General features: G+C 37.8%; 1 protein-coding gene across 6 annotated transcripts; it reads left to right on the forward strand.

Moving 5' to 3' along the window:
• Nucleotides 1–6,975: 6,975 nt before the first annotated feature.
• SLC26A7 (solute carrier family 26 member 7) lies at nucleotides 6,976–86,968 on the forward strand. Of its 6 annotated transcripts, none has more exons than XM_088177138.1 (20): nucleotides 6,976–7,118; nucleotides 15,366–15,663; nucleotides 28,495–28,605; nucleotides 32,221–32,393; nucleotides 40,591–40,755; nucleotides 48,179–48,331; nucleotides 49,839–49,921; nucleotides 51,497–51,644; nucleotides 53,612–53,725; nucleotides 56,969–57,046; nucleotides 58,477–58,572; nucleotides 65,338–65,444; nucleotides 67,535–67,601; nucleotides 71,286–71,402; nucleotides 73,099–73,147; nucleotides 75,740–75,840; nucleotides 78,080–78,134; nucleotides 78,224–78,327; nucleotides 79,975–80,021; nucleotides 80,304–86,968. In XM_088177138.1, the coding sequence occupies exons 2-20, from the start codon at nucleotides 15,471–15,473 to the stop codon at nucleotides 80,434–80,436; spliced, it is 2,094 nt and encodes a 697-aa protein (XP_088033264.1). In that variant the 5' UTR covers nucleotides 6,976–7,118; nucleotides 15,366–15,470; the 3' UTR covers nucleotides 80,437–86,968. The 6 variants fall into 6 exon arrangements, 5 of the variants coding, with proteins under 5 accessions (XP_088033264.1, XP_088033270.1, XP_088033284.1 ...); XM_088177158.1 differs by lacking the exon at nucleotides 6,976–7,118 and adding an exon at nucleotides 19,342–19,436 and having other exon boundaries at nucleotides 15,524–15,663; XM_088177160.1 differs by lacking the exon at nucleotides 6,976–7,118 and adding an exon at nucleotides 19,339–19,436 and having other exon boundaries at nucleotides 15,527–15,663.
• The last annotated feature ends 57,211 nt before the right edge of the window (nucleotides 86,969–144,179 follow it).

Here is a 144,179-nt window from a genome sequence, read left to right on the forward strand (position 1 = left end):
TTTGTTTATGACTGAGTAGTAAAGGATATGCTTCTATGCAAACATACCTTTTATGAGTTGAGGATTACATTTCTATGCTGTCAGTGGAACACAGGTGCATCTTTGTGCTTGTTGTACAGGCCACCGATTTGCTGTGGTAGATAAGGCCATAGAGGTTAAATGTTTTGTCTGCAATATGATGAATTGTACTACAGGAAAGAGAATTGCATTACAAAAGTACGTGGGATGAGAAATTGAGATGAAATTGCAAATCTCTAGGAAGCGTTTGGATGCGCAGAAATGAAAAACAGGAAATCCTGAACCTATTCAGCATGAGCATAAATATCTATGGAAGTAAATTCATTTTAAAGTGGCCGAAATATTTGGATTTTAAAACTGTAATTTTTCTGTTTCTCGATGATCTTAGATGAGAAAATTAACAGTACTGGCGGACTGAATATTTGATTGGTTTCTTATACAGCTGCTTAACTACAGGCTTTAATTTGGTTTATAATTTATAGTTTTATAAAGCATTTTAAAGACATCACATATGAATGCATTTTGGGTCCCAGTGTAGGCAATGGAAAGGAAGATTGAGGATGGTCAACACCTCGGAAACCCAAATCTCTTAAGAGCCATTTGAACATGGAGCTACTCCCAGCCAACAGTAACATCTGGATTTCACAACAGCCTAAATAACTTTCCAGATGGATGTTGCTTGTGTTCCCATTTCCGTAGACACAGTTGACATTGTGAAAAAAGAGTGAGAAGCTTGAGGATCTGTTTACAGCATCTGCATAGTGCTTACCTTGTTCTTACTGTCAAGTCATCCATTTCATGGAGCTTGAGGGTCGTGGAATTGTCATGGTTGGAAGGGATCTCTTGAGATCATCTAGCATAACCCCCTGCTCAGGCAATTTAAATCTCTTGGCATGTGTCCTGTTTTGGCCTGGAGCAGCAGGAGGTGGAATGGCCAAGACGATAATGTTACTTGATACCAACTTATGTCACTGCCAGGAGTGAGGGAAAGGGATGCTCTCTTTTATTCCAAGATGAAGGACATTCTTTTGCAGTGGGAAAAAGCATGGTATGGTGGTGAAGAGTCAGATGGCATTTCTTGTGTTTGTCTATGTAAATAGTTTCTTTATCTTATACCTTTTGTTATTAATATTTTTGCTGTTACTTTTAGTTTTTTATCTCATTGCAGTTTCCAGTAAATTGTTCTTATCTCAATCCATGATTTTCACCTTTTATGCCTCCAATTCCCAGCTCCATCCCCGGACTAGAAAGGGGGAAGGGAAGGAGGCAATGGTGAGCAATCAAGCAGTATCTGGTTTGGGAGAGTCCTGGTGGGGGCACTGAATTGGGGAGTACCATTCCTAAACCACAACAATATGTTAGCTGTGAATAGGAGTCTCATTTGGTTTCTGAACATGTTGTACTGAATGCTGAATAGAGAGTAATATTAATAGTGTCTTGAATTCTGATGTGCTGGATGCATCACACAGCAGGGCCTTGCAGGCAGAGGCTGCTGCAGCCCAGTGCCAGGCTCTCTGCTGGACCCTGCCTGGTGTGCATGGCTCGAAGAAAAAACCTTTATCCTCCACGTGCTCCTCTCATTTTAAAGTTTCTGAAGCAAGCTGAGGGCAGTTTGTCCAGCTCAGGAGGGCAACGTTTGTACAGAATGGAAGTGAAGGTATGTATAAGTGTTTAAGAGTGCAGCATGAGGATTTTTAGGGGTTTGTGGGATTGGAAAAACTTCTGGGATAGCACTGAAGGGCTGAGTATGCAGAAAAAGGCACAACTGTTGTAACCTTATCCACACTGACTTTTGGCTCTGGTTTTTGAAGTAAAACCTCGTCCAAACTTTGCTCAGTTTGCAGCCCAAAAGATGCGGGGAGTAAGTGAAAAACGAAGCAGTGTGGACAACGAAGGGTCTGATGCACAAGTTCATTTTCTATGGCCTTCAGTTACTTATCAGTGTGGATGCTTTCTATGAAGTTCAATCCTAGCTAGAATATTATTTATACTGCAGCATAAATAATAAGTAAATAGTAAATTAATGTCTTCTTCCTAAATTAAAAATAATCTAAGTTGTTTTCTTGATTTCAGAAAACTTTAGTTTTCTTCAGCAACATTACTGTCTGCTCCTTGCTCAGAGTTGCATATGATATGACAGATAATAATGGCAATGTCCTAAAGTTCTGTACATTAAAATATTAATCTTGAAGATAAAATTTGAGTGCAAACTATAGCCTTGGAAGCCTTTGTACCTTCGAAGCCATTTAGAAAGAATGAACACTGTACAGAACATCTGGCAGAAAAAGAATTCAGCGTACTTGGGGTATAGATTTGTGGAAAGTAATTTTGAAATGTTGGTGTTGCGCTGGTGTTTCTTCAGGAAAAAATGTGTAGCACCTCTTATTTTCAGAAGAAAATGAAAGCAAGCTGAAATATGCACCTGCTAGTATAGAGAAAATTCTGTGCTCCTACCCAGGGTAGTCATGGATCTGATGCTGTTCCTGTGCCACGGAGCAAGCAGGGAATGCACTCACTAGATCAATCAGATTGCTCTCTTTGGTATTGTTTACAATAATTGTTAATTAGTTTCCTAGGATAGTACCTCATTTGCGGTCAAAATAAAATGTACACCAGATGGAGAGAAAATGAATTCCAAAGCAGTAATCTATTCATATACATAATTATTCCTTGTAACTCTAATGGTGGTGGTTTTGGCTGTTTAAACTCCAGCAACAGATAGATCAAGCAGATGACACTGCTTAAACATTATTCAGGGTTTTATTGGGTAAATCATAAACAATTGAGATATGATTGCTTTTTGACTGGCTTTTTTCATGTGTTTTAATTTGATATTGTGATTAACATTTTTTCATTTGGAGACTTTGAGTTCAAATTTTAAAGTCACAGAAAATGTTTGGATGTACTTAAAGTGTTACTTTTAATATGTTTCAGCATTTTTGCTTTAAGTCCTGCTTTTCCTTAGTTTTGAAATTGACTTTTAAAATGTGATGTATGGATGCCTTGATTAAGAAACAAATACATTCCTAAAAATGAAGATAAAATACTAGGTTTGAAATGTTTGTAGAGTTTTGTGTTGGATTTTTTTCTGGAACAACTTTAAGAGCCTCTAAGACCACATGGAAAATAGTGAGAAAGCATGAATTACTTTATCTTTAGAAATGCTATATTTATATTCTGCCCTTGTTTTTATTCCTGTGAGTTATTTTATTTGGAATCAAGATTATTGTTACTTTCTTTTATGCTAAGAATCTGATCATTCATGTAATTTCTCTCTCCCCTAAAATTAGAGGGTTTTGTTATTTCTCGCCCTTTTGAAAGAAACATATTGTTACAAAGACAAAATTGATTCAGGAAACATATTCCTAAGTATGTAATTAGTAAGGATGTGCTTAGTAAACGTCTTCAACTGATCCAAATTTACTTATTTTGAAATAATTCTGGTATGTCTACTATTTCTATAGTAGATGACTTAAAGGATAAGTAAGTCAAAGTTCCATAAGGAGGTGTAGATTTTTTTCTCCTATGAGGATTTTTTTTGTGCTTAGAATAAAGGATTGCTGGAATGCAGACATTTCTGGAGACTTTTGGCTCTGTGATGGAGCCTATGGGGACTTTGTTCTTGATTTTTTTGTTTTGAACAATGAAACTGGCTGAGAGATGAACTTTCATACTGCACGAACTGCAAGGGGTATCTTGGCTATGCTCTAAATATTCTCTCATCTTCCTAAATCTTAACATTTCACGAAGAGGGTGTTTAAAGAACACTTAATTCTATTTTGGTTTCTATGTAGAATATAAATGTAAAAGTGACATACTAAATTCATATACCCATCCCATTAAGATGACATTAAGGAGGCTGTAGTAGGTGCCCAAATATATGGAGGTGAGAAAACCAGCAAAACCAGAGCTGGTCAGGAGACTTTATTTGGCTTTGCCTTTAAAGGTCTTTAGAAATCAACATTTTATGTGCAATCAGATTGTGCTCCCAAATATAAGAAGATTAGACTATTTTCATAGCTGTCTCGTCTAAGATATAACATTAAACATGATATAAAAGTCAAATATTTAAAATACGTAAAGAGATCCTATGAAGGTTTTATTTTTTACATTCAACTAATTTATGTAACGTATATGATGCTTTTCCATTGGGTATGGGATAAATCAAAATCCATCTATGACAAGAAGAAAAGCATATTACTAAAGTTTATACAATGCTGTCACAGAGTAAATACTCACATGAGCACTGGCACAATGCTTTGTCTGTGTAGGAAGACATCCACACATTACTGGTATGTGGATTTAGAAACCTTGGGAAAATAAATGCACATAGATAATTCTGTAGAACATTAACATTATCTTTAATTTATGTACAAAAATTAGTCTGTCCAGGTTTTATTGTTAAATGTACATGTTCTAATCTATGCTGAAATATTTGTTCTGTTTTCTTTTTCAAAAGCAGTTTCATTAGAGCCCGAAGTTTCACAGTGTTTTCTGTTTGATATTATATGAACATTGGTTTAAACTGTTGACTTTTTAAATAACACGATTTACAAATACATGTACAAATGATAAAGCAACATCAAAATAGTAGATATTATTATACTGGCAGATAGACTAAGTCTTTGGTGGCAGAGAGGGGCCTCATTTATCAGCCACTGGGATCTAGCATGGCTTGAGGCAGCAGAACGTCAACGAAGAGTTGGAAAATAGAATCATGGTGCAGCCAAGGGAGTGCTGCCTCTAAGAGCTGCCCAAACCTTTGGGTCCAGTGTAGGCTCTCATTACTCCTTTGTAGTTCTTTATAGTTTATGTAAAGGATGCTCATGAAACATCTTTATCTTCTCATGAGCTGCTGAGTAACATTTCCTTCGTCATTTATGAATGGACAGAGAGCACATGAAATGCAAGAGAGGATCATGCACAGAGCTCCTCTGCCCATGGAGACCAAAATGATAGTTGTATGTGACAAATTGGTGTCAGTACAGACAAGTGAAATTAGTCTTGTTTCTCATTCAAAATGCATAAGTAAGCATGCCAGATTCTTTGAATTCTGGAAAGGCCTGAAAAGCCTCTCTGAGTTAACCAAAGTTTCTCCCTCTCATTCTGGTAGCTAAGTTTTCTGTAGAAATTGTCCTGAGATGTGTTTCAAAGCAAGGGTTTTTTTTAATTACTGTATCTTGGAGGAAGTTTCCCCTCTCTCCAGTGAAATCCTATTACAATTTCAGCTGTGGCAAAATTAACTCGCAGTAATTATAATTTGAAACAAATCATCTGTGCTGTATATACCTTATTTTACACACTGTTCTGCCCAATGTCTAACTTACAGATATTGCACATTTCTGAATTAATTATTCATTTGAGGGAAGTAATTCTACACTGGGAAAGTGTGAAACTGATCAGTGATTAAGAAACCCCCAGTGAACAATTGCATCAGCACATTTGAGCACATGGGGATGGGTTTTAACAGGGTGGAAGGGAAATGCCTGTATGGAGTATGGGAGTAAGAACAAAGAAATCTTGTATAAGAGGGGAAAAATTGTTTGAAATCAGCATAAGAGAAGGCAGAGGCAACACAAGAGCTAAAAAGTCTAAATTTTAGAAGTGGTAATGGAAAACGAAATATGAGGGGGAAATAAAACAAATTGTTTTGTCATTTGAAAAGATCAGGAACTAAACAAAAGCAACTGCTAAGCACCTGACTCAGCAAACTATCCAGCCATATGCTCAAGTGCATTTTTACTTGACAAAGCACTCCACAGTCAATTAAGCAATCACTGGGGTCAGGAGGAATCTTTCCATAACAGCTATGAGAATTTAATCTCTTAGATTTTATTCCTTTTTAATTTAGTAACATGCAGATTTTGTGTTCCTACTGTTTATGGGATTAGACAAAATGAGGCTGAGGCAAAGATAAAGATTTTTATACCTTCTACGTAAAATTTAAATGCATGTATAATGAAAAGCACTGTCTTCCTCTTTACTTTCCAAAAGAGTATTTGAAAAAGTTGTTATCAATCGTTAGGTTTCTGTTTTGGAAACATATCTTCAAAATACAGGGTTTGAAGTCCATAGGAGAGAAAATAGACATTAAATTACCTCAGTTGTCTGTACTGCCTCTCCATGTCAAGGGAGAGTGGTAACTTCATAAGGTTTGGCTCTATCTAGGATGAATATTGATTATTTGGGAAAGTGTAAAGTTCTGCAACAGTTGTTCAGTAGCAGTGGCACATTTCTCTTGCCTTGACGAGCATCCCTGCTCCCTTGGACAGCACAGAATGGTCTGTGCCAGCCATCTTTATCAGCTGTCCTCCACCCTCTAGTTGGTGGCATGCTGATATTCCTAGGAAAAGCTAGACCTACTATGTTGTGTGATGAAGTAATTGCCCTAGAGACCCAGGAAAGGGATCATGTTCAAAACCTCGAGATGTTTACTGAGACTATCTAATTTACTATTACCTGTTGTTAAATTGTCTAATCTAAGTAACTGCTGATAATTAAGAAAGCAACTGCCTTTTCTTCATCAATGAGGTCATTAGCAGTCACATCAGAAGAGTCTATCCTAATTAACATGTGAGGCAGAGCTATAAAGACAATGCATTGTTCAAGGTCAACTGGAAGAGATTTTTTTTGCTGTAAATATAGATCAGTAACAATTAGGACAAATTGTCCAAATCATGGGGTCAAGGGTATGCAAGCATGATCGTACATGGAATTACTTTTTAAAATAATCTATTGAATAAAATAGTACATACCTGCATAAAATGGACAAGTAGCAGTTTTTGGTTGAGTTTTCTTCTCAATTCTGTAATTTTATGCAAATTAAAATGCACTGTGGTTTGGGATTTGGGGACTGTGGAGCTGTGTAATGGGCATTTTGAATAAAATATATGGACTCATCTAGATGGCATATATGAATGAGCAATCTCTCTCTCTTTTTTTTTTTTTTCAGTACATTTTAATGGATTCTTAAGCACCTGGCATGTGAGTCATGGTGTTCTCAACTATCCAGTACCAGTGTACCAGTGGGTTGTTTTTGTTCCTATGCTTTGGAAGAAATTGCTGAAGGAGTAGCAACGTTCCTGATTTCAGGGCACTTGGCAAGTATACTGGGAGATTAATTAGAATTATTTGTACATTTGTGAAATTTGGAATGATTTTATTTTTATAGCCTATGGATGCATGTATGGGGAAATTTAAAATACACACTTTCAAACTGAAGTATTTTATGTGTGTCTAGTCACTAGCCCCAGGCAAGGATGATAATTTTTACTGAAGAAAGCAAGATAGCTCAGTGAAACTGTTGTGTGACTTTTCAGAGGTTACTGTCTTGTAGTAGTGAAGTAATTTAGAAAATAAATGTTCTTATGTCTCTATATATCTTTCATGCTTATTTCTGGAACTAGTAAAAACTGATGTTACAATTAGGATAATTATTAGTACAGATCTTTTTGTCTACTCTTTAATTTGGCAGAATGGATTTCCTCTATACTGATGATTATTAAGTCAGTTTGGCAAACAAGAACTTTGGGGAGAAAAATCATTAAGATATTTTTGGCCGCAAGTTTGAAGAGCAATCTCTTTTTTTATTCAGTATCCACTCTGAATTTTCCATGTGAAAGTTTCTGTTAAGTGTGCAGACTACCAGGTACTGGTCTCATAAATATATTTTCAGATATTTTAAATCACAGTGAGGAAAGAAAAGACTGCATGGATATGTTAATGCTTTTAGATTACTTATTTTCAAGAACAGTTTTAGGTTTCCCACAGGCTGCGTGGAATTTGCTCAGCTGTGATCCCAGAATTCTGTCAGTTTGCTGTCTCTGAGGGGAGGAAGATATTAGCTACTTAAATACTAAACTTCAATTACTACACTTCATAGGCTTTCCTTTTTAAATGGCTTTACTTTCTGTTGTGTGTTGTAAAATCTATTACCACTGTCATTTATATTATGACAGCCTACAGATCTGGATTAATATGCTGCTTTTTAAATACACTGTTAACTTAGTTTCCTCAGTGAGGTAATTAACTGTCTGTTTCAGCTGGATGAAATTAAGTTAATGAGTGAATTATATGGACACCCTAAAATTGCAGGTTTTTCTGGTTAATGCTTTCACTGACTGATGTGTGACTCTAAAATACTGAACACTCCAGCTTTTTGTAAGAGAGGACAGAAATGAGGCACTTAGAAGTTTTTGCATAGGGAGAGAAGAGTGTCATGAGATATTTTATCACAGGATACAAAAGAAGGGATTTCATCTGCTGAAGGGTTTGGAAGTAAGGTATTTCTGATTACTCAGATAGTAATACCCTCTCTCTTTAGTTTGCCAGAACAAAAAACTTGCTATTAAAGAAAGGCTATGTATTTTGGGATAACCTGTGATTTAGTATTCATTCCACTGCCATAAGATGATGTAATTCTCAGCAGAGAGGAATGCAGTGAGGGGGTTAAGCACAAGAACAGTTTGTCCCTCCTGAGCAAGGTCCTGAGCAACTTGATCTGGCTTTGAAGTTATCCATTCTTTGAGGAAGTGTTTGGATGAAATGGCCTTCAGGTGTCCCTCCCCTCTTAAATTATATTCTATGCTTCTAAGGATATTTGGAGACAGCCCTTCAGGAATGCTTGGTTCATGATACTAATTCCCAAAACATTCTCCCTTAAGACTGTCCATGATCAGTGAGCACCTAAAAGTTCTGGGGTTGATGACATTATGCTCCTTCAAGTAAATGCTAACTTGAAGGGCTGCACTTCTCGAACATTGTTACATTTTGGACCTATCTGCTGTTTGTCTAACTCCTAAGAATGTCGTACCTGAATTCCAGGGAAAACAGAACCCTGTCATGGGAGATGTTAAGGAAACTTTCCTGTCTGACCATCCAGGAGTCACTCAAGCAGTCACAGTCCCACACTTGAGCTGGGACTAAGGCCTCTTCACCCAACAGTGAGTGCCCTGCAGGATTCCCTACACACTCCATACTCACGTATTCCAAACAGGTTTTCTAACTGGCTCAACCCCAGGTTTCCCATATCAGCCTTAGACCTCTGGATCCTTAAAATAATTTAATCATGGTGCAACAACAGAATAATAGCTTGTGCCTAAGAGTGGAGCCTGAATAAAGGACTCCCTGGGGCAAATATAACCTTACTTTCGGTGTACAATAATCTGGCATCCTCCTGTAGGTTCATTGGCTCCTGCTGTGTCTCTCAGTGTCAGGTCACCTGGCTGGTGCCACAGGTCCCCTTGAGCTGCCCTGTGCAGTTCGTGGCCTCTGGCCAGGGGCTCCTGCCACCCAGAGCTCAGTCTGCACCTGGCACTGCAGCTGCACCCTGAGCTGCCTGCACTGGCTGCATTCCTCAACAGGAGCTCAGGTTTGGCCCTGACAGCTGCATCTGTGCCTCAGTGTCCCACAGCCTCTGGTGGGCCAGGTGTCAGCACCATCACTCACAGATGAGGTCTCAGACATGACGATGGATATTCTTCAAGGTGTGCTTAAATGCTCAGTATGCACTGCTTTGAAATGAGAGGATGCCCAATGAGCAGAGACTTTGAATCTCATTTTCTGGAGGTCAGGGCTAAAACTGAAACCAGTGAGGATCTGCTTCTGTGGTGTGGTTACTCTGTTCCCCAGGCTGCTGAGCACCCACCAGTCAATAAAATATGCAAGAGAAGGGGTCACTTGAGTTTGAATTTTTTTGATTCTTAAGTTGAAAAGTTCTCCTTTATTTGTGTGGCTTATAGGCTGGTTTGTGCACTCAATAATCAGAAAATCTGGTTTACTCCCTCTGTCATAACATTCGGTTAAGTGAAATAATATGAAGAAACCAATGCCTGTGATTTAAATATTTTTTCAACATCCGTTTTTGATGTTGAAACAGCATTTCTCTTGCACAGACAAATCTGTGTCAAGAGTAAGGGGTTACCACAAAATATTTCTGTTAAATGCCAGTGTCTGTGTATATAGATTTATGTATTTTGGCTATCAAGATGTATTCTCAAATGCAAGAGTTTTTAAATCTGTTTCTAGTCCATTCTGTGAGAGTTAACTCAGTTTAAAAAGAAAAAAATAAGCTCTTTTACTAACTTGAAGGTAATTTTCAAACAGCTGCTAGAAACAATCTTAAAAGGAAATGAAAAATTACATTTTCTTTACAGATATTTTCCATAAGAAGTGGACAATACGATGTCTCTTATTGTCTTTTTGGGTATGCTGAAATGATCTAATATAACTTGCTAAAAATTTAGTTAGCACCTGTATGACAATTTATTAGCAGACAGCTCTAAGGATCTCATCAGGGACAGAGTTTAAGAGGATGGTTGCATTTTGACATTTTTTTGCCTGTTCCACGCTCCCTTTGCCATTCATTAGATGTGCTCAGGGCAGACTGTGCCTGAGCATAACGAGCTCCCATGGTTCAGTACCTTCCTAATCAATCAGTTGACCTCCTGTTTTCAATTTCTGAACAGTAAACACATTTGAAATACAGTGAGTAAATTTTTTTTTTTATGCCACAGATATCTGATTTTAACAGTAACTGTGTTAATAAACTGTATAGCTAATATTATCCAGTTCCAAACCCATCATGTCACGACACAGGATCAGATCGGAACAGTGCTCCTGCACGCTGCAATAGCCAAAGGAAAATACCGAGTGGAACCACTCGATGTCAGTGTTGCTTCACCGAGTTTTGCCTAGCACAGCATCCTTAAAAGGGCTGAAAAGCCCATTTACAGAGAAGATATTTAAGTCTCCAAGCCTTTTGAGCCGCGTCTGGCTTCTGTGTTGCCTCGATGTTACTGTCCCCATGGTCTCATAAATATTCTGTATGATGAGGGGATGGAGATTGTAGCTTTATGTGTTTGTCAAGGGTAAGAATCATATCTTTGTCAATTTAGGTCCACATTCAAGTAATTGGTGACTGAAATCAGTACTTTTGAAGTTAATTATTACTGAAAATGCGTTGCATCCAACTGTGGGAGTTAAATTGGCAAGCTTTGGAGTTTGTGAATTTTGTCTGGTTTTGATGCAACAGAATTTGAGAGGGAGAAGTTATTTAAATATCAGTAATAAATGATTTGCATACTTACACATATGCTTCTTCTCTGCTTGTTGTGGTTTAACCCAGGTTTATGTAATACATGTGGCTGATAACCTACTTTTTTACAAATTCTCAAAATTCAGGAATGCTGTTTTGAACAGTGTGGATTTCTATCACTGTTTTTGTGTTGTTGTATTTGTCAGCAATCTGTTATAATTCCAGTAGCTTCTATTATATTCCAATGTGCTATGTTCTGCAATATATGAGCTGCAAAATTTGGTCTCTCTAAATCAGTTGCTATCACCCTATTGTTAAAATTTGACTTTCATTCCTATCCAGTTGTGCTTCATCAAAATACCTTGAATTTTTCATAGGAAAAATTTGCCTAAGAATGTTAGCCATAGCTGGTAAAGACACAAGCTTTATGTGATAAAGATTTTTGCCTGTCTTATTTTCCTAAGTCTTTTATTAGTATCACCTTAATCCTTTAGCCATACTTATTTGACAGAAATAGAGCAGTACCAAAACTGAGTTTGTAAAAATCTTTGGTCAGGATAGAGGACAAGGATGAACAGGAATTAGTTTCTGCACAGAATAAAAAGAGGAAAGCTCAATCATTATGTATTCATTATATATTAAGATCTAAATAATGCATGTTTTTGCCAGTGGCCAGCCAGAAAGGTGCATGTAGCTTTGGATTAATGATAGCAGGTGCTTCCCTTTACCCAGTGATGGTGGAAGGGAAAACTTGAGGAAGGGAGCTGGATGCTCTGGATGTTCTTGGAGAGCAAATTATGCACATAAGTAGGATTACAAGGTTTAGTTAGTTCACACTGGTTTAATGCTGGATATTTGCAGATATTTAGTTAAGTGATCTGTCTTCCTGAGAAGATTTACAAAGAGCAGATCACGCTGCAGAATCACAGTGGTTAAGGTTGGAAGGGAGCACAGTGGTCCCCTGGTCCTCTGGTCCAACCTCTCTGCTCAAGCAGGGCCATCCCAGAGCACGTTGCACAGGATTGTGTCCAGATGGTTCTTGAGTATCTCCAGTGAGGGAGACTCCATAGTATGTTCCATTTTTTCTATCTATGCCTGTCTAACGTGTGAATAACCTCATTTAAGTTCTATGAGCATATGTAAACATAAGTACAGTTTTTGAACTTTCCTGCCAGTTTATGCGAAGACTAAAAGCAGTTCTCATGCAAGAATCAAAAGATTTCCTACAAAATCTGCTTCCATATGAAGTGAGGTTTAGGGGTGTTCTGTCAGTTTGCCAGAATTATTTCCTTTTGAGGTCTAAGCTGGAGTAAGGTGTTAGATTTTTTTTTTAATCCCTTGGGGCCAGAGCTAGAGAATCAAACCTCCTTCACAAATCCACCATGTATATAAACTTCCCATATATATAAATGTTAGAGGAGCAGATGAAAATACAGACTGTCCCCACAGAGGTTACCCCACTTATTTTTGTAAATCAGGTTTTAAAAGCCTACCATATCTGATCTATGATGCAATAAATATCTCCTTCTATACACTACCTGTATTATAATTTTTGACCTATGGTAATTATCTTTTTAGCATTTTTATGTATTTCCAGAACAAACAAACAAAGGACTATGTAATCTCTTGAAGATAGGTTTTACTTATATAAGATTATTAAAAAAGCTAATTGTGATCCATCTAATATTACAAATGTGTGTGTGAATACACTGACTTAAATGTACAAAACTAGAGATTCCTCACGCTTATCCTTTGGTGTTCCAGAAAATGAAATTTTATTCACTTGTTTCAGAGCAGGAGAGGGTCTCATAGTCCTGATAGCTCAGGTACATTATGATACAATTCAACCTATGAGAAGCCTGCATAGTCTAGGAGTGTATAGATTAAAGATTTATAACTAATGAGAACCAGCTGATAGGAAAAAGTTTAAACATCATATTCATGATACAACATGTTTCAGTTAGGATACTGAAGAGTTCTAAGGAAGTGGAGGGGTTTTTATGTTTCTTTAAGATTCAAAGGTTGTAATATTGTGTAGTGAGGTAAAGGCTTGTTATATATAACTATCCACCAGTTTTCCCTTTAAAATGTTTATTTATTTGGGGATTTGTAACTGAAATGTTGCTTTGTGTCATAACTAGCTAAGAGTATTTATTAATTTCAGAGTTACAATGAAGAATGTATTTCAATAGTGATAGCATTATCAACTTCAGATTTATGGATAATGCAATTTTTTTACTTATCAAAATAATTGTTGGGGTAAAATAAAGTTTCCACAAAAATTCCACAACAGCTGTGGGGTGTTTGCACTCATGCATGCATAATAATAATCCATTAATAATGGAAATCCTAGGTGTTCAGATACTAATTTGGGATTGATGAAAACTTGTCCAGTTTAACTGACTGCAATTAGAAGGTAGGAAAATCTCAATTATAGATGTTTTCAAACATTGTCATCATTTTGGTGCAAGAACTTTGAGGAATGGAGAATATGTTCTTGTGTGTTTAGTGATGGTTCTTTGGTTTCCTAATGTGGGGGGTTTTGCCTGTTTCAGAATATTCAGAGCTTCTAGCAAACAATGATTAAAAAAAAGAGGCTAGGCTCTTTTACACAAGTACCTGTATTTGGGCATGTTTTTGCACACACATATTTATGTGTAGAAATGTATTTTGAGATTTATTTCATGGTAAATACTGTTATAGTTAGAGGTACTGAGCATTTCTTCAAAACAAAGCAGCACCTGACTGCTGAGCAGCTCTCTGTAGCTGTGAGGATTCCTGTCCACTTCTGACTATTGAAAGGAGGAAAAGATTTGTGTTGTGAAACACTTGGCAGACATAAATGCCTCAATTATGAAGTCCCTGAACTGCATTATTAAATTAAAAAAAAAAAAAAAACAACCAGAGAAAACCAAAAACACAAACCACAAAATTGAAAAAAAAAAAGATCCTTAGAGGTTTATTCTAATGAACAGAAGTAAGATTACCTGTCTTTAAAAAGTGTATGTTGTTAATGGGTGGGCAGGCCAAAGAATAGGTATGCCAGGAATAATTAAAAGCAAGGGTCTGTCTCAAGCTAAGAAATTATTTCTTTCTCTTTTCTTTTTACTTTTGCAATGGTGTGGGACACAGTTGTAGACATAACTGAATGTCACTCAGTAGAATGAGCTGATGCATTTGTCTTTGTGCCAATCTACCTGTTGCATTTGGAAGCAGTCTCATTTTTCTAAAGTTGTTTTGTATGGAAAATGCTTCAGATTTTTTGTCTTAATCTAAACAATAAAATGTAAATTAATTTCTATTCTTAAAAATTATATTTAAAAAAATATATTTATTTTTATTACTTACTACAGAACAGTGATTGGGAAGACACTTCACCCATATGATAGATCTTGCATTTCATCTTAAATTTCGTTGCCATCTAGAGATGCAGAACACTTAGAGGAAAGCTTACTGTGTCCTTGCTCCATATCAGTCAAGGCATTTAAATGCCCAAACATTTAAAGCTCTTCCATGCCCTTATCACTTTGTGTCTGAGCACGTTGTATCGTACACAAGGTGCATGACATTATTACAAGAACAAATGTTACTTGGTGAACTGTCTGTGCTGAGGGGACAGCCAAGAGCAGAAAGGACTAGCTTTGAACAAGAATGATTGTCACAAGAATTTTTGGCAGTTCCCATGTGAAGCCGATACCTTGCAGTCCCTCACTGCACTTTGAGCTAGTTACTCTTGAGGTTTCAGCCTACAGAGATAGTCTGTGTATGTTTCCAGTGGGACTTATTGCTAACTGATGTTCTGCATTTGCTACATAAGTAAGTTTTTTGCTGTCATTTAGAGGACAAAATGCTGATGGAGTAAGACAAGTCTTCTAGCACGAGCTTTACTGAGGTCTTAGTGCCTGCTGCCTGCAGCCAGAAAAGCTCCCCCAGGAGAGACAAGGCTGCTCTGGCGGGCTTGGCAGGGAGATTCCTGCTCTGCTGGGCACTTCTTGCTCAGATTAGCATAGCCCAGCCTATATCACACACACACACCCAGTAATACCTCATTTTGCCACTGGAATGAGGCCAAAAGCACAAGCATTACAGGGATATAAAGCGGGAAGTTACTGGAAAGAATCACAAACTAACGTGAGACTAGACCAAATTTTTGCAAACAGCAGAAAATGTAATCTTTGTTGTAGATGGCTCTTGCATTTAATGTAGCTGTTTATATGATTGAAGCACTTAATAAGTGTTTTCATTGAGTATAGTTACAGAACAGCTGCAGAAATCTTAAGTGCTTCTGTTCATTTTTTTTTTTCCTCTGTAGTTTGGAATTGAAAAATCTCCGAAGAAAACTGCAGACTGGCAGAGATCAGGCTGATTCCTCAACTGTGTGCTCTCCTGACAGAGGTACTGCTTTTGTGGGGTAGGAATGATGACAGGGGCAAAAAAGAAAAGAAGCACAGTCTGGAGGAAGATCCAGGCTGTTCGCCTTGAACATATCAAAGCCTGGTGTATGAGAAGGCTGCCTATCCTGGAATGGGTGCCTGCCTACAACTGGAAGGAAAATTTGGTTCCTGATACTGTTTCTGGGATGATGCTAGCCATCCAACAGGTGACTCAAGGTACAGTTAACTCATTTCAGATTAATACTTTGTCTGGTCATATCTAATGTTGACTGAATCTAAATAAAATTATAAGGAAAAATATATAGTCTTAACTCATTTATAGAGTGGATGTGCAAATGTGGATAGAAATGCATTGATATTGTAGTTAATTTCAGTGGAGCTTTACTATTTATCCTACACCTTTGACAATTTTTCAAACATTTAATATGGAAGGTGAGTGAGCAGTAACCCTTCATACAGGATATGGTTATATAAATGTTTTATCAGTTAAATGACCATCTTTTTCTCTATTTCACATGGAAAACAAAATATAACTAAATGATGATTGCACTATAAGATATGCTATTCTGGAAGAAACACGTGCATGATACTATTACCTGTAAAATTCCAAAACGCAGCAGGAAAAATTCACAACTTTCTGTGCACAAAGGCTGTTCCTGCCAGAGACATTATCCCGGGAGAGGATCTATGGCATCATAGCTTGTATGCTGATTTAATGCTGTATTGCATTACCTACCACACCTCTTTTCAACCAGCAATACAAAATAGGGGTGGAGCTATACTTTTTACAGCTTAAAAAAAAAAAAGAAGGTAAAGCTTCCCAAACCCTGCACAATGACCTGCAGAAATTTTAAGTTTCAGTCATCTTGCTTAGTAAAATGATTACTACAAGAAAATAAATGCTTTTGAAATTTTTTGATGTGTCTTTGATAGTGTCACCTTCTTATAACAATATCTTATATTGGTCTCAGACAAATCAAAGCTTCTTATCTCAGATGGACTTTAACTCCTTCCTTCATGGGAATTACATTTATTGTTTCCTAACAGTCTTCCATATTAAGTATGCTTAACTATATTCATGTTGTTATATTATAAACACTCATTTAATTGAATTATGCTGGAACTGGAAACAACAGATTTGTGTAAGTATTTGTGCTTTTAAAGTAATTAGGAACATCTGCACTGGCATGATTTAAGAACCTTAATACCACAACTCTGCAAAGTATCTAATTTCACTGGTATGTGTGTATACAACAATTGTAATTAAAATGCTGCTAATACCAGTATGTTGAAATTCATGTTCAAATTCAAAAATGCTATGTTAAACAGCATTTCTGCAGTGTTGGTAGTTTTAGCCAGGATTTTCAAGTTTGACTCTTGTACCAAGAAATTGTTTACTGTAACAGATAAATTTAAGAAGACCCAGTAAAGGCAGAAAATACAGGTTTGTGTTTTCTAGATTATTTTTAAGTACTCTAGAAACAATTTTATCCTTATTTTATGCTGTTTAAGAAGAAATACTTTGAAACTCTTGATCTGTTTTTTCTTTCTCTGCTTTCTACTTCCAAGATTCTGGAATGATTTTAGGGGATGAAATAGAAAGAAAGTTAGAGACAAAAGCATGTCATCATGTTTGTGGTGCTTTAATTTGAATGGAAATATAAGCCCTTTCCCTAGTATGTAAGCATTCCAGTTACCAGAACTATCTTAATATTTTCACAGGAAGACTTATGCACGAAAATAAATTCCATTTTTTATATGCCACAAAGCAAAAAACTCCAGATTTTGAGAGGCCGTATTGTAACTGTTTTCTTCCATCCACAAGATAAACTAAGAAATTTTGTAATGCAATGCAAGGCAGAAATGCTAATAATAGTAGGGAGAAAATGTGATAATTGACTTGTTGAGCATATTCTCAACCTCAGCAACAGGTTTAAGCAAATTCAAGTATAAAGAAACAAACCTGAGTTATGGAAGTATTTGGAAAAATGTGCAGTCCTATTTGTATGCAACAGTTTTCTGAGTGATGAAAGCTGCAAACCCCAGGGTGGAGAGCAGTCCAGTAGCTCGAGAATAATTAAGAAAGGCCTTCCAACTGAGCTGTGTTTTTCACCATTGCCTTCTGCGGGATTTTTTACTCATCTGGCATTGGTCATATTCAGACTATTCAGGTTGGAAACTGCTCTGATCTGGTGTAATGTGATTGTGTTCCAGCTTCTAATCTAAATTTTAGATAAAATTCCTGGTTTCTCTTTGTATGTAAGGAAGAAAAGATGAAAATCACTGTCCTTACTGTGTTGTAGTGAAAGCAACAAAACTGGGCTGGGAAAGAGGAGACTGAGGGTGTAGCGAGATGGAAAGGAAAGGCATGGGATTATCATGATGTGCTGAAAGAGTCATTGCTGAAACAAAGCAATCATTCTGAAAGTGTTCCCATAGTTGTTTCATTGTCTGCTAAAAATAATAAATAAATATTAATTCAGAAGTCCCAAAATTCAATGCTCTTTACCTATTGAGACAACGCTTGTATTGTCTCTGTATGTATCCCCTAGTTTTAGATTCCTTTATCTACTTCTACAGAATATGGAGAAAGAATGTCAAAGATAATTATGTTCCTAAAACTTTTATGAAAATATCACGTAGGAAAAAGACCCTACAAGTTCTAATAACAAAAAAACCCCCTTTCAAATACACCAATTGGTGCAAAGGTCCAGGTGGACTTGCACAGTCTCAGACTGCAAAGTCAGTCAGCCACAAGTCAAAACCAGTAAAGGAAATCACGCTTCATCAGTTCCAGCTATTTAATATTAGTTCAAAATATAATTTAATAATGCTAACGTAGAATCTTTATTCTTGCTTTGATACCTAAGGCCTTGAAGTTTGCTACATATTGTAATAGGAAGTTGAGAAATTTGGGCTTTTAAGTTTTGGTAATCACTATATAATTTGTCTCAAAAAATTCTCAAAACTCTATTATTGATAGACCAGAGCAATATTGTCTCTTAATTAACAAAATAAATCCTTAATTTTCTTGTTGGATTATTTCTGTCTTCCCTTTCCCTTTAAAACTTATTAATATCCCATCAACAATCATTCTGTGAAGAGCCTTCTTTCCATTTAATTCTGTATCCCTCATCCTTGCAAACAAATTCAATTGCTAGATCCATGAGATGTCTCATAAGTGCCTAACCTTATTTTTCTTTGCCAAATTGAAATCATACAAATAAAACAAAGGGTCTGCTGTGTAGGTAAGTAGTTCTCAGCAAGCTGCTTTTGTGTTCTTCACGGGTCAAGGAAGACTCAGTTGGTAAGAGTTAATGAACATTAAGTTATTAGGGAGCATCCAAAGGAAGGTAACAAGGATGATGAAGGGCCTTGAAGGGAAGCTAAATGAGGAGCAGCAGAGGTCACTCAGTTTGTTCAGCCTGGAGGAGACTGAGGGGAAACCTCAGCAGAGGGACTGAGGGGAGGTGGAGAGGCAGGTGCTGATCTCTGCTCTCTGGTGACCAGGGACAGGACTGGAGGAAACTGAGTCAGGAGGGTTGAGGTTGGATACCAGGGAAATGTTCTTCGTCCAGAGAGTGGCTGGGCACTGGAATAGCTCCCCAAGGAAGTGGTCACAGCACCAGCCTGACAGAGCTCAAGAAGTGTTTGGATAATGCTCTCAAGCACACGGTGTGACTACTGGGGTGTCCTGGGCAGGGCAAGGCGTTGGAATTGATGATCTGTATAGATCCCTTCCAGCTCAGTTTATTCTGTGACTCCATGCTTGTGAGAGGTGGTGAATTTAAATCACTGTTTCTCTTTTCTTTCATTCATTTATTAAGTTGTCTATCTTACTGACAAGTTTTCTCACTTTTGCTTTTCTGATTCTCTCCTGCATCCTTTGAGGAGGAGTGAGTGGCTGGCTGGGTACTTAACTGCTGGCTAGAATCAACCCACCACAGGCATGATTCATCTGACTAAATCTAGCCATCTGCTTTGTTAAGGTTGGTCAATTATATTAATAAGATTTCCTCTAAGTGTAACAGAGGATGGGCTCAGGTGTAGGCACTGATGAAGCAGACACCACAGTTTAGGTGTCTTAACTATTATATGTATGTCATTGTGGGTAACAAACAGTTCATGTTTAACAGTTAAGGGCAGGTCTGACTGTTTTCTTTTTTGTAATTCATCCGTTGACCTGTCATAATAGAATTATTTGTGGAGTTTTTTGTGTGGCATGGTCATCCAGAAGACGAATGCTTTGATCAGCCTGGATCTGAATTTTTCTGGGTTTCCTTAAATGATAAAATTAAGATGCATTATGATGCAGTCTTTCCACGCAGCTAAATCTCATAAAACTGTCACCATGCTTTTTCTGTAGCCTTCTGAATGTGTGCTGCGGTCCCATCATATCTCTTCAGAATGCAACTGCTTAGCTTATTTTCACAGTGGTAACTTTTATTGCACCAATAACTATTCATCTTTACTTTCAAGGCCTTTCATAGGTGATCTTTCCTTGCATTATTTATTCATTACCCAGCTCTTGATCCATCTACCATTAATCCACTTCTTCATTCAGTCTTGTCTTTTCAAACAAACAAGTTTTTGCCTCAGAATTTAAATTTTGCAGTGTATATTTATTGTTTGTCATACCTCAGTGCTTAGTTATTCAGAATGTGGGGTTTGTGGTTTGTTTTTTGCTTGTTTTGCTGTTTGGTTTTTTTCCTGGGCAGAATTGTGAACACTGCTCATGAAGGCTGGCATATAGAAGCCATGGAGCTAGTAGCATGACCCATCAATAAGCTTCCCTGAATGCAACAGAAATAAATCCAAGTTTGTCAGAAAAAGTTTATAAAACAGACCCTCTGTCATGCAGCTGAGTTCATTGCCAGAGGAATTATTACCCAAGTTAGTCTGCTTGAATATGCATTTTAGTGTATGTAACTTATTTATGTTCTCTAGACAGGTAGGGGACACAAATATGTCTGAAGCATTTTGATCATGACATGCTGTGAAAATTAAGTGCTCTGCATAACATCTGAAGTTGTGTTACTCTTTCTGGATGTAAATTCCTAATGTAGGAATTCCTAACTTCAGACAATGTCAACCCTTCTCTCAGGCTTTTTCCAAGGTCCCTCTTGAGGTATTGATAATTATAAACCTTATCTTCAAGCTATTAATTACCAGATAGACTCCTGCTTACACAAATATATGACTGAAATTCTTTTTTTGGGGGGTAATTTTCTGAGTGATGATAATACTTATATCCTGCACTTTTCATTATAGAAATTTAGAGTTCCTTACACTGTCCACTAATAGAAAAGTGTATGGGTAGAGAAATTAGACACATAAAAATGCTTTTGCTTGAAACACAGAAATTACTTATGCAACATTACATTGAGAGTTTATGGTGCAAAGAATTCAGGTTTCAGTAGTTTGCTACTGATATGAATATCTAACACTGCAACTGAGTTAAACCCTTCCAAAAAACCCCAAACCTACAAGTGGTTTTTCAGCCTTTAAAAAAATGAGTACCAAACAAAGGCATGGTACCTTCTACTGAAGGATTTGGTCTAAATGGAAGCTTCAGTGTAAAACTGGGACTTTGACTCAGTTTCCTGGAAGATAATGACTTTGCCATGTGGGAAATGGTCAAAACATGTATATATCACTGATATCAAACAGAGAAAAAGAAACACATTCAGATTGAAGGCTGAGATGGGTAATTGCCATCCCAGGATTCTGAAAAAATTAGGTAAGTATCATTGCATATCTGGTAACACCTACCCTAGATGATTTTGTCAAATTTGGAATTATATAGTGCTGTACCCCAGTTACAAGTCTGTATTACAGATGAGGAACTGAACCAGATGCAAACCATAGAGTTGTATTTCTCTTTAGTAATAATAATAATAATTATTATAATAAAAATGAAAAAACATATGTATGTAGAGTAATAAAGGAAACCAGAGTGATTGATTCAGCTATGTAATTCTGAAGCAAGGCTCTAGGACAGTTGGTGGGTTTTGGGTTTTGCTTCAGATTTATGCACAGATTCTAAAGACAAATCTGCTGCTGCTCTAAGTTAGAGGTGGTTTTAATGATGTGTTGGAAAATAATTAGCCTATTTGGAAAAAAAAAAAAGGCTGCTGTGTGAGTTAGGAAGTGCAAAGAAACTGATGACCACTGGCAGTGCTGTCTGTTGATCCATTATCACAAATATAGTGTGTTGTTTTGGTTGCCTCTGCTCATGGAAGATGATCTCAGTACAAGAAAAGGCTAGGAGAAGCAGCAGAAAAGAAAAGATTACATTTGGGAGAAAACTTAAATGGCTCAGACAGGTTAATTAAAACGTGAGAAGGTTTGTTCCTTATCAGTAAAGGCTTTTAAACTAAAAGACAGTTGCAGCTCGTGGAGATGTGAAAATAAAGTAACATTAATATGTTTAGATTTAAAATTGGAAGTAGTTCTAAAAATATTGTATTTAAATATTGGGTTCAGAAGATGGATCTCCTTATCTCCTTATCATCATATGTATCAATTTTATGCTCTCTTTTGAGCTGCTGCTCAAAAAAAAAAAAAAAAAAAAAAGTGATGTTTTGAACTTCTGTATGTCTATGAAAAAGTTAAGACAAACGTGTAGGAGTTTCAAAATGAAAACACTGCCACTGTATTTCTGATTCAGTCTTTTCTTGCTAGGTTTGTGGAATCATAAACGTTATTCTGTTTCATTTGAAATAAACATATTTCTGTGTGTTATATTGCATGTACTCAATAGCTGCCCATTGGAAGCATGAGAGTATAAGATTTGGACTTTCAAACTTATCAGATTGCAATGATGTCAGTGTTTGTAGTTTTAAAAAAATATTTTTTTGTAGGCAGCTAGTTCATGTAGAATTTATATATAGTATTATACATTTGCTGCCTTTCCTATGGCCTATCACGAACAAGAAATGCTTTGGCTCAAGCAGATTTTGGTGGGCTGTTTTTTTGGAGGGTGGAGGGCCCTTGAGACATATTTCCTCTAAAAGTTAAATATGTAGATGGCATCTGATGAAATCAGTATTGTTATTTCTGCCAACTTCTTTTCTTTTTCATTCTTCAAGCCCAATAATAACTCACTGAGTCTTGGTGTGGTTTGTATGTTTTAATTAAAGTTAATTTAATCTGGAGCTGGATTTATTGCTGAACAACTAATTCCTTAACACTGGCTGGAGACCCTGACATTTAAAAAAATTAACTATACTGCCTTTCTGCATTCCAGAACTGGTGCCCAGTGTTTTGGAAGGCATGATGCCAAAAACTTATATAATTTTTTTTTCCCTTAGCTTTTCATGGAGGAACCCCAGCTGTGTCTTCTCAAGGGTGATAGTTACCAGGGGTTTATTTCATGCTCTGATCATAAATGTAGATATAAATATACCCTGAGCTGACTAACTGGAGCTAATAATTTTATTAAGGGGTAGAGCTGCCTTGTAAATATACATCTGGCTTACAAATAACATGTGTAGATGAAATTGAATAGGCATATTTGGAAACAGAGCCAGAAAAACTCCTACAGGATGTGTTGGAGAATCCATGTAGTTCATGACTTGTGGAAGAGAGTGTCCAGTTGAACTCTGTTATAGTTCTCTCATGAAAAGAATAATGATGTAAGCTGAATATGAAATTTAACATGTTAGTCAGTAAATGTGGGACAATGTTTCACACTTTACAACTTTCCAGTGGAGGAGCAAGGCACTTAGGCTGCTGTGCATGCAATATTTTTTTTCTAATGTCTACAAAAATTCTTCCAAGTTGCATATGTGCTAATACAGACCTGTCTAACAGACTGCTAGAAATGTGAATTCAGCTTCTGGATGGCCTCTGACTCCCCTGGGTCCTGTCCAGGTGCACTCTGGTGTACCTACCTTGTATGACCAGATGGTCTGTGTGGATCCCTGTGCCTTGGGGTGCCTGAGCACCATGGACAGAGACTGAGAAATCCTGGAAACACTGATTCTTCCAGGAAGAAATGACACCACATATAATCTTCCAGATCAGAAACTCTTAGTGTTCAGATCCTTGGCCACTAATTTGCCAAAATGGATGCCCTTTTCAAGGATTTCAGAAAGTCCAGCTCATCTGCATTAAGGCCTTAATCACTCATGAAAGGTTTTTGATGCTTCTCAAAAGATTACCTCATAGTTACTTGCTTGCCAGAAACTTCTGAAGGCTTCATTGTTCATTCTTACCGAAATACAGAGAAATTTACCTATAATCCACTTTCAAAATGCTTTGATTCTGGAAGTGGCCAAATTCTTCAGGTACTATGGCTGACTAGTGGGTAATAGCTCATAGAACTCACTGTGAAACTGTTTATAAAATCTTTGTGGTGTTCAGACATTGTGTCAAATTCATCCTAAAGGGATCTTAATGTTTCAACTCAGATTGTCAAGACTCATTGTGCTTCTTGAGGAGCTCTATTAAAAGAAAACACTAGATTTTTTTAATGTTCTGTTTTGTATGTATCTAAACTCTATAACATACAAAAGGATCAAGCTGTCTTGAATAGTGAAATCACAATCAGGTCATGCCATCCACTTATTTCTTGTACCATGGTACTTGCATATTTTCCTTTTGAACATTAAGATACAAATGTCAGTATCTGGAGATGTTAAAGTGGCAGAATAGAAGAGTGTTTTGTCAAATGCACCTTTGATGTGGTTGTCAGATGGTACATTGGGAGAGCTGCATTTCAGAATCAGTGAAATTCTGTGAATTCAGGTACAATGGCCAACACAGCTGAGGTGCTTAACTCTCACCAGGCTGAAGGAGACAGTTGCATGGGAAGGAACTGCACTGAGGGATCCTTCAAAAAAGAGGGGGGTTGCCAAATCAACATTGTGTGGTCTCTGAAAGATTTATGGTTCATTTTTGGGGATCTGTCCTTTCGTTTTGTCTTTACATTCTTCATTTGCCTCAGGCTTTGAATGACAGAAGAACCAAGCAAAGATTTTAAGCTCTTGGAACTTTGTAAGATAGAGGGTACAATCCACTTGAGTAGCCCCAGCAAATGGGACCAATAAGTAACAGAAGTCTTGCATGCATGAGGTAAATGTACATTGACAGAACTGAGCTTCCCAGTTTTTGAGGGTTAATGATATTATTTCCAAATGATCATTTTGTGTAAAGAGCTTTTATGAAGCCATTGTCAAAGAACCCTCCAGAACTGTAGGTTTGTATAGGAAAACTGTTATGAAATATAATATTAATTTTTCTCCTGTGGTGGAAAAAAATTTCTTGCTTTTTTCTTCTATAGAAGTTAGCTATCTTGGAGTTAGAAATTAAAGCCTGGGATATGAGTCATTGATTGTCTGATTTGTTAGTTCTCCAGCAAGTATTGATAGGAGACTTATTACATATGTGTCAATTCTACATTTTAGGGTATCCTCAGAAAATACCTTTCTTACTACATAGTAGAGCTTTGTGAACAAATGGAGAAATTGTATTTTTCTGAAGCATCAGAGAATGACCACAACTGCAGATAGCATTTTTGAGTGGGATAAGATGAATTAGTGTCATTTAGAGTTCCATAAACCTGGGCTCTGACCATCTTAGTATAGTCACACTTAAGAGTGAAAGGTTACAATTACACCAAGTTATTTGAATATACTCTCTATCAGAAAAACTTTTAAAATATATAGCTTTTTACAGTAAATACTAAATGATACTAATGTTCATACTCCTCCAATTAATCATAGGCCTAAGACCTTTCCTGCTTCTTCATTTAATTTCTGGTTTGCACCTAGTATTTCCAAAAGACATGGTGGAGTTTTCCTCAGAACAGATGTGTGTATCATGAGCATATTTCCAGATGCAGAAAACTGTTAAATGGTTGACTGTACTCTGGTGATTCATAGCTCTTCCTATGGAAAATATTTTTTTATTGCTGTAGTTTTGGCACTAATCTAATTAGCAGAAGCTTCCAACTTAAATGGAGACCTTTCTCCTGTGGTAGGAGATGTCCTTGTTTCTCTTTGTATCAGGGTTGCTATTTCACAGTTACATGAATTTGACACCAAGCACCAGTGTTGAACATCTCTTGCTTTTCAGCCTGGTGTGCCAGAGGATTGTTAAACTCCTGGTGCTGGTCACAAGTCGTGGTTTCCAGTGAAAGTGTGTTGCACAATGTTATCTTATGATAAGGAGGTAGTTAAAACAAACAATATTAATGTACTGTATCCGAACTTACTGTTCAATATTTGTTTGCATTTCTTTTCATGGCATTTATATTCTTATATGAAAACCTTAATGTCACTGCCATGGGGGCTTCTCCATATTACCAGTGAAGATTATGTGAGATCCTTACTTTATGATCTATTTCTTTTAAGTATTACTCTTTGGAATGAAAGAAAGAAAATAATGTTTCCTGTCTTTTGAGAGGAAAATTCTTGAGCAAACAGAATGCATTGCAGTGAAGTTTAATATGAAAATTAATGAAATAAGCTTAAATATACTACTGATTGAATCTTGAAAAGTATCTGAACCTTTAGAACATTTTATACCTAATCAGAAAACCTGAAGTCTTTACTGATTTTATTTTATAATGCTTCTCTGTTCTCACACACTTCAGTAAGTGACATGCTTCAGTAATGGGAGTAAAAAACTTAACAAACAGAGCCAGGACTCAAGTCAAAGGTAATTTTAGCTCTGTCCTGATTGCCATGACCTCACCCTTAAAAAATTACACACTGCTTCTAGAAACTTAATACAAAATAATGTGAAAGGTCTAGGCATGAAATGGAGAAAAACAAGGGCTGAATTTAAGTTCAGATTATCTGCCTGTAAACAAATTATATTTATCAGCAGCAGTTCATCTGGATTTATAACCATAACCAGGATTAACAGGCTCTTCCCAAAATCCTTCTGAAGTGCATACCTGGCTCAGCATTCAGTACTGAAGCTTGTGTATTCTCCTTATGCTTGTTCACACAGACAGGTCACTTCATTTCAATTACACTGTTATAATTAAAATGAGACTGAAATTATACTGATTTTTCTGATTCCTTTACTTTTGGAGAGTAAAATAAATTAGCCTAGCATAAAGCTTTATTTCAAGGCTGGAATATCTGTGTGAGTAGAATTTGACTAGTAAATTAATTCCAAATATTTTGTTTCCTTTTGTTTGTTTTTTTTTTCATAGAATGGTTATAATGGAAGAGCCTTCCAGTGTTAAACAACCTTTAAAAACTTTCTCCTATTCTCTATTTCCACCCCCTCCTCCATGCTCGATTTTATCTGGATAGGGTTATGTAGTTCTCTCCTATGCTGTTTTTATTCTCTTCAGGCACACCCTTTTGTGTTGCTCTTGGATCAGAATCGTCTTTTTACCTCTATTGACCATGTGAACATGGAAGTTGCACTACAATTTCAAAGAGCTTTCTGGTTTATGATAATGCTGTGCTAAGAGAAAAATGCAGAAGTGACTATCAGTAAATGCACTAATTACAAGGCTGAAGAGCAACCAAGTCCATTTCCATTTAAAAGAAGTTTAAAACTAAATACATTTTAAAATATCTCTTCTCCAAGTCATAGTTGATAGTGCTACTCTACTGAGCACAATGTGGATAATAATGATCCATGTAGGATTCATCTCAGCAAAATCTTCACTGTGAGGCTTTTCTAAGGACAGATGAATTGCTTTACTGAGAACTTGACTTCTGATCTTTTTGCATTTTCTTGCTTCCCCCCCTACCCGTGCACTTTGTTACAGACTCAAATGAAAATTTAAGAAGGAGCTTTTGAGTAAAAATGTTCAGAACTGCCTCTGAAAGCCCATAAACAAAGACACTCTTTGACACTGTGCATATTATCAAAGCCCCATAATACCAACATTTCAGGTAAAGAATGATTTCTGGAGCAGTTAGGAAAGCTCAGAGAGAATAATTAATCCTACAGGTTTGGTTTTCTTTGGGGATTTCACATGTACACAGAAGGCAACTGCATTCCACAGATGTGAATCACCTCTGTCACAGACCACACATGGTCATTTCCCAGTGCACACACGTCTGCCCTGGGCTTGTGAATACACTCAGGTTGAAGATGGACTTCAGAAAAGCTTTTTGTGTGTTACACAGGCCAGTCCTTTCTTCCAGACTGCATGATGAGGTATTCACCCAAATTTATGGAGCAACTGTGCAAGGCAAGTTCTCCTACTCTCAGTGTCCAGTAGTAAGAGTTGTGGAATAGCCACAGAGCCTGCTGATCTGAAGCACAGTCTGGGCTCTGTTCTCCTGCTGATGATGTGCAAGAAGACAATGCAGTCTGAATTGATGTATTAGGTATCTCAATTTGAAAAGCAACCAAATCTGATGCTTTGCAGGGATTTCTCTGTTGAAAGATGAGTTCCTGCCCAAGACTTTCTAATGAAAGGATGGATGCTGTCCTCTATAGCTAGGCAATGAAGGTAATTAGTAAGTCTATAAAGTTAAACCTGAACCAATTCCATTCGTCCTCCACCTCAACATGAAAGTTAAATATTTTCTGTTTCTGAACTGACAGCTTTACATGATGAAAGAAAAGTTAATATCTAAAGGCTTAAGAACCTCAGGCACCTAAAGAGGATGTAATCTGAAATATTTTTTTGTTTAAGAAAGCAGATGAAAGGGGCTCCATCCAAACCAAAATTACAGGTTTTGAGTTATTTGTAAGAAATAACCATCCCACAGCCTGGAGACCTGGCAGTCTCAAACCCATATTTGTGAGGATGGGGGTGAAACAATGCTGCCTCCTCCTGTGAGGCCTGGCTATTAAAAAGGGGCTTGGAACCACTGATGGAGACAGCTTGGAAACATGGAAGGATATGTGGATTTTGATGATGAAATGAAAAACCTTCCACAGTTATTTCTGATCCTTAGTGTACAGTAGTTCACTTACACTCTAGGTTTTAATAAAAGAAGGTGAGTTTTTTCCTGCTCTTAATAAAATTGTAGACATTTCCTCATAAAAATAAAAAACAACAAAGCAAACAGAACAGTTTTATTTTCATACAGTGAAGTAACTCTCTTTAACTTTCTATAGGGCTGGCCTTTGCTGTCCTGTCTTCAGTCCATCCAGTTTTTGGTTTATATGGCTCTTTCTTTCCTGTCATTATTTATGCCATATTTGGAATGGGACGTCATGTTGCAACAGGTAAGTGTTTGCTAAAGTCATTTTCAAAAAGAAGGAACTGGATACTGAAATTTATTTTTGTTTAAAGGTCAACGGAAGGAAAATTATGTACTATTAAACAGAAATAAGATGTTTTTGTGCTTCTCTTTACAACTATTTTTTGTCAGTTAAAGTACTTTAAAGAGCCTCATTAAGAATATATTGGAGTTACTTCTGCCATTATAATTAAATATTGCACTGACACTTCCTTTGTAAATGTAATTTAGTAAGAGCTTTTGTATTTTAACTCTGCTTTAGAAATCTGCTTCAGGCTAAGAGTTTAACAAAGGGCTCTGCCAACAAGATGTATGTAAATGGAAATGAAAAAGGTTTGACTGCCTCTTAAACCATAGAAAACACACATAATTTCTCACCTGTCTAAAACACAAATCCTGCATTTCTCAGGAAAAAAAAACCAACAAAACGACCTTCTGAGCCCATTACCTGCTATTATATTAAAGTTAGAGACTCTCCCAATAAGGACTCTTGTCCTCTTGCAGAGAAGCTGGGTAGATAGTGAAAGATGCTGCCTGGCTGCTCTGGGAGTCATGAGTTACTTGTTTATCCTCAGCAGCTGAAGAATTGAATGGCTTTGTGCTCCTAATAGGTTGATGAATGCTCTGTTTCTGAGCCCAAAGAAATCAAATTACAGAGGGCAGCTGGAAATAATACTCATTACATTGAACCACAAATTCTTTGCTGTGCAGAAGTGGGCACTTGATGGTCCCTGAAGTTTGCAAGAAGGATGAATAGCAATACACAGCATGGCTGGATAAAGGGAAGCAGCCCCTGTGGCTGTTAGAAGATTTAAGCAGGGAGGAAGTATCTCTTCCTTGAAGAGGAGAAAATCTCCTGAAAGGAGAAAAGATGGTTCTGGGCATTTTGAGTCCGCACTCAAAATGAACTCCACAGAGTTTGATTGCACAAGTGTATGTGACGTTCTACTAAGAAGTTAGCAATACATTTTGAGCACTCTTTTTGATCAAAAATGTTACATTATAAAAAATAAAATCATGAACAGCTATAAATTGTCTTAGAGAAAAAGGAAAGCTGAAAGTTTGTTTTTCCTATATGTACAGAAAGTATTTGAGCCTTTTGATGTCCAAAAAGGATCTGTGGATGTGTTAGTGTCCTAATGCTGTAATGAGTAAGAGACTGTACTCAACTCATGTTAAAAGGGAAGCATTCCAAAAAAAGGCGGAAAATAATTCTGACTCTTGCATACAGATAGATTAAAACTTTAGCCTATATTAGAAAGCTGTTTCAAACCTAAAAAATTTGGAAGTGTATTGTCAGAAGTTTGTTGGTGTAAGATTATTAGGAAGACAAGAATCCATCATATGTAGGAAAGATAAGTAAGCATCTGGCTGACATAAATTCTAGTAATGAAAACAGATGATAAAATAGGTAAGTACAAGATGTTAAGTCTGATGTTTTATCCTTGGGAGGGAATACTGCTCACAGAATCACTTGCTGAGTTCCACAGCTTCATGTCTGCAGATTTCTGCATGGTCCTTGGTGTGGAAACTCTTTCCATTCATAATTCTATTTCAAAATTTAATCTCAAGTAAAAAAAAAAAAATGGCAACAAAAGAGTTTTCATGCACACATGGAATTTTTTTTAAATTTATAACTTTGAGTGACATGTATTGTTGATCTTTTCAGAAGGAAGGTCTCATGCACTTCTTTCCCCAGCCTCAGTTAAGGCATCTTGGTGTGTAGCTGAGTGTGTAGGAGCTATACTGCCTGCCTCAAATGCTCCATAATTCCTTATGGACACTGGAGACAGTCTCTTCACTTACCAGAATTTTCTGTAAGATCTGTGATGCTCCCCATTGTACACAGGTTGTAGAAGTGTCCTTTGTTAGTGAAGGCAGTCATGTTAATATGAAAAGGAAAATCCATCAATGGCTCTGTTCTGTTAACTTTTATTCACTTGAAATGCCTCTTCTTTGAAATAGCTGATCTACTTCAAAAGATTTATCACCTGAGCAACATACACATACACCTTTTTCTTGATTATTATTAACATAATTGATTTTGAGCCATCCTCTGAGACAGCTTTAGCTGCCATAAATAACACATACAAGTCCTTGATTTAAGATAGAATTTCAAGTAAACTGTTTTCAAATTTAATTTTATGCAAACATCTTAGAGCCATAGAATGGCCAGATTTGGAAGGAACCTTAAAGATCTAATTCCAACCCCTCTGCCATGGTCAGGGACACTTTCCACTAGGTCAAGTTGCTCAGAGCTCCATCCAACCTGGCCTTGAACACTTCCAGGGATGGAGAAGGAAAAAAAAGCATAATTAGACTCTGTTGGAGAAGAGTTAATGTGACTTCTGTAAAGGAAAACCCTACCTCGCTAACTTCTAGGCTACTGTACGAATGTCAACAAGTGCATGGAGAAGGGATATACTTTGAATATAAGATATCAGAATGGTCAAACAGCTACTGATAAGGTTCCACACCAAAGGTTACTAAAGAAACTAAGTTGTCCTTGTGATAGAAGAAAAGTCCTTTTATTAATTATTAGCAGGTTGAAAGATATGAAGCAAAAAACTGGACCTCATGGTCATGTTTCAGGCATCCCTGGTGGGTTCCTGAGGAATTCATGCTGTGGGCTTTACTCTGAGGGCAGGACTGTGTTCACCAGGTCCTGCAGCAGTAGAAAAAAAAAGGCGAGTTCAGAGAGAAACTCCTTTAAAAGAGTTTTAAAGTATAGATTAAAGAAAACAGTACAGCAGATGCTGAACTTTCACAACCTGCTCTCAGAGGACATTGTGGAAGGAGAAATTACCAGCAGGTTCAGACAAATCTTTGACAAATCCATGAATGCTAGTCCACACATAAAATCAAGAAAGGCCAGCTAAGGAAGTACCTGTCTAACACAGCAGCTGTGGGTGCTGGCAGTAAGGGCAATGGCCCACAGAAAATGGCCAGGTTTGTGTGCTTTCCCTGGGTAACACCTCTGACTAGCACAGCTGGAGGCAGAGTGCTGGGCAAGATGGGCCAGTGCTCTGACATAGCAAGATATTCTTATGCTCTAATAGCTCTGCATGTTTGTTTCTTTCAGTGGTGAATTGTCATCCTCATTTATCTTTGTGTCATTAAATGTGCTTTACCTCTCTCAGTAAATAAATGTTTTTCTCATAATTTGCCTCCATTTATTAGAGTGCTGGGTACTATTTAATGGGCTGGGTACTACACATATAGTGTGAACTAATTGCCCTAGAAATTTGAATGGTGAACACAGGATTCTCAGACAAATAGCTACTTGATCACAACCAGGGTGAGAGAAAAGCATTTCTGATAACTTGAAATAATTGTAAATTGTTGCATTTGAATCTCTTTTGTAAACCTGTCTTAATGAAATTGCTAAAAAAAATTACATTTAATTTGTCTGTATAAATGGTATTTTATGGGAAGAAATGTGTGCTACATAGAAAAATTACCTTAAAAATTGTTCTTATGTTGACAGGAATGTACAAAATGGCACTTTTACTCATTATGGCTGTTTTGAAAAAGAGACCATGAGTGATGAGTACAGACAGATATCCAATTATTCGTGATTAATGTGTGGCTTTTTTTACAGGAACTTTTGCTTTAACTTCCTTAATATCTGCCAATGCAGTTGAGCGTCTTGTTCCTTCAGTCAGAACTAATTTCACTGCAAACAATAATTCAGGAATTTTGGGTTTGTCAGAATTTGAAATGCAGAGGATTGGAGTTGCAGCAGCAGTTTCATTTCTAGGAGGAATCATTCAGGTTGGTGGTGATCACATTTTCTCTATGCTACCGATAATACTGCCTTTGTGACAGCTATGACTTTTGTAATACTTTTTATTCTTCTCTGAGAAAAACTAATGAAAACATCTGCTTCAATGGTCATAAATGATGAAATTAATATGCTTTAAGAATTTGCTACTCCTTTGTTGAGATGTAGTAATTATTTGTATACATGTTCCCAGTGTTTTACAACATGAAGCAAAACCACATTCAGTCAGCTCTACTATAATACTCGCAGTTGGTGTCCCTTTCCTTCTCCTTCAGCAACAAACATGAATCAGCTCGTAGTAAGCACTGACATATTCCTGAGGCTTTCTGTTGCCCTTGGCTTGAAAAGCAAGACTATCCAATGATTAAAAACAGTAGGGAAAACTTTAAATTCACTTTAGAGTTCACATACCCACCATTAAAGTGAAATGGCAAAACAGATGTCTTCAGATGATTCTCTGAAGTTTATTTAAATGATCAGAGGTCTTTTAAATTTCTTCTTTTTTATTATTCTGGCTAAAAGGGCCAAGTTTCTTTATCCATTGCCAGTTTCTTAGATCTTCAATGAAGGCTTCCCTCTTTCCTTGTAAATATTAAAATACAAGTAATGTTCCAGCATGTGATATTGCAACACCTCCTGGGTACCTGGGCTCCTGAAAGAAACCCAGACCTCTCCACTTGGTGCTTTGGATCCCTTTCCCATGCAGAGGATGAGCAAAGGAGCCCAGAATGGGATCTTCAGTAGCCCACGTGCTTGGCAGGAACTGGGACATTTACTTGTGTTAGTCAGTAGGAAATATCAGGAAGCAGTTATTTCTGTTTCATTTTTTATTATTCTTTTACTGGTTTATGATGCGGATTCTTGTACTGGATTATGACTTGGGGTAGGAGCATGAGGGACAGCCTGCAGACAGCACAAGAAAGCAGAGCTGGTGCAGATTGTGCCTGGCTGTACCTGCACACGCTGTCCCAATGCACCAGCACATGCAGCACAGCACTGCATCTTACACAGGGTGCTCGCAACAGCAGAGCATGAATGAAGCTCCTCATGCAGGAGTCCTGTGCTCACAGTTTGGAAATCTCCTATGTCATCCCCAGAGAGGCAAAATACCTCATGTGGGAAGCTGGTACCTGCACTCATTTGATGTAACTTCAAAATTCAATGCAGAAATTATTTTGCTTGGTGGCTGCAGAATCCCATTAGGTGTGTGAGTCCTCTAGACCTCTAACTTATTCTTTCAGCCTAAAAAGTTCTGCTTTTTCATGGAATGAGAAGAACTGGTAAATCCTCTCTGCATCTTCAGAGCAGGTCTGGCAGGGAACTGTGCCAGGTGCATGTGCTCCTCTCCCAGGTCAATAATGTCACTTGCATTAGAATCATACTAACACAGCTGGTGCTTGTCATGCTGCACTAGTCCTTTATGTGAGTTTAATGGTTGGAGACCAGAGTAAAGTAGTTATTTCCTAAAGAAGTGCCTTGAAGTTACAAATACTGTGATATTCAGGTGAAAGTCCTGATCAAGGCTGAGATTAAACTTTGCCATCTTCCCGGGTGCTGTTAAGTGTGGGGATCTATGTTTCTCATCAAGATTCCAATCTCCCAACTAATAGTTACTGCAAACCCCAGATAAGGTGACAGGGCACATCTTGCTCTTAATGGAGAGCTAAGTCAGTCACCTTCTTCTATCAATCAGATTAGATTAGAAATTAACTGGAGTTAATGCATGTTCTGGGACAAGAAGAATTGTGTGATGCATTTTGAGGCAACAGCTTTTCATTGAAGACGTCTTGAAACACAGAAAGGAGTTGCATCTTCCATGTAGCTGGTATTTGGGATGGTACTGCTCTGGGAAGGGAGCAGAACTGCTGTTATCTACTATAGGACTTGAATTTTTCTGAAAAACAGTCAAAATGCAGTTCTCTAATCAGCCACTAATTGCACAAAAACAACAGATGCTGTGACTAATCCATACCTTGGGCAGCCTCCAGATGAAGGATGAAAAGCCCTTGCCAAAACAGGAGTTTCCTTCTTGGGAAGAGTAGGTAAAGAGCTGAACACCCTTGGCCTAAAAAGCAATTTGATGCTATTTTTCCAGTAGCTTGGTTAAGTACTCTAATTGTCAAATAATGCTAAAATAAAAGGGAGAACATACAAAATAGTGATTAATGGAGGGAAGGCGGGGGGAGATGCTTTTGAGATGAACTGCTGTTGCCTAGTTTGTGTTTAGTGCAGACCACAACTGTGCATTTGTGTGTGAGGCAAACTCTGAGCAGGCTCTGTGAATTTCAGTGCCATCTAGACATGAAATAAATTAAAACTGTTTTCTGATCATAAGACAAGTATAGGTAGAGCTTAGCACAATTAAAATTTGGGGCTTAGCTGCTTAATTTTTTCTCAAAGTAATAAATTTCAGTGTTTTAAACTACTGAAATTTAATGTTTGAGGAAGTGTTCATAAAAGAGGAAAGATATTTAGTTATCTTAAAAGGTGTTCTGATGAAGATAAAATAATATTAAAATAGAAAATAAGTAAACATAAAATAGGAACTGTAATTACCAAAACAATTTAATATAATGCAGTCATCATTTCATTTTTAAAAGCAGAATGGAAGGCATAATGAAGATTTTTTTTAATGTTTGTGTAGTTGCTACTCTATAAAGATAAACAGAGCATGGAAAACAAATCAAATTAATAGAATTCTTCCCTGATATTAAATGCCTTGGAGGTATTGATGGGGAGAGAAAATGATGGAACATAACAGACACCTATGGATTAATTTTGTAATTAAAATTGCATGCTGACCTTATAACATTAAAAAAATCCTTAAAAGAGCTTTTGGGTAAGACTTTTTTTCCTATTAATATATTATATGTGAAAGAATGCTTGCACAAATGTATGTCTCTAAAATAATCTCAGCATATTAAACTGAAATTCAAGATTAAGATTTTTCTGAATAAATAGGGGAAAGCTCCTTGCAGATCAAACTGTGAAAAAAAAATACCCTAGGGGAAAAACCTTAGTTCTCTTAAGACCACAGTGTTACAGACTTCAGTTGGCCTATGCTTATGTAAAGGAGAAATAGCTGCTCATTGCATTCCAATCTTGTAACATTTTATTAGTGAATTTTCATCTATTTTATTTTAAAATCTAGCATGTAATTAGTTGCTGATATACAGTGTTGGAAATAAAAATGTTTCTGGTTTTCAGGACAACAAATTTACACAGTCTATTATCAATTTGCTTAATAGCAAAGGAGCACATTTGAATAAGAAGGGTGTTTTTGTAAGGCAATATTCTTGTCCAAATCTCTATTACCCTGTGGGAAAAATGATGCTGCACTATTCTGTTACACATAGCTCTGCATGAGGTAAAATCATGAGTCTATTATACAGTGATAATCAGGAAAAACGTTCATTTTTCTTTTACAGTGGAAATACCTTAATGCAGGCTCATATTCTGTATTTTGGAAACTACAAGTAGGCTGGGTGGGAGTTCTGGTTCCCACAATAATGGTAGAGCATGCTTGTGTTAGTACAGAAAGACCATAAAAAAGACATTTTTAGGTCCTGGAATGGGGAAAGTTCACTCTGCACACCATCAGAAGTTACCAGTCACTCTCAAGACAGAATGAACATAAGAGCTGCAGCTCAGAAGACCAAAAGCTCGTGGTCTGACACTTGGATTTCTATTGAAACAGGCCATGGAGAGTTTTAAATTGGCAACTCAGCCAAGCTGAACTGTGTCTGACTGCTGTCTCCAGAGGGTGCATAGATGTCTTCACTTTCGCAGCGTTAGATTTTGAGGTAACTGATGAAATGTGCTAAATGAGAGGCTCACAGTCTGTGCTGTCCCTCCAAGAGATGTTCCCCATGTCTGCCCTCATCGACCCAGCCCATGCAGCAAATGATCAGAAAAGGCACCACCACCACCCCTTTGTCTGCTGTAAATAACAGTGAAAAACCCCTTCCAGTACACTGGAGTTTTGGGGGGTTTAAAATTCATTCTCCAAAGCTGAATCTGTGCAGCAGGTAACATGATATCAGTCTTTTGATTTCTGTGGACAGAAAATTTGACATTAGTGATTTCCAAAGAGCTGTTAAGTGATAAAAATTTTTATTGGCCATGAAGTTAAATTGACTACAAGTTGAATGGAATTTTAATAATAATAATAAAGTGAGCATGTTGTCATGGGAAGAAAGTATTGAAAGTGGACAAGAACCAAAGGTTCTGAATTAATGAACATAAAGGGCTTTGCTTTTTGCAATTGCTCATTTTTCTTATGGCTAAATTCCCATTCTCTTCTACTTGTCACAGTAAAATTATGGAGCAGTAAAGACAGATGCAAGAAAAGGTTCCTTTTGTATTCTCTTTCTTCCAATTTGAAATTTACTTCTTTTTTTCTTACTTTTTTTTTTTTTAGAAATCACCTTCCACCACTTCTGTCTGATCACTTCATTGTATACCTTGTTTCCATAATCTTTTCTCCTTTACTGTGCATTAACTCAAGGCTGCTGCTTTCCCTCTCTTTCTCTTACATTGTTTTTTCTTTTCTCTGAAAGGTCTTGATTTCATTTACATGTTTTTTTTCAAGGACATATACCTGGCAAAAGCAAAATTCATCTCAAGAAAGTTATTTCTTAATGAGCCTTTTTACATGGTATTACATACTGAAAATGCCACACAAACAATAGCCAAGTGCCTTTCAAACCATTTTTATACTGTGCATATTCTTTCCTTGAAATCTGCTTTTTATCCTCTACGAACTACGTTCTTGAAAGTTAAAAATTCTAAAATAATATTAAAATTTTGTTTCTATTACAGTTAAAGAAAATATCAGTATTATGGCAAATAATAATAAGAAAAAATATTTGGTTTTCTTTTTGTGTTTTTTTTTTTGTTCTAGTACTTTACTGTCAGTTTTCTCTGTAGTTTGTCTGCATCAGGAATCAAAAGAAATCATAAAATATACCAGAAAATAAAGTGGAAGACCTGAAAAACTGAACGTCACAACCAATAGCCAAGATAAAGCAGATTTTTAGACATTTCTTTAAGAACATTGAACTTTCTACAGTTTAGTAAGTGTTACTGGGTGAAAGATTTTATGACATAATGCAATATAATGCAATTGAGTGCTGTCAGCTTAGCTAAATTTCAAATGGTGTTTATTCAAAATGCAATGGCAGCCAAGCTTAAATGGCTGTAGCCCAGCATGGAGGGTGAATTGTAAAGTCAATCTGGGCCTGTGTAAATGCTAATAATTTTATCTGTCAAAAAAACTCACACACAACTAGATTTGGGAAGCTTGTTTCAAAACTTTTTTCCTCCTCATGATCCAAGCAGTTTCTGTGCATTACTCATGTTGCAAGGACAACATGAGTTCCCATACCAGTTTATGCTGAAATTCTCACCCTCCACCCAGAACGTTTCCCATTCTGGTTGCTTCATTTTCAGATCTTCTCCATAGAAGCTATATGGGTGCACATCGTATTTATTTAACTATCATGGAAATGAAGAGTAGGATGTTCATGCTTATGAAGTGCTGCCTTTGTTTCTGAAAGTCCTGACCTTCCTTCTGCAGTATGGAGAAGGCAGCAAGTGTAGGCTGCTGCTTGTTTAACTGAGTGGCTACAGAAATTGTCTAACTGAAACCATACTCATGGTTTGCATGTATTTTACAGAGCCTAGAGTTACATGCAATCAACAAAAACTGTGTTTGAAATGTGTTCTTTTAGTTAGCACCTGTGAAGCATCCTCTTAAAATGTTCAAGATTTAAAAAAAAGTAAAAAACCAAAAAGTAGATCTGAAAGTGATGCTGAAGTTTCCAAGCTCAGCAATCATTTTGCTGTAACTCACAATAATAACGTTCCCTGAAATGCTAATAGTAGCTAATACTTCTCTGTGATATTATGTAGTACACAGAATTGTCTCTGTGGTTTTGATTCCATGGCTAAATAAACATCCAATTTCCTGGAAACGAAGCTATTACACAGTTAGAAATTTCACATTCAGACAATAGAAACCAATCTTAGAAAACAAACAAAAGTCACTAGGGAAGGAAGAATTTAATTCTTATTGAACTTTGCTACTGTGAACAATGTTTTAAATATATTAGTAGACACACTGTTAGAACAAATAGCTAAACAAAATATCTGAAATTAGTAATTATCAGTTTTAGGCCTGAATAACTAAATTACTACTCACTGAGGGTGTACAGTAATTAGCATTATTGGAGTCCAATCCTGAATGGCAATCAATGTTCCAATTGCTCATAGTAAAGAGCAATTTACATGCTATTAGTGGGAAGTAGAAGAAAATTCTCAGATTTAATCTCTCAAATGGACGAGGATATTGCTCACTAGAGGTTTTATGGTGAATTAAAACCCACTTATTTTGATTTTTTTGTTTCTTTTGTGGTACTATGCCCAAAGCTCACTGCATACAGGTGAGTTTTATGGTGAGAACATGAATGGTGTTTAGGCATAAAGAATGATAACATCTGGAAATGATAGTTTAGCTTCAGAAAAAAAAGAAAACAAAACAAAATTTAAAAAAAAAGCAAGGGAGACTGTGATATATTCCAAAATGATGATATTTAGTAAGGTAAACACAAAATGAACCTCTTAGAAAGCATTGTAACAAACAACTCTGAGCCAAGAGCATGCAACTTTTCAGGCAGAAGAACGGCAAATGCAAAAGACCATAGAGGAAAGAAACTGCAAAACTCATTGAGAGGGGAGATAACGTCAGTGTAATAATGTGGATCAGAAAACCATAAAGTGTTAAGTAAACTGCAGTAACAGCTGCAGTCATGTAACAACTTTGTTCAATGAATTAAGAGTTGTCAAAGCTCATACTTTGGAGAGAAATAATGTTTGAAGTCCAGGATAAGGGGAGCAAACAGTTGAACACAACAACACCTACAATTGTTGTAGATCCTGCTGTTGTTTAAATTTCTGGATTAGAGGGCTCACCACAAGAGTCTCTATAGAACGTCACAAATTTGGTATCTGTTGAAATTACTAATGTTGGGAATCCTGATAGTGACATTATGGCAATGAGAAAGCTGGACCAATGTGAGGTTTTGGGGAACCTCTGGGTGCCTCTGGCACCCACACTGTCAGGCCTATTCTTCTTTTGTGTAGAAAGCGAAGCAGCTAATAGTTGCTATAAAGTTATTTATTGCAGAAGCACATCAGTCTCAAAAGCAAAAACAAAGCAAAGCAAAGCAATGGCATAAAGCAATGGCCAAGCTGCAGTGGCAAAATGCAATGGCAAAATGCACATGGCATAAAGCCATGGCATAGAGCACCAGCTCCCCCTGATGCATGTTCTTTTATAGAAACTTTCCAAGTAGCTAAGACACAAACTCGGACCACTACTTCTTAACCTATTAGAATTCTGGTTTCTTAGCACGCCAGGCTACGTATAGACTACGTTCATGGCCTGTCTTGTTCTAACTGAAAAATGTAGGCAATATTCTTAACTCTAACTCTATTATGTCTGAAGTGAGGTACTTGGAGCCTCTAAGAAAACACTAGTATGTTTTTCAACCTTCACTAGAACATGTACTACTTCTCAGGCATCTAAGACCTTTTACTCACTAAAAGCACTTAAAACTTATTCCATTTACTTACTTATTTATTCACTCCATCTATTCACTTACTCATTCCATTCAAAGACTTTAATTCAATCCCTGCACTCTGATTTCTCTCTGAAGAAATCAGAGAGACTCCTGGCTTACTGACTCCAACAGGCCAAGATATGGTTCTTGGCCCATTTAGGCTGGATAGGAGTGGAGCAGGAATGAGTGTCAGAACCAGCCTCACTTTTTGAGTTGCTGCACTTTTTGTTGCAGTGTTGAGTTGATGTATTTATGGTGTTTATTGTGCTCATGTATTTGAGCAGGAGTGAATATTTTAGAGTTTCTCTGAGTCTGCTTTTGTTATTAAACCTGTGTTAGAGTCTGGTAAACCGGTGAGTAAAATAGTGCAGGTAAACCCACAGGACTTCATTCCATCTTCAGTGGGTTCCATTTTCAGCTGTATTTGCCTTCCAAAGGACTTGTGCTTTGTATCTTTAGCTCATTTACCTTATAACTTATTAAAAGGACTCTGATTCATTGTCCTATCACCAAGAAGCTGCATTTTTATGTAATAACTGGTGATCCTCCTGCGTTTGCCTTTTAGGTAGCAATGTTCACACTGCAGTTGGGCAGTGCCACTTTCTTGTTGACAGAACCCGTGATCAGCGCGATGACAACAGGAGCAGCTACACACGTTGTGACCTCACAAGTGAAGTATCTGCTGGGAATGAAAGTGCCATATATGTCAGGACCACTGGCATTTTTTCATGTGAGTTCAGTGAAAGACATGGGTTACTTCATGAGCTAACATTTTATTATATGCACTATTTGTCTCTTTGTAAGAGTATGGAATTTGTTATGCACATGTGTGAATGAACAAAAGATGAACCTTCATCTTACTTTAACTGTTTGTAGGAAGAGATTTGGAAAACTTGATAGACAACTAGCAGGAATGGGTATAGTAATAGGGCATCAATAATTCCATTTATTATCCTGAGTCATTATACACTCATACAGAGGGGTAATTTCTCTCTTGGTCAGCATGTGGAAGGAATATAAATATAATTTTAAACATATTTTCTTCATATGCTGCTGATTGAAATCTGACCATCATTGTGGTAAAAGGAAAATGACCAGTGATTTGTGCATCTCCTGTGCAAAAATTACTCTAGACATGTCATTTATTATTTTATGACATGATACTACTTTGCCATAAACACAGCAAGTGGACAACTTTAAGGTAATTTTTATAAAAGGCATGCAACATTCCATGCAGTATGGTTGCAAATGAGTGGTTAGGCTTAAAGCATCACCATCAGAGGTGTTGGCAAAAAGCAGGTATGAGCTTAATATGAGCTTAGGAAATTGAGACTTTAACAGAGTTCAGTGGCAAGGTTCACTCACTCCAGGAATGAAGCACTAATAGGAAAACTGCATTAGTATAAATTTAGAATGGATTACACGGAGACTGAGGATGAAAAGGGATAAGGGTGCAAAGGGTATGGATACAAAAAATAAGGTGTGCAAAAGGGCTTAACAGAATTTCATCACTAAGTAATTTAACATTTATGAAGTTATAAAATGGGATTTTTTAAATAAATATAGCAATGATTTAATTAGTTTCATGATAGCAACATTCACACCATAATAATTCACATGCACACAGGCGGAGATGTATACATGTCTGTCTGTGAGGGTAAAGGTGCTTATCAAAAATTCCCTTTGGCTTCAGGGATATAGTCATGGCAAATGCTTGAGTGTTTCTCACCAGGCAGAGTGCTGGCCTTTTGAGTATTGCAGCCTTGAGGGCTCACGAGCTCTGAGGGGTGTCCCACACCTCAGAGAGTGGTGCTGGCACTGCCCACTGTGGCCCCAAGAGCTCAGAAAGCCTCACTTAGGACTGTTGTGTGCAGGGTCACAAGCTGATTTGCTTTAGTCATCAGTTGGTTTCCACCCTGGCCATAACCCAGGCTGGCAGCTACTGGAGTTTCCAAAACATTTGGTAATTGTTTCCAAAATTCTGGCGACAATGGTGCTGTTCTACTCGGGCTCCAGTTCAGGTAGGGAATGTTCCAAGGCTGTCAAGGGATGAGTGATCACCCTTTGTTCCCCACCTTGGCCCACAGTGGGTATTGCTGCTGCAGTGTTTTCCCACCTGTATCATGTGAAAGCACCTGGTACAGTCAAGGACACATCACCACCCATGCTATGGCTACAGCCCTTGGAAAGTACACATTTTTGGCTGAAACCTTAAAAGCAAACCTGTATAATTGTATTACACAAAAGTCACAGACATATTCTTGATGGTAACTTATTCCAGCAAGCCCTAAATTTCAGTGCTGTGAGCATAATCTCTTGGCATTATTAGTGTTACAACAGTACCTGTCAAAATGATATTTTGCTCATAATAAAACTGTATCTATTTGCTGAGGTGATATTTACATTGCACGGATAGTGAGACTTCATCTAGTCAGCCACTAAATTAGGACACCTTATTTAAAAGCAAAATATAACTGTCTTCGTGCCCTACTACATGCTTTATTTTTTCCTATTATTTGGAAAATTTGTTAATGTGAAATCTTGATTAGAAGATGTTACTTTCTGGAATTTTTTTTCATAGTATTTTATAAATTTGGTATCTTTTCATATGGATAATTAACTTTTTTATAGGACCAATTTATTAATGAAAATTAGGAGCATGCAATAAACAGAAGCAATTTATCAATTTGTCTTGTAGATACCTAAAAGTATCATAGCTATTTTTATGAGTGGTCAGTTGGCTTATTAGACTATTAAAAATTGTTCTTCATATTTTTTTCATTATTTAAAAACCTTTTCATAAATGATTCTTAATATAAAATGTGAATAGCCTCTTTTTCATGGCGTTTCCATGGAAACTATACTTACATATAGGAATATTGTCATCTTGTAGAGATGATTGCTGTTAAGTACTGCAGCCAAGGCATAATCAAAATATACATTATGAGCAATAATAAAGAACAGCAGTGATATGAAGAAATATTTCCACCTTGGTGTGCTGATGATATCATAAATGAGTCACTCAAATGCTTTGAAAGAAATCTATTCCCTTATCCCTTGTATTTTTAATGCATTTGAAACAAGTTCTTTGCCTTTCTCTTCTCTTTTGAAATCAAACTCCTTTGAACACATTCCAAAGAAAAAAAATTCCTGATTTTTTTTAAGGTTCTGAATTGTGTGAAATTGTGTGTAAATTGTGTGAAAATAAATGACCAAAAAATTCTACTCTGTACAACTTGAAAGAATAATAAAAAAGGGGTAGCTTTTCTATATAAGTATTTAAAAATATTTCTGGTGTCTGTTCAGACTTATGACTTGCCTTAAGAAGGTCCAGCATCTCAGTTAAAAGCACCAGGGCTAGACTTAATAATTTTCTTCTGTGGTTGTAGTTTTATGTGAAAATTATATTAATTAGATATAAGGTGGCTTTCATATGTTTCTAGAGAGTGAAAGGCAACTCTGGCATATCTCTCTGGACAAGTTCTTTACTTCAAATTCTCAAAACCCAAAGACTGGTACTTCTGCTTACAATTTTTTTCTTTGTCCACTCCAAAACACCTCCCACTCACAAAACCAATTGCTTTGCCTCAGGCAGCCTTTGGATTGGCAAAGCAAGAATAAGAATGTTTAATAAAGTGTGATAGGAGAGTTGCAAGTATAGCAAGCCAGTGAAATGATTTCTTTATAGCATGTGAGATCATGGTTAAATACGTAGAAAGGAACTTTGCATATGGAGAACAAATCTAGTACACTGGCCTTGAGCCTATGGTATTTCTGTGTTTACACATAGGTTATGTAACTCATTAAATTTTGTTTTCCCTGTACATAGTTTGTCACATTTCAACTGAGCTGCACAGTGCAGCATCAGCTGGTATTTTGCAAATGGAATAGTGAAGGTGAGGAAGAAAAAAGGTTAGGGAATAATGCATGAGGTCTAACTTTATAAGGGAAAAGTGTCATCAAGTTTTATTCAGTATCTGAAAATGGAAGCACATACTTGTATTTGCCCCTTATTTGTGTATAGATATATTTCTCTTTCCATATGTTTCTGAGAAAATACAACACTGCAAAATGAACTGCTACGTAAGAAACTTGCTTTGCAAAATGGGGTCTTTTGTGGCTGTGTTGCAAGTCTGTTGCAAAATCCTTGTGTGGTTTTGCAGCAATTCTGAAAAAAAACCCCAAACCTTCATGTTCTGCTATCAGTCCTTTCTTTTCACCCCTTTTCCCCCCCAGTTACCTATACAGCTCACAGTATTTGCCTGTACATTTTCCCTCCAGTGTGACATATTTAGAAAACATCAGAATGAAATATTTTGGAAAATGAAATGAAGTTGTCCACTCTTAAAATGTATTGTGTTAAATAACATGTTCCTTTAATTCCTTTGTTTGCTTCAGCCTCTATACACATTTTAGAGCTAATCTTTTGGGGTTTCATGTAGACATTTAGAAAAAAACAACTCAGAGCATTTAATTAATACATCCAAATACACACCCTTTCTAGAATATAAACCATTACCATGTTCAATATCACCTCAAAACTGATGGTTTTCCCATGAGAAAAGGAACATTCAGTGTCTAAATATATATATGTGCAAAGCTCGAATATTGCTTGTTCCACTTAGGTCCAAATTTGCATTGATTACCAAAAAGTCCACTGATTGCTCATAATATTGTCACATAGCTTCTATAAAGAATTTTTACACAAAACTAGCAATGAAACTAAAAACACAAGAGGCAAACAGCTGCTGATTTAAAAATATTTTAAATAATATGACAAAGATTGCTTCATACACTGCAATATCAAGCTAAATTCTGCTGCATAATTTCCAAATTATTTCTGCAAGTGCATCATCTAAATATGTGAAATGCTGAACTTTCAATTACAGTTTTGATTAAAACATATGTAAATACTAATTTTGAATCAGATACCAACGCTATTGCAAGCTTGAGCTTTATGTACTTTGATTTAGGATTTACAGTTTGATCTTGGGTGAGTACAGTAACTGACTGGACAGAATACCATGTAAAATGTACAGTTTAAAGAGATGTCTATTGTGTATGTTAATTACATTCCTCTTAAGAGCCACATGCTCTTTCTTTCTTGTGAAAGGATCTCCTCGTTTCACTGGCCGTATCATGAATTGAGTGGTTTTAGGTTTTTAGAAAATGGTTACCCAGGAACTAATCAGCTGAAGCTCTTTAGTCTAATGCAGTAATTAATTTAATACTAATATTAATGTACTACTGCCAGAATTGTTTTAGTGTGCTACAGATACTTTGGGGATACGGCTGTTTGGGCTACTGAATTTGAATGAGTTACAAAGTGTTGGTAATTACTTTTTTTCTCATTTATTGGCTGATGCAGGCTACGTACAAAAGGTTACAATTTCAAAGAAACAACAGAAGATGTACTAGGTAGTTCATAAAAAGATTTTGTTGCAAAAAAAAACCTATGGCAAAGGTTTACATGATTTGGCTATGTATTTTTAAAATTAAATGGAAATGTCTTTATTACTCAATCTGAAAGACAAAAATTCTTGAAGCTTGTGTATATTTATTAACTAAAATTTTACTTATTCATTCAGTCTTCTGTCTCACATTGTCTAGGAAAATTAGATTTGATTCCATGAACACAGATAGCTAATGCTGACAATTTAATAGCCAGCATTCATTTCAAAACAAATCCCATCTCTCTGACTTCAGCAAGTAGGAATCAACCCTTTTCTTGCCACTTCACCTTAGATCTAGCTCAGTCTTTGGTGAGTTTATGGGCACAATTTTCAAGATTGCCTCCTTTTGCCTAAATTAATCACAGCTTCTGTTTGGGCACTGAGCCAAGTCCTGTACCCTCTTGAAAATGCATTCTTGGAAAATTATGGGTACAGATCTAGTCCCAAGTCACTCAAGATACGATCCACATATTTTCTGATTACAGTGGGGCAATATGTGGTTAAAAAACTGTGGTTTAATTGCCATTCCTTAGATTTAAGACATATCTAAATCATATTACTTAACAAGTAGATTTTAAAATATTTTCCTGGCTTCTGAGAAATATTTGTGCTGGGTTATATCGTGCATCCTTAATCCAATCTCTAAGGCCTAAATTTCCTCTTTATGAGGAAAGTTACATTTCTGATACCATATTTAGGTGGAGATTTTTTCCTTTTCTAGATTATGAAAATATTCTCAGAGAGAAAAAATCAGGAAGTTATTTTAATTTACTCATTCTTCAATATGAGCATCACCTCTTCAATGAGTGACAGAATCAGAACAGTAGAAATAAATTTTATCATCATATTGACTATCTTTTTGCTAAAGCAGGGTTCTTTCCTAAGATAATTTTTCTAGTACTTTTTTCTGTCCAATATAAATATATGTATTTAGCCTCCAAACTGTCAAAACTTGTTAGCATTATATATATATTTGAGAATAAGTTCTCTGGAGCAGAAAATTATTAATCTTTATTTTGATAAAACTACAAGTGTCATTTTTGATTTATTTTAGTGGTCTTCTTATTCATTGCCAGAGAAAACACCTTTTTTTTATATTACTATTATTATTTCAAGCTTCACTTGCTTGATTTTATTATCCTTTATGTTGGGTTTAAAAAAGTTACTTGTGATGATGTCTAAATCGACATCCTAATCTTAACTTCTGTTCTCTCCATGGTTTATATTTCAGGATGCACAACAGAATTTAAAAGCAGAACTCAAGGGACTAAGCCTATCTTGTTTTTTTCCCTTACAGCTTTAGTAAGCTTGTGTATTGTTTCCATTTTTATGGCTGGCTTTTCTTTCAGGCAAAAGACTATTGCTTTTCTTCACAATGCCTGAAAATAAGTTGTGATAAGATCTAATGATTTCTTTATTTATCACGATAGATGTTCTCTCTAACTTTCTTCACCCCTTCTAACTGTTTCAACACACTTTTAACTTTTTTTCATTACTTTCTGTTAATCTACTATCGTACTGATTTATGCCTTATTTCCTGAACCCAAAAATTCAGCACACAGCAAAAATTACAGTTCATTGTGTCATCTGAGCTGGTGCAAAGGCAACTGCATTCGTCTGAGTCTGTTACTTACAACATTGCATTCATCATCAAAGACCCCTGTTGCTCATCACCATTGCTCACTCTATTCCCGTTCCTATTTCTATTCTTTATAATGTTCCTTGCAATTCAGCACCATATTTCCTTTGTTCATCACAGATCAAACTACATTTTTCTAACCTGTTTCGCAGTTTATTGCAGCACTTATTAACTGCTGAAAAGCTGAAGTACTCCCATTCACAGCTCCATAGGTCTGGCCTGGTATCATCTTTCCCTCTTAACTCTGCAGTCAGCAGAAAAGGAAACAAACAGGGCTAAGCAGATAACTTTAGTTATTTAAATAACCAGTAACATGTATGCAAACTTGGCAACTATTCAGTGTGTGCAGCAGCTGGACCTGACCAAATCATGCTCCATGGAGCACCATGTAAGGAGCAAGAGCAACCAATGGGGAGACTGAAGATGTCCTGCTGAAATTACTCTGGAAAAATGTTACTCTGGAAAAATGACCCACAGATTGCAGAGGATGTCCTGAAAAGGATGCTCATCTTGGAAGATTCCCATTGCATCTCTTCCTATCCAGCCACCACTGCATTTTTCTTTCCCTTTTCTTTTATCCCCTCCTTCTCTTTTCCCTTCTTTTCTGTCTTTTAATTTTTTTCTCAGAAATAATTTTTTACTACTAGTGTTGGTGGATGTTATATGCTGTGGCCACTGCAAATAAACCTTTGTGTAAAAAACTTTTCTCAACATTTTTATGTGTCACTTGTTTATCACACTGAACTTAATGAGACTCAGTAAGAAAAGGAAACATATCACATTTATTGGAATTTTATAGCCTGCTTCTACAATAGAATTTTGTAAATTAATATACACAAATATTCACTGCATTTTTTTTTGAGTTTTCAAAACTCCAAGGGATTGGTGATTTTCTTCCTTTTAAAATCTAAAATACAGGCCAAAAACTTGTCCAATGACTCAGCTCCTGCAGTATTGATTCAGCTCTCACTCATTATTTGTCTGAAGTTGTGAGAAGATGCCATGGCATGTGATCCAGAATATATTTTTGATCTGTGATTATTATTTGCTGTTCACTGTAGATTTATGCCTATGTCTTTGAGAATATCAGAACAGTTCAGTTGGAGGCATTACTTCTCTCCTTGCTCAGCATTGTGGTACTTGTTCTTGTTAAAGAGCTGAATGAGAAATTTCACAGAAACATTAAAGTTGTCCTTCCCATCGATCTACTTTTGGTAAGTACAAAATTATATATCAGGCTTCTACTTACAAAGCTTTCAGTGGCTCAATCTGCTGAAGTTTACTGTGCTGTCTATAGTTACCTACACCCACACCTGCCACTTATTAAACAGACAGCTGATTTTCATGGCTGTAAGTTAATTGTAAGAACAGGAAGTAGTTTGACTTAATAATTAAGAAAGAAATTACATAAGCTCCCAATTTGTATAATATTTTACATATGTTTACTACTTTTTACAAAATCACAAGGACATGAAGCCTAGAATGTTTAAGAAGTTTGGAATAGAAAATAAAAAGTAACTGGCACATTGTAACTACAGGCAAGTCTTGTGCTGGGTAGTAGTGCCTCAAATGTTGCTTCTTATTTATCTATGACAAAGTTAAATAGCTATGCTAATTGTTTCTGTCATTTTACTAACAGTTTTCCTTTAACAGGGTATAGACTAAATTGAGATTAGCAATTGCATTATAAACCCTCACTTTAAGGATTAAGATGTAGTCAAATGATCAGCAGCAGATCACCATCAGAAAGCTTCTGTTTTTCTCTAAATCTCTGAAAGACAATACAAAGTAAGAAGGACAGTTGGTTTTCAGGCTGTATTATTGCAATTACTCTTCTGTTGCTGAAAATATTTACAAGGGCAAAATGCTGGGAAAAAGGAGGTAGTGTGATCCTGGTCTCAGTGTTATCTTTTTAAAAATATTGGATAAAATGTACCAGCAAACTAAGGATTGTGGACTGGAACCCCGTTCTATTGGGATTTGTGTGTTCATCTCATTTGAAATACAGGAAATGAGTTTGAGCCTCCTCAGGGCTCCCTCTGCAAGGTTCATAACTGCTAGAACACAAAAACAAGAGGCAGACACATCTTCTGCTGTGAAGCCAACACTGCCAGTCTGGGTTAGATGTGCTCAGAGAACATCAGCTGAATCAGATTACTCAGGAGCACCTAAATTGTGACTCCTTGAAGCTGCTCACATGAATGGCAGTGCTCTGGGGCACAAGCTGAGCACAGGACTTTGGACACAGATTGCCAAGGTTCCTGAGGCTCTACAGAGAGCCATACAAATCTCTTTCAGTAACTGTGCTGGTTTTGTATTAATTGAGTTTTAGTGAGGAGTAAATTAGTTTAGCTATGGAAGTGATGTTTTAAGAGAAGTTGTTAATAGCTTATTTTGTGTTTGGTGAAGTTAATTGTTGGTTGGTACACAGAATGTACAAACTGCCCTATAGTCTCACTTCATTATTGTGCCCAAATCTTAGTTTCTTTTGACTCTCTTCCACATTAGCAAAAAACAACAACAACAACAAAATCCAACAACAACAACAAACCTCTAAAAAAACCCAAATAAAACCAAACAAAAATATAATAATACTTCCCAATTTACAGGATGGATCTAAGGATAAATGTATGAAGAGGGTCACGTGCTTAGGTATGGCAATGATAGGGAGCATGTCAGAAGCAACAGAAATGTAACCTCTTTTTCTTTTTGAATCAATAGATAATTGCTACATCCATTGCTTGCTACTGTGCTGATATGGAATACGTCTATGGGATAGAAGTTGTGGGAAATATTCCTAAAGGGTAATGTGGGTTTTATTAACTTGTGGCTTTTAAATATTTTTATTTCTGAGAATAGTTTCTGAAAAGGTCAAAGTAGTTTCTGAAATAAGAAACAGTAAAAATCTATTTTGTTTGTTTCCTCTCTCCGCAGATAGTCTCTCACAATTCAATCCCACGTTAGTAAGTTATATGTGCATAGATATCATCACAAAAATGCATTCTTGTACATTTTCATAGCTTTTTATTGCTTTGTGGAATAAAAAGTAGGTACTAAGTATTTGATAATGTATGACAGGAGGGCAGGACACTCTTTACAGGATTATTGCAACCTGGTTTTTGAGAGTTGCCCTGGGTTATTGTAGCAGAAAGGATTTAGAATGAGATAAGATTATAGATTGCTATACTTCATTCCTCTCCACCCATACAGTAATTCTAGAAAATGTGGTTTCTGAGAAAATGTGAAAGATTTAATTATGCTTAATCGAGAGAAGAACATTGTTACTATAGTTAACGATATACTTTCCTCCATGACCTTGAAAAGAAGGCAAAAAAAAAAATTCAATATAATTAGCTAGAAAGAGAAATTATACTAGTTGTCAGACAAAATGTTCAAACTCTACAGGTTGGTATGGAATAGCACAGCTGTTGTGTAATCTCCTGCTTGGATATAGCAGGGTTTCCCTAAATTTCACAGAATACAAGTCCAAGACAGCATGAGTGCATGTGTGGCAGCTTGCACTGAAAGACATAAAATAAGGGACATTTCTGAAAAAGAATATGGTTTTTAAGTATTTACAACATGCTATGAATCTGAGACTAAAACACAGCTCAGTGTGCCCCTTCTATGTGTAATGAATAAGTAAACTGTATTTGTGCAGTTTTAATCAGGAATTTATTTTCTGTCTAACCTCATACTAACAGTGTTGAAAAACAGAAGCAGAGCCTGGATCATTCCTGCATATTTTTAAGCATTTACCTGAAATACCTATCTGACTTGTCAGTGGAGAGCATCAGAAACCTAAAGAGCACAAATTGGTTTTCGGATAGTGTGATTGGTGCTCTGGAAAGACCAAAGATTTTGAAGAGTTCAGCAATAATCTGGGGTTTGCTCCATAACTCGTGTAGTTTCACTGGAATCCCCATTAGATGGAATAAACACCTGTACTGTCAGTAACCAACAGGAATACAGATTTTTTAAGGATTTAAATTTAACTTTACAGGAGAGCTAACTATATTTAAAAAATGATAAAATATACAGTAGTCTCTTCTACAAAACATTACAAAATTAGTAAATGGTTGTTAATTTCATTTGTCTGTCATGGAGTTAAATTTTCAACATCTCTTTATAATTTGTCAAATTGAAGTTTTCAAATGAAGTACTCCATCTGAAACTGTTTCATCTTCTACAAATTCCCTTCTGCTGTTCCCAACAGACTGAGATCTTATTAATCTAAAATATTGAAAAGAAGTCACTTTACAAGTAATACAAAAATTAGCTGTTCCTGCAAAGATTGTTCCTCTGGTATTCACATAAATTGCATGTATATAGAGAATATGTATCAAGTTTTGAAAACTTACTGTCTTTATTTTTTATAGGTTGCCATCACCAAAAGCACCACCCATGAGTGTCCTGCCTGAAGTAGTCACTGAAGCTTTTGGAGTGGCACTGGTTGGTTATGTTGCCTCACTAGCTCTTGCTCAAGGCTCTGCTAAAAAGTTTAAATACACTGTGGATGACAACCAGGTAAAGCTCTTTCTCCTTGAAATCACTCCACCATTTGGGGAAAGTATTACAGCTGAATGTCCAGTAGCAAAATTTATGTTCCGTGTAGCATCCTGACACCTTCTAGTGTTTACAGTAACACCCAAATTTTGTTCAAATTATCTCTGCAGAACGCCTTCACTGGTTGAACTGCTCCTTTTGGGGAAGCTCATCCTTCAGGATAACCTTGTAATGCTACATTCAGTGCAGCATTTGGGTATTAATCCATTTTTCACTGCTCTAAGTTGAGACTGTTTCCCCACTGGCAGTTGAGCTCTAATAGACAAGCTATGATGTTAAATCAGCCACCAATTAATGAAACAAAGCAATTCTAAAACAAAACCAGGTACTTATAGCCCCAGGACTTATTTGATGTTATAACAAGAAATTATTTATACTTATGCAAATTAGAAGTCTCACCCAAAATAAAGATTTTATTTGTATCTAAGAAGCTGGATGAGTTCAGAAAGTGCTGCCAAACTTACAGCCATAGGAGCTTTCTGTTGTGAATTCCACTTTGCAGAGGACATACTTAAATAAAAGTGGGCCATCTCTACACTACTACAGTGCTTGTCATGGTGGGTGGGTAACTCCAAGCCAGCTGGAAATCCATGGAAATGCTAATTCAAGCACTGTGGTAAGAAAGGCTCAATTTCAGATAACTGGCACTAGAACTATGTGCTGTAAATGTTGCCTCTACCTTTATATTAAGTGGTTTGGGATAAATAATAGGGTTGAATGAAGAACAGTTGTTTTGCAGCTGGACGTCTATTTGAACACCCTATCTAGACAGGTTGGTCTTGCTACATCATGCTATGTCCTGTCCTTTACAACTCTTATGTCATTGGAAAACACAATGGGAACATTCTTGTCTATTCAAGTCTCTAGAATATTTCTCAGTTGGATTACATTGGGCCATGAATTTCTATTGATGCTTTGGAGCCATGTTTCTATGGAGCAGAGGGAGAATGCTTCAAACTCAGTGCAGGCCAGACTCCAGGGTGACATGCTGCTTTGTGTCAAGGCACTCCTCAGAACACAGCAACCTGTGTATCTTTCTGCACCTTTGGAAGTCTTGTAGCTTACCAAGCTTCCTTACTGAAGTCTTGGAAACTCTGTGTATGTCTGCATCAAATAATGAAGCAAAAGAGCAAAATCTCTGTGAAGGGAGAGCAGTGAGGTGCTGTGGCTATACTGCCTTCAGGGGCCAGGCATAGTGCTCGTGGGTGTGTGAGGCTTTATGGGGTGAGCTTTAAGGGAGTGCTGTTCTGTGCTGTTCTGTGTTGTGAAGACAAACTCGTGAGCTGGTGTTTTCCTGGCTGGATACTGCACCATTTTCCTACATCTACCATTTTCCTCCTTCTTCTTAGGCTGCACGTACAAGGTGGCTTCTCCACGTTTTCTTCCACGAATCTTTGTTCAGACATGTCTGCATTTTGACCATGAACAAACGCCAAATACATTTGTTATGAAAGACAGCATGCATATAATAAGGCTACCATACTTCACTTTCACTAAAACATGCTCTAAAGGAAGAGAAATTAGTGGCTGTCTTTTTCCAGTAAGCCATAAACCAGAAATTATCTGGGCAGTTTCCAGATACCAGTACTTGGGGCTCTGGCCAGTTAAAAAGCAGACGTGGAGATGTAAATATCTTGGTTGAATTTAATTTTCAAAATTTAGTAATAGCATTTATTCTGTGAACAGAATGTCCCTCCTGCTTTTGATGAATCTGGTTCAACAGCTCTATCATTCAAATTAGTTCTGAGTTGTGAGATGATCTATTCTGTTGGGAAACCCTTTGTCATGTACCTGTGGGATTTTTTTCCTTAAAGATGTGTCCATCCTTTATCATTGCTAATATTTACATAGGAGACTCCTTTGTTGGCAAGAGGCATTGCAATGATGGAACAATAGGAAAAAACATCTTCTATTTAACGACTTTGCAGGAATTTTTGGCTCATGGCCTCAGCAACATGATTCCTTCATTTTTCTTTTGCATCCCAAGTGCTGCAGCGATGGGACGGACGGCACTTTTATACAGCACGGGTGCCAAAACACAGGTAATGACCAAGAGTGAAGTACGACAGAGAGTTAAAGCTGTGATACTGCTCACTGCAATTTGTACTGATTTATCCATTGTATTTCCCTTGTCTCCCTTTTCCTCTGTCCTGGGAATAACTCTGCCCTGTCATTTTTAACAATCTGCATGAAATTGCATCTGATTAGTGATGACTTCCTAGGAAAGATAATGATTCCATTTATTAATTTTTACCTGTTTCATTCAATATGAACTTTAAGGTCTGTGGCAGCAAGGAAGTTAGGAGTTGTGTTTTCAGACTGAAGGAAGCTACATAAAAGCCCTTTCAGTTTATGTGAATTTGTCAGCATTGTAACGAAAGTGCCCTCTAATGGTGTTTAATGGATTTAATGGTGCAGTCTAAGCTGAAGTTTTAGGAAAAAAATCACATTTCGTTTATTTGATTATCTATCTGATTTCCAAAATAAAATGAAAGTAACCTTTGGAGCTGTTTGTTAAACAAGCACAAGTAATCTCCCAGCTTCTGCCTTGTGACATGGTGTACTTGTCCTATCCCTCAGTGTACGCTGAGCCTGCAGAGATGACATTTAGATTTTTGAGGATTTTTGTTGCTATTTCCTACCGTGGGAAACTAAACCCACAAGCTGTTATTTACAGTAGCTCAGGGAAGGGGGACTGTAATTGCTGAGAACAATAACTGTGACCCTGTCAGCTTGTCACCTGTCTGAATTGTGCTTGTGGACAAGAGAGGTGGCAAACCACCTGGGACACCCCCCAGCATTGCCTCTCCCTCTGAAACTCAACTTCAGTGGCAGCCTGCCATATCAATGTCACATCCTTTGGAGTTCACTGCTATTCTCCCAGGTAACAAGTGACAGGACAAGAGGAAACACCAACAAGCTGATCCAGGGAAAGTTTAGATTAGATATCAGGATTTTATTTTTTTTTTCACAGAAAGGGTTGTAAAGCTTTGAAACTGACTGCCCAGAGTAATGGCAGAACTACCATCTCGAGAAATTTTCAAAAATTGTGTGAATATGGCACTTGAGGACATGGTTTGATGATGAACATGATGGAGGTGCTGGGTTGACAGTTGGACTTGATGACCTTAAAGGTCTATTCTAATCTTAAAAGTCCTATGATACAATGATTCTATTTTCATTTTATAGCTGTTTCTCTTGCTTGTGTGAAGGAAATTAGCTGCAAGGAAAAGGTTCATGAGGTACAAGACTAAATACAATCCATAGGTACTGTTTCTCCTCAACCATGTCTTGCAATTATTTCTCATGCAGATGCCACAATATTAAGGAATGATACAGGGCTTTACTTCAATGCTCTACATGTTAAATACTTGCTAATTAGCCAACAGAGTACTCTGAACTCACTTAATCATAATGACTAATCTAACTAATAAGAATCTTGAAAAGTATTTATATGCAAATATTTTAGCCACCATTTGGCTATTAGTTATTTCATATATTTTAGTTGAATTTGATGTCATATAATGTGCCATCATCCTCACAGACATTCTCTTCTGTTAATCTCTTAATGTACTGATTGTGCAATTTACAGTTGTACTGCATCATGTTGTACTGGTTTTTCCATGGAAGATTTGAGGTAACCTGCAGACCTATAACCTGAAGGCATATGGGGTATCTGAGCATGTTGGCTCTGGTACATGTAGGGAAAGACCTTGATAAAAGGTTATTCAATACTTGAAATGGAAAAAGGAACCACTATAATTCAATTTCAAGATAGCAAACACACAATAAAAATCTACTTGGTTTATGCATTGGTTTCACAGTATAGCAGTGCCTGTGTCTAAAAGTTAAGAGTGTGGCTATGAGTTAGCACTATGAGACTATTTCAATAAGCAGAACAATCTCTCCTCTGCCTTCTTGGAAAGCAACACATCAGCTTAATGCTCTCCTTTGTGGCTGTCCAGGCAGAATGAGGAGAGGAGAAGATCATCACTTATAAACATTGGTCAGGTCACAGGTAAAAAGAAGCCTTTCTTTAACATAGAGGGAAGTCAGTTTGGCATAGGGCATGACAGAAATGCAAAGAACCTTTCAGGGGCACAGAGCAGCCTTTTTTTCTCAAATGACTATACCTGGATTGCAGTTTTGTCATTTGTTCCTCAGTGATATATTGTCCAGGGAGAAAACAGAAGTGAGCAACTCTATCATGGACTAGAAGTGTCCTTCAAATAGAATCAACACTTTTTTTCTTTCTCTTCAAGAAGGCAGAAAGAGGGAAAAGTTCCTTGTGACTTTACCAGCAGATTTTCTGTCCCTTTTTACGTAAACACTCTGTCTATCCTTCTTGATGGTATTTTTAAGTACACCATGACTTTAATTTTCTAGTGTTTTAACAACTTGTCTGGTTTTGTTTTTAACAACTTGTCTCTTAAAATGAAACCTAATTATTTTAGTAAAGAAACATATTATCAATATAAAAATAAAGTGAGCATCTGTCTACTTATCGTCAAAAACCTTCTGTGAATCTGAACTGTGTATTTATAAGACCAGAAGTACTCAGTGAGCACTCAGAGCGGAATAGGACAGTGAAATTTTACTGTAGTTTTCCATCAGATTAATACTGTAAATACTGTGAAGAAGTATATAATTATTAGACCATATATTTTTCTGAATTTATATTATTTGCATTAATTATGCTCTTTAATACATTTTTTAAATGGTACCTGCATTTTCTTAAGTAAATACTCATTAACATGAAATTGTTAGTGGTTTCTGGTTTAACAGTAGCTTTCTTTTAGTGTTCATCCCAACAAAAGAAGTTAGAAATCTTCTCTTTTGGAAAAAATGATTGTATACATAATTCTTGCTTAGTGCTACGACAGGTCTGTTATTTAGTACAGCATAGGGTGCATGGCTATAAATAAGTTGCAGAATGACAGTGGGTGCTGAGAACTTCTGGGATGAGATATTGCACACACGTTCCATTTGATACCCAAGTGTGTAAGTGATGCTCTGATCTGTGTCAGTGTGCTGGCAGCAGGGTCAAGCACAGATGTTGAGATCTCTCACTATGTTATCACTGTAGTTGATTAAAGGCAATAATCAGAGATTAAAATTAAAATTATATGCATCTGCAATCTACAGATACATTAATAGTTAACATCTTCAACATCTGATTCTTGACTTTGTCTCCAATATTTTATAATTTATCGTTTCCACAATTTCTTTTGTTGTTTTTGTTGTTGTTAGACTGAATGATCTGCAATTCTTGTTTATTGTTTTAGGTGGCTTGCCTTATCTCTTGTGTATTAATTCTAGTGGTGATCTACACAATTGGACCTCTGCTGTACTGGCTTCCTATGGTATGGTACTTATCCTTTTTAAAGATGTCAAACATTTTCTAATGACAGTTTATTTCCAGGAAAGATAGTGCAATCTCTAAAACAGCTCAATTTCAGTGGCCAAAAAAATAGTACCTGCATGAAAAATTTTGAAATAATAAAATATAAATAAAATATAATAAAATAAAAAATAAAATATATTGACAGCATAAGACATAGAGATTTGAGACATATGCAGTTACATATATAGGGTATCAGGTAAGCATATAGAAGTGAATTTCTCTTTTATTTACTTTTGGCATGTATTTATGAAAAATATGCACCCAGGTTGCTGTGGATTTGTAAATTGACAGAGTGTGGTAGAAATTAATGAAGATTCATGATATTTCTCTACATATGCATATGATTTACAACTTTGCTTTTCAAATAAATTTGACACAAATTATTTTAGTTGTGCAAGTTAGTCTTTGCTAAGACTCTCCAAAGCAGTGTGGCATCTTTTCACATAAGCTATATCTAGCTTTTGGTATTACAAATTAATAGTTAATTTTAACTAGAGGCATGTCAAAGCTGCTAAATACAGCTCCAAAATTATCCACAATTCTGCCATGCATGTACGTGAAGTTTTAAGTCAACTATGTTTTAAAATTGCTTTGTGCTATTGTTTACATGGTGTCATGAAAGTTCTCACTTTTCAAACACAGATCCTTTTATAGTATACATGCAAGTAAGGACACTTGAGGAAGGGTGTGCAATATGTCCTGGTTTTTTTGCTATACTTCTTCCCTACTTTCATTTGTTTTTATATGGATTATATGTAAATTTTGACCGGTTTCCTGTAGGCTTTCCCCTCTATATTTTAAAAATAATTTTTGTTTTTTGCTTTCTTGATAATTTATTTCTCTTCTAATATGCTTTTCAGCCTGTCTGTGTACTGTAAGTCCATTAGTTTGTACTCCATTCCTTTTGGCTTTAGATGATTTCTTAATCCATCTCCTCGTACCTCCTGAGTCAAAGAACAAAAAATTTTTCTTTGCGTCAAAATTAATGGATTTTGCCCTACAGCCTTCTCTAGGGGAAGGGAAGGAAGTGAGGAAGGGGAGTTACAATTCTTCACTGCATAGAAGTTGAGTGATGATTTACTTTTGAGTCCTTCAGACTGCAGCAGAATGTATTTGGTCTGGTGAGGCATGGAAGAGTCTTGGCTAGTCCTGAGCTTTCTGTCGTTTTTCTCACAATTAGGTAGCCTGTAAATTGCTTTCACAAATAAAAAGGGCATAGGGGGGTTGTTGCTATTAGCATCTGTCACAAGGATACCTGTGCTTCTCCATTTTCTAAACACCTACCAGTTTTTTTATAATTTAATTATGGTATCGACTGCTAAATTAAAGTAACAGCATTTGTGTTCACTAAGAACTCTGCAAATGGCTTTTGTGTTTATGTCCTTGCAGTGCGTGTTAGCAAGCATTATTGTTGTGGGCTTGAAGGGGATGCTAATGCAATTCCGTGACTTAAAAAAATATTGGAATATGGATAAAATAGACTGGGTAAGTAAAACTAAATCTAAGGAGGTTTTCCTGGCACTATTTGGCAAACATCTGTTAACTACACTTTTAATAGTTCTGTGGCCCTAGAAGAAATTAGTGCAAGGTATTATTAGCAGTACTTTTTGTGAACTATCAGCTCAGAATAACCATCTGAAATACTAGTTGTATTAAAAAATAACATTTTAACAAATTATAAAGAATCAAACCTAATGCTAGAGATATGTATATAGACAGATTAAGTTAATGTGAGCAAATATGTGTCTAATTTTTATGTCTTTTCTGTCTGTTTAATATGCTTTTGCTACTGTAGCATTATTGAAGAGATTTTGGTATCATCATTTTCTGGGAATAGAGAATGACCACATAGGTCAAACAGAACTGGAAACATTAGTGATGCAGAAAGATGTATATTGAGGAGTGCTGTAGGTAAATTGCCTTAACTCTTTCAGATTTTGCAGTGCAGAGTATCTACGGTTTGAGCATAGCAAAAAATTCTGCACTCCGAGAGGAGGAATACATCAGAAAAAGTAAATAGGTGAAAAGAGACATAGTGTGTAAATTCAGTTTAATGCAAAGTCTAAATATTCTTACAGAATTTGCACAGAATTCCTAGCAAATAGTAAAAATGAATCCATGTGTAAGAAGACTCCTAGATTTCTCTTCTGTGGGAGATTTTGGGTGTAATGGCCAATTAGTGGAACCAAAATTTCTATGCACTTCTGTAAATTCATACATGCTGACATCCCATATGTTCAAATGTTAACAATATTCAGAAAGGTATTTTGGCAACATAGTCCTTTTCTGTGGTGGGAAATACAGGTAATTTGAGTTAATACTGGACTTTTTTGAATCCACCAGTAACTTAGTATTCTACAGAAGTAATGGTTAAGTCTGGACAGAATAAAACCTTTTTTAAATAGAGTATGATTTTAGTATGGAAAACAGAGCTAAGTAAACATCAAGTTTGACTGTGAGATTTTTTGCACGTGGTTGCAGAAAACTAGAGGTCCATAAAACTTGTTTTTGGAGGTTTCTTTTGTATTATCCAGAAGAAAAGCTCTATCTTGTCTGAAATATTTTCTTCCTCAAGCAGTAAAATTCTGAAAATATTTTCAATCTCTTGTTTTATATTTGATCTTCAGCTTAACCCATATAGCCAATGACAGAAATGATGGATGATGTGGGTCAAGAATTATTTTGGGAACAATGGACTCAAAACCATTGGTAGTTAAGGGAGAGGGATATATCTTCTCCACCAGTTAATTGAGATAATAAGTAGTTACATTTTCCAGCAAGATATTTTGGAATCTGACTAGATTTGACACGTCTTCACAGATAAGACTAACCTGATTGATTTCTGCTTTTCTGGTTTTGGCAGAAAAGGTTGTGTGAATAGCTAGTTATTACATCTCTGATATCTGTCATCATTTCTAAGAGAGGTCATAGAACGGGGGAGTTTGCTGGGTTCATCTTTTGACTAAACATACTTGAGCAATGATTTATCTTCAAGTAGTTTTACCATCAGTCCTTAGCTTGACAGGATAAATCATCTTGCCTTAAATACCACAGTTTAAAGTAAGGCTGTAAACATTGATCTTGCATTGCTGCCTGCTCTGAGGAGCCCCACCAAGCCCAGTGATTTGTGTAACTACACTGGTGTTATTTTGGCCTGAAAGGAATCACCCCAGTAATTCACAGAACACTGGAAATGAATCATTCCATCACCCAGGTTATCCAAAGTGTTTTGAACATAGAAACTCTAACAAAACATTTGGAAATAATTAGCAGTTGTCCTTTCTGGAACTGATTCTTTGAAGGGTGTGTGTCATGTAGCATTGAAGTCAGGTTGATTTTGGTTATAGGTCTGGAAAATGATAGCACACGGAAAAGGAATATTAGAGAGTTTGTTACCTTGTTCCTTCACACTTCTTTAAGCATCTCATTCAACACAAATGGGATAAATAATATTTTTTTGTTGATTAGTTCTCTATAAACATAATCCTTTTAAATATAGAAGGTAAGATATTTTTCAGGGATTGGAGTTGAGGATATTAATTGGTTCTTTCCATCACAGGATATTCTGTATTTCTATGAAATCCCTTCTTTCAGCCATGGGTGGCTTTTCCTTTCAGATTTACATCCAGCCTCTCAAATCACATTCGATTACTTCTCAGCTACTACCCCACTGTCCTTATTCCAGAGGTCTCTTTCCTGCCATTCACAGCATTCATATGAACTTCAAATGTCTCCTGCTTCAGTTGAGGTCTTCTGTCAGTCCCCACACCTTGGCTGGATGACTTCAGCAATCTCAGATTAATAATTGCACTATTATACTATATATGTTATAACTAGGAGTGATTTGTCTTGATCTATTTTTCTGCTTTTTCTGAGAACAGCCAGGAAGCTAATCTGGCTTTGTTTGTAAATACATCTCACTTCTCAGGTTCTCAGGTCAAAAGATGATTTCCTTGTCCTTTTTGTAAGCTTAATTTCTTATGCAGGCCAACTTGATTAACTTGCTGTTTTTATTCTCCAGCTTGATAGTGCTGGTGATACTATTGATACTTTCCTAGTATTACTAAAAAGGCCAGTGAAGTTTTGTGAACTCTTGATTTTAAGGCCCAGGATCACAGATAAGCTGCCTTTTGAGACAGGCAAAACCTACTGCCTGTCAATGGACTGCAGAAGAAAAATGTTCTCTTTGCTGTTAACTGTTGAACTTGAAAGTAACCAAAGATGGGGGAAAAAAATTCAGAAAGTAATGTTCTAAATGAAAAATTCTAACGGAATAAGGATCATTTTCATGAGTTAATTATATAGCAGGGATTTGAGAAGTTCAGCAATGAAATACTCTGGCATTTAAAGAGAAAAAAATGTTTTAAAGTTGCACATATGTCTTGACCAGAAAATGATGACAGCTGAGACAAAGCCAGGTTGCATGCCTGACTTCTAAAGCAGGAGGAATGGTGAGAATTTATGGTAAAAAATTACATATTCCCAACATGGTGATGTGATGAGAGATAGTTATGGATGCATGAATTGCAATTGTATGCACATATATTAATATTAAAGGATGTAAGGAATACTACTAATTCAGCAATTAAAGTAGATCCAAGAATGAGGATCTCATTTTTGACAAGTATCCTCCAAGATCTTGCCATTGTGAATTTCTGAGACACATATCCAACATTTTGTCAATCTATTTTGTCAAAATATTTAAAGGAGAGGGCCTAGAAAGGGTCTTCCTTGAAATTTGGAGCTCATTAGTCTATTTTCTTGGGTTTTTTTTAGAACTTCTTCAGATATTATATTCAGAGGGAAGATGGTCTTTTAAATTTGTTCATCACATGTGGGTCCTGATTCATGAGAGGGCTCTGAGAGCTCTCAGGGCTCTGCTATATAAACAATTTTCCACAAAGTAGGAAACCATCTCTTCTGTGAGAATAATTTTACATCAATGACTCTACCTTATGGCATCCTAGGGAGATTTTCTATTTTACCTGCATTAGTGAATATGCTAGTGTGAGTTCTATTACTTGTGCTGTAGTTGGTCTCAGTGGGGTGGGAAGGAATTTGTAAATGCTTAATCCATTGAAAACATGATTACCATATAAATTATTTTAAAAGAGAATTATTTCTATCAGTCCCTCTCTTTCCAGGGCTGTTTGCAAACAAATACTGTCTCAACCATTGCGTATGGAATACCTGTGAAAAATTATATCAAAGAAAGACCATACCATTTTATTATCATAGGATCATTTAGGTTAGAAGAGACCTTTAAAGACCATCTAGTCCAACTGTTAACCCAACACTACCAAGTCTACCCCTAAACCATAACCCTCAGTGCATTAGGCAGCTCCTGCTCTATGGCTGTGGTGGGCTTCACTTGAATCCCAAGTTTTGATGACGAGTGTGCTGAGGATGACTGCACACATTAGTCATTTGTCTGCAGAAGGATGTGGGAGAATGGCTATGTCACTGAGTCCTTAGAGCCAGAGCCTCCTCCAGAGGTCCAGCATCTTCTGCTGAGACAGTTCCTGAGTGAGCAGGACTTTAATGGGATTCTTCTTTTCGGCTGTATGCTGGAGGGCCACTATTTGAGCAACTCACCACAGCCTCACATTACAGATAGCAGAACTCGTCAGTTGAGTCACGTCCATCTCTTCCTCCAGTAAGCAACAGCATAAACAGGTAGGAGTCAGATGAGCTGCATCCTAAATTTTCTTCATTCTGATAACCAAAGCCACCGAAATGCATAATCTGGTTTCAAACTGGTACAGAAACATGTATTATCACCATACCTTAGCATTGCATTGTTCAGAAATGTCCAGAAAGTATTCTGCAACTTATTTATATGATTTTTTTCCTATGAAGTGCCGATTTCAGACTGCCATCAATGGTGGATGATTAGACCCTATGAAGTGGAAAGTCGAGATGGAGGCAGCTGTTATACACAGTCACTGTACCTCTCAGTGCTTCTGATACTTTCTGATATATACAGGAGTTGACATAAATCCATTTCTTCTGCTTGTTTCTTTTCTCCCTCTTTAGAGTTTTTCTTTAAATTAGTACAGTAGATTGAAGGTGGATTTTGTTTTGTTTATTCATATTAATATGTGTCTATAACACATTATTGCTAAGATTTGAAGAGTGATTAGATTCTATCTGTACTGAAGTATGCAATAACCATATTGAAGTAAGCTGCCAAGGAAAACTTTGATATTTTTATGACTGCTTTGTTGAACTTTGCAATAACCCATGAATTAAAAAAAAAAAAAAAGTCTATCAGATCAACATCTTTCTACAAGTTTGATGCTACCCTAATTAAAGAAGAACTGATTCCAGGCCAATACAAAGCACTGAAAGGGTGATTGACTAATGAGAATATGATTGTTTTGGCTCAGCCTCTACAACAATGACAGTGTCTGATTACAGTGAAGATGTAAGATAGTAGGCTGCTGGAGAGGCACTTAACTAGTTTTCTCAGTAGTCAGCAACACTTAAACATTTCTGGCATTTTTCCTATGTAGACTTTGTATTGTGTTTTTATGTTTTCCGTTTTCTTCTGAGACATAAGAATTTGTGGGTCTGCAGCAGTGATTTAGATGTGATGAGGTTCAGGTCTGCAGCTGAACTGGATTGCACTGGAGTGAATTCAGGTGTTGTCAGGGTTCAGCCTTATCAAGATAGTCTAATTCTTGATCTCACTGATTTTCAGGTTTTTAGTAGTTCTGTTAGCCTTTTGGCTAACAATGGGTGTGTCCAGGTGAGCTTCTTTATAAATGTATATTGGATTTATAAATAATAGCATTACTTTCCTTTTCATTAATCAGTATCTGTTGCTCATAAAGGTGGTCTTTGCAAATATATTGCACAACAACTCGTATAAGATGTCATGTTAAAATACAACTAGTGATTGAGGACAGTTTCAGAGGATGAACTACCTCTTTACCTAGCAGCCCTCTTGTTGAAGAAACTGAAAAGTTTTTTGCAGTAGTTAGGAATCTTGAAGATGAGCAGGAAAAAGGTTTCTCGACAGAGTCATGGTAATACTCTGTCCTCTGTGAAGCACAAGTTAGTATGGTATGACTTACATTTTATAATTCATAAAATAACAGTTCTGAAATCTGCTCAAACAAAATTCCTGTGGTTGGTCTGAAAGTATTGTATTGTCTCTGCCTTTTGTGAGTTAAGTGAAAGTATCAGAAAGGATAATCTTAACACTGATTGTGCCAGTGTAATGTGATCTGTTATTCTGCAAACATGAACAAGCAGCACTGTGATTCTTGAAATGGGCACCTGTGGGGATCAGTATATCCAGAGGAGAGCAAATACCTTCCATTCTTTTTTAACACCTTTAATATAAAGATTAGATGGCAGTCTTCGCTTAAGGCTTCCTCAAGGAAAGAAAGATGTGCTTTATTATACCAATTAGGTTGGTATAAGAAATCAAGCAATTTGTACTTTTCTTTTAATTGTAAAATCTGCATGTCTCTTAGCTGTACACATCACTGTAGCATGGAAAGAAAAGTGATAATTTCTGGTAAGAAAGTAATTAAGGAAAAATTGAAATGTGAAAGTTTTTAAAAGTTTTTTTAGATTTCTTTTTAAAGTGACTTTAGCTTCAGATATGCTTCTGAGTATTTTTAAAATTTTTATTTAAAATTAATCCAAAGTTTTAGTAATCAAATATTCAAAGATGGGGAAATAATATGAAATCTCGCCATTTCCATTGGAAGGAATTAATTCCCCAGTAATTTTTATTTGTTATAGAGTTGTTTTTGTCAACTGTACTCTGATAAATGCCACTTTTAATCAGCCTCCTCGCAAATTATAATTCCCACTTATATGATTAGTGGAAGAAAAGCTCTCTGTATGTGACCTCATTAGGGCACCTCATTATGTGAAAGGAAAGGAGGATTTAAAATCTATGCAGTGAAGAAGGTGACAAGAATTTGCAATGTGAAAAATAAAATACAGGTTTTCCAAAACAACTGAGTTATTCTGACTTAAGCTGTTAGCACAAGTACAAATACTATTTTAAGTAACCTTGGAAGGAACCTCTGTGAGCACTGGGTTGTGTCCCATAGGGAGGCATTACTTTAATTGCTAATTCAGTCTTCAGTATTTGCCAGTTCAAAGATCCAAATGTTCACATCTGAGAAACTATCTCAGTTTTAAAAAACTTTATTTCTATAGATTCATAAAGTGCACATTGCTATAAAATTTGAAACTAATGCCTTCTTTTTGCTCCCCTCCCTAAAGAGCATATGGGTTAGTACCTACGTGTTTACAATATGCTTTGCTGCTAATGTGGGATTGTTGTATGGCGTTGTCTGCACTATAGTAATCGTGATTTTCCGCTTTCCCAGGTAAGAAACAATTTATTGAAATGTTCTACTAGCACTTCATTATGTATTCGTTCTGCATATTGCTTCACAGTCAGGATAGACATACGGTATACTAAATTGAACAACTAAACTTCAGTTTTTCAGTTGCAGAAAATTGCAAGATAAGACAATTCAAAAGGAAAAGTCACATCTGTCCATTTATCGTAGACTAAGGAATCTCTAAAACATTTTATAAAATGGGATTATTTTGTGATTTCTTTTATTACACATCTGTGTAGTAAAATCAACAGGAAGATTAATAATATTTTCTCCATTAGATATTTGTTTGCTCCCTAAGGAAAAAATATGTCTGACAAGCTTTAGTAACTAAGAGCCTTTATAAAATCCTAGGCACTATGTTGCACAGGAGTTGACAATTGCACTGCTAATATAGATTAATGAAACATAACTGTACAACTATTCTAATGTCTAACAAAAAGTATAAGTTCTGTATATGACTTAGAAAAGTCAGGACAAATAAACTAAAGCAATCAGAAGTTTGGGATTTTTTAATATATTGCAATTGCTACTTTGGATTATGAGTAAAGGGAAATATAGCTGAGGTTCATGATTGATTTGTGCTACAGAATTAATTCACAGCTCACCAGTCCTGGAAATTACTTGCTGCTTGCATGCAGTTGTTTGCATGAGCATTGAATCCCACTGAAATTAAGCACAATATAGACAGCTCGATTAAATGCTTGTTAAAGTTAATGGTGTTAGACATTTGTGCACAGGTCTATTCTCGTAGAATAAGTTGTAGAAATAGCATGAAAACAGTTCAAAATTTCAAGGCAGTTAAAAATTATGGGAGATAACTTCTGCTTTAATCAAGCAGTACTTTTGTGATAACATTGTGCTACTCAGCAGACAAAAATTTTGGTAAATTCTGGTAGTAAAGCAAAAATCAAGTTTTCATGTTGTTTTTGTCCTGAGCCTGGATGTTAGAGGTTCTCCAATAGCAGAAAGGGATGGATATCTAACACAAAAGAGCCTGATCTAGTGGAGACCTCAGCCTGAACCTGGACTTATTAATGTAAATAAGACTTTTCCCAGTGATCTCTGTGTTCTTCAGTGAAGCTGCACATGACTGTCCATACCATCTAAAGGCATTGAACAAGATAGCAGCCTTAAAACTGGTATGGCACAGATGGGGTTAACAAGATAACACATAGTAAGCCATGCAGTCATGAGCAAAAGTGTTACTAGAAGTGGAGCAAGGAAAATACCATAGATTATTTATTGTAAAGTTTCTGTTCAGATGTCAGAGTACTGGGTGTGCTACATGTTATGTATCAGAATGTACTAAAACCAGCAGCAGCTACAGCTTCATTTATGCAAAGATGAGAGAACAGCTGATGTTTGCAAGGCTCATTTATCTGGCCCCAATACTGCAACTACTCCTTGTGTATATATTGGTGCATCTGTCTCAGAGGATAGATAGTTCCATAGCCTTCTGCTATTAAATGTGTTCTATACATGCCATGTTGAATCAGAAGATCCTATGCTGAGCTCCCTTTCCAAGACAGCTTTCTCTTTTCACTGTGTACAGAGCATAAGAATACTGGCCCTTTCCAGTAAGTCCCCTATTTTGATAGCTAGAGTGCAATGTTCTGCTTCATCATATAAAGATGTGTCAATTTCAATGACAAATAAAATATCTTTGTTTTTCATGATCTACAGCTATTCTACATATTTATTTTCCCTTTCCTTATAAGATGATTTTGCAGTAATTAAACTTGTTTACTTTTGAAGCTATCGATTATATATGAGCTACCTTGACTTGAAAGTAGCTCTCTGTCTAGCAAATGAAAATTAAAATTAAGATTTTCTTCACAAGATAATTTAATTATTCATATTTTCAAAGCGATCTCATAATTCTAAAATGAGCGTTTTACTCTTTAAGAGGATGATTATCAGAAAAGATAAGGTCTGTAACCACAAAAATACTCGCAGATTGCATTGCCAGACCTTTAAACTGCTATGTGTAGTTTGGGGTGTGTGTCTTTTTGTTTCTGCTCAAGACGACTAATGATTTGCTGTACAGATTTTTCTCTATATATTGATTACAGAGCAAAGACACTGAATTTGAAAAATATGAAAGAGGTGGAATATAAATACAAAGCAGAAGATAATTGTGTAAGTTAATTTTTTTTAACTTTCTGTTTGTGTGTGTGTGTGTTCCACTAATTCAGATTTGTTTGTTTTCTCTAGTTAGTTACCAGATTGTAATCAGGGAGTCAAGAGAATGCTTTTATGATATGATCACTTGAAATCTAAAGCCAGGATAACATAAAAACAAAACTAGTTGGCTATCAGAAACTGAAATGTTTTCATGGTTCTGCTGCTTGTCTGAAAAGTAAAGTTAGGCAAGTCCTTTTAGATTTATCTGTTTTAGTTTATTTGTCATTTTTAGTTATGACTTGCCCTTTCTCAAAGTTTCTTAATTCCTAAATTTAAGGAAATATCTTGCCAGGAATGGCAACGGCCATCTGAGCAGACAATAGCAGTCTCTGCATTATTATCACTTTTTCTAAAAGTCCTTTGTTATTTTCATCATCCCCAATCTCTTTTCTGAAACCATTTCTGTCACCAACCCCTTGTGATCAGATTGTCCCAGAGGACACCATGAGGCTGGGCAAAGAGGGGCAGCACCACAAAATTGTCACAGACTGCTTTACGGATCTCATCACCCTGTGCACGTGAGAAATGGACGGAAGGATCTCTCCCAAAGACTGTGCCTTTAAAATCTGGCTTCTTAAAAACTTAAACCAACCAGTCAGATTCTTTTGGTTATTTTCATTGCAATTATTGTCAAAGTAGCTTTTTGTTCAGGTCTATGGTAAGAAGAGAAGGGTAATGACCCAGAGAGGTGAACTCTCTCGTCCAAGATGAAACAGTAGGTCAGAAGCCAAGAGAGAAGTAGAACCATGTGTCCTTTCAGCACAGAGCTCCATCACCAGGACATCCTGCCTTCTCCACTGTAAAAGTTTCTCCTGCGTCCTTTTTCCTTTCCTAGTGCTGATGAAGGGTCTTATGTATCAGTAAACCACATACTCAGCAGTTACTGCTTCACCATTAAGCAGATCTTCTTTAAAGAATTTATTATTTCTGGCAAATGTCTTCTATCAAAGCTATCTTGGGCTAAAAATCTGAACTTCCAAGAGCTCAAGGGCATTTACTGTTTTGGCATGCTGAGCAACATTGGAATGTGAAAGGTACATAAGAATGGGAAGGACTCTGAAATGTGAATTAAAAACACTGTTGTTGTGGCTGGACCAGCTGTCAATTACTATATCACTTTTCATTCATAATAAAAAAGTTGGATTAACTTTGTCAGAGATGGGTAACCAAAATTTGATTTGCCTGCTATTTTTCATATCGGTTCATGAAGCACTTTGTACAAATGCCTATACTTTTTTTTTTTTTTAAGCTTACTGCTCCCCTGCTTTTTTTCCCCCTAATTCACTAAGATTAATGCCAGTAACCTAGTAATGACAAACTAGTGTCTGCAGACAGTGGGGAAAATAACATTATGTTAGAGAAGCAAATTGCTCAAGAGCTTATTACATAAAACAAAGAAGGAAAGTATGCCTTTAATTTAATTTAGAGTCACTGGGTTGCAACGGGCATTTAGGGTAATTTTTAATGTATGAATGCTAGACTGATCCAAGTTTTCCTGGTAAATAACAGATTATACATAAACAACAGGACTTTTAAACATGAAAATATACAGGCTTAATGATCTACCCTGCCATTAAGGTCTGTGGATTTATAGGGGTTATTTCATCAATAAGAGAAAAGACACTTTAATGTGGAAAAAATCAAGGGGTATTTAGAAGCTTATGTGAAACACATTTCATCCGAGGCTTTCCCTGGCACTGAGCTCGTACCTGAGCAGAGCCAGCGATGTGCAGGGTGCGCAGGGCAATCGCCCAGGGCCTTCCAAGTGGTGGCAGGGACAGACACGTGAGATAAATTTCCTGCTTTCTTAGCAAGGACACAACAAAGAGGAAGTTCATTTTTCTCTGAACAGTTCTTGTTAGCAAAGAATCAAAACAGAGCCAGGAATAATTGGCTGGTCAAATTCAGGCACAGTTGACTTTGTCCATTCTGGACAAAAATTATACCTAAGTCTGCCATCTGTTTGGTCTGGCCTTATGATTTGAGCCTTTCAAGTTTTGTACCTTGTACTTATGGAAGCTTGAATATCACAGGATTTGACCTTTTCACATCAATCTTCCTTTTTTCCTTAGCTTTTATCTTCCACTTTGCCATGGCACTTGTCCACTTGTCTCCATACCAAGTTGTGTATAGCACCATTTCTTTGGGAATCTGTGGGATATCAGAGAATTTCTCCATTAAAGCATATACCATCTTCTGCTTAGCCCTTATTATAGTGCTCTATTCCATACAAACGGAGACATTTTAAGTGCCAGTTGAGCTTTGCCACTTGTCTGACTGTGGCATGTTGGTGATGTGGTATTTACTGCAATCACATTCATAGGTAAATTGCGCAAAGTCCCTACACATGGTCTGGGGTTCTTTGCCTCAGTTAGGGATGTTTGAAATGTTTCCTTTATTTCATGGTCACTGTGGTGGTGTCTGAGAGATCATCTCATTCCCAGAAGTCTGAACAGCAGTCTGCAATAAAGAGATGTGGGCTGTGGTGAAGATTTCCATTCCTGTTTTGCTTGAAAGTCTGTTGGGAAAACTGCATATCTTCAATGCAATCCCAAACAATTTTTAACTATTTAAAAAATGGTCTGTGTCAGCTCCAGATACTTGCGTTTGACTGTGACCTTGTTACATGAACTTTGTTAGGGAGAGTCTTTTTTGACCTATATTCTCTTGCAAATTCTTGATTTTTACTTCCATTGTCACACAATCTGTGGAAAATTGGGAGTTCAGTAGAATTAACTTAATTCTATCTCCTACAAAAACAGTCTTTAAGCATGTCTTGCTGCTGTCCAATATATTTATATATAAATATTAATTTTCTTACTGGCTTTTGAAGGTGTTTTATAAGTACATCTCGAAAGTGAGAGAAATAGCACTTGTTTTGCACAAACAGTCTCCCACTTATACCTGGGGGTTCCTAGTGTCCTTCCAAAATTTTTCTGCTATGTAATATTTATATTTTGAGCTATACAGTCTGACTGAAGGTACTGGTAAGCTGGCTGTAGCTTATTCAGTGAAGTGCAGAGACAGGCTCAAGGCTGACAAAGAGTTCTCGTGTAGATTATTATATTGGTTGTAGAAATGTGCTGGTAAAGTTTTAAATGTGCCACTCAAGGTTGATCTGGATTCACTAAGTATTTTCATGGAGAACTATCTAAGTTCATCTAAACATGGAGAACTAAGGTAATCTTCAGATGACCAAGATGAAGACTGTCATCTTTTCCCAAACCACTGGCAGTGTTTGCCCTAAATCCTCATGTACTTTTTCAAGATGTGTTTGTCTAATAAAATATATTCCCTGTCTGCAAATGTTACCTTGCCTATGCTTGGGGATCATACCAACTGAAATAGTACTATTACAATTGTTAGCTAATAGTTCTTAGTATTATGCCTCATAATGTGTATGCTTTTTTCATGCTAAATAATGTTATAGATAATTTTCGTTATATTTTACATGTGTTTCTTACTTCAGTTATGTGTGAAGGCTGATCAAAAGAATTATCTGTTAAATCATTCTCACAATTCAAAGCCCCTCCTAGGTTAATTTACAGGTATTTTCAGGTTTTTAAAAGAAATGGGTCTGGGGTTTGTTCTCCAAATCCAAGATGAACTTTTCAGCTTTATGTTTATTTCATTCCCCAGGAATCACTAAAACAGGTAAAAATAGTTTCAGTCAACAGCCCGTTAGTCTTTTTGAATGCCAGAAAATTTCACGCTGACCTGTTAAAGATAATCCAGAAGGATGCCATGAACAGCCAGGTAGGTGATTTTATAAATAAGGCGGAATGTGCTTTATACTTCCAGTAATCACCGTGACTGAGTTGAAGATCTTGTTTGCTTTCCTTGCATTTCTTAGAGAATGCAATCACATACTGAAACAGATATAAAAAGTAACTTTAGAAATTATTAATTTAGAATAAAGCTAATCCTAATCTTAATCAGATTCAATATCCACTATTTTCGTATTATTACTTGAAAATAATATCTCTTCTATTTCTGCATGTGATCCTGTAAGAGACATTCAAGATCAGATCCAGAACTCCAAAATTCCTAGAACTTGCATAACCTTAGCTGATATAAAGCTGGGACTTTAGAAAGACAATGAGTAGCTACTCAAATATGCTTGAATAAAATGTGATTTTTTTTTCTGGAGGTAAGTCCATGAGAGATGTACACTTAATTTCTAACTATAAATAGTTTTGGGATAATTAGGAAGAAAGTGGCTACCTTTTTTCTCTACGGTATTGTTTATTTTTCTTCTGTTGCACTGACTGTATTAGAAAAAATAACAGTATACAAATTCTCCAAGTTCATCTGCACATTACTACTGAAACTTCCTGCAACACTTCCTAAAAGGGAATAGATAAATTAACATTTTTCTATCAGTACCATGAAGACATTCCAATATGATACAATGCTTACTCTAGACAATTTCATCCAGTTTGGCAGCTTGTGCTGAGAAAATCCCAGCTGTGTCTTAACTAGGTTGTTAAGACAGCAACATGTGTCTACCACCTCTGCTGTCCCTTGACAAAGAGTTGTGCTACCCATATGTGCTCAGATGGGTGGAAATTCAGCACAGAAAATGTGCTGCTTTTTTCCCTTAGTTTTGCTAGGCTGGCTGATTTGGATTAGTACGATAAAAAGCTTCCAAACAGAGAGAAATTATTTAGGATTTGCATGGAATTAATTTGAGTCAATTTAATAAGTTAATTTAATAAGTTAATTTATACTTTACTTATAAAAGAGATTTTATCCTTTGTCTCTTCTGTAAGGTACTCAGCAGTACAGCTGCCTGAAATACTGTGCTTTTTTTAATTTTTTTTTTTTTTTTAATGAATAATGTCTTTCTGTAGCACATAATGGGTGTGAAAAAAATGCAGTTTCAATTGTGTTTGTGCTCTGATTCTGGTTTTAACTCATGTTTCTAATGAGAACTTGCGTATTGAAATAATTATTAAAAAATTATCCAGATAAATGTAATTCTTTAACAAATTTACACATCAAAAATGTTCTTACTAAAATATTAGCATAGAAGATGAGATTGCAGCAAGTAGAAAATTAATCAAAAGTTTATCTTATAAAATCACTGCCAATTTTTCTTGTCAAGAACATCTTTCCCATATTTTGAGCACTTCTTAATCATTCCCTGCTTCCTCAAAAGCATTGTGTCCAAAATATGCTTTCTAGTGAATCTAAATTTGACAGAGGTTGAGTCAGTTAAAAAGAAATGCAAAATATCAGTTTGAGTATGTATCTCAGTATTCTTCTAAAGTTATACCAAAAAATATTATATATCATATATCCAATAGTCTGTTGCATAAGATTTTGGAAAGAATAAGTTAACTTTGATCCTGAGAAACAGAATTCTTATGTATTGCATTGATTTTCTCTCGTTACTGTGCAATGGATTGGTTTTCCTTGGTGTGTTAATCATTTGTTGCTTTCATTTCAGTGTGAGCAGAACACATTGCTCTGTTCATTTTCCAATGGAAGTTGCCATGGTGAGTTTATTATCTACAAATGGTGTTAAAACCGAGATGGATGTAAGTGTGCAAAATAGCTCCACATTTTTCTATATATTTCTAGGTGCACACAAGTTTTGTGGAAATAAATATTTTCAGTTAGACCAAACATTCAATGAAGCATGAATGCTAAACAGTGTTAAACCATGTTAACCTTGGCCTAATAAGTCCTGTTTTTCATTCAGTTTTTGACTGACGTTTTAAAATTTCAAAAGGAGGGAACCCCTTGAAAATGCCTTTTCTACAGGAGTAGAAGGTTCTAGTGGAAGTCATTGCCCATCACGCAGGGGTTGGAATCAGATGATTTAAGGTCCCATCCAACCCAAACCATTCTCTGATTCTGTGTCCCTGCTTATTGCACTGGAATTAGTGTGTGTGTAAAGAGACAGGTACATAGTGGGGGAAACACTTCCCATATTGTTCTCTGGACTGATCTTCACTCCAGGCTGAAGAGAATGTTTTGCCAAACTGTGGTCTTGGGTTTTTTTGCATGCACAGAGTTAAATATTAGTATGAAGAAGTAAAAGTAAGTTGAGAACCATGCTAAATCTTTGTCATCTTTAAAGCAACATAGGAGAAAATCTCAGAAAATGTCAACTGAATTGTTAGTGACATGATAACCACCAATATTATACAGTATATCAATACAACATATAATAAGATACCCTAGAGGTTTTCTTTCTATTAAGGACTAAGCTTACTCTTTCCACATTTTGTAACACTTAAATCAAACCAGAGCACATACATTCACATGGGAGAGCTGCAGCAACCTTTTGCAGTGGATACTTTATACAGATGACTTCATTGTGGATGGAATTAAAACAGTGTTTATTTAAAACACTTATAAGCATTAAGGCCCCAGTAGAAAATCTGATTTCGAGGCTGTTGTCTGAATGTTTGTGCTTGTTAGCTAGACTCAGGATATTTTTATGGTACTACAGTGTTTAGTTAACTTGGGGGTGACTTTGTCACTTTCAGAGTGCTTTGTATTTTGTATATTGTATTTTATTGACTATACTGTAAAATACTACGTTTGAGAAGATCTTACCAGTACATATTTCAGTCATCTTGAAGATGAACTGATTTCTCATACTACAAGAGTGACAGAAAGCACAAGACCTCTTTTCTGAAAGCCTAAGACCTGCTTTGAGGACTTAAATGCTGTTGTTACTTGTACCAACCAGTCTATGGTGATTCTTCATGGGGTCTTTAAAACAACAAACAGAGAAAAAAGAAAAAATCCCTTTAAAGAGAAAAGCAAAATGCTGAGCTTAAATTTTCAAGAAAGAGGGGTACCTGAGGACATAATCCTTAAGCCTTATGGCAGTTGTCCAGGAAAGCATGGAAATTTAAGTCTTTGTCAGAATCTTTCCTTTCTCCCTTTGGGGAATACTGTCTGTATCAGCACCAAATGAAACGGCTGCTCTTGCTCATGCCACTGATCCAAAGATGGTGCAGGTCTTTACCTATCCCCCCATTTAGAGGCCAGGCAGCCTTACTGCAATTCAGGATGCAGCAGGGAATTATTACACTGAGCCTGGGACACCACATGAACCCTTTCTGGGTTTCTATCACAGTAATTTTGAGGTTCCCTTTAATATTCAGTATTTTTGTTTGTATGTATCTATTAATGTATGTGGGACAGTATAAAGACAATAAATGTCTGGAGATGCAAGTTCAAAAGTCTTTGGCTCTCAGACTACTGTCAAAAATGAATTACCACCATTATAAATTTGCATCATGGGGAAATTCCAAGTCCCCTCAATAGTTTAAAATCTTTACCTCAGCTCTGTCAAAGCCATTTAGCTTAACTCATCTTTACAATCAGAATTCTCTTCCTTTGTATTTTTCTTTTTTTTTCTTCAGTTGCGTGCATTATGATAACTAACATTTGTTCACAGAACAATGTAAATAAGATGTGCATTATTTTCTAGTTTTCCTTTTATGAAAGCTAGGAATCATTTATCTGTGTGCTAGTTCAGAATGCATTTAGAAGAGAGTATGTTTAGATTAAATGCAAGATGGCCTGAGGTTGAAAAATAAGAACCTTGCAAATCTTACCAACACAATTTTCTTCTCCAGCATCAATATGTCATTGTGTATTAAAAAATTAACCAAGCAAGAACCAGCACAGTAAAACCTTAGGAAAATTAAATACTCCACTCTAGATATATTTCTTCCTTATGGCTGAATATTAAGTTAAGCCATAGGCAGGTGTTTAGGAACTATGGAAATCAGTGTCATATCAGAACTTAAAAGAAAAATCTTCCAAAGCAGCCAAGACAACTCAATGAGAAATTCAAATTTGAAGAAATAATTGCTTAAATCTTGAGACACTATTGCTGCCTAAAACATCTCCATTAATATGCTCTGTCTGTCATCACTTCTTCCCATTGCCCTAAAGATTCTTCATTTGTTCTTCTAAAAATGGCATTTGCTTGCCTGATACCCCACGACGTAACAATAAAAATGTTATTGTGATAGTTTGGGCTTATTTTGTTATCACTATTTTATACCCATTTCTTGAGTATTCTCCTTTTAATTAAAGTTTTTCATTTATCAAATGTGTAGGGGAGTTGGTGCAGTCATGTCACAGTGAGCGACGTGTTTTGATATTAGACTGCAGTGGACTGAATTTCTTTGACTACACTGGAGTCTCAGTGCTTCTCCAGGTATTCATGACATTGGAAACATTCTGTATATGTTATAATTATGCAAATGAGTTACTAGGGACAACTACTAGTCACTCAACCTACACCAGTGGATAAATATTTCACCCACAGAAAAGATGAACAGTATTAATGATGAATTAGTATTAAATTGTACCGTGTTTATATATAAAATTGCATTAAAATATTTCTAAATATTTTGGATAACAGTAAAAATGTATGTATCTATATGTAATGAAGAGGAGTTTTGAAACTTTTCATTTTCTTTTTTTTTTCTAAGTTTGTTTAGGTAATATTTGACCCTGCCATGTGAATTACAGAGACATGTAAATTTGCCACTTTAAAATTTCAGCTTTAATTCTGTGATTTCATCTGTATTTTCTACTGTCTGCTAAGCCAGTGGTCAGAACATGATCTCCATCCTTTCTCCTGTGGGCAGCATATCTTGCAGACTGGGTTCAGGCATTGCAGGAGTTCCAAGATGCTCCCAGAAGACCAAACCCAGCAGTCACGGGTTACTGTGGTGCATGGAACTAAATCCAGTGGTTGGCCACAACTGGTGTTCCCTTGGGGCCAGTCTTGTTTAATATCTTTGTTGATGATTTGGACAAGGGGATCGAGTGTACACTCAGTCAGTTTGCAGATGAGACCAAGTTGGGAGGGAGTGTTGATCTGCAGGAGGGCAGGAAGGCTCTGCAGGGGGGTCTGGACAGGCTGGATCAATGGCCCAAGGCCACCTGTGGGAGGTTCAGCAAGGCAAAGTGCTGGGTCCTGCACTTGGGTCACAACAACCCCAAGCAGTGCTGCAGGCTGGGGCACAGTGGCTGGAAAGACAGGGGTTAGTGATGGGCTTGGCAATGCCAAGTTAATGCTTGGACTTGACAACCTTAAAGGTCTTTTCCAACCTAAACAATTCTATGTGTCTGTAAGGAGTTCTATATGGTGGATAAAAAATTATGTTCAAAAACTGTTTCTTACATTCCCATCAGATCTGGAGGTCAAAAGTTGTGTAGTGAGTACAGAGTTAAGTGGGTATAGAAGGTTTCATTTGTATAATTTTTCTGAGTAAGATAGACGACTTGCACTTGGGTCTTAGCCCAGGCTTCTTCCTGCCCTAACAATTTTCTCACTTTACTGCAGTGATTGGCCAGTGAAGTAAGTGTTGCCTTAAAAGATTTTAAATTCAAACTACACATATAATGAAAAAGAAAACTGGAAAAATAAGGTTAGTGGGAGTAACTCTTTATTAGCTCTCCCTTTTAAATACAGGGCATTCAATATTAATTTTTAAAAATTGAGAAAATTATTTTCAAAAGGTCTTAGAGACCTCCAAATTAAAAATTATGTCAAAGAAGTCTTTGGCAAATTTGTGAGAGGTAAGTCTAGCGTGGACTGTGAAGTGCACAGGTTGGTAGTACAGATTCTGGATAAACAGATGGCCCAAAAACAAGTTATTCCCCCTCCTACCAAGAGGACCACACTCAACACGTCCTTGTTGTTACATTCCTTCCCAAAATGTCATCACTGATGTCAGAGATGGTGGGTTTTTGAACTGAGTAAGATTTTTGCTTTATTTTAAAAATAGAATATCCTGATGGGGTTCTCACTGAATCTCTTCTCTCAGAATTCTTCTATTTCACATGGATTATTTAAACAATTTTTGAAGCATTAACTGCTTTGGATATTCCCCATTTGGCAGAAAAATGCCTTACTCTGGTTTTAGAATTATTTTCACTTTTTTTGTTTGGGGGGGGGATTGGCTTTTTTTGTTTGTTTTTATTTGTTTGTTTTGTTTTTGTTTTCTCTCTTATTAATATTTTGTCTCTGGGGAGTTGAACACTTTCAAAGAAAGAATAAGGAACAACTTATTGTTGAATCCAGCAGGAGAGTTATGGTGCTTTTTTGATAAAAGTCTATTTCCTAGGTTTGATTCCTGTCTGTGTGGACTGGTAGTAAGCATGTGGTAAGGACATGGGAAAACACGCTGAAAAAAGAGAACTGGAAATAATACCCCTAAAAATTGCTGTCAGAAATTTCAAAATTATTAATCAAATTCAGTTTAATTCTCAGCAGAGCCGTAGAGTACTGTGAAGAGGTGGTAGGAAATAAATGTGGCTTGGTGATGATGTTTGCATTATAGAAGGGCTCGCTCTGGTGGTTGCTGACAGTACAGCTGCTGCAGCAGCATTTCTCTGTTGGTATTTAAACCAGTTTTTAAAAAATTTGTTGTTTTCAAACATAGATCTACATGGACTGTAAAAACAGATGCATCGATGTGTTACTAGCACACTGCAAAGGCAAGTATCAACTTACAGTAAAAATTTCAACATGATGGTTTATATAGCCTCACTACCTTCTCAGTGCTCATCTGTTTGTTTTATTGCAGCTTCCTTGATAAAAGCAATGCAGTATGGCGGAAATCTTGACTCTGAAAATCCTGTATTTTTTGAATCTATTTCTTCAGCAATTGATGCCATTCAGATTCACAGGGTAAGGCTTACAAGCAGAAGCAGGTGAAGCCTGGAGGGCTTCTTAGATGCTCACAGCAATTTGTTAAAATCTAGGAAAGTCTTCTTTTACCCAATCTACAACTGATTCTCAGCCTGAGGAATGCAGTTTTCCTTTTTTTTTTTTTTTGCTGCTAGCACTCTCTTCCCATCACCACGTCTCCTTTTGCAACACCTTCTCGATCTTCTATGCTAGATCCAGAGGCACTGTGTCATGGTGCTTTAATCTGGGCTCGTTCTCCATTGGAAAGATTTACGTAGTCTAGAAATACCTAACACATCCTCTCGGTGAGACAAATTAACTCACACACAGTTCTGCATTAGTGAAACTACTCTCCTGTTTCTCAGCCTGGGGTGGTTGAAGCTGCTTCACACACCACAGCACTGATCTGACTGAAATGGTTCTGGATCCCCAGCTTGTGTGGTTTGACTTAGAAATCTTGTCTGTGCCCTGCACTGCACCATGCTCCGTTGGCTCACTAGTGGAAAGAGGGGAATTGCACGAGGTGGAAGAGAGAGCTAGAGGGAGAAGGGAGGCTTGAGCATCTATTTACTTTCTCAATGATTCTTGCATTCCTTTTTAAAAAGATTGTAAACCTGGATGGCAAATCCTCTTGAAATATGTGATCCTTTTCCACTGTCGTGGCAGTGTGAGTGTGCATTAAAAGCAGTGTGCTTCCTCGTGGTTTTATTTATGATTCAAACATGGCTAGAGCTTGGCTCAGAGCCTTCTCTAAGAGACATTAAACTCATCATGGTCTGTGGTTTGGTCGTTTGTCTTTTTTTCTTCACTTTATATTTTACTAATTAAATCAGGCTTGCCTATGGACAAAACCACTTTCCATTGATTTATCCAGATTAAGGTGAGTTGGCACAGTTAGTCTAGTGAATTGACTAGAAAAACATGTTTTCTTCAGCACTTTTCAACATTTTTCATTATGTTGTCCTACCCAAAAAAAAAAAAAAATTTTTTTGAAATAGTAACTGCAGGGCAAAAATAATGGGGTTGGCGATTGTATATTTTGTCTGGGTCTGATTAGATGAATTGGAATGATTGTTGTGTTACAAAATGTCTGCATTTTTATTGATATTATTAACTTTCCTAACATTCTTGTTAGATAGTTTTGTACTAGCATTCCTATTTTATGGAAGTGGGACATGGATAGACCAGGACAAACGTTCATAATGAAAAGGGGCAGTTAAAACTCAAAGTCTACTTTTTAAGGAACAGATTGCTTGTTTCTACCAGAGCTGCTAGGCAAATCAAACCTCTGCATAGTGGCTTAGCTGTTTAGTCTGAAAGACTAAAGAATTTTAAATGTAGTTATAAACAGTGTATATACACTGCCAATGCTTCTTCAGAGTATTCACAGTATGTGCTTCAGGGATTTTTGTGTTCATTGTGATGAACATCTGAAAGTGGACAGGAGTAAAAATGCAGGATGACTGCAATAGCAGCACCAAACTGTAGCTACCAGTCTATGTACTCCTCCTGTGCCTTTTTAAGGTGCTGAGGTCAGTAGGACCTTTTGAGTGTTAACATGATGGAATAGGCAGAATGGGATAGAAGAAAATACGAGGAAGGAGTTGGAGACTGACAGAAAGTGATTTATTCCGATTTACATTTCAGCTTGCCCATATAGCAGGAAATAGTCTTCCACTGTCAGAAAGGCAGAGGTAAGAGGGCTCTGTGGTTCATTTTCATCTCTGCTGCTGTTCAGAAATGCAAGGATGTTCTTATTTACATGCTCCAATGAAAATATTGTGTCGTTCTCATTTTTATAAGTTGATAAGATACTTGCCTATTACTTTATGGAATTAATCATAAATAACTTTTTGAAATATTGGTTTTTATAATGCTGGCATTTTCAAGCTAGCACTCCTTCATCTCCTAATTTTACATTATATTCTAGGAAAACATTATAATACTTTATTTTTTTTCTGTTTCTCTCAATTTAGAATTACAGCAAGTTCAGTGAACAGAGTGAAGTGTGATACCCACCCATTGAGCATAGCAGGTTTCATCTGCTCATATTCAAAACGAACTACATCATGGCGTCTCCTTCACTTTTTTCTCCAGTGGATCTCATAGATGATCTTTTGTATACCATATATATTTAGTACATTCAGTAACGACAGATCTGCCTTTCAGAGAGAAAATCTTTCAGCTGCAATTACTCAGAGAATTTTTATGCAATTGTTCTATGGTGGTTTTATAAAATATTTTTATATACATTTAGATACAAATTATTAGAAAGCAGACACGAGGTACTGTATTTACCAGTTAGCTGTATTCTTTTATGTATCTTCTATTGTAACATTAGTTGTAATATGCATCTGTAGTTTTGTGTATGGAATAGAGACATTATGAATTCTTAAAAGAGTATGTTATAATTGATGCAGTATCTGCAGGAAGGCATATATCAATGCATACTTTTTCTAATGGTTTTACTTACTCATTCCTCTGTTCAAGACAACCATTTGCAGTAACAGCATCACATCACAGTATCATATGCTTCCACTTTTTCTACTTGGTTTTGTATGCTTTTTAATCCCTGCCCAGATCAGTAAGAGAATTTGCAAGTATATGCAGAGAAGGCAGATGCATGTTGACTACAAACACAGGATCGCCTCCGTCTCTATTTGTTGTCTTGTGCTACTATGGTTTGTTATATTTTCAAAGCCACAGGTATTCTTTAGCTCAGACTGAAGAGGAAAAACTGGTAATATTTTCCCAAAACTTATTCTTTTTTTCAGCGCATTTTTTTCCAGTCTGCATTTCTAGTTTGAGCTGTGATTTGTTTGGTGTTGAAATCTTCAGCTGAGGGAGCTGAAAGGTGATTGTAGTGACACATAAGGCGTGTGCCACATTTTGGCCAGAATCCTGATGTGCAGTATACTGTGTGTGAGCACACAAAGTGGGTAGAGGAATTCACAGGTTGAGTATTTGGTTTGTATTTATGGGTTGTCAGCAATCGTATTAGATTATACTATCACATCAGTATGATGTTACATGGCAATGTATTGAGGCCTTCCAGTACCTGAAGGGAGCCTACAAGAAACATGGAGAGAGACTTTTGCAAGAGTGATAGTGATAGGACAAGGGGGAATGGATTCAAATGAGAGAGTAGGTTTAGACTAGATATTAGAAGAAAAATTCTTTACTATGACAATGCCGAGGCACTGGAACAAGTTGACCACAGAAGTTATGGATGCCCTGACTCTGTAAGTGTTCAAGGCGAGGTTGGATGGAGGTTTTAGCAACTTGTTCTAGTGGAAGGTGTCTCTGCACATGACAGGGTGTTGGAACCAGATCTTTAAGGGGCCTTAAAACTCAGGCTATTCTATATATGACTTTTCTCCTCTTGCCTTTGTTCCCTTATGTGAACACCAGCAATAAAATGTGAGTTGTGCAAAAAAGAATCAACAAATGAGAAACATAAGGAAGTAGGGGTTTTTGGTTTTTTCATCAGCTTAAAAAAAATCTATGGAAGCCAAAGGCGGATGAATATAGCACACCCATAATGGCCATCTTACACTACAGAGAGGAGGGAAGTACAAGGATGCTTTGTGCAGCTGACACATACAGGCAAAATCTAGTTCCAAGCATTCTGTTTTCAGCAGCAGTTACATCTGTATGCTTGTCTGGACCCTCCTTACTCTGCCCAAAGCTGCTGCCTGCAGATGAGGAGGCTCATAGAGTGACTTTTTGCATCTCTACATAGCAAGACATTGATAAGCTCTTCCTCAAGTCTTGGTCACTCCACACTAGTAGACAATAATGGGAGAGAGCCACAGGCTTTTTTGCCCTTTCAATTACGAGTGACTCTTGTAGCTATTCCCTACTTTGTCCCACAGAGGACCAGAAACGTTCAGAACAAGTACTTCTGAGACTGCTTTGGTAATTACTATGCAAAAGGTTGATAAGTAACTGTGAGAAACTCATTATATGCAGGAGAAATAAATTCTGTATATTGTCCCAAGCACATTAATTTCAGATGCTGTAGTTGATTGCAAATGGCTCATTACATCACTGGACTCAGTAACAGGCTATAACATTTGATTAATAATTTCCTGAAACAGTTTTAGTAATTTATTAACACTTTAGAAACTATTTACAATGTACTTTAATCGTAGAAGCATCAATTTTATGTCACAGCTGAATGGAGATTTCTACTTAACTGCAAACTGAATAAATGAATAAATGGTATCTTTTCTACTAGGTTCAGCATTTGTTCTTTCTCGGCTAAATGTTTTTTTCTGAAAATTTATAGATTAGTTGATTAATGAAGTTGTTAAAAATAGGGTCTTTAGCAAAGATAACATCTTTCACTTTTCAGGAGATTTTCACTTCTATTTTGAATGGTCTTGTAAATGGAACAACACAGATACTTTTAAAATTCCTTGTAGTATTAGCCTTTTAAGAAACCTTCGGCATTAAATAACCAATTTTGTAGTGCTTATCAAAATCGCTTCTAATTTTTACTGCTTACAATAGGAATCATTTTTGCCCAGTTAAATGGCTGGCTTAGGGACAAACATTTATTTCCTATTAGCTCCAACCTTCTAGCACTGAGCTTTGGGATAATATTTCTGTAATCTATTTTGCTATATATAATTAGTCTAAATTACTTTCCATTTCTGAGAGTATGCAATCTTAATTTTATTCCCTGTCTGGCAAGTGGCATCACTTAGAATAGTTGTTTCTCAGCAGAACAGTGTTTAAGGGACATGAGAAGATACCTGCCCTTTCAATTTTTTCTAAAATACCTGTACTGAGTTTAAGCTCTGTCAAACCAGAACTGCTCTATAAAACTACGGGCTGTGAGGGAGGGAGTGTCATTTCTTTTTTACCATTGACTTGGAAGAGCAAACTGCAAACCACAAACCACTGACACAGTTCCCATTTCTCCACCCCCCACCGTTCTGAGCTACTGATGTTTACTGGACATGTCACTATGCATTGCCTGTCTTCAAATGGCCGGGTTGCCATTGCCATCAGACCTCTGGACTGCCAGATCCCCGGCTGCTCTGCCACGGGGATGGGAGTTGCTTCATGTCCTCCCTGAGTTGCTCTCTGCAGATCCCTGGTGATGGAGTGCTTGTGCCCCTCAGAGTCAGTTGACAAACTGCTTAATTCTCTGCTGAAGATTTAAGGAAACATCTTAAGCCTCCTGGATTAAGTTTTGGAGGCAGTTCCCATTATCAATTTCAACACTTCCCTCAATGCTTTTTTATATAGACTGTCCATTGGCATTCCTCTGGTGCTAAGAGAGAATCATTACGTAAATACATGGAAGCCCAACACAAAATATCACAATTAGCTTCACTGGAATGGAATTAAATAGAATGGAGTAACATTTGAAAGAAACCAGCAGTGATCATCTAGTCCATCTGCCGTTATTATAAAATAATATTATAACTAGAATAAACTATACTTATTTTTCTGATCCAGAAGCGCAAAGGGACCCAAAGTCATCCTGTAGCAAAAAGCGTGCACAAAGTCAGTATGTCCTGACGGCTGTGCAGGCTGGCCACACTATCCCAATGGAGGTGAATCACAGTCAGGAGCAATAATGGGTTCAGTTATTTGTGCCCTGCTGAGGCAGACATTTATACCTTCAGCCTTATTTATTTGAGCACCCCTAGGGACTTTCCAGAATAATGCAAAGTTTTATTAACTGTGGTTACATCTGTGAGCTTGTGCAGTGCTAGCAATAAGAGCAAACTGTGGAGTTCCCTCTGTCCTCAGTGATTTCTAAAGGCACAAGAGAGAGACTGCACCTGCCAGCAAAGGCTCGAGGAAGTCTCTCATTTACAAACAGGTTTCAAGTAATGAAACTAATGAGTTTACTACTCTGAGTAAGCAATTCTGAAAATCTAACCATTCACTTTGATTCCTGTATGTATACTTAGATGCTCAGATTTTTATCTTGCAAAATTCAGTATGTATGAGTCACCAAGCTTTTGCAAATCAGCGCTTCATTTTTGCACATTTGGTGTATTCTGCACTTCACAGCATAACTTTAATACAAGATTGTTTTTTGCAGAGATGGTCCAAAGTTACCAGAGATGATATATTTACTTGACGTGTTTAGGAATTTTTAGCTATTTTTAGGAACTTATTCTACATTTTAAATACTATATCACATGAGTAAAGATTTTTCTCAATATGTAAGATTTGCTAACCAGAGTATATTAAAATGGTGATCTGATCACACGTGTCTTATAGAATTTGTTTCACGCGTTCCAAAACAAAGCAAGCAATGAGGGAAAAAAGAGAGAGCAAACTGATGTCAAAGAATTAGTATAATGGCAATTAAAAATTAGGCATAAAATATGTAATAAGGAAAAGACTGTTAACATTATATTTATGCAAATTAAATGTTTCTAGTTGTTGTCATATGTCTTTCATTTTAAAGGTTATTTGCCCTGATTCTCTGATTCAAGTGTCACAAGGTCTGGCTGTAGTTGCTTTGACATAATTTATTTGACAGCTCTGCGTGTCATAAATATATAATGTAACAAGGAAAGGTATCTTCACTGTTGAATGAAAACATTAATGTGTCAATACTGTGTATGAATACTGTTTGACATTTACTAGTTTCAAAAATAAAATACACAGTATGCCTTGAAAATATGGTATTCCTATTTTTGGAAGATACTTTCTTTGTCTACAGGAACTCATAAATAAATGAAGGAGTGTAGTTCCAGAGTGCATGCTAAATGGTGCCTTCATCATTAAGACAGATTTTACTAAAGATCACATAATCTGTACGTTTCCATATGTTTTGTAATGCATTTAAATATTTTTTCTAATTCTGTGTATTAACATATTCAAGAATAAATTTATATTGAAATAAATTGAAATATGAGATAATTTGCATGTGGAAGGAGGAAAATGCCCTCATTATTTCAATTTTTTTTAACATTCTGTACTAGCCACTTTGTTATGTCTTCTTCAACCTCAAAATTATTAAATCTCAACAATGAAAAAAGAGAAACTGCCTTACATGCCGAAGTTTTATTTCCTCACAGCTCTTACAGGAGCATGGCATATAACAGACATTTTTACCTCTATAAGAAATACAAAAATCTTGGTCCAATTTCTCCAGTATTGCCTCTTTGCATGCACAGTCATTTGAATATGTCTTTTTTAAATTGTCATTTGCATCTACAGATGGCACACCTCATATCCAACTGGCACATACTGATGGCACTGCTTATATACAGTCTGTGGCTTATCCCAGTCGAGAGGAAATGATGGGCAAACCTTCCCACCACCTCCCAATAACTGTAATGACATTAATGAAAAATGGATTGACATATCTTTAAAATTTGGCCTTGAAAGTAGCAGCTTAATTTTTCAAGCCTGGTAATTTATGAAAGCATTTGCTTCTACTAAAATGAATGCAACTGCTACATTTTTTGGATTTTACAGTAGTATGCAAAAGGATAAACAATTTACTGTGCCATAAACTCCTAGATGCTAGACAGCTAAATATTCTTAATGTCAACCTTAATGACACAGGCTATTTTCTAGAGCTATCCTTTCCAATTACACTCACACAATAGCAAGGAAACCTCCAAGTTATCTCACTTTGGAGTAAGATAACTGAGAAAATTTCATTATTTTTATTCTCCGAATGGATATGTAGAGGCCCAAGATCAGCTCTTAGGAACTTGAAAGGTAACTTGAAGTGCAACTCCTTCCCTCCTGGGAATCCTCTGGTTCCACAGCAGTTCTGGAGAGCATGACATGCAAGAGCAGAGAAACAGCTGCTTGGTTAATCTTTTTCTCATGTGTTTTCCAATAAAGAGGTATTTTGTGCTGGATACATTCAGGTGGTTAATATTTAAGAAGAACCACGAGAGCAGCTCATGCTGTTGCTCTGACTGACTCAATGATGATAAATGTTTCTCATTCCCATTGTGCTTTGATTGTGATACTGTTGCAGTTTATGAATGCAGCAAAATTATTGAAAACTCTACAATGCTGAATTAAGCTGTACACTGTACATTCACTTAAATCCCACAAAATATATCCCACTAATTAGGACACACTGTTTTATATTCCATTTGAGAGGCAAAATTATCTGCTCCCTTAATTGTTACTTGCAATAGTTGTAAAATTTTGGGGAAGGTGTTTTTTCGCACATTTGCTCTGATTTGTAGGCGCAGGTAGAATAGTAAAAAATGTTTGCTGCTCACTGGGTCTGGAAGTGAGATCTCTCTGAGTTCATAGCAATAGGACTGGAATTGTGAGTTGATACTACAGAGTGGGTACTTTATGCTCCAGTATAAATTAACAATTTCAAAAACTCTCAGCATCTCATTTTTTTCTCTTCTCTCTGTGACTGTTTTTAAATCTCAGGAATTTCATTACCTTCTGGTTTAGTTTGGTTCCTATAGCCAAATTCTTAATTCAGAATACCTCCATAAAGGAAGATAAGTTTTGAAAGAACAAGAGCAATCCTAATGTATCTGTTAGGAAAAAAAAAAATGCACTTTTTTGGTTCTGGAGTGCTTCCAGATTTGAAACATGTTTTGGAATATTACAATCTGCAATTTGTGATAATTTTGATCTTATTTTTAGTAATAAAATCGTGTTTAAATCTGCTGATCACAGCTCGGGTTTGGTGCTGGCCTGACTCCACTGTTCCCCTGATTTCAGAGGTCTCCAGTATACCTTGTCTTCAGTTCCCAACCCCATGAAACAGAGATGGTGACTTGTAGGTGACCCGTGATGCTCTGCAGGCCTGGAGACTGCTGGCTTCACTGCTTCCTTCTGCCTCTCTCCTAGCAGGAGACAACCTGCTCTACAGACTGCAGAGCACTAGTGGTTGCAGAAGTGATCTTAATACACTTGAAATGCTGCATATATAGAGCTGGAGACCAGGGCTAAGATAGTGGTGGGCTGTGAGACTGTCGTGCATGGGACTGGAAGAAGAAGGGTGTTGGGGTGGACAGTGGGATATGGGGAGAGGCCATACAGTAGAAAAAGACTCAAGCAAACAAGGCTGTGAATGAAAAAGCTGAAGAGAAAGGTGCAGTTGGGATGTCAGGCTACATGGAGGTGCCAGAGGTGAAAGGAAGGCAACCACAAAAATCTGAACCAATTCCTATTGGTAGGCCCTTGATCACTAGACAATGCCATTTTCTTCCAATGTGCAGTTTGCCTCACACAAGGATAATTTCCTTACAGTGTGATTGATCCTGTTAATGGGGTTTTACCAGCATTTCAATTACTTTGTATCAGTAAGAGTTTGGGGTTTTTTTCTGAGTCAGACATCTTTTTCAGAAAAAATGCAGCATTTACAGGTATATTTCATTCATATAACTATGAAGTACACATATTAAAAAGCTCACATCTGCCTCTTTTCAGCCTCAGAGACTACACTTTTTCAGGGAGACAGGTGGTCGCTAAGGACTAACAGGTGTACCCCAAGTATTGCCACCTTCAAGTTATGGGCAGCCCTTGCAAACGCTGGGCTCAAAGCATGTCAATCATTTTTCCATCATTTTCACCATTCAGATACTTCACCAGGATCCACCTGGGGTAGTGGCACCTTCATTCATGTCATGCTTCAAAGAAAATTTAGCACAGGACTAGAAGAGTGCAACAGAAAGAAAGAAAGTTAAAGGGGAGACACTTTCAGTGAAAATATTAATTCCAAGCTAGGATAACAGTTTTAGAATAACCAGTCCATTAGGGCTAATCAACAGTTAGCTATGGGTAATGTTGGTTGAGTTTTATGGGGTATCCTGTACCCTGTGCCTTGGTGAGTGCCTCCACTCTATCTGTGCAAGGAAAGGCCAAACCAGGTAGTGCAGAAAAGTCTCCAGTACCCTCAGTGCTCTTCAGAGCTGCACTGAGATACACGGAGACGTGCAGGCATTACACAGAGGACCACTGTGACCCACTGAGCACTGGGCAACCAAGTGTTAGCATAGGCAGAGACACTATTGCACCTTTTATCAGGAGAGAGATATCCATGTGGCTTTGGCCAGCTGCTGAATCTTTATTAACATGGTCCTCAGCTTAGCATGGCATCATCCTGCCTGCCTGGGCTGTGTGCACCAAGTTGTGGTCTGAGAATTTGAACCAACTGTTTCCAGACTGCCAAAGTCTACTGTGCCCAAGTCTGAACTTACCTCAGGAAGGTACCTTAACTCTTCTATGATTTCTCCTTCCTGTGGACATTATCTGGCTGTATAGAAAAGAGGGCAACAGGGTTCGTTGGTGACAAGGGCAAAGAAAGCACATGGCATGAGCTGGTGATCTGGTCTTCATAATGGTGGTTTAACATTAAATATATGCATTGTCTAGGAAGAGGGAATGGTACCCAGAAGTTCCTCACTCCTATGACTTCCCCAGGCACTAAAATATGGTGTCTCCTTTTGCCAGGCGGCCCAGTTAAGGCTTAAATTCTTTTTGGCATAGTTCTGTTGTAAGGTACCCTCACCCACCAGAAGCAAGGTTATTACCCTGAAGGTAAAATAGTAGATGTGAATTTTGTCAGCCTGAGAAGGAAGTTGTTTCTGGATCTCTCAACTCATATGGCAAAACCTGAGCTACTGTATCAAAGGTGATGTCCTAGCATTAAATGAGGACTAGCAATACGTTAGCTCTCTGCTGTCAACACAATGGACACACTGGAAATATCAATGAGAAGCATCCCTGTATTTTTGCAAATGGTGAGGGAAATGCCTCACTACTTAGTCTGGTCAACTGTGGACAACTCTGGTGCCACAAGAGCCACAAGTCTGGACACTAGGTAAAAGCAAATACAGTATTCTAATACCTAAAGTCATGAGCAACTGCCAAAACTGCTAAGTGCTGGAGGTATTTCCTCTGTCCATACAGTTGTCAAAAAGGAAAAAAAAAAAAAAAAAGTGATGTTTAACTCTGCAGTATGTAAAGTGTTTCTGCATCAGTGATTTCTCCCCCATGGAACACAGCAGGTAAGTCTTGGTGACAGTCAAGCTTAAGCTTTTTTTTTTCCCTTAATTTCCTGGCATTTGCAAATGTAAGATAGGTCCTTAATGTTATATTAACATAGATTTTTCTGTGTCAATTAATAGATAAATTCATTATGAAAACTCATTTAGGAAAGTGCTGACACCAGACAAGCCTTGAGGCAGCTGTGGAGTGCCGGGATGAAACATCTGCTCCATCAAATTGCACTCAGATGCTCCGATTTCTTAGCTGTTCACCCCTGCTCCACAGCATCTCAACAGCCACTTACCTCCTCAGGACATACAAGTTCAGACATAGACCCACATAAAGGCCAAACGTCTCAATCATTCTTCCAGGCATAACCAGCTAAAGAAAGTTGTCAAGATATGCAACCCTTTCACATCATGAAAGAAAAAAAATCTGTACAAGCTACATGCCATGCTCATTTTTCATGTGAGATTTGCTTGTGTTATTTACTCAGTACTGAATTTGACAACCATCTCAAATATTGAATCTACTTCTGAAACCCACCTATTTTCTGTGTTATGGACCTCATCTGCTATTTTAGCTAATGCAAAAATACCTTCCATTACTAGCTGTGTTGCTTCTCATGACATAATACAAATTGACTCAGAAAGTAGCATATGCTGTTATCACCCATAATAGATCAGCCACATCTCAAGGATTAGAAGCCAAAATTACCATTTGGCATGTCTGTAAATTCAAATATAACGTCTGTCCCAAGTTGGAAATTAATGGAATTTTATCTATTTTATAGATATATATCAAAGCTTTCACTACTGCCGTAAGAGATTTTTAATTTAGTATTTGCGTTAAAGAAATTCTCTGTGGGTGTTTAATGTTGTTGAAGAGCTCATCAGGCTGTAATTTGTAAAACACATCTCCTTCTGCCTCTCTGCAGTTTGTTGCCTCCACTTTGAGGTTCAGTGCTTCCAGAAACAGAGCTGGGAGAAGGTCCTGAGAAGCTGCTTCTCTGTCTCCCTGTCTCAAGGCAGGACCCACTAAACCATTTCCAACAGTTATTTCTTAACAAAATAGAAGGCAATACTAAAATATTATACACTTACACATATACACATCTCTTCATATATGTGTAGCGTACATCCAAAATTCTTCCCTATTGGTTGGTATTACTTGCCTTTAGTTTTTAAAGGGCCAATAAAAAGGCAATTACGGAGGATGAAACTTCTCTGAGCACTTTTGGAACAGAAAATTCCCTAACAGCAGTCAGATTTCCATGCACATACATGGCAGGATCAGATTTTCATGAGCAGCTCATTTCTTACCTGTAGCTGGGGTGCATTTTCAACCAGCATACAAGCTCTGGTGGGGATTTTTCACCCAATTGCACAGACTTTTTTTCATCCTCTGCCACTCGTGTTTTTGATGAGGATTTCTTTTCAACAGCTATGGTTTCTAAAAGGGAAAAATTATGCGTCCAGTTCTGCAAACCTGCCTGCAATGAACGCCTCTAGAAATCAGTGGAGCTTTCACATGGCAGATGGCTCCCTAGGATTGAGCTGTATGTAATTTTGCGATATTTTAGCAGGGGATATTTTAGTGGCTTTTTCCCTATGCATGACAGCATGATTTGCTAGCTGCTAGAAAATGTCATCAGACCCTTTCTCATTCCACAGTGAAACCTTTGGATTTGTTTTGAACGGGCAAAAATGTTTTCCTTCCCTGTTGTACAGGACACTCCTATCCGATGAAAAATATTTCCAGATAAAAACAGTGACAGTAGAAGGGTAGAAGGGTAAACCAGCCATGTTGTGACTGAAAATAGATGTAAAGCCAAAAGAAGGGGGAAGAGGTTTTGCTAAAAGCCTTTAAACAAATGTTCTATTATTGAAAATGCTTCTATCCCCTAAGACCCTTGTGGAGGACTTTCTAATTATTTATTTCATTTTCATTATTTTATTTAATTTTTTTGCATTTGTTCCAAAAAGATTAATTCTATGATTATTGCATGTCAGTCCATATCTAGACTGGCTCCTACAAAAACACAGCAATATAAAAAAAAAGTTGCTTCAAACCTCTCTCTATTTTGCCAGCATTTGTCCCAGTCCAGAAAGAATGAATTCACTATCCCTGGCCAGGCCTATATCTGCCCACAGAGATTGCAGTGGAATATTTTACACAAGCTTTACCAACGGACTCTGCAGGGAACATTCTCCTTCAAGCTGGTCACACAACTGGTTAGGGCTAACAAGACATGCTCTAAACAGCTACTATATGCTTAAAATGGACTTGCATGTCCAACTGATGTTTAAATTCAAAAGACCTGTCAGTGACTGTTATAAAGGTTACCCCACTCCCTTGGCATTCCATAGAATTAAATGGGAGCCCTATTTAGATAGTTTACATTTCCCACTGTGTCATTCCCATAGAAAATATATGTAGCTATGGCTTACCATCTCTAGCTAGTAAGACTGATTCTACTCTCAATTATTTTTTGCATTTTTCTAAAATCTAAGCATCTATGTCTATTCTGAAGCAAAGCAGATATTCTGAATACATCTCACTCCGTCCTAGAATTTGTAGTCTGTAATATCTACATACAAATACAGAACTCCTTTTTTAGTTTTCTCCATTCTGATCTTATGACTAGTTATTCCTTTCCAATGTTTCCACTTGTTTTCATAAGGCATTCCTTCTTCTTTGACCCTTCAGTACAATAGCTATTCAACAAAACTAAAATTAATGTGGCTTCCTTGTTTCTTTCCTTATACAACAGTGTAATCGATAATATCATCTGACTTCTGGAGACAGGAACTGTTAGTTAACCTTCCTTGCCGGTCTTGGCTGAGCAGTTACTAGGTACTGCAGCATGTAAGACACTGTAAATTACAGAAAAATAGTGACTATCTTCAAAACTATGGTGATATAGCAGTCATTTTAACAGCAGGATATTTTGAATCATTGTTCACATTCACTGATCACATAATAAATACTTCAGGATTTGAGTCTGGGCTATTGAGGTTTTTTTTTTTGTTCAAAATAATTCTTAACCATTGTACCAATGGTATTCTGAGCCAGACACTTGATCAGAAAGGTCTAGAGCCTAGGAGACTATTCAGACTCCCACCTGAGATCTCCACGCAAATTTTATGTGCTGTTCTGCCTGAGCATGGAAATACAAATGGGAAAAAAACTCACTAAGAAAACAGCACTAGTCATGGTAAGGGATCATGCTTGAGGCTTTTTTATTTTGTTTTGGTTTTGGTTTTGTTTTAATGATATTGTATCAAATGGACAAGAAAAAGTAGTAAGAAAGGAGAATGAGTAACAAAGAATTTGCTTTGGCAGTTGAGAATCATAAATGTGTTTTGCAGCTGGCAACCAACACAGCCAGGGAGGAAGAGTGCTCATTATTGCACCAGAGACAAGTCAGTACATGAGGAGTTAATAAGACCACATTTAGAAAATTAGGGAAATGGGACCTTAAGGAAGCACTCTAAGGCATAACATGCAAAGCCATTTTTGCTAATCAAAGAGGCATTGCAAACTTGGCTGACATTTGCTTTAATGAAAGACTTTCATTTTTGTCCAGCTCCTCCACAGAGTTCAAAACTGTGTAGCTGAACTCTAAACTGTCCAGTATTTTGTATTGATGGTCTGAACTTTTTTGTCAACAGAGAAATCAATGGATTATGCATTCACATTTTTCAAACTCTGTTCAGCCACTGTAGGCGATCTCTTGCTTACAGACTTGTAGACCTATGTTAGTTCATGAGGATAAAAATGGAATTAATTTTGCTCTAGGATTACTACATCCAGTTTAACATTCTTTGTACAAACTTAGAAAAGTCTGAACCAGACCAGTAACTTCCTTTATACATTCCTTCAAAACATTCCCATTTCCTCAATATACAAACACTCCTCTCTGTTTTGGAGGAACCTGTTTATTGTCATCTAAGTAGAAATCTACACATAAACATGCACAGTATTCTAGAAATAGGCAGTCTCTTGGGCTCCTTTTATAGTCTGAAAGATAAATTACATATTGGATTATAACTTTAAAACTGATATATCCATTTAAGTTTTTCTCTGCTAGGGACTTTAAAAAGTTCGGTTAGTCTAACTTACATCAGAATTCAATCACAAAGGAGACAAAATAAGGAATACTTACTATCAGAGGTAGTATTTTTTGAAATTGTCATAATTTTTATTGCAATGTTTTGTGGCATCACATCTAGAATACAGGCAATATTGTTGCAATATTATCTTCTCCAATCTGAGATTTGAGGGGAAGTAGGTCTTACCATGGCAAAAAAGGCAGAGCATCCCTGAGATCAGTTTATCTGCCATACAAAAAAAAAAATCATCAAAAAAGAGCTGAATTTATGGATGGAACCCTTAAGAAGAATTGATGTGCTGAGATATTCCCTGCCTTGCCTCAAAAGTGAAATCTGATAGGACTCAACAGCATCCCAAACCAGAGCTGGTTAAAGAGAGGGTAAGTATGACAAAATAAATTAATTCTTATATTTTATCCAGGAAAAAAACCTTTATTTTCATTCTTTGAGAAAAAATTGAGCAGGGGAAAGAAACTGTTTTGATTTTAAAAGCACCTTATTCTACCAGTTATACTGATTTGATACCTGAAACATGAAAGTGATATGCTTTTTGTACACAGAAAACATATTTAGTTCTTATTTGAATTTTTGCACTATTAATTAAAAGGATGAGCACTTTTTAATTCTTTTACCAAAATTTCATGTAATTTGCAAAACAGTTTTTCACTGGGGAAAATATCTTGATAGAATGTTGCCAATTCAGCCTGATATAAATGAGAATTAAATCCTTCCATGTTGCTAGAGAATAACAATGATGTAAATGAAATTACAATTTACCAGGGAAAAGTAAGTTTAGTTTATGGGAGATAAGAGCCTCAGTGGCTGTTCAGCTGAAAACCCTTAACGTCCTTCTAAAGGCTCAGTCTGAGTCGCATTCAATGTTTTAGCTGCTTACAAGACACAGATATTTATTCAGAGGATGGAGCTGTCTTGACCAAAACTTCTGTGGTGTTGTGTTTCCAAGCTGTTATTCACTCCAGGAAACGCTAACACAGGCAGACTGTGAATGGCTGACACCCTTTTAATACTTTGATGCCGAGCTTTTTTTGTTTTTTCTCATTATCCATTAATGATAAACAGCAACTCAATTAATCCATGTATCTCATGGACTGTCAATATTGAAAAAAGGTGAGTTTTGGTCAGTATTTTGCACATAATTCTTACTTGAACAATAGATCTGTAAAGTTTCTCTACTTCTCTGATAGTGATTTTGAAGAATGCACAGCTGTGCTTGAACTCTACTACCAGGAACAAATGTAAAATAAGAATGCTTTCAATTTAAGAACAGAAACAATGCTCTATTTACACAAGATACTTATAACAGTAATATTGATTATGTAAACAAGGCTATCATTAGTTATTCCAATAATTTGTTGGTATTTAGGGAGATGTCTGCTGAAAACTCTTTGCACTCAACTTGCATTTGAAAATATTTTAAAAAGCTGAACTAAAACTAAATAATGAACTCTATGGGTATTTCACAGACTTGTGACTTGCTATCTAAGAGAAAAAGAAAACAATTTTATGGAAGAGATTCCTGATAAAATTGCAATTTCATTATTCTCAAAATACCTGATCTATTGATATTGAGCAAATGTACCATGAAAAAAAATAAAAAACAAAACTGATTTATTCTTTTATTGGTTTCACTTACTATTCTATTCAAATGCATTGAATATCATGCTATATGTAATGGAGATTTTAATATAACATGAAGTCCAAACAAAATGCCTGGATTTATAACTGGAATCTCAAAAAATTTTACAATTTGAAATAGAGTGATTTTTAGTTTTCTAGACTGTTGTTATTGATATTAGACTACAATTACACTAGGTAGATTGCCAAAATAGATTGCTTCAATCAGCAGGTACTAAAGATTTCTGGATTTTTTATTTAATGAGAAATACCAGAATTTCATCTCTCCCTTTAATTTAATTCAAAGGAGAAAAAAATGAAATTATTACTCAAAAATTTCAATGGCACTGTGTAATAATAAAAATTAAAAACTACGAAAGCGGACATTGGGAATCTTGGTCTATGAGGTTGCATGAAGATTGATATTTCTTATTATATTAACAAATCTGTGTATGTGCATATAAATAAATAAAACCAAGGATTTTGGTCTGACAGTTAAATTATTTGGGGGTTCACCGTCTGTATTGTCTTAACTGGTAAAGTATATTTATCACTTTAATGAGGGCACATAATTTATACCTACTCTTCACTTGACTTGAGGCACTAAAGCAAACGAATTACCATCAGTTCAAGTCAGTTTATACAAAGACTCTTTCACTAACAATGCACTGCTCCAGCACAATAACCTAACAAAGGCCCCACATAAAAGACTTTGTAGTGTATTTTTAGGATACTTTGTATAATTTTGATCTACTTCAGTATACTTTGCATACCTTCTCCGTGTTGATATTATTTGAAGTTTAAGTACAACGGACTTTGTATACAACTACAGAGAAATGAAATAAGGAATTAAAAGAAAAAAATAAGAATCCCTTCAATGCTTTCAATTGTGGTCAGTCACCACTGTACTCCCTCTCATTTCTTTTGAGATTTGTAGCCAAGCCGAGATCTACGGCCATCTGTTTTTAATCTCTATTCAGGATGATAGTCTGTGGATCAATGAACTCTAGCCACAGTCTATAGAGAAACTGCAAATCTTTTTGGGATAATTTCCAGAGGATAATAATATTCACAAGAGAATTCTTTTGCCTTCCTTATCTCCAACTACAGTTTTTCATAAAAGAATGGTATCATAGCTGCCTGTTCCAACAATTGCTTCTATCATGATGCATTATTGCCAGTGAGCTAAACAATTGAAGTCATAAATCTTTGAGCTTTTAGCTCTGCTACCACTGCCCAAAGGAGATTTTGTGAGACACAAGTGAGCTAAAGAGAGTCAAGTGACTAAATGCAAGAGGGTGAAACGTACTATTTCCTTCTAATATAGTGTCTGGATTTTCTTGCAAGAAAACATAACATGAAATAAAGCTCCCTCCCTGAAATTAAACATGGTGCACTTGTTTCAATTAATGCCCATCAGACACCAACCATACTGACAGAAATGAGTAATTCTACTAACTTTACATTACATTGAGAAACACATATGAGCAGAAAATAATAACTATTAGTTACTATTATATTATTAATTATATATATATTATTATTATAACTGGCTCTTGCACAGTTCAGTGCTGAGCACTCCCCTACGTTCACACTTCCATGCATGACCTGTAGCCATCCTGCCAAAGCCAGAAAACATGTGGCTTTGTAAACACCTAACAGAGTCTGCACTGCTGCTGCTTCCCTCTTCCTCATACTGAGAAAAAAGTGGAGAGAGTATCTGGGACTGAAGGAGATACAGGTTCCCCAGTCCCAAACTGAATTAACTACTGGACTGGTGGACAGCACAATACTCTTCTCTGCATTGGCTGAAATCACCCTCTAGAGGGTCATTACCACATAAGCACGTCCATTCCTTGCAGAGGGGCATGAGGGCCTGATAAATCAGCCTACCAAACTGGTCCAAGGAAAAAATATAAATAAGCAGCAGTCTTTAACCCTTAGTTCACCCAAATATGCTTTATTATTTCTTCCAGAAATCTGTCCAAAACGAAATTGGCATAAACTCAGGAAATTCTTGCTGATTAGGCCTTTTATCTGAATTGCATCACTGCACTTAAAAATCACATCCTTGTTAATGTGAATATCCATTTCTTCAAATTATTGTTCTGTATGTCATGTAAGCTGCATCATTCTTATCTCTCTTGAGAAAAACACTAAGCTATATTTTCAGATTCCTGCAACATTTTTTAAGATGTTGAGATTCTACATTTTAAATATGAACAGCTGAATTCTCCCCTTAGATACATAAATGCAATTCCCACTGAAATCAATTAAAGCTGTCTTGAAATCTCATAGAGGACCCTTAACTGTATATCCGTTTATATCTTGAAAGTAATTGGACATTTATCATGTGAATTGTCTAATGGAAAGATGAATCACCCCCAGTTCACTATCTGGAGTTTGGATACTTGATACATAGCTTTTCACTTCCTGTAAATTTTCAAAATCACAGCTTCTCTCTACACCTTCATTTGTATAAAATATTTCAATTTCATGGTGCTAATCCTCTTTTTTTTGTGAGCTTTATTCCATTTCCTGCCAAGAAAGGAAGAACTATGGGGGAAAAAAATTAGTTCTTAACTGAGTCTACTCCCATATAAAATATTTCTACTCTACAATATTATGGGGAACATTTTAAAACAAAACAGACTTTATAAGAAAACAGCAAAGCTATAGTATTAACCTGAGAAGTATTTACAAGGAAAATGACTACAATGATGGAAATTCCAGTTGTTCTAGATGAATGCTTACCCTATCCAAGTCAATATATTTTTTGCCACTGATTTTTGTGCTGGACAGAGTCTCACTCTGCTCAAGGGCTGGGACTTCTCTCTTGCCAGTGGAATCTTTGGAGCATGTGAGAAAAAAAAATGAAATGGAATTTTCTTGAAAATATTATTTCAAGAATCCATAGAAACTCTGATATGCATGTTGCTTATTCTAGAACGACTTCTTAATTCCAAACCATCTGTAGTTTCCATTAAAAATAATTACAGCATTATACAAAGTACTTCATATTAATTGCAAAATATTTTTTTCTCAAGCAGCTTCTGAGATATTAGTTTCATTGTTTAAACAGAACCATTTTCTTGGTTTTAACGGCTTTAATTCTGATTGAAATTAAGTTAGGTTAGGTTGGAAAATCCACTTTTAAAAACATACCTGGCTGGAAGATATAGGTACAGGTCAGAAGCTATCAGAAGCCCTTTTAGATAGACTGTGTGAAGCATCATTCTTGGGAATGGGAGAATGAGGATAATTGGGAGGCAGCATCTGGAGCCAAGGACCTGGGGAAGCAACTTTTCCATCTTCCTTCTGTTTCTACCACAGATCTAGTTAGCTTTAGCTTTACATATGCAATTGCCTTCCTGACCATACTTTTAATAGAAGAGCCATAAACTTTTAATTAAGAGGCAATCTGAAAGAAAGAGCATATTTTCATAGAGTAATAGTCTCTTGCTGGAGGCAGACAAGGCGTTTACTGAAGTGAGATTTATCTCCAAAGCAGAAGGTATCGATCATATGCTATTACAATCACAGCACTATTTCTTTTACCAGGTGATGGACAGTGAAGCAATGATCTTGACTGATGGATGTCAGTACACAAGAGAAACAGTGGCTTAATGTACTTTTTCAATAGCAGACCTCTGGACAGTTCAAGGCATAATTGCCCCTTCTAGGGGCTAGAAAACTAGGACAATTTTGAAATGAGAAAATAATGGATATTTCCTCCACAGAACAATTTTCCATTTCAAATACTATAATTAGTCTACTTCTTAATCAATGGGCTTGTAAGTACTCAATTACAGTAATTTTAAATTATTACAAGTTTTTTTCTTGGAAATGGAACTATTTCACTAATAAAGAGACTAGAGCACCCAAGATCCATTAAGTGTTTCTATGAACACAGAATATTCCTGCTACAATCACCTGCTTGTGTATTTTTGGGTGTTGACTTCATTTGTCCACAAATTACCTACGGGGACTTCTGGTTCCCCTCTCCTGTGGCTATGAGAATCTCAATTATCTCTTAAGATCAGTGATGAGTTCTATGTGTATCTCAAGAGGTGGGGTACCCCTTCTAACCTCTTATTGGGGTACAGCCTTGCCTAATCCTACTTGGTCATCCATTTGCTCTTTAAAAACATCCACAGTTCATTCATCCTTTCTCAACAAATAAAGAAAATATGTGAAAATACCAATCTTTAAAGACAGGTGAGAAAACCCAGGTTTCTTGTATGTTGGCCATTTTGTGCTGAAAGCTGTAGGCAGGATATCTTATTCAATAAAAATGGTAAGAACTCTAGCTATGGCTTCCTTACTCCTTTTCATTTTTTTTCCATTTCATTTTATGTCTTGCTCTTGAGAACTTGTTATATCTCACAAATCACAGGATCTGCTCTAAATATTGTGGTTTATTAGCTTTTGGAAGTTCTGGGCCTTTCTGCCCTAATGATGACACAATAATATTGGGTAAAAGTGATTAAGCATTTTTATTTTTATTTCTACTTCTTAATTAATTTACTGGGGATTTAGAAGCTGTGGAAAAGTATTTTTTCCCTGTGGCCTGTTACATATTATGGTGAATTGAGAGCCTTACAAAAGACATGAAAAATTACACCCATCTCTCTCAAGGTTATTTGGTTGGCTTCAAGTCCCCTGTACTTTCAAAGAAAAATAGATGTAGAAATGAATAAAGCATTTTTAAGTTTGGAAAAAAATATTTTTCAAAATAGAGGGCACAATAGGTCTGGCACTGTCTGCCAAATGTAGATTTGTGCTGTGGCTGCCTAATGAAAAAGTGCTGCTAAACTCAGTGCTTATATTCCCTTAAAATGTGACGAAAAAGGGTAAGGGGCTTTGAAGACCTTGGTGTTTTCTGGCAAGTTGAGACATCGAAATGACCTCCTGTCAGGTTGTTTTCTTTAAAAGAGCCGAGCAGCTATTAGTTGCTATAGAGTTGTTTATTGCAAAGGCACATCAGCCTCGAAAGGCAAAGAGTCACAAGCATTGAAGTCCATGCTAAAAGTTTTCAGCATAGAGTCCTAAATAGAAGTAAAGTCCCAATTAGAAGTAGAAGCTGCTCCTGCCGAGGTCCCGACAGGGCCGATGTTGCTCCTGCAGCTCCTGTCTTCTTCCAGGCGAGGATGATAGCAGGGAGGGAAGAAAGAGAGAGCAAGAGCAAGCAAGAGCCAATCTCTCCCCAGTGCATAGATTCTTATACACAAGTTACCCAATAAGCTAAAAATACGAACCCAAACCATTACTTCTTAACCTATTAGAATTCTTGTTTCTTAGCACATCAGGTTATGTATAAACTATGCATATGGTCTATCTTGTTCTATTTTAAAAACTGTAAGCAATATTCTTACTATAATTTTATTATGTCTAAAACTATGTTCTTGGAGCCTCCACAGAAACTTGTTTTCAACACTAGTATCTAGGACTATGTTTTTCAACCTTCACTAGAACTTACTGATCTCTCACTGAGGAACTCGGAGAGGCCTCTGTTTTCAGCCTCCAACAACCTCCTCTCTGAGGGTCTGCAGGGGAATCCTGGGTTTCCTATCGATCATACATAATGTAAAACTTATTAATAAACAGATTTAGGTTCCCATCTCTGGTGATCCCCTTGTCCGAATACTGCATCCCTCTTGCTTCTGCTCTAAGAAGGGGAGGACAAGGACAGGGATTTTTGTCTTTACTAGGCATTTTCTTGGTTCACATCTTGCTCTCTGGTGCTACTCTGGTATCAACCCCAGCTGATATGGCTTGTGTTGTTGGTAGCTTTACTACCGTGGGGTATAGGGATGGATTAAAGTTTCGGCATGAAATGAGGAGCTGGGACACAGATGAGAATGAAAATGGAACTTGCCTTCTCTTTTTACACCTGTCCTTGCCGCCTTGCTCGGCAGGATTGGCCACGTCGGTGTTTGTGTCCCGAGGAGCGCCCTGAGCGAGTTCCCGCTGCCGGCTCTGCGGGCTCTCCCTCGGCAGCGCCCCGGACGCCGCTCCTGCGCTGGGGCCCGGGCAGCTCCCAGCCCCGAATGCCGCGGTCACCGGCCGTGTCCGGCTCCTCCCAGGGGCAGGGCTGTGTGCGGGGCTGCCAGGACGGGCCCCCCCGGCTCCCGGGCTGCTCCGGCCCGGCTGCCCGGCCGCGGTGGGCCCGGCGTGGGGACGGGCCCTGCCTGGCGCCGCCGGGAGCTGGGCCCGCTCCGCCCCGGCCCCGCGCTCAGGGCTTGCTTCGCCCTTCGTTTCAAAATAAAACCGCCGTCAAAACCATTCGGGCGGGTCAGCTGCTAAACCACTTAATCCATACCATGGGTGATTTAGAAAGGACAGTTAAAAAGCCGGGGAACGCTCTGTATGGTTTTTTATTGTGAGCTTCACCAGTCCGCAGTGGTGCCTGCCATCCGCTGCACTAAAAAAGCATCGATACACAAATTGCAATGGTGTTTTATAGGTGCCTGCTTGGCTTCCCCTCCTCTGCCCCAGACTGTCGGAAAATGTTTTCTTGGGTATAAATAATGATTTAATTTTATTTTATTTTTTTGTATTTTTTCTTTATTTTTTCTTTTTTCTTTTTTTTTTTAAATTTTCTTTTGTTTCATTTTATTTTAATTTTATTATGATTTTATATTTTATCTTAGTTCATTTTGTTCTGTTTTATTTTGCTTTGACTGTAGATTTAGGGCTGGATTGAAAATAATCAGAATGGCAATGAGACAATCACCTAGTGTGAGATCAGCCCTGACTTGCTGTGAGCTTAACCACCCTTCTCCTGGGCACAGTAAAGGAGCAGCAGGGCTTGGGAATGAGCCAGCTCCATCACAGCTCTGTTATTATGCCAGCAACCCTAGAAAATAACCCTCCTCAGGACTGGGACTAAGGGTTCAGTCTCACCTTGCCTGTCAAAGCCAAAGAAGATAGGACTTGCAATTAAAGTGGACACAATTCTGCTTTAATATCTATTAATTCTGGAGTAACAAAGCTAAGAGTAGAGTGACTAAAACAAGAGTCACAGCAGGATTAACATTAAATTGTGTTCTCATATTGTCCTTCTGGCTGCTCAAAAACAAGCTAATACCATGCTAATGTTCCTTTTAATAGACACTGCATGAAACTCGCCTGTTCACACCCTGCAGAATCTGAACAAGAACCTGGCCCAGATCGTATGTTCTGCATCTCCATCTGTGCTGGTGGGTCAAACTGCTCTGTGAAAAGAGCTCTCCAATAGCTCCTGGTATTCAGCTCAACTAGCGAGAATCTGAAGTGCCAGGGATTTGGATTGAATTCAGCTTTCCTTTTGATTCAAAAAAATCCAGACAAACTCACAACTGAAAGCCTTCCTCTCTCTCCCAGGTTAGGAAGGAGGGTGAGCTGCAGTAGTAGGTAGGAAGGCCTTTGCTCTCTCTGCTGGAGCAGAGCGGGGCATGGTGCTGGAGCAGCAGGAATGGAAAATGCCTCTCATTTGTGCAGTGAAACAGCAGACAGAAGTTGCTCCCGAAGAGGGGATTTAGTCCACAACAGACGTCCCTGATTGTGCTATGTCCAGTGTGTGAGCCTTTGTGAAAGCACTTTGTCTCGTTCTTCAACTCAGACAATTCATGATGCTCGCTGGATAGCATTGATGGAGTTGTGTTTCCTTGCATTTTCCACAACTGCCTGTTTTTCTACTTGTCTCCCCTTTTCCGTTTCCTGTTGGCACTGCATCCTAAACTCCTAACCTCTTACACACATGCACTGTTTTTTTTCACTTGCTGGGGGAGGTGCTGCACAATGAGATCCATGTAGTGAGAGTTCAATTGCTGCATGTCGGAGCACGACATATGCTAGCCAGTTTTCTCACCCACACCCCTCTCCGTGGGATTTCTCAGCACATTTGCTTCCCAGCTCCTGCTCTCAACATGTGCTGCAAAGTGTAGTGGAATATCCGGGTCTGAGGCCCTGCAGTGTACAGGAGGACTCTTCCTGACTTGTATTAATACTGCTGCCAGTGAAATCTGTGGCATTTTGATTGCTTTGGAGCTCCAGTGCTGAAACATTTTTCTTTCTGCCTACCCATATGACTCGCCTTTCAGCTTTTTGTCTTCACATGAAAGAGAGGGCAAAAAAATCTTTTGATGTTTTTTGAGAATATTGCAAGATATTCTCATGAAAACACCATTTCATTTGCTCAGGCTCTTGTTCATACAGACTTTCATGACTTCCAGGATTGACTATTTTAATTTGTTCCTGGTGGTGTTCCAGATTGTTTGCTAAACTGGCTGCAGATGGTTTTGAATGTTGCTGCTGCCAGAATTGTTACTAGGACTTGATCTGCAGATCATATTTCTCCAGTCTCACGTTCCCTCTACCCTGGTGCCTGTTAAGCAGCATATGGCTTTAAAATTCTTTGCTGACTTTTAAAGCTTGCACTGGCCCTGATTCTTTTTACCTTCCTGGCCTTATAATGCTTTAGATTTTGGCTTAGGCTTATGGCTTATCTGATGTAATGGCCACTGACAGTTCAGAGCCAGAATCCAAAAACCAGGGTCGAGCATTACTTTGGGTTTTGCTCCTTGTCATACTTTTCTTTCAGTGAAGTGAAGGAAGTGAAAAGATTTTTTGCTTCTATTACCTAATATTCTAATGATTATTCCAAGCTTTGCACTAAGCTTTTCTACATAGATTTAGACACAGATGCAGACACACACAAAGTCAACATATAAACAGTATGCTCCTCCTTTCACATTCAAAAGTCCAAACAAAAGAAGCTTGATTCCCAGCTGATGTACAAGAGAGCTGGTTTGATAAATGCTGGAGAGCCACTTCCTGATGATACTAGGTGAAGAGGGATAGGTCCTGGTATGTGCATGGAATGGAAAAATTTCGGAGGATCACCTTCTCTTATTTGCCTGCCCTTCAAAATACTTTGATTACTGAAAGCAAAGGAGTGTCACTCTTAGCTGTCTATCAACTTTGTATTACCTCAGCTGAAAAGGAGGTATGCAAGAACACTGCCTTGCATGTGTATATTTTTGTCACACAATGTTTGGTTCTCCCCCTAACTAGTGAGACCCTGCTGCTGGTTTTGATCCTTGCCAGATGCAGAACAAAGGACAATAGAAGGGGACTGGATTCTTTTCATCTGTTACTGAATGTGCTCATAGAATTTTTATTAATGGTGGTACGGCGCAAATGCACAATGGGTAAAATTTTGTATTTACTGAAATCTTTGGGAATTTTCTTGGTGGCTTTATTAGAGCCCAGGCTTTAAGGAACAAGGTTTGGAAGCAGAGTTGGCTTGTATTACAAGGTGGGCAAGTGCTTGGAAAGAGTTCTTGCTGTGACTGAGGATTAAGTGAGGATTGCTCTGGGGGCCACTGAGGTGCAATCAGGGGTTCATGATTTAGATCACCTTCCAGAAAGACACTCTGCAAACCCAACCACTGGTATTTATTCTTCAGGGATTAGTTCAGGGAGAGTTCCTGTCCTCTTGCTATCTTTGAGCCCCTCTGGACACTGAGATGTTTGTTTCCATTTGGAATGAATTCACAGTGCTCCCTTCTGCTCCCACCTCAGTCTACAGGACCACACCAGGACCCCAGTGTATCCCACTCCTTTGCCTTCACAGACTGCAGTGCAGTTATTTCTGAGAAGATATGTACAAGTTTATTTGGCCTGACTAGTTTTGAGTTTACAAATTTCTTTTTCTTCTTAAGTCTGTCTCTTGTTGAGGACCTATATATTTTGTACTTCTTTCTATTCTTTCATCAAAGTAGAAAGTAGGACACAGGTTCTACTTGCCCTATGGAAAACCATTCCAGACTTTCTTGCTTCTTTCACGTCTTTCAGAATTGACCATAGCTGCAGAATACATAAATTTCTAGAAATTAAAATAAAAAGGCAGGGGGGCAGAATTTGACTGGGGAAAAAGTGGGGAAAAGGGGGAAAATAGAAGAATTTGAAAACTTACGTCCACTGCTATTTAATCTGAATGTATTCTGTGTGTTTTGCTTTTGCGTTGTTCTGTCAAAAAAAAAGGAGGGGGAGGAAAGGGAAGAAAGTATGGACATATCAGCACTTCTTCATAAAAATCCTTTACTCAAGAGTCTTGTATGTTTTATGAAAGAAAAAGTCAAAGTTCAGATTACTTTTTGGATCATAGAATATATTACATTTATTCCTGTGTGGTAAATTTGTCAAGGGAGAATTGTAGTACTCAATAAAATAAAGTTCGAGTGCCCTAGTAAGGTTAGAAAGTATTGGAAAGTAACTGTAGCTATAAGGCAAGGATCACAAGACAAAGGATATGGAAACTCATTAAAGTTCATGACAGTTTACTGCCATGATATTGAGGCCTGATGACTTATGACATCCCCAGGTATACAGCCAGGTCAGTGATAAGTAGAAATCAGGAGTTACTTTTCTCCTGTGTATGAATTTTAAGACTAGTATGGGAACATGACACACGGGACTGCAGTCAGCTATTTAAACAAGATGTTGAGCAATTAGAAAAAATGAGTTCTGGAAAATTAGGAAAAAGGGAGCTAGAGAAGTTACTTTGCCTTCACAGACTGGAAGCACAGTGTGTTTATTCAAGTGAAAAGGTGGATGTTGATGTAATCTCTAATCAAACAGATACAGCCACAGCAAGAGCTGTGCCTGGAAGCTCTGGCCAGATGAAGCCAGAAGAAAACATGAAACAGCCCCTGAGCAGCAATGGCAAGAAACTACTGCAACACAATACCAAAAAAACCCCAGTGATACTGCCTAAAAAAGTCTGAATGCATTTTTGGGAAAGTTGTGTTCACACAAATTTTACTTTAGTCACACATATTGCTGAGTTCACTCACTGCTTGGACACTGGATAAAACGCTGTGCTCTGGGATGTTAAGTAGAACAGACTGAAAGAAATGTTGACTCATCCTTACCTTAAACTTTAGCAAACTGGGAGGTGACTTTCTGGATCAGGCCAGGTTTCTGCTATGTCTTGCTTCACACAGAAAGGTAGAACAAAAACCCTAAGACATACTTGTTTTTGTATTTTAAGGGCAAAACCAATGAATAGCAATATTTATAGAACTAGTTAAAATTAATTTCAGTAGATGCTTTCAATTCCTTTGACTGAAGTTAAATTTCTTAAACAATTCTTAACAATTGTTTAATTTTATTTACTTGAACATTCTGAGTTCAGGACTCAAAGGGACTTTGATTCCTCACGGGAACGGTAGTTCAGACGCAGCATCCCCATTTTTGCTCTGTGGTTTGGGGTCCCCAGTTCAACTAGACCTGATGCTTCAGCTTCAGGAATGTCTGTGGTCTAACTCAGACAAGGAAGCTTTTGCAAAAAGAAACTGCTGCATGTATTATCTGAACTAAACTGCCGTGAGACATTTCTTTGACTTTTGTGACCATGAGGTAAGGTCTAACTGATCTGGTCTGAAGTGTTTTAACCACTCAAAATGTTTTTCTTGGAGTCAGTGTTGCCCAGTGAAGATTCAGAAACTTCAAGGAATATTATTGTTTCCTTGCAGTAAAGTTCAGTTTTGCAGAAAATGCACTTTATATGAGAAAGCATTTGTGGAAATTTCTTGACTAGTTTTATTTAAGAACTGGAGAACCAGCTCTTAATTGAAAGGGGGAGAGTGCCAAATATTAACGCCCCCAGGGACAACAAAACTGATTAAATATGTGTCTAATGTTCTGCTTTTAATCCAAAGGAAACTGCTTCGATGGCATACATGTTGTTTTAAGTTTTTTTCATTTTCCTGAAAAAGTGTCTAAGTGAAACAGCATGTTCTTTATGCTGGGGTCCCATTCCCTCGGGTTACTCTCATCGTGCTCACAGCACAGAAGTGCTGCTCTTTCCTCTGAGCAAGCAGACACGCCAGCAGCGTGAGGGCTGGAAACAGCTGTGAGGAAAACACTGCAGTGGTCCTTGTGTGTGTCTGACTAACTGCTGGGTTGTGAGCTGCAGGGACTGGAGACCTGAGCTTTCTTAAAATTGTTCTCCATTGATGCATCCCTTCCTGAAGTTACAGCTCTTATGAACAGCCCCACTTGATGATTAAAATGAATGGTGGAACACTAATTATGGCAAAGTTTTAATCTCTTTGCAAAACCTCAGATTCACAGATTGGGTGAAGTTGGCAGGATCTCTGGAGGTCATCTGGTTCAGTTTACCCCACTCAAGCAGGGCCACCCAGAGCCAGTTGCCCAGGACTGTGTCTAGATAGCTTTTGAATGTCTCCAAAGAGGGAGACTTCACAGCCTCTCTGGGCAGCATGTGTTAGTGCTTGGTCATCCTGACAGTAAAAGAATGTTTCCTTCCATCCAGAGGAAACCTCCTGTGCTTCACTTTGTGCCTGGTTCTGTCACTGGGCACTGCTGAAAAGCCATAGCCATTGATAAAGTCCTCCTTGAGCCTTTTCTTCTGTTCCAGCTCTCTCAGCCTTTCCTCATAGGAGAGATATTCCAGATGCTTAATGACCTTAATGGCCCTTTGTTGGTCTCTCTCCAGGATGTCCATGTCTCTATTGTAATGAGAAGCTCAGCACTCCGGGTGTGGCTTCATCACTGCCAAGTAGGGATGCTGGATCACCTCCCTTGACCTGTTGGTAATGGTTTGCCTAATGTAGCCCAGGCTACTGTGTATTATTTTAGCCACAAGGACACATTATTGCCTCATGTTCAACTTAGGACCCCAGGTCCCACTGGGACCCCAGGTCCCTTTCACAACACTGATTTCTAGCAGGGTTGCTACCAGAATACAGTACTGTATGGAGTTGTTCCTTCCAGGTGCAGCACTTTGAACCTGCCCTTGTTGAACTTCATGAGGACTTCCATATCAAACTAGGTATTACCTGATAATAATCTTTGCTATTCAGACACAAATTACATTAAATAGAGTGGATAATTTAAATAAAATCATTCTGATCTTTTATCAACACTTGCTATTTATGTATTCACCAGCAGCACTATCAGAGTCATTAAAGTATCCTATCTCCTGCCATACCAGATCCACCTTCTCCAGAAAACAAAACATCCATGTTCTTGATCAACATGCTTTAGCAATGATGAAAATCCAGTGAGGTGGAGCTATTCAGAGTTGAGGTTACCCTTAACTCTGAAATAACATTACCAAAGCTTCCAAATCTCAGCTGCCAACAGAAGAAAGAAAACATCTTGATTTTTATCCCTTGACTTACTACCATTGCTGCACATGCTGAGAGCACAATGTACTATCTCTGAGAAAAACTCACATGTCTGTACTACAGACCTTTCACTTACAGACAGTGATCAGATGGTCTATTGCAATACAGCCAGGGGACTTAAGGAGATATGGATCACAGTCAAGGTTGCCTTGGTAGCTCTAGCTTTTAAATGCTTTTAAGTTTGTAGGATAAGTTGTAGCAATGTTACTGTAATATCATCTGTTTTAGTGGTTATTAAACTGCATCAAACTGCATGATTTTTTGCATATTTATATGCATGTGCAGATAGAGTTTTTTTAAATTAAATTTGTAACATGAGCAGCTGTTATAAATTTAGGTGCAGTGCCACACACTTTATGGTACTTACTTCCTGGAAAGGCCGATGAATAATTGCAATTCTGGCAAATATATTTGCTTAGGTGACTCTAAGGCTGAAAGATGTCTTTATAATCTGGTGTTAAATACCATGTAAGAAAAAGAAGTCTCATCCAAAAGTCATGTGCAAATGTAGGCAAAGGTTAAATCAAATCTTTTACCGGACAGAAATCCAGAGTTGAGGTCATATTAAACCACAATCCAATTCTGTAGACAACATCCTGAGAAAAAGCAGAAATTCTGAGAAAAACTCATCCATCCATAACAAGCAGGTTCTTTTCATCAGTGAACACAAAACTAGAGGGAGAGAAAAGACCAACAAAGCATTAGTTTACTTTGACCACTAATTTGTGGATGGCTAATTGGAGATGACTGTAACAGCAAGTAACAAATGCTTAGTGCTTATATCAAGTAATCCAGTGAAATGGTCAAAGACAAGCCAAATCATTTACAGGAGGCTTTCAGTGTGGAAAAGGGTTTCAGAGTGGCTTTGCCAGTACACAGCTAAACTCTGCTGGAGATGTTGCATTTAACTGATTCTTCGTGACTGGTCCTGGGCTCTGGGTGCAGGAGTAGAACTGTGCCTGCCTGTGTAAAAGAATTATTTTTCTGGCTGCTGCTGTCTCTCAGATGGTTAGGAACATGGAGTTGGAAACTTCTTTTGGGAATACCAAATACAATCTCTAGAAAATAAATACATCAAATATTTTCTTTCATATAGGCATCTTTAAAATATGATATAGAGCTAATAAATTTTGAAGTCACAAGGAATTAAAATTGGGAAAGTTGGGAAACATCTTGAATAGCAATGTTACAAAACAGAAAATCATATGAGTTCAGTGTGTACAGGTAGGAGCTCATCTCTGATCTGCAATGCCAAAGACATGCCTAAGGGAGGAAGCAGAAGAATTGTGGTGATTGTCATTTATTTCCAGATCTGCTCCTGGATTAGATTAGGACTGCTGTATTTGTGACAAGGGTTTCCTGGCCAGAAGTATGTGTGCATGAACCACCCAGGTGGCCTACATATGAACTGGAAGTGCATCCCAACCTCAGCATGTCTGATGTGCTCTGCATGTGCTGTGCAGCTGTGCTCACACAGTCAGTCAGATGGATCCAGTACACTTACACTGTCATCTGCACAGTCTGTAAACTACCGGGGGAATCAGGCAAATGACACATGTACACAGTGTAGGATTTCTGCGTGCTTTTGGACTTCCTATATCCTAAGATTCATTATGGAGGTAAAAGGAGGACATGCCTGGGACAACCCGGACGCACGGGGAATGTTCTTTCTTTCTTTCATATGATTTACCCAAAAGGTGATTTTTAGAAGTTGTAAAATACCTGTTGTGCATTTATGGACTGGGACACAGTAATGTATGAGCAAAACCAATGCTTTTTTCACTCAATGAAAGAAAGCAAGTGTTTAATACATGACTCCTGGACCAAGCTGAGAATGAAATCATATCAAAGCAAAAATGCACCATTCAAGCAATGCAACATAGCTCCCAGATGCATAAACCTTTGGAGTAAAATAAAACCACATGATCCCCATTCATAAAAGCAGCCTTTGGTGGCATTTGCTCTGCCTTTGGCTTGCAAACATTCAAGTGTGAAAGCTTTTGTTCATGAGGATATCTGCAGGGATGTGAATACTCCTACACATGCACAGTTGATATTAAAAAGTATATAGGTATATAAACCCCTGTGTAAATAGGCATCTCCTATAGTGATTCTCTTGAAAGCTTCTCTTCATTTTAGGAGTCAGGAAGCAGGTACTACGTGGTTTTGATGAGCAAAGGTAGACTTGGAAGAACAGAGCAGATAAGCAGTTCATGTAAACCTTTATTATACAGAAGTATTTGAAGAAATGCCTGAAAATCAATTCTGTACTTTGGTAAAGCACTGTCTGGGAAAGGTAATATAAAGGAAATGATGCTTAGCTTATAGGTGTGCACAGTTTTCAGCTGTTTGTAGGGTAAAATTTTATTGTACAAGGAGAGAAGCTTGAAAGATTTACAGAAAGGAAATTCACAATAAAAATAGTGAGTATTTTTGCCAACAGCAGAACCTCTTGCAGAATGTTTCTTTCCCTTGTCATTTCAATTCAAGACCTAAATGGTATTCACTGACACACAAACTAACAATGACATTTTAAAGCTTGCACAGTGCACATGCATCCAGCTCCCCTAGGAAAAGTCAGGCAAACACCTGATGCCTGCTGGGAATTTCGCTGTGGGTGCCAGACAGCTGCTGCCCATCCGTGTTTCCAGGTGTGCTTATTCGGTTGGGAGGTCGCTGCAGCTGTAGACACAATCATAGCAGGGACTCAGGCAGGCTGGAGAGACAGAGGACATGCTCAGATTTTGCTGCTTGGACTGCCTTGGTTTTGCCCTGATTTAGAGCACCTGGCTTGTTTCAGGATGCAGATGTTTGCTCTGTTGCCCAAGAACCAGCACTTCATTCCCTTTATAATGAGCACTGTGACCTGGGGGAGTTGTTAAATCTCTGGTTCAAAAGAATCTAGTTTTTCTCTCTTTGTTTCTCAGCTGACAGTCTAAAGTTCACAAACAGATTAGTGGAAGGAATATATAGAAATTAAAAACTTAATTTTCAAACTCCTCTGAGTCAAATCTAATTGACAATTTGAATTATGGCCTGTGCTGCTCTTTGTTTCATTTTTCTTTGGGGAAATCCCTGCTTATAGTTTTGCTTTGTCCTTTACTACAATTTTATAAGCCTATATTTAAAAATTATTCTGAAGCAACTTCTAGAGGCTGAAGCAATTTTAGGACTACTGCAGTGCTGGTGTGAGACCATGCAATATTCAAAATTGAAAAGATTATACCTTACTCAGGAGGCTAGGTACCTTTTTTAAGACCACCAATTTAATTAAAAAACACAGGCTCTATATTAGCAGCAAGCTTATGGATCACCATATGCCAGTCAAACATAATGAAATACATGCAAATGTTAGACGGTGTATTCTTTTGTCTCTGAAATTAGCAATTACAGTGAACAATTTCTGTGCTGTATGTGGGGATTTATTTTTTTTTTCTTTATATTTAAAAACTAGTGCCTATCTGAGTACATACCTTTTGAATGATAAGAAATTTTAATTTTTTTTTTAATTGTCAACAATGCTTTCTTTACAGCTTAAGGTTTGGCATTCTTGTCTTCAGTCATGAATGTCTGCGTCACGCACAACATTGGCATCACATTAAGGTGTCCTCTTTCCTATAAACACATTCCTGCCTTTGGAGGTTGTTTGCATTGAAGGGGAAAAGAGTCATGAAATTGAAGCCCTGGAGAAAATCACTTATGCTCAAGAAAACACATTTCAGCCTTTCTGTCTGAACAGGTTTGTTTTCTATTCCAGCTTCATTCTTCATCACTGTCACCCATCCACTCGGCCATTTGTGTTTGAGAAGTCGGGAAAGGAGAACATTTGCTCTTTGTATTGCTGCCACAGTCAAGAGCCATAGCAGAAACTAGAGAGCTGTAATGTAGCAGCTCCACTGACTGTCTCTGAGAATCTTAATAAAAGCAAACTAATTTTAAGTAAGGCATGACCTCTCAACTGATAAATGTGCAAACAGAGCAAAATATATTGGAAAGAAAATCTAGAGTGTGAACCTGATGTGAAGATGACTGCAGAAACAATCATTCTGATTCATACATCTGATACAAAAATAGAGTCTTAAGTTCTTCAGGTTGTCATATGTCAGTATATGACACTAAGTTTATGCCAAAGGGAAGAAGTTCTGAAGTTCTTTTTTTCTACAGAAAATTATTATGTTACTATTGCAAAGCCTTTGTAAAGTTCTGTTAGTATAATTTTTGGTACATTACCTGAAAATGTCACAGCTCTGTCTAAAGATACTATTTCTATCAGTACAGGATTATCAGAAGTTCCATAATGACCAAAATAATGTAGTGTATGCTAAGCAAAGCAAATACATTCTGGTAACAGTGATAATTAAAGTATTTCCAAAGACCAAAAGGTGCTTATGAAAGAAAGGCTTAAATCCTAGGCCTGATGAGACATTGTTTTTCAAAAGTCACTTTTCATACCTATTTTTAAACATTTTTCTAAGTTATTTTCTTTTATTATTGCTATTTAAAATAACTCTGTTTTGATTAGCATGAAGCTAAAATGTCACATTTATTAAATGTCTTAAATTTCTTCATGCCTGTAATCCCACGTATACAGAAAGATAATTACCCAAGTAAAGTGCTATCTATTCTCTTCTTTTTCATAGCCAAAATTTAGATTCTATTCTTGCTAAGTTATATAGAGAAAGAGAAAATACATCCAAGAAAGGGTAGTGATAAAATATATGTTTTTACTATAGCTGAGCCACAGGATGTCACTGTTCCTCTTTCACAAGAAACAAACTTCAGCTGTGAAAGTAGACCAGATTCTTCTTAAAATTGCAGAAATGCACAAAAATGACATAAAAAGCACAGAAATTAAGTCAGACATTTCTTCTTGTATGTGTGAGTCAATCTAGGCAATGTGTTGCCTATGTAGAATAACAATTTAATATTCAATTCAGTCTCATCATGTACCAAGATTGATATATTTTTGGTACATCCCTCCAGACAGAACTGACACATATCAATATGTCCCATATTGCATAGAGTCAGGCAGAGCTGAATAGAGTTCAGGCGAAAGTTGATGTAAGACATTAAAACTTCTTGTAGCCTTCCCTAGTTAGCACTGAATTTCTAAAATTTAGCACCCTTTGCAACCACAAAGCTGGATCTTGACAAACACATGCTGCTTCTAGTGGTTTAATATGATCCCTCCATAAGATCCTTGGTTGCCTACATATATAGAGTTCCTCATCCTAGATGTCCCAGTAGGATGCTGGAAATCAGCTCAGAGAGGCTTTAAGATGTCAGTGTGCTTCAGGCAGTGCTTTTTGTCTGAGGGTGTTGCAGAATAAAGTCCTTTTCACATGGTCATCCTGATGCCTTTCTTCACACACTTCCCTGTGTCTAAGTTACTATTTCTATCAGTACAGGATCATCAGAAGTTCTATAATGACCAAAATAGTGTAGTCTAAAAGGGTCTCATGAGGAAATTGCCTTTTAAATCGATATATCAGCTTTATTTTATCCAAGTATTTTCTCATTGCAGTACATGGGGCAACCCCCTCACTCACTTCAAATCTACTCCAAAAGTACCTCGTTCAAAACTTCAGCAATATAGATCTGCCTGTTCACACAAGCCCAAATCCAGTTTTTCAAATTACCATTGGCTATTGATTCCACTTTTAGACTTCTTGCATTTTCTTAGGGAGTTATCTTGTTCTTTCTGAATTTTTTCTCTATTTTGAGCACACTGCACACAATATATGATGAAGGAATTGGATTAATGGCAGAGGTTTTAAGAAATATTGTGTGTGGAAGATGACTGCTCCCCAGTTTTTCTGGAATGGCTTATGTGAAATGGAGGCATTCTGGCATATTTTACTCACCTTTCTGGTTTCTATACTCTTCTTCTCACAGCTTTGGTAAAATGGACTCTTCTATTTTCATTCGTTTTGTGGGATGACATGTAAAATATATGGAAAATGTGTAGGAAGACTTTTCACAATCGCCAGTTTCATCCCTGCAGCCCACTGAGATCTCGAACTGAATCACACCCCATCTTCTACATGTCTGAAATAATTTCCATACTGTTCTTTAAAATGGCAGCCAGGAGTCAGTGAGAGGCGGGTGCAGAGACATGAAACAGAAGAGAGCGCAGTACCTGCAGAAATCTTTTTTCTGAAATCAATGACTAGATCATCTGGCATCTCTGTCTGGAATCTAGATTTTCCTATCACTGAGGAACTCCTAAAAATAATTATGCCTTTAGTCTTCTTTATAAACAGTGAGGGTACTTTGCATTAATCTGTCTTTGTAGATATTCTTCCAAAAAAGTAGAGGAGGTAGCAGTTTGGGGCGAGGGATTGTGTGGTGGTTAGCAAGACATATGGTGTGCAGCATAAGGACCATACTGGATACAACTCAAGGCAGTAGCAAAATTCCCACCCACATCACCAGATCCAAACCTGGCCCATAAACACTTTCTTTATTTGACAAACCCTAGTATAAATGACTTTTTATTTTATAAATGGACTGTATAATTCTTCCTAGATAAGGATTATTATGAATGCCACTGAGCTCTCCCATGCCAATGACATCTCATTGCCATTGGAGCTAACACACTTGAAATGTGGGGGAAATGTATGAAGATTAAGAAGGGTTTGTAGCACCTAAACTGAATATGTGCTGACAAGCATTTCCCAGAAATATTTCAGTATTTTGGGGAATAGTGAGCTGAATAGCACAGAGGTAACCATAGGCTGAACAACAGGGTTACAGTATTTCATCTGTTGATGCAAGTTGGTCGGAAGACTTTGTTCCTTGAGCTTCCTATTTTCAAAAAACTGCAAGGAAAATTTCCTCCAAACACTAAATCTGTGCTCCCATGGGTCAGCCCGTGCTACTCTTGAAGAGTAGATGGGTGTCTGACACAAGTGTGGCAGATGCATTTTCAGTAGCCTCAGCAGGGCTAAAATATAAGTAGCAGCGTGGAAGATGTGGAAGCATGGATATCAGCACAGGCACTGACACTAAACACTCCTCTTGTGTGACAAAGTGTAACTCGTGGTCTCCACTGCAGCGTTCCTGGGCTGGTGAAACACAGCATCTTTGCTGCAGTCATACCCTGTGGTGCAGTAATAAGTTGTTCTGTGACAGCACTTTCATTGGAGCTTTTCTCCATATACACTGCTGGCAGAATATGCAAACAAACACACCAACAGTCCTAATTCACAACAGACGTGGTTATGGAAGCAATATTTTTTGCCTTTTCCAGGCCATGTGTCAAGTTCTTCTTTGCTTTGAATGAAAGCAGAATTTTCTCCGGAAGAAAAGATAAGGGAGATCCCGTTAGGTTGAAGATGAAACACCACAGGGAGAGTGAGGGGGTTACAAAACTCTTCTGTGTCTTCTTTTTCAGCTGTATTGATTTTTTTTTAAAATTTCTATTTCATTTTAAATGAATAAAAATAATTTGTTGGCCTTAGGACCCTCAGGGGTACCGAAGCCTGCAGCAAATTTAAGCATGCTTACCACTTCAAAGTCAACTGGGCTTTCTTTTATAGCAGACTAGTTAGCATTTCAGGGGGAAAAATTCCAGGGTATTTCTCACTGGAGATGAGCGTGGAGGAAACGTGCTTGACTTTCAGCAGAAATAAGGTGTTTTTGAAATGTTACCTCTTTTTATATAGGGCTGTTCCCTTTAATACCTCCTCAATCGTCTGTTGTCCAGACAGTCACAGCTTCAGTCAATATGACCTGCACCATTCAAAATCTCTCCAAATCTGAGCAAATGGGAACTCTGAGGGCGTTCAGGTCCAAGGAGTTCTGGTTTTGGTGATCCTGGGGATGTGTGGAAAGCTGTTCTGGTTAGAAGGGACAGTTACTATAGATTTTTTGATATGATATGGCTGGACTAGAAGATCCCATTGGAGATGTGTGCCCAGCTGTGCAATGTGTCAGATGATAATGTATATGAGGTCTTAGTCAATAAGCGAGTATCCAAAGCACATACTTAGTGCTTACAATGTTGTTGGGGAAGCAAATTAAGAGCTTGGATGGAAAATCCTACATTTACTCATAGTCTAGCCAAGAGTGAGGTCTGAAAAGAAGCAGATTTCATGGGGTTTTAAGTGGCAGAAACTGGAGGATCAAACCCTAGTTTTTGGAGCTGGAGCATTGGTACCAACCCGTGGAGGCCACAGGAGCTTGATTGCTGCCTCCTTGGGAGTTCTGCCAGTACTTCAGAGACAAATTTGTTTGGTGCTGATGTCATCTCAGCAATTCCCAGTGTCAGGCACTTAGTATCCTCAATACCTCAGGCACCTCCAAGATAAAGCAGCAAGTGAGAGGAGTAGACATAGCTGCCAAGTCCCTTCCTGACTCTACCTATACCTGAAAATTTAATAAATAATTATCCCAACTCCTTTTTCTCCAGTATCAAGAGTATGTTGGACAGTAACTGATGTCTTAAAAAAACAAAAAAACCAGAAAAAGCCCTCAAAAAAACCAACCTCCCCCAAAATCAAAACCAACCAGCCAACCAAATAAACAAGAACAACAAAAAACAAACAAGCAAACAAAAAACCACACAACCCCTCCCACAAAAAAACAACAAAAAAACCCAAAAAAAGCCCCCAAACAAAAAAAAAAGACCCTGTTTCCTGTTTAAATCTTTCTAATCACCTGAAAAATGACATTTCTATTGTGCTGAATGAGGTCAGTTCTCAACTGGGTACAAATAGCAAGAGGACAAAATAAACACCTTGGTTCACTTCAAAACCCACAATTAAGCCACATCAACAGTTTTGCATATTTCTCTCCCCTCGCTAGTACACAGGCTACATTTTTGAAGATCAGAACTTCACAGGCTTCCTGAAATAAACAGGGTGAAGAAGAGAAGGGAATAATATTGTTGGCTGGATACTAATGTCCTTCTTGTTTAAGCTAGAAGGTCTCATTATGGTTTTTCATCTTTCAGCTAACTCTGAACAAGGTCCAGCACTCAGTGACATTGTGCTCATTTATTTTGTGGGTTAGATCTCTATAGGCTTTTAAAACAAGAACTGGATAATGCTTATTCATAGATTTACTATATTTCATTTTCCAGTACAAATGTACAAGAAAATACATCTAAGTATTTCAGACTTCATCATAAAACTAAAATAAAATCAATCTAAACCACAATTAATTTCATCCATCAGCAAAACATATTTTTCATTCACTCTTTCAAGGCCCTTCCTGCAACAATCCCCAAGTCTTTAAAAGCAAGCACTGTACTGGGAAGATCATTAACACTTTTTTTTGACCAAGTGGAGGAAGCAGGTTCAAAGAAGAAGGCTTCCCACAGAGAACAAACTATCCTGTGAACATCTGAGCTACTGGAGTCAGAGTTTCTACTGAGCTATGTCTTATGATTGAGTTTTGTATCTAAGAAGAATTGTTTCTTGCTTGTTGTTTTTTTTCCCCCTTCCCCACTCCCTCCCCCTGTAACAATAGAATAATGAAGTCTCTCTCCAAAATAGATTCTTTGGTTGTTTTCACATGGCTGTCTCACAGAGGCTCTCTCCTTACCTTCTCATATTTTTTAAAGATGTTAATTACCTTTGAATCCCTGCATCTGTGTCAAATTTGATTGAATCAATCCAGAAGGATCAAATCCTTTGTGTCTGTGTGGGAAGCTGGATTTGCAAAACACCTGCAGACTCTATTTTTAGGAAACCAGATTCTTTAATAATCTCCCTTTCTAAGTGATAAGAGATGACCATTCTTTGCTGATGGTGGTTAAGGCAGTATCACACAGGTGTGAGATCCCTCCTCTACACAAGTATGGTATGAACATGATATAGCTTGATGAGCTCTCCAGATACAAAATGAGAGGTGACTTGCAAGTAGGATCATTTTACATGGGAAGCCAGATTTGCTGTCACTCACATTCACTCTCTTTGCCCAGTTGTGGCACCAAAGCTGACTTCAAAGGTAGCTCTGTCAGTGATCCCATCTCCAGTGATTCCCTGGACTGAATGGTTTCCTTTCCCGTGGGGCAAACTGCTAAGTGATTCAGACTGTGCAAGATCCTTCCCTGTCACCTACACATTGCCTTTGCTCCTCAGTCATCTCAAGACCATCTTTGTAAAAAAAAAAAAAAACCTACTGAGTTTCCAAACAATCAAGCAGAAGTTTTCTTTTCCCAGCGTCCCCTGCCCAAATATCTGTTTTAGAAATCTAAGAGCAAGGCTGGCTTAGAGACAGCTGGCTTCCCTCGTGGTGCAGCACCACCTTATGACTGATGGCTAGAATTTGACAACACTGTGGTAAATCAGCAGTTTATCCCTTTCTGTGGGAAACAGAAAAAAAAAAAAAAAAAAAAAAGAAAAAGTGGCAAATGAGCAAATAGAAGGAGGAGGTATGTGGACACACACATTTAGAGAGCTAGGGAATTACAGCTTGGAAATTCTTTTTCAGGCCTGAATTTCTCCTGACTCTCAGGTCCATTCCCAGGTTGACAAGCTGACTACAGCTTCAGTTAGGGAGGAAGTCTCCCAGGGTGATAATATAGTGAAAAACAGAGTGGAATTCATAATAAAGATTAACACTTGGTGTCTTTCCCGTGGGATACATCCTGAGGTACTGTCCCAAGGATGTTTTTCCCAATTGTCCAATGAACTACTGTCGTGTCCTAGCTGCACGTAACACACTTTAAATACGGGCTGTCCATACAATAAAGTTGACCTTTTTTTCCTAAAGAGGTCCATGTGTGTTGCTGTCCTTTCTCTCTCTTTCTAGCACAGTAACCACAGAGGTAAATTCCAGGAGGCTCACCTGAGGCTGAGCATTGCAATTCTCTGCTCTTTAAACCACATCCAGCCCAGAGTGACTTGTTTTGAAGCACTTAAAAACACAACTGAGTGCAAATTGCTGAACAAAACACGTTATAATGAATGTGGGAGTTTCACTGAAGTGAGAGACATGTTGCACAGTTTTGTCTACTGACTAATGCCACAGTCTAAGGGACAGGCATCACATCAAACAGAAGAGAGAAAGAAAACAGTGGCAACCCCCACTCACCCCAGCTGTGCTCTCTTGGCTCTGTACTGAACATGGTGATCGTAATCTGGCAGAGCTGTTGTAGAAAATGAGGTCTGGAACACTTTAAAACATTTTTGAGTGAATTCTGTTTATTAAACACCACTGAGACCTTTTATATCAATTTTCAATCCTTTCAATAACTTGTTTTCCAACAGCACTAAATCACCCACCTCTTCTTCAGATCTTAATTAGGCCATCAATTAGGTAAATCACATCTGCTTGTCCTTTTTACCACAGTTCCCCGTGTACAGTAGCTCTGGATATTTTAGAGTATACATCCATGTTGGCAAGGCAAGATTGGCACTGCTCCCAATGCTGTTGCCACCCACCCTCTGTTTTTGCAAGGGTGCACACAGATGCAGCAGGGTTGAGGATCACTTCTGCTGCAAATGAGTTGGGTCTGAACAAGGGAGTTACTCTTGGCTGAAAACCCGTTAGTATACAGAAGTATAAACAAAATCAGCAATAAACGTGATCAGTTTGCATGACTGTGCACTCAGACTAATGATGAAATAGTTGCCTGGGCTTAAGCAGCTGCCAACTGCTGTCACTCTGCATATTCCACGTTGTGTACAACTTTTCCGTGGCATGGAGAAGAAGGAACTGTTTCAAAGAGGATGCAGGTGTCGACTCACACCTGGCATGCTGGGAGGATGTATCTCCTTCACTCTGCAGGCCCACCCTGCTGCTGGCAGATGGAATGTCAGGAGCTGGGCACTCCCCGTGGCTCCTCGGTCACACGTACTGTGTGCAGGGTGCCAGGGACATCCCTGCAGGGCAGGCTCTCCATCCTGCCTCCAGCCCTCCTGCACCTTCTCCTGCCATTGCTGTAGGCACCAGCTGTTCATCTCCCTTGTTTGCAATGGGGCTGAGCCCACCCTGGGCTCTCCAGTTTATTAGTCCTGACTAGACTCACATTGCAAATCTTAAATTCTTGTTGGTGTAGGTGGTACCAAGAAGCCCTGAATCCTCTTATGTCGAATCTCTCTCACTCATCAGATGGCTTTCACTTCAGTACCTCACAAATTCAGGTTTCTTGTCTTACTGGACACAACTGAAGAGAGAACATTCAAGTGGGTGAAGATTGCAAAATCTGTCTTTGAGATTATAGGTCCTGACTCTTCTCATCTGAGCTTCTCACAGTCATTGCCACTAAGGAAATATAAGTATGGAGTGGATGTAAAAAACTACTACTTGAAACTCCCCTCTCAGAAAGAAATGTACTTATTATACTTCCCACATTTGAAAACTACTCACTAACACAAAAGGTAGTATATAATTGGTCTTTCACATTTAATTTTCTTGTGGAACTTGTTGCATTCTATAATAATAGCATGCATATTACCAAAGAAAGCAGATTTTACAAGGACTTCTTTAACAACTTAAAATTTTTGAATGAGACATTTTAAAATTATACTAGGCCTTTTAAAATAAAAAAAATAAGTCTCAGTTTTTAGCTTTCAAAAGTTAAAAAACTTCTGTATTAAGATTGCATCAAAGACGATTTTGCTGCACTGTGTGTGCACTTTGAAGGTGTTTCAGGTGCTCTGGTGTCATGATGCTGCAGTGCATTACCTGGAAAACCCTTGTTAAAGAATTTGGGAATCTGATTGAATGTGTTGCAGCAAAAAAATTATTTCATTCCAGTTCAATGAAATGCAAGCTTAGAGAACTAGACCTATGGCCCGGGATTCCTCTGCTAGGCAAGCCACATAAAACCTTATTTTCCTCTGAGGCTCACTAACCTGTTTGCTCCTTGCTTTCTGGTCTCCTAGTGCAAGTTTCTTAAGGCCAGGCTCAGAGACATGCAAAGTGCTCACAAAGGTAGAATTGATGGATTGGAGCCATGAGAGAATGGGTTATGGGCTAAAAATTGCAGTTTCATCTGAATTATCAGGACCCCATAATCTCCAAAGATTCATCCAAAGGAAGGAGCTTGCACTTACCTGTGACTCAGTTCTTCAGAGGTTAAATTGTAGGGGTGGCAGGAATGCCATATAGCTGGCATTTTTAATGCCTATGGAAGAACCAGAAAGAGTTCAGTGAGAACTGAAGATGTGATTTATATCTAATTTGAATGATGTTTGCTAAAGTAGTTGAGGGAGTGCCTGGCTGTGTGATGAGGGGAACACTGAAGAAGATACTGAGTGGGATCCTCCAGGATGAAAATAATGTGGCTGCTTCATTAGAGTGCTAAACCTGTGCAGTGGGTGTGCAGAGGGACATGTCACACCTTCATGGGCAAAACAGACATCCTTGGTGTTTTCCTGGGCAAGGTCTACACCTCAAATTCACCTGGCCTTTTTAAAGTTAGGGAATATTTAAGGCATTACGAAACTCATCTTTTTGATGTAAAAGAATGTCACACATATGACATAGGCCCAGGGCCGGGTCTGCCCAGGCTGCTCCCTGTCCTGTCCTGTCCTGTCCTGCCCCTGACTGGGGCAGTGGGGCATGACAGGCTGTGAGGAAGTCCCCAGTCCATGCAGTGTATTTACAGGGAGGGAGAAAAATTTCATCAGAAATAGCTTTCTTATCACTCCTTTTGATATTTTTAAAATAATTTCCATTTTAAAATACCAGCAAGAAAATGTTCTGACAAGTTTATACTAATACATGTAATGTATAATTTGGAGTTAAATGTGACTGAGAAAATAATTTTTGCTCCCATATACAAAACCAATGCACAAAAGTTGACATTTTCTACGAAAATTAAGTATTTTTTCCACTCTGCTCTCCTGACCACAGCTGATTCTGGGTGAACTCTGGTTTGCAAGGCTGGACACCATGAGACCATTTATTCTTCTGGTAAGGACACCATTCTCTTAACTCGGTGGATTGCCACAAAAGTTCATTGCAGGAAGGATAAGCTGAGACACAGACTCTACAAGTTAAGCCTACATCACTGCCCTTTTCCTGGAGGGGGATGCAGAGATCTCCTTTCTCCAGATCAGGTCTTCCCTGGTGCTTTTCACACAGTATTTTTAAAGAGGCACAACTAGTTTTAAAAGTTTCCACCTTCTTCCCACCAGCCTCTTGACCACATCTGCCTGCCTGCTTGCCCTCACTTGTGCTGATCTAACGGGTTGTGAGAGAGCAATATCGAACAATCAGGAGAAGGATCCAGGACACAGACACACACGACTTCCCTGAAACATTCTGCACTTTTTTTAAACTCAAATTCTTCCTGTGTATCCCAAGATGGGACAGCTGGCTTCAGCATAATCAGGATCACAGCCACAGAGATGTCATTGTCTGTATTGCCATGAAGTAGGTTCTGCCATCCTCAACTTAATTGCCTTCTGTGGTTGTGTGACAAGCTACTCCAATCTGTTTTTAACATTTCATCAAGTGTTAAAAAACTCTACAGTAATAATAGGAAAGATCAGGGCTATATAAAACGTTCAGAGAAGTACTACCAGTCCTTTCTTTTGGAACACTTTCTTTACTAACTAGTTATATGCCCAAGTCTTTTTCCTCCCTTGTCTCTGTATTTACTGTACTTTCCAAATGCTTCAAGTTACAAGTTGCACAAAACCGAAATGTTTCTCCAGCCCAGCTGCTTGAATCCTCCAGAGGTTTTTTTCCTGGCCGTTCTCAGCTACAGGAGGGAAGACTGCCTCTTCTTTAAATTCCCAGATGAGTCATGATAAAAATAGTGTGGCATTTATATTTGTACTAATGCACCTGCAGTATCATCTGTCTCCCAGCTATGAGGCTGCAAATTTCTGCACTTATCAGTGCATAAGTTGAAATGCTTATAAGTCTTTGCCAGCATAAAACATGTTTGCAACTTTGCAAGCTCAGCAGAAACTTTGCAGAGAGACAGAAGAAAGTGTATGTCCTGAACAGTCTTGACTGATGGGAAATTCATACAACATCATACAAGTTACTCAAATTCACATGATGAGATTTAGATTTAAATAATGTGATTTAAAACTTTGTAGGCCAGTCTCCAACATATTTTTATGCTCATACAATGTTAGTTCCTCAGTAATATGTTAAATTCAGTTATTCTTTTTTTGAACTCATCTACTTTGTTCTAGATCACATTTGTCAGTGCTAGTTTTAGTTTAATCTCCAATAAAAGTATTCAATCATACTTTTTTAACCTTATAAATTAATCGTCAATCTACTGTGCCACACTAAGACATCAACCTTGAATATGCTTACTTAAAATTAAGAAATATATAATTGCTGGATTTTGTATTTGATTTGATTCTGTCTAGTCAATGACACCCCTCAACACTGTTCTTGTTCTTCTCCCATCCCCACAGCCTCAGCTTGCTGCTTAATGGTTCTGTTTAATTCTGACAGCTCTGTGCAGGTCTGTCCCTGGACCTATAAGCAAACTGTGTGGCTTTCAATTCCAATACACAACCTTTGCTTCTGCTGCTACTTCTTGCTAACTTAAAAGGCCTGCTGATTCTGGGATATATTCTGAGGATATTTTCAAAACCACTGTAAGTTACTTTTGAGCCTCAATCTAAAAATGAAAAAGAGTTTTGAAAATTAATTTCCTCCTTTATCTTGTGTAACCTTATTACTTGCTTTACATTTAGTCATTGAATCTTGATGCATGCAGCAGAAATGCCTGTGGAGACACTCAGCTGGTGGATTCAGTAAGTGTAGATTCTGCTTGCATAAACAAAGATACAAGGGGGAAAAAACCTGACCAAAAGCATCTTTGGGGACACTTTAAATGTATGTCACGATCTCACAATCTCCTCCAAGTTAACAAATTGTATTTTAGAACTGTGTTTGGTAATTATTGCATTCATGCCTCAGAAGTAAGACCCAGGCATTATGGTTGGTTGGAATTCATCTGAATAAATAGCAGTTTGCCACATTCTTAACAAAAACATTATTCATTAGAACTATTACGTATTAGCAGCCCCGAATAACATTTGGCAATTGCTTTGGGTCTGTGTTACTAAAAGGTCCATAGACGCATACAAATTGCTCAGTGCGCTAATATAAAACAGGAGCAGTAATGAAATAGTAGAGTGAGTATTAAGCTCCAGGACTGCAGTTTTATTCTACAAAATGTTCCTTTTGCAATTTGTAAACATCTTAGAAACTTGGGTGTTTTTAAGCTATTTAATGATTGTTAGTTGTAAGACTTGATTTGTATTTGCTGCCTGTCCCTCTCCATCTGCAAAAGGCATTAGTGGCAAGCCGAGTTGGTCAGATTTTCAGGCACTGCAACAATAAGCCCTAGGTACTAAGAGGTTTTAGTACACAGATTCCGGCAGGTGTTGAAAAAAACACTCTGAAGAAAGTGGCCAAATGGATGCTATGGTTAGTGAGCTGACTGGTAGGGCAGAAGGAAGTGCATAAGTACAATGGGAGACTTTTCAGGTTCTGTAAAAGAAATAATAACTCTTCAGATCATATGTGACCTCTCTATCCCATTGGCTCTAGATTGTAGGAAAAGAGGACACTTCTCATGAGCCAGTAAATGACTACTCTTCCAAGAAGCTTACATTATATCCCACTCAGAAGAGGTGTAGCCAAGAAGACAAAATTTTCCTTATCCTACACATGCTGTCACAAAAAAGGAAAGAAGGCTCCAACAAAAGAATTTCTGGGATGTCAGTATAGTTATTATCTGGACACTCCTGTACCTTTAGGGAATTTAATTATGAACACTGCTGTGAGATGATTCTACTTCCCAAACAACAGAAAAAGCTAGACACGCTTCCTTAAAGATATTTGAAATGCTTACATTCTATATCAGACTAAACTGCTTGCTCAAGATGTTTCAGAAAGCCTCTGAATGAAGGAGAAGCTGAATTTTGTTACCTTAAGTTCTATAGTTTATAACTCCAATTCAACCTCTGAAATTTGTACATAATCTATTAACCAAATAAAGGATCCTTCCTTTATTGAAATCCAAATGGTTTCCAAAGCATCTGCTTCCAGTTCTGTCAGGAATCTGGAGGATACATGGCAGATACCTTAAGGTAGAAGTAAAGCTCAAGAGCCAAGGATTTATATATGTTGCCCATCACTGTGACAATGTATGGGAAATGAATCTCCAATGTCACCAAATTGAAAAGGTGGAAGGAACAATATATTTTCTATAAGGTGAGGGGACTAGAGTGCTCCTTCTTGTGCTATCCATTCTAAAAATGTTTTATAGAAAGGGAAGACAACAGCTTGCCTTAAACTTAATTCTAATTCAATGGTATGAGATATTTGAGTGAATAAAGGAGGGAATAGGGAAGAAAAGCATATCAACATCCAATTGTTTCTTGTATTTGTGGGTGATAATGGTCTGGGGGTATGGACTTGTGGAAAAGTGTTTGGGAGAACAAAAATGCCAAGAAAAGAGCCTGAACAGAAAGTGCTTTTCTTCTGGTGTTTGTGTCAGTCTTGCTAATACCTTTACCTTACTTTTCAGGGCAGCCAGGATTTCCTTGTTCTTAAAAGTAATGTGACACTAGGGCTCTACTCCCCATCAGTTCAGAAGCAGTCAGGCACATGAAAGATGATAGTCATGACAAATACTTCCTCCTTAGTATTGGAAGTTTTTTGCTCTTACCATCATGAGGAAAACACTATAAACAAAATGTTTCCCTGTTTATTGCTGTAGCTCCTTTATGGAGATCTCTTGTTTACCATCAGTATTTTTGGAGATTATCTAACAGAATCCAGAAATTCACATTTCATAGCCAACACTTAATTTCTCTTAGGTTTAAGAAGCTTTTTTTATAAGGTTGTGGTAAGAGAAAACACTTAGCCTTAGCATTAGGTCCATAGCAGTATAGTAATCATGAAAGGGATGTGAGTGGGATAGAGAATTATAATTTATTGCCTTTGAGCATCTACTCTGAACTGAAAGTAGCACATTCTTATTAAGGTTTCCAGTGATGAACTATTTAATTTCTGGGCATAGCATCACCTCTTTATATTTTAGAAATTAGTGTTGTCTGGTTTTGACTGGGATAGAGTTAATTTTCTTCACAGCAGCTGGTATAGTGCTGTATTTTGGATTTAGGATGAGAACTTGCCTTCTGTGTTCCTGTTCCCAGTTTCCTGCTCAGTTTTCACAGAAAACCAGTGGCTTCACCTCTGCTATAGCACTAGCATAATTCAGTTCTAATTCACTCAGTATCATTCACTCTTTTATAGTCGGGCCACAGAATTAGCAAAACAAATTTTAAATACAGCCATGAACAGAATAATGTTGGTGCTTCTTGAAAAGGGGAGAGAAAGAGGAAAACTTCTTGATTAGATGAGACTGCCCTTCCCTTTGAGATGCTCTTTGGGCACACAAGGCAATTAGGTGACACACGGAGCTCAGGTCTCATTCCTTATAATCTTGGGTAAGCAGGCTGGGAAAAGCATAGGTCAGAGCTGCCTCCAACAGCAGCTGCAAAGTCACTCCTTATCTTTTCTTCCAGGGGGCTAAAAGGCTGCTCTGAGCTGGAGCTCATCCCTCTGAGCCTCTGTGTCCACTCATTTAATAACACAAAACAAGGGAAAATGGGACCTCTCACTTCCTCTCCTAGCTGGGTGTAAAAGCATTATTGGCAAGGGAAGGCCTTGGGTTAAAAGGACAGTAAAAAAAAGGCTAAAGGGGCATGTAGTTTTTCCACCAGGTAAAGATTGCTAATTACTTCTCTGGGATCCCTTTTTATACAAGGAATTATAAAAACTAAAACAAACAAATCAAACCCCATGGAGAAATTATTTGTATGCTAATAAGTATACTTTCTTTATTATACAACATTGATCAATTCTGGAATTCTTTTAAATGAAGTGAGGCCATTTAGAAAATGTTGAGAAATTTCAGGCTCCATTTAAATAATGCTAGTTACGTGCATCCATATAAAGTGTCTGTTAGGCACTATTCACAGATATAACAGATCACCACTGAAGGACTGACAACCATGTGGAGACTGTGAACAAACCCATCAAGAGTACTCCTCTCACTGTACCTGAAAGCTGAACAAAGAGCACTGTGCTGCATGGACTAACGTTCAAAAAGACTGGGTTATAAAAACTTTATTTACTGAGTTTCAGGTTAACATGGGCTACCTAAAGAAAAGAATGATCACAGGCTTGCCTGTCTTTTAGCTGTAGGTAAGAGGACAGTGAAGAGAGGGAACTATTCATGCTTTTAGCTTGAGTATCATTGAATTTAATGAGAGATGAGTGCTAGAACCTCATGCAGCACTTTGAAGATACAGGGGTCACTTTATCTCCTGTTCTGTTGAAATGACTGATTAAACCAGCCAGGAACTATATATAGTTTTTGAAACAAGGAAATATGTCAGCAGTACAGTAACACTGGTATGTTTGACCATGTTTGTAGCAAGATGACAGTGAATTTAACAAGATTCAGAGCTGGCCTTTAATTCTTCTATTTAATGTGCTTGTTTAAAAATATGGTATTAGCAAACATCTATCAGAAGTTCCCTTTGATATTCATTCTGGACATGAGCCAGCAATGCATACTCACAGCCCAGAAAAGCCAACTTTATCCTGGGCTACATCTGAAGCAGCATGGCCAGCAGGTCAAGGAGGTGATTCTGCCCCACTCCACCTGGAATGCTGCACCCAGCTCTGGAGTCCTCAGTAGAGGACATGGAGCTATTGAAGCAATCCAGAGGGGAGCAACGATCAGAGGGATGGAACACCTCTCCTATGAGGCTGAGAGAGGTAGGGGTTGTTCAGCCTGAGGAAGAGAAGGCTCCAAGGAGACTTTAGTGCAGCCTTTTAGTACAAACGTAGGGCTTATAAGAAAGGTGGGGACAGAGTTTTTAGTAGGGCCTGTTCAGATGGCCAACGGGTAATGGTTTAAAACTAAAGGAGGGTAGACTCAGAGTAGATATAAGGAAGATGAGAGTGATTGATCTTTTAAACTGTAACAGGTTGCCCAAAGAGGTGACAGATACTCCATCCCTGGACACATTCAAAGTCAGGCTGTAGGCAGCTCTGAGCAACCTGACCTAGTTGAAAATGTCCAGCTCCCTGCCAACCCAAACTCTTCTATGATTCGACCCACAGAACACAAGTAATTATTAAGCTACAGCACAGATGAACTCAGTCCTTGGCAACAGCATAACAGTGGTGAGCAACAAATAATAGCAGAGCAAAATGTTCTTCCAACAATTAGAGCTTCCCAGTTATCAAAGACTACTCTTACCTTCTTGCCTTCCATCTCTGATGCTTCAGAGGGCTGTTTAACCAGCTTGGCTCTGCCTGGAAGCATTCCTGGAGGCCAAGAGACTCAAGATACCCAGTACTTGCCTGTGTAAACAAGGACAGTGTCAGCTGCTTTATTTGGGCTGCTTTTGCCTAGAGGAAGAACCTAAGGCAGGAAAACAGTGAATAGATTCTAAATACAGATTTGTTTAAAAAATAATCTTCAGATCACACTGGTAAAGTGAATGAGGAATTGGAAATGTCGTTGGGCACTTTCAGCTGATGGAAATTTTTTGCCATTTTCTCCACTGAACATTGCTGTACTTATTATTTTCACCTAGAACAGCCACCCAGACTTGAACTCTTGGTTGGTTGGCACATTTCACTAACCTTCATGCAAAAGCAGAGATTTTTATGGCCATCACTCCCTGAGGCTTTCCTAGAACTTGCCTCTACAGATGAGTTCTTGAGCAAAAGTGGAAATGTCACTGCAGCCATGACAGCCCAAGGGAAGATTTTTAGGGAGTAATTTTTCTTTAGACAAACTGGTAGAGCTGGAAAAATAGGGCATTTTTGGTGCACTGCAGTTGTTCTGCTCTGAAGAAAACACATTTGGCCATTTGTGTGTATTGAGCTTGACAATTTTTACACAATGCTTCTTTGAGTCTTGTCATTAAATGCTACCCTGGTTATGCAGAAGTAGCCATCAGTGTCTTAGGCCTCCATTAGTGTTCATATGAGCCTAATCTTTACCATAAAAAAGGTGGTGAGGGATTCACATTTATTGTGCCTGAGTGACTTGAATGACATTTTCTCAGTTTAGAAGCATCTCCACTTGCAGACTCAGCTTGGGATCTGAAAGTCAAGCTGTGCATTTTCTGGCTCATACAGCTTTGCCATTAAAGCTTCATTACATCAAATTCTCCTCACAATTAAACCTTTGCAAATAAATTTTCCTCTGAGTTTGCAAAGTAATAGTTGAGGAGACAGCATTTTGGTCCTGGAAATGAAAAACATTTAACAGCTCTTTTGGTGACATATGAGCCAGAATGGAAACCAGCTTTTTTCTCATACCTTTGTCAACACTAACAAGTGAAAGAAAAAATGTTGTAAAAATTAATTTTAGTACTAAATACATTGGATAAATATACAGACAGGGAATAGATAATTGAGTGAAAGGATGCAACTTTTTGACAGTCAGTTTTCAGAATAAAAACACATTTTAAGAAAGACACAGGTGTGTTGGAATAAAGAATTTTCTTTTATGTATGAAGGTGAGTCAAACTGTCTTGGGATTTCATTTGCTTAACTGACAGGGAGAAAATAGGATTCTGGCTAGTACTGCAGCTCCTCCAGCTTCATATGGGAGTTGAAATTGAAAGTAATAATGAACTGTAATGTTAATCACTCTTTTATTAGAACAGGGACTGAGGATCAAGGGGCCTTAGTTCTTTCTTTGACTCTTTCATTGAAGTCTTAGCTGATGTGAAAAATATTAACTGAAATATCAGTTTGATGGTACCAATCACAAAATGGTACTACTTGGTCCTGACACATAGTTTCAGGGCCAGGCTAACAGCCCAGCACAGCCAGCAGAGCAGGCACATACACACATACACAGGGGCACCTCTTTATTCCTCACATAAGCACATTTCCAAGACACAAAGCTACCTATAGAAAGTGCAAAACACCATTTCAAAGCACCTGATGTCTGAGAAAAATGTTCAACGGTCCCTGCCAGTCCCAATATTTTTTCCTGTGGCAGCATCTCTGTATCCTCGATAAATGTTTTTCAGATCTAATGGGATATCCAGGACAAACTGCTACAGGGCCCACTGTGCCTACTATGCAGGACACACCTCCCATATTGTGAAGGAGGATTAAACAACATTAAACTTTTAAGCAAGGTTTCTTGTTAGAAATGGAAGGACTTTGTTCTTCTAGGATCCCATATCACTGGGGACAGTGGTGAGCAATAACAGACTGAGGGAAAATTTCTTTTTTCATCACTGTTGTTTCCTGAAGCTGCAGCGTATTGTGACTGCTTTCAGAACAAAGCTTTCAGCCTAGCATTATTCATCCCTCTCAAAACTCTTCCCAAGCAGCTGAGTTGGATGTCCTGTGCCTCTGCACAAGTAGCAGTGTGGCTGCTATGAAGCTGAGTGCAGTAGTGTTACCCACTGCAAATGGCTCATGTATTTTTCAGACTTGTGCAGTGGTTAAGCTGACCCACCTGATACTAAGATTTACTAAGAAAGGAAAGAAAACAAAAACATTTCAGAGAAACAACATGATTCTTTGTGCACTCAGCACTTACAAGCAATCCTTTTACTCATTCAGGCCTAGAAACTGGATGCTAAAATGCTTTCCAGGAATGATCTGAACTGAAACTTCGGAGGAAGCACATGTTTTGATCCTGTTTCAACTCTCTTGCAATCATGTCAACCACCTGCCTTCCTTGAGTCTCTATTAACTCAGCTGGACTCTTTTTGTTTTAGTAAAGTTGAGGATTTCAATGAAAACCAGATGTGCTGTCTGATCCAAATTTTCCTGGGTAAATAAATGCTCACTCTGTTCCGTCCACTTAGTTATAATACACCAAACCATCTCTAATGGAGATGCTTTCACAGGCCATTTAGTAAAAATAAGGTCCCACTTCTAGAGAGACACAGATCCTCTGTGCTAATGCAGGAAATGGTGGCAAGAATCACTCTACCCTGGTCAGTGTTCTTGTGTGCTGTAGCGAGGTCTTCTTAGAGGAGAAAAGAGCTTGGCAGAGATCATGTAAACCAGGGAAAAGCCTTGGGTGGACTCTGCAGTGTAATGTAGTGTAAGCATGAGGAATGAGGGAGGAGACTGTGCATGGAGGTGTTGGGAAGAGAACATGTAGCAGTGTGGATCAATCATGCAGAAGAGCAGGGCCATATCAGCAAGTAAAAAAAAAAAAATAGGAATATTTGGAGACAAAATGTGCTGAAGAGCAGCATTTTCCTGCCTTCTCAATAGTCCACCTTTTCTCCCACCCTCAGGCAGGGAAGCCAGATGTCCCCGAAAAAGAGTTCATTAAATTGATGTAACAAAAGACAATTAATTCTCAGTGGCAACATTTGGTACTGCCGTTGGTTGTGTTCATGTCACAGACACCCTGCCCCACGGCACTGGGGGGATTGCTGAGATCTCATAAACGACCAGTCAGGTGAAGCAGCAAATGCAGGGTCCCCTGTACACAGTTCACAAAACCACCCTGGTCTTTTATTCCTTCAGCTCTCATAGTCACCTCTAGTAAAAAGGTGACAGTGTGCTGCTTCTGGTTAGGATGCAGGAATCAGGAATTTAACAAAACAGTCTGTGATAAGTGAGAGATGTCTCTCCACTCTTTGATTAATAGACAATGTTTGCGATGGCTTCATTCAGCACTTAACTAAAATTATTTGTATATGAATAAATAATGCTCATTATTTTAGAGAGAATGTGACAGTCCTTTGTTCAGGGAAGAAACAAGTATTCCAGCTCCTCTCTGCTAAATAGAGACTGTGGCTTTTATGGCATCCCTAAGATCAGTGTTCTTTAGCATGAGACAGAGCTGACCATGGCATTTTTGTAGCAGACCTGTGAAAATATTTTTATTCCCTTAGACTTCCAACATAAACAGATTCTGCTTAACTATGTTTATAACACTTCATACTAAGCAGAACTGAGAATCTTAAAAGATGACAGCAGGCTCTTCCAGGCATTAAATTAAAATTACTTTATATAAAAAAATAAAGATGTATGCCTTTCACTATATTCCAATTGTAGATTACTGTAGTCCACTTGCTCTTGCTGGCAGCTTTTTATTTTCAATATATAAAAAGGTTATTAGGAAGTTTTGCAGACAAATGCAGACCATTTCCAGGAGTGCCCAGAAGAGCTCCAAGAGCAGGGAACTGTCTGAGCTCTGTGAGTGGTGGGCAGCAAATCTGCCTTTGAAAGCAGGGCACTGCTGGCCATGTGTGCCCTGTGTCTTGGTTGTGGAGAGGCAGAGGCTGCCTGGGCCATTTTGCTGTGCTCTGAGCTCAAAGGGGCTGGTACCTCTTGTGAGCCATCAGTTTTTATCCCACAGCTCTCATTGACTTATGGCATGAGTCGAGAAGATATATTGGAGCTGGAACTTGGAGGCAAGGTACTCCCAGTCAGCTTCAGTGGGAAGGGGCTGGTAGAACCTAAAGATATTCTGATGATTTTTTTGTACTCCTTTGAGCAACTCTTCTCATCAGTCCCTTCCCAAATTTTTGTTCCAAAGCCCCACATGAACCTGCTGTGTACCAGAGACTGTGCTGGTTGGGATGTGTTTTATCCAAGGAGAAGAGTGGGATCACAGTTACCTCGTCAACATGATTGTGAGTGATAGGCAACACCCAAGCTGCCTGTGATGTGCTGTGAGAGAATTTTACAGAAAAACATTTTGGCAAGAACAAGGACGGAGAGCAAGGGAAAAACAATCCATAATGTATGTATGTAATCTCTCGGAGAGTAAGTTTTGGAGGCCCTTAGAAGAGTTAGGAATGGAGAACAAAGCAGAAAACAGCTTTGTACAGTTATAGCCATCCTTGGAGGAAGCTCTTCCCCTCTAACCCCTAATTTTTCCTTGTCCCTTGCCTCCAGTGGGACACAGTAAAGCTCAGGGACCAGCAGGGAGAGAGGGCACAGGCTCTGTGCACTGCAAACCCTGACAACCTCTCCTCATGGGCAATCTGAGCATCCATTCTCCTCCCTTGTCCTCACTCAGAGCAGCTCCATTAAAACAGGCATTTGCAAAATGCTGCCTGCTGAAAGCATGAGAATTGATCTCTGCACGATATGCCTTAAGGCTAGTAAAAATTAGTTTTCCCATTCTGCAAAGAAGGAAATGAAATGAAAATGGTTAAGTGACTTGCTCAAGATTGAAGAGGGACCCTTTACTGGAGGTTGGAAGGAACAATGGAAACCATGAAGTTAATTTCTTAGGATGAATCCTTTCTGAAAGAGCCACACTTCTCATGAGACCCTCCCTTCTGCTCAGAGAAGGACAATCACAGCTTTAGTCAAAGAGCAGAAGTGTTTGGTGACATTTCTCTTCATCATGAGGTCTCAAACCTTTTCAGGCTCTCTGAAAAATATCTGGACTTGACTTAAAAACAAGAGAACTCTACTTCTCACAGAATACAAAATCTAGCCCCAGACATCCCCAGAGAGGCCATGAAATAAATGTGGTCTGGGGAAACTATGAAAGGTTTTCAATCTAAGGCTTTTCTTCTACCAGATCCCAAAATGCTGGTTTAAGGTTGATAAATTGAAGATTAGAACACTTAGAGAGTTTTCAACAAATTATTCAGTCATGGTGTATTGAAGGATTTTTTAAATGAGAATTAAATGCATTTTTAGAAAATATGTAATGTCTTACAGCCACTCTGGAGCTGGAACAAAACATGTTTTCTTTATTTAAAATGTAATTTTTATGGATGCATTAGACTTGGAGCCAGAGAAAACATTTTTAACTGCTGAGGTTTTACAGCCACTCTAGGGTTAGGAAAGAAAGCTGAAAAAATATTCTGCCTGGCAGATTTTTTTAATGCTTCATTTAAAAGTAAAATAAAAAAATATTGTAACTTTCCCACCTGTACCATAGTTCATCCAAGTGAAAGAGACACCTTTCATTTCATCCCTCTCTGTTGCAGTGAGCCCAAATTCAAGATAACTTGTCTTGTGTGGAAAGGAGATGCCAGCTCTGGGCTGAGAACAGCAAAGGCTCTGGGGCCAGTCCTTGGTCCATAACAATGATGAGTCTCTCTCTTCAACTGCAAGCCTCAGTTTCTTGCACATAATATGCAGTGAAAATGTTGTTCCTTCTATCTGATTCATTTAGGTGTGTTGGGAAGTAATTTGAGCTGTCACTGTGTCTTTATATAATGCTTTTTGCAGAGAAGCCTTCAGAGATACCTGCTTTTTGACATAATTCAAGGCAACTGATGCCAGTCTGAAAATCTACTTCTGAAGGTTAAAATGTGTTCATTTGCTTAATCAAATAAATTAAAGGGCATAATATCTTGAGTTGTTAAGAACAGTTTCCCTCTCTAAATGTTACTCCTAGGAGAGGACCTAAAGAAAGTAAACAGGATCTCCAAAGCTTCAGCAGGTTAGGAAAGCCCAGGGCCTGCTACATGCATTGCAAAGGGAGAGACACGTGCCAGACTTGTCTATAACTTAGTGTCTGGTGAGTCAGAGCCAGAAGACGCTTTCTCTCCACATTTCTAGGCACATTTTTTTCATGTTGAAATTCTTGCACCTGGAACCTGAAGATCCATTGGTGGGAGGGGATCCTACAGATGAACATACCCTATATGAAAAGCCAGAGGAACATATTTTTGTTTATGTGCAGAAAGAGGTTAAGCTCTTCAGGTGAGTAATTTTGTGCTGTTCTCCTTTGATCATGTGAGGACTTGTGCTGAAGTAGTTAAATTTCACACATGGTGAATCAGAAGTGGGGCATCTTCTCCTGCACTTTGCTCAATTAGAGAGTGGCTGAGATTTTATTTGTGCGTAGAGCTTTTACATACATTTCTTCTGAAATGGGAAGGTTCTTGAACTGAGTGAGTTTGTCTGTAGCACATGGCAAAAGTGTGATTGTGTAGCCCACAGAAGCAAATAATAGTTCTGAAATGGAGCAGGAAAAGACATCTTATTCACTCCCTTACTTCATGGGAAGATCAATGTTACCAAATTAACACCTCATCTGATTCTCTCTGAAAACAGCAAAAAATATCTATGTGTAAGGATGATAAATTTTTTTCTTTTTCAACTGTAGAACTGACTTCTGAGAGATAGTACAGTCTCCCATCCCTCAGGATCTGAGGTCCATAACAAGACATCAGGTAATCCTTTCACCTTTCCATGTTTCCATCTTGCAATTTCCACACTGTGGACAGTCTTATCCTAGGTTATATGTAGATTACTCTTACAGTCAGTAATGAAGACTTCTTTAATTTTGTCTTCAGTTTTTACTTTGGGATTATAGAATGTGCCGAATTCATAGTACAGCCTTTCGAAAAGTACCTGGAGATTTCTTGGCATTATGAGAGGGCCGAGAATTTTGGGATGCTTTGTGCTTTAGAAGACAACAAAACTTCCAAACAACTGCTCATTGGGAACCCTTGGAGTGCCCATGATTAAGGATAGACCAGGCAAAGAAAGGAAGCAGCTACACATATGGTTTGGGGAAGATGGGTAATTTGAGGCAAAAGAGAGGGAGGTGAAGGTGAGTCCAGATGGGTAACAGTCTTTAAAGAAAAGAATGGAATACAGAAAGTCAGGCCACTGGAAAGGTTTACTGAGAAACTGAAGACAACCAGAGGAACTAAAGGTGTATGCTTTTCTGAGCAGAATTTTCAGAGAATGGTGAGAAAAGGATGAGGTTCGTTGTGGAAGCACCATGGAAAATGTAAGACCTGTGGATTTCACTTACAATGTCACTGAAGGCCTGCTGCAAAAGCTGGACCTAGAGGAAAAATAAAATGAAAATAAAGGGAAAAATATGGGAGAAAAGCAGTGAGAAAAGCAGCAGCAGTGAAGGGACAAGGCAGTTTACTTTTGGAGTTATATATGAATGCTGTCTCCTTTGCAGTAAGTGCCAGAACTGCTCAGCTTTTCTTCATGGTTCTCACACCTATTCTGCTCATGAGACAACACTTTAATATCACCAGATGTAACCCAGATGGTACATATTAATTTATATATGGGTGCTGGAAAATACATATATACTTTGCATTTGAAGTCTTTTAAGTATGATTTTTATATTCATTTGAAAATTGTTCATTTTTATTTGAGCCATAAGGCAGCTAAAATACGGCTCCCAGGTGAATGAAAATTTATCTATTCCACCCTGAATGATTCCAGGTTTGTATGAGACTACTTTCAAAGGTGTGTGATCACTTCATTTCAGAAATGATTTTCACTGGTTCAACAACAATGCATTACTGTCAAATGTCCATTATTATGCTGAATGGAAATGTTGGGGAGATAAATTTAGAACATCTTTCATCTCATTTTCAATATTAGCAACTGTTCCATATCCTTGCCAGCAAAGACAAAGTAGAATGCCTTAATTTAAACATTTAATTATTTTTCTGAGTCAAAATTGATTTAATAAGTAATGATAATTGGAGTCAGACATGATCTTTAGATAATCGAGAAATGGAGCTTGCTTATCTGAGAGATGAGGAAGAAGTGGTGGTGGCATTTGTCATAATAATCTATGAAACATGAACACCAGTATTTCCCTAGTGTTTGGAATCACTGAGAAAAGGTGATGAAAAAAGAAGAAAATATACAACTATAGGTAGAATATTTAAACAGTATTAAAGAACAAACTAGGCTTCTTTATTGGTAGCTCCCAGTTCGTTTCAGCCCTCCACTCCATTTCTTGTTCTCTGTTTCTATTCTGAAGTGTACACCATTTCTGCAATTGTATTTTCTAAGCTCAAAACTGGACTCCTAAGTGCTGTGTTTCTGCCAGAGATGGACCTTTGGGCCCAGAGAGCAACAAGGAAAAAGTAAGCACTTAAAAATATCAATAAATATATATGTTAGTTTTTAAAGCACTAACCCACTGAGTAGTCTGCTATTATTTCTGTTGTATTAAAGTAGTCGCACAGAAACGAACATAAACCCAAAACATGAACTTTGTACCCTTAAGAACAACTGGAAGAGGATATTCAGGCCATTCTTTTCAATCATTGCCACAAATATACCTTATTCCACTAGGCTAGCAAAAACCCTTTTCTGCAAAGACCACCTTTCCATCAACAAAACATAGAGTGAGGCTGGTGCAAGGGTGGAAGGTAGGCTTCAGAGTGAATATCTGAAATGCTCCTGTATTGGTTTGCATGGCCTGGTTTTTGGTAATGGGGTCATGAAGGTGCTTCTATGAGAATCTGCTGGAGGCTTCCACCATGTCCAGCAGAGCCAATCCCCGCTGGCTCTGATGATGGACATGCTGCTGGCCAAAACTGAGCCAATGAGAGAGGTTGGTAACACCCCTGTGATGACATATTTAAGAAGAAAATCAAAACAAAGTCACAGGTTTTTTCTTCCTAATCAGAAAGGAGAAGGAGGTGAGAACATGTGAGGGAAACAACATGGCAACACCAAGGTCAGTGGAGAAGGAGGGGCAGGAGGTGCTCCAGGCACTGGAGCTGAGATTCCTCTGCAGGCCATGGTGAGACCATGGTGAAGCAGCTGTTCCCCTGCAGCCATGGGGATCCACAGGGATGTAGAGATCCACCCAAACCCCTGGGGATCCAAGGGGGATGCAGGGATCCATAGGGATGCAGAGATCCATCCACAGCCCGTGGGGAAGGTGCCCATGCTGGAGCAGGTGATGCTGGAGGAGGCTGTGATCCAGTGGAAGACCTGGTGGAGAGAGGGGCCCCTGCTTCCAGGCTGGAGCAGCCTGTCCTTGGAGGACTGCACCCCATGGAAAGACAGGCCCACGTTGCAGCAGTTTTGGGAGGACTGTGTGCCCCTGGGAGGGACTCACACTGCAGCAGGTGTGCTTTGGCTGCTGTTCATGAGATTGGACCCACACTGGAGAAGTTCACGGAGAATTGTCTCCTGTGGGAGGGACCCCACGGCCTCACAGAGGAAGGACTCCTCGCCCAGAGCAGCAGAAGAAAATCTCAGTGATGAGCTGACCAAAACCCCCATGCCCTGTCTGCCTGTGCTCAGTGGGAAGGAGGGAGGGCTTGGGGGTAAAAGGTGTTTTAAGGGCTTATTTTACTTCTCATTGTCCTCCTCTGATTCTGTTACTAATAAATTCACTTTGCAACATTAAGTTGAACCTATTTTGCCATTGTAGTGGTTCTCCTGGTCCTTATCTCAGTTCATGAAGCATTTGTTAAATTTTTTCTCTCCTCTATCCAGCTGTGGCAGGAGAGGGTGAGGAAACAACTCTCATGGGTGCCTGGCACTGGGCCAATGTCAAGCCACAACAGCTCTCCATGGGATGCTCATCTTACCTACTCTTAACTGCTTCTTTCCCAAAGGTCCTCAAACCTCAGACCTTCTCCTTTCCTTCCCTTCAGCCCATTCAAAGTGTCTTCACACCTACCAGCTCCTCTCCCATAAGCATTCTGTGCTTATCAAAGGTGGTTGGTTCTCTTTTCACATATACTAGGTTCAAATTTCCATTCTTATTTGATGCAAATTCAGACAAAATGAAAATTACTCAGAAAACATCAAGCTGTGCAAGTGGTTAGCATGATTACAGTAAATTAAACAATGAAATGACAAATCATTCTTGCTACTTCAGGATGGAAAACGCTAGTTCTACATCTTGGGTAGAAACTTCTACAGGCATACTGTTCTTTCATTACTTGGTGCAAAGATATTATACAGCTTGAACAATATGCTGCTCGGTGCTGTCAGAGATCAGATGAATTATTGGTCTGATGAGATAGAACAATGCCTTTACTCCATCCCATGGGCTTCATAAGTAATCTCCTAATGAAAATATATTTAGCAACTTCTTGTAAATCACTGCTACTTCCAGTTATTTTCTGAGCTCTTTTTGGTTTGTGATATTTGATATGTACAGCATTCTTTTGGTAATGCCAAACTCCAGCAGAGTATTTTAGGTATATTCATAAGGTACAACCATATCAAGAGAAAGTACCAAGGGACTTCCCAGCAGCAGACAATTAATGACTATTAGGAGGACTGTAAGGTATCCTGCAGTAGCAATGGCACACATTTTTCAGCAATCACTGCCCAGTGCTTTGGAAACAATCTCTCTCCTGTTATGCTGCTGCCTGTTAAATATCTTGGCATTTATCTCACAGCAGAGACCACTCGCCTGTGCCAGGGTTCTGTTCCATTGACAATGCCTCTTAATTGCCTTGTTGTTTAAATAAACAAGACAAGATAATTAAGCGATAACGACAAAGAAATAGGATGTTAGTGATAATGGGTGGTAGATCCCTCTTCCACTCTAACTTCACTATCTAGAGCAGCCCAAACTCTCTGCCTGTGTTAAACCTCACAGCAACTTTCTGAGTTTTGAAAGGACTCTTTTATCCCTGCTTTTTGAATAACTCAGTAAAAGTGAAAAAGTCTGGAGGAAGAACTCAAGACTAGGAAAATGAGAGAATCAGGTGATGCAAAAGTTTTGGAAAAGTAGGATGTACCTGTGGCACAGAGAAAAGCAGTTCTGCATGGAGAGTAACCAGCAGAAGGAGCTGCCTGCTTGCTGCTCCAGTGTTTCTGGCAGTCTAGTAGAAGCTGGCCCAAGTTCTATTTCTGCTCCTGACCAGAGCAGCTCTTTAGCCGAGCAGTCTCCCTTAGGGCTGGGCAGCAGGAATGCTGGTCCCTGCTGATGCCAGCTACCTGGGCTGCTCTTGCACACACTCTTTCTCAGTGTCTCTACTCACACTTCACCTTGCTATTCTCCTGTGCTGAGGGCTAATCAAAAAGACTGACTTTGAGCAACCCTTTAGGCAAAGACTAATCAAAGCAGGATTTTCAGCTACTTGGCTCTAGGAAAAAAAGCAATTTTAAAGTGTATTCATACACTTGGGACATTAATGAGATAGATTGGTGGTCTTTTTCATTTATTACCTTATTTCCTCAATTGGGGATAATAGATGAAGATACAAATCACAAAAGATTTGATATGGAGAAGCCTGGAAGTATTTTTTGTGTCTGGAATTTTTTTTTTTCTGACAGCCTACTAAGAAGACAAGAAGACTACAGACTAATGGAGCTCTTTGCTTTTCTGAGATTTTTGGTTTATTTTGGTACTTATTGGTGTGTACAGTGGACAGAGACCAGTTCTGCATACGATGATGCCATTGTACATTTCAAGGTATCAGAACAATCTGTTCTGGCAGGCACGCATAGCTGAGCAAAGAGTGGTAGTGAAAAAAAGAGAAGTTCCTTTGAACTTCTTTGAAGTTCATGTTCTCTCTCCTGGCTTCCAGCTTGGCAGTACACTTTTCTTCAAAGACTAAAGTAGTATCATACCAGATTTGCTTCCAATTTTCTCAGTTCAAACATCTTTCCTGCTGGTTATTGATATTGATCTGACAAGCTCCAGGAGAGGTTTTCAGGGCATTCTTAAAGCACTTGTGTTGGCCTCAAATTATTCAGTCTATTTGAATGTAAAAAAAAAAACCACGTAGACCAAAGGCCTGCTTTTGTGTTTGTCCTAGAACAGATTACACCTTACCAAGAAAGCTTTTAAACTGGGGTTAAAAAGTGAATTTTTGAGACAGAGGTGCAATGTTTGCTCCACAGTCATGTCTGCCTATGCCACGAGCCAGGAGCTATGATGGACTTGAAGGACTGGCTTTGTCAGACACTGAAAACAAAAACAGAAATGCAGAGCAGTCTTGCTGCATGCTGGTTTCTTCAGCTCTTGATCAATGCTTTAAGGCCAATCAAAGGAGGGGTTAATTTTGGAAATTAGGGAAATTGAGAAAGATTGCCTCTGCTGCAGCAGTGTATCTACCAAAACACAAACCCTCATTGACACTTTCCAGTCTGCTCCTGGCAACTGGCAGGGGCTTGTGTCAGGCTGGCCTGGAGCAGGTTGAAGAACGAGTGCTAGTTTCAAAACAATTTTACTAGGACTGAAGTACTTAACATGATGCCACAGAGACATTAGGAGATTCTGAAGGTGTTTTGGTCTTTGATTTTTTTGTTAGCCATTATCTTCAGGGTTACAGGTCAGATATCTGGGTAGATGAATAGGTAGCTTTCATAAGGGCTGGGATTGTATTAGAGAGGCAAATTATACTGCAGCTGAGAAAAAAAAAGAATGGTGGAATATTTCCATACAGAGACTAGGGAGCTGGTTTATTGACATTGAGGAATCAGGCCAAATCAGTACTATAGTTTGATGGCAGAACCAAACCTGAAACCCACATCCTTATGAACCTAGGGACACATGCTGCATGTTTAGCTTGTTCTTTAAAGGATAATGATAAGGATACCTTTGTGGGCATTTTGATCAGACAAAATGAGGATACATGGTATATGTATACTGATACATATATGACACATATGTGTTTGTGTGAGCTGGAAATAAAAGGCAAAGAGCTTGTAAAAAAGGGTGTTACAGCACTCTGTCATGCTGACCACACTGGGATTGCTTTTGTGAAGAAGGCCCTGATAAATAAATGCCTGCTACTGTCATCTTTTGGCAATGAAAATTGTATTTTTGTCATTTCGTACTCATATATTTGATTCTGACTTGCATTTTGAACTTATTCACAGGCAAAGATAGGGGTTCATTTTATTCATGGGAATGAGAACTTTCTATGTCCTTATCCCCCAAGAAATCTTCTGAAATAATAGAGCCACTGCGTTTTAAAAGAAATGTTGAGCACTTCATGAGCTAAATATGCCACTATTAGAAAGAAACAAAGAAAAGACAAATAAAATGGAATCTTATTTGCATCTGATTTACATTATCCTGTGAGCATTGATTTCATTTTTATTTCAATCCTCTTAATACTATTCAGATTGCAGACTGCAACCTTGCTGCAAATTTACAGCTGAGTTTCATTGTTCATTTAATCATCTCAGGTGTTACTGAAATAGGGAACACTGGTGCTTGAAAGATTTCCCCTGAGGTTCCTGGGAGCTGCCTGTATCCTGAGGCTGGAGGAGGGGGTCTGCAGATACGTTCTGGCAGTTGCTGCTCTGAATTTTGATGATCGTTTGTTGAAAAATTGCTTGGGCCATCCTGTGTCAAGACAATCATTGCTGTCTCCTCCTTTTAGTCAGCAATTTGTCTTCAAGCTTACTACTTAGGTTATGCCTTTTCCCTCTCCATCCCTAACCCCTTGCTTCAGCTTAAATATTTGCAATAACTCACATTTCCCTCTCCCTCGTTCCTCTTGCAGGAACAAACACAGTGTCAACACTGTGCAGATGTGTTTGAACCCAGCAGAATATTTCGGTGAGTTTGATGTTGCGTTATGAGATCTTCATGGTTGGCTCACAACACAAGAGGATTCTTTAATAAACACAAGTAACTGTAGTTTACCATGAAGGTATCTTTGTCAGGGAATGTTTTTCTTTCTGTTTCCTGCAGCTTTGCTTTCTCTGGTTCAGAGAGTCAAAAAATTAACAGCCTTGGGCAATGGGCAGTGCTATTCATGATTTGAAATTCTCTTTTAACTAATATTTTATATTCTTTGCTTAAAATCTACTGCATCTGCGAGCAACCCCTCCTATTAAATTGTTTGGCATTGAATATTTGCTGCAAGCTAGCACAAAAAGCCTCATCAGGTTCTAAATAATTATGTTTAAAAATTTAAACAACTAAGAGTTAAAAATATTTTGAAATCTTTGTTTAGCTGTAGTCTCTTTCTATTGACATAGGCTTACAAGAATCTTGTGGCTGAGATCTCTGATGTTTCCTTTTGAATTTTTCAAATTAAATTTTGTTCCTGATTTTTGGAGAGGCAAAATTGTGATGGCATTATAATGAACAAATTAATGAATTCATAAAAATGTAAAAATTTCCCCTTGGGCAACAAATTTTCTTATATTAATGCTGAAAGAGAGGGTTAAGTGCTATGTGACAGAAACTGTATTAGCTGTTGCAAAAGGAGCTACTAATTTTGATCAACAGCAAAACGTTTGCCTTCGAATCTCCAGTCCCAGTTGGAGCAGCAACCTTTCCCCTATAATTAATTTTTGTATGCTGTAGTCCATTAGAGAAGAGAGTGACAGCCTCTGGACACAGATTACTGTCTTAGGTATGGCCCAAAGGAACATTATGGTCTTAATTAAAGGTGGCTCAATATGTCAGCCATTGCAATAGTTTGAGCATTTTTAATACTGTGTCAGTATCTAACCACCTTAAAAGAATTCTAGTAGCAAGCAAACTAAGTAATTTAAAGGCAGCTCATGTTCTCTGTAAGTTTTGCAGGACTGCTATTGGGAATACTTGATAATTTATGAAGGCTTACACCACCAAATTAATTACATTTTCCTGATGCCACATGTCTTTTTCATACAAGCTAGCTCTGAATTATAAGTAACAATATTGTCCTTGTTCATTCCTTCAGTACAGGAGACAGCTTACTAATAACACCGGTAGAATTCAGTTGCTGTATTTTAGAAGTGTCATTTATTAAACACTGCTGCAGTTAAGGTGGTATATTCTCCTCTAGTATTGACCCTGATTTCTGCTGTGTGTATTACTGCATCTCAGTTCTGAGCCTTTGGCACGGGTTTCATTTGGGAGCGTTTTTTATAGCTTAGGAAAAATAAGTTCTGAGGAAATGACCAATGCAGAGACTTGCTGTGACGTGCAGGACATACAGCTCCATGCATTCTAGTGTTTTGTGTGGGAATGAGGTTATACTTCAAGCCACTGTTCTGACAAACCAAATAACCCTGGTGTCCTTAAAATAGGCAACTCATTATCAGTGGGTTTCTTCTGAGGTTCTGAAATCTTCAATTGTGCTTGGGTTTTGCAGATACTTCTTGGAAAGGCTGACAAACTCCCCTTAATGTGTTTGGCTTAAAAAAAAAGAATGTTTTCAATTTTTCTTTAAACTAAAATAAAATTAGTTTGAATAGATAATATATGAATATAGCTAACCCCTGAACTTCAATCAGCAAGGAGAGAAATAAATGGACCTTCTATTTTCTTTAATAATATTTTAGAATATTGAAACTTTCTTTTGTG

This window comes from Sturnus vulgaris, chromosome 1 (genome assembly GCF_052056855.1).
Source record: "Sturnus vulgaris isolate bStuVul1 chromosome 1, bStuVul1.hap1, whole genome shotgun sequence".
NCBI classification, from domain to species: domain Eukaryota; kingdom Metazoa; phylum Chordata; class Aves; order Passeriformes; family Sturnidae; genus Sturnus; species Sturnus vulgaris.

Coding starts and splice junctions, on each gene's coding strand:
- SLC26A7 (XM_088177138.1), top strand. CDS start 15,471: ATGATGACAGGGGCAAAAAAGAAAAGAAGCACAGTCTGGAGGAAGATC. Junction 57,047..58,476: donor TGCTGTACTGGCTTCCTATG/GTATGGTACTTA, acceptor ATGTCCTTGCAG/TGCGTGTTAGCAAGCATTAT. Junction 58,573..65,337: donor ATATGGATAAAATAGACTGG/GTAAGTAAAACT, acceptor CCCTCCCTAAAG/AGCATATGGGTTAGTACCTA.